Source organism: Lytechinus pictus, chromosome 7, assembly GCF_037042905.1.
Source record: "Lytechinus pictus isolate F3 Inbred chromosome 7, Lp3.0, whole genome shotgun sequence".
Taxonomy (NCBI): domain Eukaryota; kingdom Metazoa; phylum Echinodermata; class Echinoidea; order Temnopleuroida; family Toxopneustidae; genus Lytechinus; species Lytechinus pictus.
The window spans coordinates 5,505,126-5,649,304 of NC_087251.1; the positions used below are offsets into that span (position 1 = coordinate 5,505,126).

The 144,179-nt window shown below is 35.0% G+C and overlaps 4 protein-coding genes across 4 annotated transcripts; all 4 read right to left on the reverse strand.

The window, feature by feature from the left end:
• Window positions 1-26,417: 26,417 nt before the first annotated feature.
• On the reverse strand, window positions 26,418-53,203 carry LOC129264041 (neuronal acetylcholine receptor subunit alpha-10-like). Its single transcript, XM_064101742.1, has 8 exons — window positions 53,060-53,203; window positions 43,826-43,977; window positions 42,663-42,707; window positions 41,872-41,975; window positions 34,669-34,849; window positions 34,059-34,416; window positions 32,216-32,441; window positions 26,418-28,306 (listed from the first exon to the last, which is right to left on the reverse strand). The coding sequence occupies exons 1-8, from the start codon at window positions 53,124-53,126 to the stop codon at window positions 28,018-28,020; spliced, it is 1,422 nt and encodes a 473-aa protein (XP_063957812.1). The 5' UTR covers window positions 53,127-53,203; the 3' UTR covers window positions 26,418-28,017.
• A 15,555-nt stretch (window positions 53,204-68,758) lies between these two features.
• On the reverse strand, window positions 68,759-77,030 carry LOC129264040 (neuronal acetylcholine receptor subunit alpha-9-like). The gene is made up of 7 exons (XM_054901915.2): window positions 76,893-77,030; window positions 74,488-74,532; window positions 73,129-73,238; window positions 71,558-71,738; window positions 70,651-71,008; window positions 69,870-70,029; window positions 68,759-69,300 (listed from the first exon to the last, which is right to left on the reverse strand). Exons 1-7 carry the CDS (start codon window positions 77,028-77,030, stop codon window positions 68,979-68,981), a joined length of 1,314 nt encoding a protein of 437 aa, XP_054757890.2. The 3' UTR covers window positions 68,759-68,978.
• Window positions 77,031-94,568: 17,538 nt separating this feature from the next.
• Window positions 94,569-118,399, reverse strand: LOC129265099 (neuronal acetylcholine receptor subunit alpha-10-like). Its single transcript, XM_054903089.2, has 8 exons — window positions 117,746-118,399; window positions 110,292-110,464; window positions 104,739-104,783; window positions 104,436-104,545; window positions 102,695-102,881; window positions 101,093-101,450; window positions 100,549-100,711; window positions 94,569-98,305 (listed from the first exon to the last, which is right to left on the reverse strand). The coding sequence occupies exons 1-8, from the start codon at window positions 117,876-117,878 to the stop codon at window positions 98,047-98,049; spliced, it is 1,428 nt and encodes a 475-aa protein (XP_054759064.2). The 5' UTR covers window positions 117,879-118,399; the 3' UTR covers window positions 94,569-98,046.
• An 8,257-nt stretch (window positions 118,400-126,656) lies between these two features.
• LOC129265581 (protein cornichon homolog 1-like) lies at window positions 126,657-138,973 on the reverse strand. Its single transcript, XM_064101743.1, has 5 exons — window positions 138,852-138,973; window positions 133,795-133,863; window positions 132,683-132,795; window positions 130,290-130,433; window positions 126,657-129,452 (listed from the first exon to the last, which is right to left on the reverse strand). The coding sequence occupies exons 1-5, from the start codon at window positions 138,930-138,932 to the stop codon at window positions 129,425-129,427; spliced, it is 435 nt and encodes a 144-aa protein (XP_063957813.1). The 5' UTR covers window positions 138,933-138,973; the 3' UTR covers window positions 126,657-129,424.
• Window positions 138,974-144,179: the final 5,206 nt, after the last annotated feature.

The window sequence follows — 144,179 nt, forward strand, 5'->3', positions numbered from 1 at the left end:
CCCGGGCTCAACCCCCAGGGCTACAATCTCAATCTTTTCCTCGGACACCCCCAGCTCCTGTATACTCGCAATCTGCCACATCAGAGCTCTATCAGTACGCCTTCCCTCCCTTACGCCCATCGATCACGAATTATCCATATCCACCACAACCTCATCAGTACGCCTACGCGCCATCGCATCCTCTTCCACCCCCGATTTTCCAGAACACCCAGCCACCCCGCCCTTCATTTCAACCAAGGAGAGAGTGATATCTCCTTGTTTCAACCATCAATGTACAACTTAACATCAATACAACGATTGACTCCTCCCGCGACGCGCTTCGGTCCCCATGGAAACAGAGCCTACGCATCAGTAGTCCGCGGCACGCCTACCATGTACGGAAGATGTTGCGAATACTGTGGCGAACCGAATCATAGGGCTCACACATGTCGACACGGAATTCAGCTCCAATGTCGCCGTTGTAATCAGCTGGGACATAAAGAAAAGTATTGCACTAATAAAAAAATCGGCCAAGAAGAGAGTGCCCCAAACAGTAAAATAGAAATTGTATATGAACTTGATAAATCTATGTCTTTAATAACACATAATGGTAAGAAAATATGCAATGTTATTTTAACAAGAGACTTTAATTTACCAAGTTTGAAGTGGGTTAACGGATATTATGTTACATCCGAAAACTCTGAGTTAATAAAATGTTTTATATCAATAATTGAAAATAATTTTCTTTATCAGCATGTGAACCAACCGACAAGGATTACGGATAAGACTTGTAACATACTTGATTTATTATTTACTTCTCATCCATCAGATGTGTCTAATGTTGATGTCATTCCTGGTATAAGTGACCATGAGGCTATAAGTTTTGATATTTGTTGTATGAGGAAAGGCGAATTAAAAAAGAAACATACATATTTTTATTCTAAAGCTAATTTTGATAATTTCAGAAAAGATTTGACAAGCATACTATTTTCTGAGAAAAACAGAGATGTAAAGGAATATTGGCAGTTTATCAAATCCACTGTAAAAAAGATATGTGATGCAAATGTACCTCATGGTAATTTAAAAAGAAGATCTAATGTTCCATGGGTAGATAAAGACTTAAGGAAATTAATGAAAAAAAGAAATATATCCTTCAAGAAAGCTAAAAGGACAAACCAAAAAACCCATTGGGAAAAATATAGACTTTTGAGAAAGGAAGTAAAGAAGAAAGTGAAAGTAAATTATGTAAATTATTTGCGAAATGATATATGTAGTAATCTAAAACATAGTCCTAAACGTTTTTGGAACTTTATTAAATCTAGAAAATGTGATCGTGGTACGATAGATTGTTTAAACGTAAACGGCACAATCATAACAGAAGACCAACAAAAAGCTGACGTTTTTAATGAACAATTTAATAAAATATTCAGTAATCGTTTAAGTCAACCCCAACCTAAATTAAAGAGTAATGTTCCTATTATGGATGATGTTCAGAGTACCGAAGAAGAAGTTTCAAAGCTGTTAAAGAATTTAGATGTATCAAAAGCGCATGGACCCGATGAATTAGCACTACGCTTGTTGAGAGAAGGTGCAGAACAATTGGCACCAGCTCTCTGCAAGCTCTTTAACATGTCTTTGTCATCAGGTGTATTGCCAGATGATTGGCAAAGGGCTAATATATGCCCACTGTATAAAAAGGGTAACAAACAGGACCCTGGTAATTATCGCCCGATATCCCTTACATCAGTTACATGCAAAGTCTTAAAACGTATCATTTGTAAACATCTTATTGAACACTTTAACGAAAATAACATATTATGTGACAATAATAATAATAATAATAATATAGAGTATTTATAAAGCGCCAAATCCACATTGATTATGTGCTCAAGGCGCTGAAATATACTTGGTATATTATTATTACCCCGGCTGTAGCTGAGCGGCCATATAGGCGCTAAAGCATTCAAGGAATAAATCCTACCGGGTACCCATTCACCTCACCTGGGTCGAGTGCAGCACAATGTGGATAAATTTCTTGCCGAAGGAAATTACGCCATGGCTGGGATTCGAACCCACGACCCTCTGTTTCAAAGTCCGAAGACTAATCCACTGGGCCACAACGCTCCACAATCAACATGGTTTTCGTCTAAAGAGAAGTTGTGAAACACAACTTATAGAAGCAATTAATGATTGGAGTTATAATATGGAGTCTGGTTTAAGCGTCCATATTGCATTTCTTGATTTTGCAAAAGCGTTTGACAGTGTGCCTCACGATCTTTTAAGAACAAAACTTGAAATGTACGGTGTTACTTCTCACAATTTAGAATGGATCATGATTTTTTTAGAGAATAGATATCAAAGAGTAGTTATAAATGGCGAATGTTCTTCATGGTACAAAATTAAATCAGGTGTTCCCCAAGGAACAATCTTAGGTCCGGTATTGTTTCTGTGCTTTATAAATGATATGCCTAATAATATTTCATCAACTATTCGATTATATGCGGACGATTGTATATTATACCGCCCAATTTTTAACATAAATGATTGTAAGATGTTACAACACGATTTAGAAGTTTTAAGCAAGTGGTCTGAAGCGTGGATGCTCGATTTTAATGTATCTAAATGTAAAATAATGAATATGTCACGAAAACATCACGATATAACATATATGTATTCTATTAATGGACATGAATTATCAAATGTAAAATGTGAAAAATATTTAGGTCTCGTAATAAACGATTCTTTAAACTGGAACGACCATTGCATGGATTTATATACAAAATGCAACAGGATTATGGGAATCATCTGAAGAAATTTCGTTAATTGCCCAAAGTCTATTTTGAAATGTCTTTTTGAAACACTAATTCGTTCACGTTTAGAGTATTGTTGTACGGCATGGGATCCTTATCGAGCCGCACACAAAGACATGATTGAACGTATTCAAAAACGCTACGTAAGGATGATGTGCAAAGATTGGTTTACGAGCTATAACGTATTGTTAAAAAAGGTTAAACTGAATTCATTTATAGAAAAAAGACGAAAATACCATAGACTTGTTTTATACTATAAAATTGTAAAAAAGATTGTTAATGTAGGAGAAATAGATAGGTGCACACAAGCGAACAGAATAGGAAGAAATTATAATACTTTTAAAATGAATGTTCCATATGCAAGAACAGACTATTATATGAAATCATTTTATCCTCAAACAATCAATGAGTCGAATCAACTCCCTGAAATTGTAGTTAATAGCCCATCTCTCAATACATTTAAATCGTCCCTGTTGAAACATCTCCAATTAGACATTTGAGTTATTGTTTCAAGCAATCTTAGTATTTTGAAGAATTATTTTGTGTATCCCTGATGTTGTACTTAAACTATAATCTTTTATCTGCCTTTATATTATGTATTTGTATTACTTGGTTAATGTCATCGATATGTTTTGTACTTCGTTTTATATATCTGGGATGCCAACTTGTATGGGTTTTCCTAAACCTTGTTTTGCAACCCGAGACATGTAAATATTTTATATTTTTATTTTTCTGTCTGAATAAATCAAATCAAATCAAATCAAATCACCAGGATGTAGCTAGGAATTCCGGTGGGTGATGCAAAACTGTTGTTTATTTAAATTATGTTCCCGTCCGGAGGGGGGGGGCAGTCAAATTAATTGCTGTACACATGCGTGACCCCCAAAACGCGTTTAAAGGGGTGTTTTTGCAGTTTTGGACGCAAGCGTGCACCCGCTAAGGGTATCAAAAACATCGCTTTTCAAGAAAAAGTGTTAATTTGACAGACTTTTCAATTGTCACTCGCGGGGTCAAACGTATTTAGGGTATGTTTTATTTTAAAGACTAGCCAAACGTGTTTAGGATATGTTTTTCCCCAAGCTTTTTCCCAGAGGTCATATTCTGGCGACAACTTGTTTAGGGGCCAAATTGTGTAAATAAAGCAAGCGAAAAACTTGTTTAGGGGTTATAATGCACACAGAGAAAAACTCGTTTAGGGAGTGTTTGGAAATAATTTGGTCAGGCATGTGTACAGCAATACATTTGACTGGCCCCCGGGTCTTCCCGCTTGTATTTGTTAAGATATTTCTTCACTTCGTTTGCATTTACATTTGTTGTTGTTTATATATCCAAAGGAACTATCGCTGGGCTAGCACCATGAGCGTCTCTGGACGGTGTGTGCGCTCATTAAGATATCGCAATTATTAGTATGCAACATTAATCACCACGCATCATGAAACAGGTATAAACTAATTGTTATTTTTGTTTGTTTGTTTTTGCTTTACTAAAAAGCATTATATCAGGCGCTGACCATTCTCTTGAATTATTAAACTCGGTTGTCAATTCTGATATATCACATCGCCCTTAATTACCACAGGAGTACACTTTTCATTCTCAAATCACTATCTTTTTTTCTTTGGTCAGCGCATCCCTCTCTGGAGTTTATTTTTTAAAAGCCCACGTATGATCACAGGAGTTCTGAGATCAATTCCAACACAATTTATCAAGCAATTACATCTTAAGGATTTAAGCGAAATTGATAATTACTGATGTATGAATTTGGACCTCTAATGAGGACTTCGCCTGACTGTTGTCTTCTCTTTTTTACTATTCCTCTCTCATTTATCGTAAAAAAAAGCTATTTAATTTGTGAAAGAATAGTATGAATTGCGCAGTAACACGATAGCATGAACAGTTTCCCAAGGTTGATAGAAACATGAGAATAAAAAAACCGTTTGAATAATTTCAAGCTTGGATTCAAATGCAAAGGATATGGAACGATTGCTGTTTGTTGTGGGTTATCCTGAAGATCTCAAATATTTGTGAACAGTATTGGAAATAGAATACTGATGAAAGAGCCGAATAAATCCCTATTCCCCGTTGAAAGATTCTATGTGATAGATCCTTGTGGTGTACTTTTTCGAAAAGGGTTGGATGACTAGATTAATAATAAAGATTGCTCATGTCATGAGGAAGGGGTGAAATATTTGCCAGAATGCATTGTTAAGGGCAAATTGGGAATGGGTAAGCAACAAATTTCTTTGTTTAATCATCAAGAAATGGATTGGTGGGTCCAGGGGCAACGATGTTGTGAAACCTTACACGCACACATATCCAAGATGTTCTCAAAGAAAGACGAAAAGGGGGATGAGAGATTATTTTGCATTACGTCAACAAAAGTTCTCTGACAAAATGCGCCTATTTGCTATATTTTTTATTTGGCATGGATTTAAAATGTATATTGATAAGTCTTTGAACATGGATGCACATATTTCGTCTACCTGCAAAAGTGTTTTCTATCACTTGCGAAACATAACGAAGATTCGCAGATTCCTCTCTGAACCAGATGCTGCAAAAGTCATCCATGCCCTTGTCACGTCGCGAGTGGACTGCTGTAATGCCCTGCTTGCTGGTTTACCATTCTTCGGCCTCAAGACTACAAAGAATACTCAACAACGCTGCCGAGTTCTTAAAGGAGTGGGCAAATACGAACATATTACCCCAACCCTAAAAGAACTCCACTGGCTTTCTGTGTCGAGAAGAATTGAATACAAGATCCTGACATTAGTGTTCAAAGCTCTTCATGACGCAGCATCTACTTACATCAAGGATCTTCTTGTTGTGAAGCAGGGCCACTATTCTCCAGACTATTCTTTACGATCTTCCACATCTACCATCCTTGTGATTCCGCGTACCCGGACCAGGCATTATGAAGATCGGGCTTTTAGCTATGTGGCCCCAGTCATGTGGAATAGACTGCCAAGTACTATCAGGAATATGAACACGCTTAAGACATTCCAATCAAGTGTCAAATATTACCTATTTTCACAATCATATTAGTGAAGTCCATGTCTTTTCCTCATATGAATGTTATACTTGATGTTTTTAATTGTGAATATTTCCAATGTTTTTGTTTATTTAATATGTAGCGCCTTGAGTAATGATACATTAGAAATACTCATTATTATTACTTACAGCAATACACCCGGTATGCGGTTGAATTACATATTGCATAACATAGAGCATTGAGGAGAGCAGAGTGTAATAGTTAAATACTAATAGTTGAAAATGTTTCAAATAAGACAATTTTTTGAAGGTTGAAATGTATTTTATGTTCTTTTTATCATTGCTAGATTATTTTGCATGCCTGACAAAGAGGAAATGAAAATTACAGATTGCATAACATAAAACATTGAGGAGAGCATCTTCCCCCGAATTGTATGATCGATTACAATCTTTGTACTTTCTCTTTTTTTCCTTTTTTCTTCATTAAAGGTCAAGTCCACCTCAGAAAAATGTTGATATTAATAAATAGAGAATAATCAAACTAGCATAATGGTTAAAATTTCATCAAAATCGGATGTAAAATAAGGAAGTTATGATATTTCAAATTTTTGTTTATTTTTCACAAGACAGTTATATACACAACTCAATGACATGCAAATGAGAGAGTCGATGATGTCACTCACTCACTATTTCTTTTGTTTTTTATTGTTTGAAATATAGAATATTTCAATTTTTACAGATTTGACAATAAGGACCAACTTGAATTAACCATAAAATGTTAAGGCGATGGTAATTCCATGTGTTCAGGGAGGAATGAAACTTTGTTTCAATAACACTGAGGAGAAAATGGGAATAAATCAATATTTCATATAATGAAATACAAATAAAATAGTGCATACTGACCAGGATGTGCATAAAACTGTTTTGTGAAATTAAGCGAAACTTTAAAATGTCATAACTTTCTTATTTTACATCCAATTTTGATGACATTTTCAGTGTTATGCTCGTTGAATTTTTCTCTTTTTATTCGAATCAACTTTTCGTTGGCATGGTTGGGGTGGACTTGTCCTTTAACAATTTGATCAATGATCACTCATCCATTTAGACAACGGGTTTGGTATTTGATTTTGATTACCTCCACCAAATTTTGCCATTATTTCCTGAAGTTTTTGTCGTAATTCAAAATAAATAAATTCAATGGATTTTAGTTTGTCGCATTTAGAGAGTTGTGATCAGGGTTCAGTTCAGAATACTCATCTATAGACGTTGGAAAGATGATAATGCTGCTAAAATTTGAAAGTATACCAAGTAATCATTGATTCTGTGTGACATTTTTTGCTGTCCTTGCTTCTTCTTTATCTGTGAAAACCAGGAGAATGCAGGCATATGTCGTTTTTGGACTACATGTTCAGATTTGCGGATACCATCTTTATTTTTAATTACTGTTGTGCATTTTGACGGCTCGTTTATTTCGTTATGACATTAAAGCCAAATGTGATAGAGAATCCAATTCAATATTTGCATCATCTGTATTAAAGGCCAGGTAAAAGAATTCATACCCTCATTAAAATCATAGCATTAGTGAATTAACAAAGACCTTACCATCTGCTAAGTTCATCAACGAGTCTCATCTCAATCATCTTTAGACAGCCAAGGCAACTATGTGAAATCTTATCAACTTACAATAGGTTTTGGAGACATATCATATTTCGGATGCTAATACATCTTAATCCACTTTGCTATTGTAGGCCTATTCTTTTACCAGGAGTCTACAACCACCTATGTTGAATGAGCACTTTGATCAGGAGAAAGACGATGCAGGTCTCGTATTGTTTTGCATAATGAAGGAAATCATTTCATTTTCCCTAAAAAATAATACACATACCCACCTTCAATATATTTACAGCTGTGTTGAATAAACCTAACCAATCGCTTTGATATTGGAGAAATGGTAAAACAAAGGTTTTCATCTTTTTTCTTATTCTGTCATGTCTTGTGGAGCGTTGTGGCCCAGTGGATTAGTCTTCGGATTTTGAAACAGAGGGTCATGGGTTCGAATTCCAGCCATGGTGTAATTTCCTTCGGCAATAAATTTATCCACATTGTGCTGCACTCGACCCAGGTGAGGTAAATGGGTACCTGGCAGGAATGTATTCCTTGAAATGCCACCGCGCTGTAAAAGGCTAAAGCCAGGGTAATAGTAAGCGCATAGGGACGCATTTGGCAGTGATATGCGCTATATAAGCATGTTTTTATTATTAATATGTCTCATGATAGATCACTACATAGCTACAATCAAATGCATGTTGCACTGAGTGTTCCGTTCACTTCATGAAAATTAAGGCTACACAGATATGATATGAACAAAAGGTTGATAAAACAAGAAGAGACGTTTGTATTTAGTCTTAGTTTGTATTTTCAAGTTTAGGCATTATTTATTTTTTTAGATCTGATGATGAGTACTTACAATCCTTCTAGAGGTTTCTTAATGGCCTTGACCTTGAAAATACATTTCAAGTTCTCCTTTCTAACCAGCGGCGATGAAGCTCTTGAATAACGATGTTCCAAAGTGGAAGACTAATGCGTCTTCCAACTAACTGACGTATAAACTACTCTGGCTAAATGCATCAATTCGAAATAAATTCGGTTTGCTACTTTAAACATTATGAATAGAAACCTACTGATGAATATAATTATGATAGGTAAATCATACATTTGCAAACAAAATTATCGTCCTTGAAATTCATTTTTCTTTCTTCGAAAGTTTGTCTTTGGATGACAGCAATGCTTTTGCATGTAAAATTCATGACAGCAGTTTATTCTTAATAATCACAATTTCCTCTGCTGATTCTGCTAAAGTTGTTTTTGGTTCATTTATTCATGTCATTCTGACAGTGATTTTTATTAATTCAGTTTTCAATGTATATGTGTAAATAATTATATGTTTCGGATTTTTTATACCCATTTGATGGAGTTGATGGATAATATGTAATTCTATATTTGAATTCATTCAGTCAGTAATCAAGGACGTATCAAAATGATGAGGTAAAAAAGGTTGATTCCCAGGTATATATATATTATTTTAATTTGCATGTATATTGGTATTCGGCTTGATTATCGTCATTTTTTTTCTCGAGCCAGCATGAATGAACATTTACAACTCACTTCCGAAGCTCTATTTGATTCTCCGAAGTCTAAACAGATCAGCAAACAAAATCTAATTTAATATTTGAAGTAATACAACTCAATGATATCAGATCATTTTTTTACCAAACCTCCTTCCGTACATAGCGTATCATTTTTTGAAATGTTCATATAAATATCCCAATATATTATAATATATCTGTAAAAAAATAAAAGACGAAGTTAAACTGATCGTATCATAATCGTTGTAATATATTATCATTTTCGTTATTAATATTTATATTACAAAAGTTATTTTTTATTGTTTTCAATCGTATTATTCTAATATCAACATCATCATAATCCTCATTAATATCATTTACACCTATTTTTAATGGTATATTCCGTATTGTAATCTGTATAAATAAATCATAACAAAACGATCGACGTACAATGCTCAGGAGATAGAGATTCGGAATTGTATGACATTAGAGTCAACAATATGCTTTAAAGTTGATATAAGACTTGATAAAGAGTTTGATTTATACACTTGATAACTTGTTTGAATTTCATATCTAACTTAGATTACACCATCACCATTATTTCATTCTAAAATAAACTTGGTTTTAAAATTGTTTTTTTTTAATGAATATTTATTCTTATATCATATGCAGCTGTTTGCAAACATCTAGATAACAGTCAATGGAAACATTCAATCAAAATTTAAAACACTTGCATTTAGATTCATTTAGGATTAAGATAAATTTGAACTATTTTCAATGGTTAATTTATAATGATTGAGGCAATTTTTTTCGGACTGAAAGATATATCAGATTAATGATTTATTTTCGATTTTGATAGTGTATGAAGTATTCATTTTCGTTTTGTGGGGTTTTTGTAAGTCATACAAATTAGTATCGTTGTTAACTTTGAACTCTACTCATAATGTTTCCCATCCTTTCCTGCCATTAATGAAACCGGAAGGTCGTATGGACATTTCCATCTCGTTTTTGTTTGAACCTTTGCGCATTCTACGTACTGCGTTGATAAATGGTTAAAACTCAATAAACTTTTAAAATATACACAACAAAAAAAGTAAGTCCCCCCTTAAACAAACATCAATAATTTCCGAACCAATGCGAGTTTTTAATATATTTTTACATGAGCGTGTAGGTAATTTTATAGGCTACCCTCTGAGTAAATGTTATGGACGTATTTTACGTCATGCTTCAGTGAGCACGGTCATAAGGCAAAAATGTCACTTTTCAAAAGTCACAAGCCAAATATCATGACTTTGATTCCATTTTTATTGGAACTAATTCCACATTCTCATCATGAAAAATAGTCAGAAGGCTTGTAAAAGGTACTTTCTAAAAGACAATACAACTTTTCTGGCTAAATTTCACGGTTGAATGAACACAAGTCCAAATTTGCTATAATTGAATTTTGTACACATTTCTATCAATAAAAATGATAGAATATGATGACAGTTATTTTTGGGAAGAGTATCTTTAACAATATTCATTGTTTCACGGTTCAATGAACATTTATTGAAAACAAAAGATACGATTTTTAAATATCATAGGCAAGTATTGTTTCATTTTGGTAACTGAAAATGATCTTTTCTCAACTTTTTCGTTATGTTCATGACCAATTAACATGCTTCAATGATTCAAAGGCGTTTAATTAAACATTCACGCTTGAATGAACATGTGAAATGTGATTAGCTCTTTTTTACGTTATTGGAAAAAAGCAATTTGTAACTATGGGTATCTGTCACAAACCTCCTTGCGTGGTTCATTTGATTAGATTTTTATGAAAATCCCGATGTTTAATGCATCAGTGAGCACACAATATTCGAAAAATTTTCAAATGAGAAGAAAGTTCAAGGCCCTGGCCCCACTCTGTGCCGTATCAAATGGTTATTTTGGTGTGCGCACATTTTGGATAGTGTTACACTGAAGCAATGTGCGAAGTTTCATGAAATAACTGTTGGCAGAAGTAACAAAAACCGTCCATGAAACAAACCCTCATTTCATATTTGTTAAAATGTTTACTTCCTCTCTCATAGACTTGTGTACATTATGGGTGCATATGTTTAAGAATAAGTAACCCCCTATTCAATGTGGTGGAACTTTTTTCAAGACTGTCTTTAGCAATGTCATTTGGCAGTAATGTTTATCAACATATGGGTAGAATTATGTGCAAAAATGAAATCGATTTGTTTATTTACGGATGAGTGAGCACACATCAAAGTGGGAAATTGGGTATTTTCAATGTCACAGACCCATTTTAAATGATAATAAAGTGAATATTGGGGGCAAATTCTGTTTCAAATGTGACTTTAATTGCTGTTGTTTTTATCATCTATCATTTCTATCACCACACACTTTCCGAAGTTTTAAAATGTTCATGGTTGAGCGAGCACATTCGAAAACTTAGGAATGAATACTCTTTATAGTGCATAAATGTATTTTTTCTTACAAATTCTCATGATCAGTTTAATTTATGGACAAATCAGTGGTGGATCCAGAATTTTAAAATGGGGGAGGGGCCTATAATCGGGGGAGCCACCAACATTTTCAAATTTTAACATGATCTAACAAGTTGTAGAGGATACTACCATAAACCCCTAAAGTTTGATGATACGTCACTATACAGGGGCCGCGGAACGGTTTTCAAAGTGGGGGGGGGGGGCTGACCATGCAAAAAATCACAATCGTATGGTCATTTTTACATTTTTGTACATGCTTTTGGAAAAAAAAGTGGGGGCTGAGCCCCCCCCCCCCCCCCCCCCCGCGGCCCCTGCATTATTGTGCTCACTCAACCATGAACATACGATATCAAAATTGTGTGTGGAGTGGCTAAATGATGGATAGTAAAACAGCATTAACACCATAAAATTCACCTAAAAGCAACTTTTGCCCAGCTTTGTATTTGCACAATCTGAAAAACGACTCTTGTGACTTTCAAAAATGGTCATTTTTAATTCAATCTTTAATTTCTCATGCATGACTCAACCGATCAATCTCATTTTTCCCCAGAGGTTGCTTAATGAGTGTAGAAAACCACCTACCAAATATCATATCTCAAAATAATTCCGTTCAAAAGTTACAGCAATTTGATTTAGGGGGGACTTACTTTTTTTGTTGTGTATAGTTAACCTTGACGTTATCTGAAATATGTTGTGACCAATACAGTAGCGAAGCACGAGCAACATTTTTTTAGAGGTACATTATGTAGAGCCTACTACCTCAGGTGATGGTTCGTGTACATGCATGGTGTAGGCTCCATGACACTTCGCTGCCGCTACACCGCCCCGAATAATTGTCGCTCTGATACTCCGAGTGACAAAGGTGCCACTTTGTGTGGGGAAAACATAAAACTCATGCAAAAAATTACCATACAATTCATTGATAACAACTCATTTGTTTCACTCCCTTTCTACGCGTCTATCACTATCAAAATTGGTATATTTCTTCGCACCCCCTTAGCACGTATTGACAGTGTTCACTACCGAACCAAGACATCGCAAACGCAAATTGCGCAAGCGCGGGGATCGCGGGTCAAGACTGAGGAATATATTATGAGGTTTCCAGAATCTCGCGATCGGGAAAATAGCGAAACGATCTCGATATAATGGAATACTCATAAATATTCATGAGTCTTGACCTGCGATCTCCGCGCATGTGCAATTTTCGTTTGCGATGTCGTGATTCGGCAGTGAACAATACGTGCAAAGAAATACTCTTAGCTACTGGATGTAAATCACCAATTTTGATACTGATAAAGTGTGGAAAAGGAGTGAAACAAAATGGAATGTAGGATGAATTGTTATGAATGAATTGTAAAGTTATTTTGTTTGCATGAGTTTTATGTTTCCCCCACATAAAGTGACACCTTTGTCACTCCGAGTATCAGAGCGAGTTATGTACCATGATTTTTTTTTTAAACAATTTTTTAAAAATATATTCATAATCATACAAATCATACATGTATCACAAAACAATACAAGACGAAATAGATATTGCAAACAATTATTAAAGGTAACACTTTTGCTCACACTTGCTGATGATTACAAAATAACATAAGAATGATATTATAAAACATTGTTTAATACATGTACATACTTTGGGGAAAAAAGTAATGATAAAAATGAACTATACGCATCCATTTGTTACTCTAAATCAATCTGTTCCCATTTCTGGATATGCATTGCCAAGGCAATCTTATATTCTTCTTCCTTACATTTTCTACAATGTTCTATCATTGTTTTTCCAACAGGTGACAAAAAACTGCTTCCTGCCTTGCAGAATTAATCTCTTTTTTAAATATTAAAATTACTGTACTTAAACATTTTATCCTATTTGAAGTTCCAGCAATCCCTAACAAATTGTCTCCCGTGGAGACTGGAGAGATTCTCCAATTCTTTTAACCTTGATTTATGTCCAATATTTTTTCCAAAGTGCTTGAACATTCGGGCAATCTTTAAGTGATCAAAAATTTCATGTTTTTGATAACAAAACAACATTTGTTAGATAAAATATAATCGATTTTATGAAGTTTATCATTTGTGTAAATAACCCCATGGAACTGTTAATATGTCGAATTTGTTTCACTGTTAAACAAGAGAAAATCCGATTGATTTTATGCACGTCATCCATCTTTTTCAAACCGTTAATGAAATATTTATATAACTGCTTTGAACAGACCTTGTCTAGTGTTACATTTTTCCCAATAGTTCTAAAGAGATATGGTATTCATGGGACTAATTACTTTGTAATGGATTAAGCCTAAATGAACGTTCCAACCAATTGGCAGAGCATCATAATTATATACCATATATTTTCAAAATATCATTAGAGTCCAAACCGCGGTTCGAAAAATAAAATACTGGCCAAGTGGCCGTTTCCATCAATCAAATCAATAAGTTTAAATTTGTTATATAGAGTTTTACATCAAATACCATTTTGCTATCAATGGTTCGGGTAGTTGTAGCGGTAGTGAAGTGCAGTGGAGCCTACACGAACCATCACCTAATGTAATTAATGTATGTACATGTACATGGTTTGTGTTTTTGATGTTGATTTGCCTACTAACATTGGAAATTTCATGTCCAGATTGCTTTCATTTTTAATATACATGGGATCTATATATATGAACCTGTTTATTAGATTTTTCTCATTTCCTCGTCGAAGTAGGAAAAGAAAATGATCGAAGTATCACTACACTTAACAATAACAAAGTATCTATTTTACATGATTTCCACGCTTACCTGCCTAATAATGAATAGTGTTTTCGCTTTTAGTATTGATTTATGATTTGGTAGACGGAAGGCAGGTGATATTGAAAAGTGTGAAGACTCCCTTCATAGTACCAACATATTATTGTTCTTACCAATTTGAATGAGATACCATCGCGTGTTACCAACGTAGGATATAGGCTTATTTTTTCTAAAAATTACAATTGATATGCAAATTAAAGTTGCAGCATTTTTTATGCTTCCTTTTGAGCAGATTCTGCTTGATGTTCAAATCTACATCAACCGTGATTAAAGGAATTTCGAACAAGCATACTTTGAAAAAATTATGTAAATCGGATGTAAACTATAAGAAAGCTATAACATTTTACTTTTTTGCTAATTTTCACAAGAAACTTTTTTTTAAAGGACATGTGTCATGTTTTGCATTAAATCATTAAATAAATAATCAGTGAAATACATAATCAGTTCAATCATTTTCTTAACCGTACATTTATGTGTATATAACTGATTTGTAATCAAGAAAAAATAGAAATTTTCGTCCAATTTTTATGAAAAATGTCTATTTACTGATTTTTTTTTCGTTGAGGTAGACTTTAAGAGGTAAATGCCATATCCATCTAGGTTTACATCAAGATATGACCGGTTCAAATTTGAATGTCCTTTGCATGGGCCATTAAATTGAGTACCAGATCAATCACGTGGTGATCTAAATTCAGTTTCATGAATAATAATGAAAAACCAATCCTAGAACATAGTTATATCTTGCTTTACCGTACTTAACCTTTCTGTAAAAGGTGTGAATTTTGCGTTGATTTCGTATCCGACCCTCTTCATGATATTGATTTTTACTGCAGTGCGCACTCTTTTGATATTAAGTACCATGATTGTTTCACTTTCGTTGTTAATTTCCATTCAGTACCAACCGCTGACACCTTTCATGAAATAACTTGGTCATCGACCCAGAGATAATTCCCAATACAACACTTTATATAACTGCCCACTCCTGGGACATAAGATTAAGATGACGTCAGAAGTACAAGTTTTTAATTGTCCTCTTACGTAAATCGTTGATCTATTGAAACGCAATATGACTTGTTCCATCCAACGACATCGCCCTTGTAATAATCACCGTCGAGAGACGCTCATGGCGCTAGCGCAGCAACAGTTCTATTGGATACTACAAATATAATTGTAAACGGAGTCAACAAAGAGAAATTACTACAAGTACAATTTTGCATCACCCACTGAGATTCCTAGCTAATACTGGTTGGGGCTGGTGCTCTCCTGCTTGCTGCTCCGTTCCCGACAATTTAAGGGGCAATCCCAGTCAGCTCAGTACTCACATCAGCTCTAGCAAACATAAGGGCACCAGTCCCCATAGGAAGCTAGTCAGACCAGTGAGCGATTACAAAACAAGATGTAGAGTGTACTTTACTTGTATACAAAGCAATTTTGTAATAAATGCACTCTTTAAAAGGTTTGGCAAAAAAGGCCCAATTTTCAACCATCACTGGGCAACATAGTGTCCACACAACTATTGGTTAAAATCTGTCCAAATTGGGTAATAAAACTAATAATTGGGTAATAAATAAGAAGTCTCGCACTGGAGTTTTGATGAGAGTGCAATCTGTTTTGGTGTCGTTTAGGAAGTCCAAAGAGAATAGAATAATCTAAACGCGATGTGATTAATGCATGGAGTAAATTGTTCACATGCTTTTTTTAATCAAGAACCTATGTATCAATCCCAGGTTACGCAGTTGATATCTCGCTTACTACGAAATACTTTATACCTGCTCAATCAAAAACATGTTTCTACCAAAGTTCCGTACACTTGAGGCACGATGAATGACTTTATCACCGTCCTACGTGCAGAACCAATTGATTGTGATTGGCCTTCATTAAGGAATTCTTGAATCCCCAAATCACGAATTCAGTTTTAGTCATGAGATGACATGTTTCAAAGGGCTTTTCTCTGAGTTTACGTTTATTACAATGTCTATGATATCTGTCTCTAATACTTATGAAAAATATTGCTTTTGGATTAGGTAATCTAGAAAAGACTTTTTCTGAGGGTTGAACATCTTAGGCAAGATTGGGGCCAATGTTGCCAGAGTACTATTCAAGCTATAAGCAATAGTGTTGATTTTGTTTATCTAATTAATTGTTACTGTTCTTTTTATCTCTACAGACCTGTAGAACGGACCTTGATTGTTTAGAACTTGATCGTCCCACGTGTTGCGTCCGTTCACGAATTGGTAACCATCGGGTGTGCAAGCCATTAGGTGGTCTTTTTGATCAGTGTAATACCCGAAGCCAATCTTTCCCTTGGTTTGGTGTTCGTGAGGGATACTACTGCCCATGTGCCATCGGTCTTCAGTGTGAAAACCAAGGAAGGTTAGGTGAACGAAGGCGAGGCCAGTGTGGATTCTGACGACAGACTTCCTCATGAGCTGAACCTCGTGTGTGTTCATTTGATTCACCTCTGGACCTATAATGGATATGACTATTGAGAGAAAAAAAACATGCGTCAAGGTGTGTTATTAGAAGTACGAAAGTTCAATACTGTGTTTTTAAAAATTGGATGGCTAACCAGAGGATATTGCCTTTGCCATCTTTTTACATAATTTGGCACTGTAAAACCGGAATTGCTTTACCAAATACCTGCATACAATGGCTCCTTACTTTGCATGGTAAAACGCACATTATGTAATTTATGAAGCCAATGAAAATGTGTACAAGTAAAAACATGCAATGGCTCTTTATATACTTTACATGATAAAAATACCCACATGCAATTTATAACACCCATGAAAATATGTACAAGTAAAATGATACGGATATTTTCTCAATCAATTTCCCCCTTACGTCGATGTACACCCACTGGAACGATAGATAATAATATTTGCAATATTTCCAACTTGATAATATGAAAAGAAAAGAACGACTTATCGGTAAATGAGTTTGAATTTGGACAAATAACTTCAATAGTATCGAATTGTTTGGAGGATGCATTGAATACACTTTTGAATAAGAATCTGTTTCCCACTTAGGGTGTTTTGGCGCATTAATCTGTTTATTCTTCAAATTATAGATTCTCATTTATAAAAACGTTTAAAAATCTACCTACTTGTTATTGTATTATCTAAAAAGAAGATTATGAAAATTATCTAACATTATGAAAACATGAATCCAAATCCGATAATTGCTTTCCTCGGGGAAAATAAACGATCATACCGTTCTAATATTATTCATCCTGAAATAATTGAAACAATATATTGCTTATTCAAATGGTAAAGACAGTATCACTACATATGATTCAAATTAATCATACAACGGAAATCAAATAAAGCAAAACAATTTAGTGAAAGGTTTTATAAAATTTATTTTCAAAATGATATATGATATAATTCCTAATTCTGGGACATGGGCATGAGATTGAAATTGCTGCACGTGGGACGTAATTTAGGTCGCCGATAAGTCTTTTTTTTCTTGTTATCAAGTTATAATTGTTTGCAAATTTTAAGTTTCATCGTTCCATTGGGTGTACATCGACGTGAGGTGCATTTTACTGAGCAAGTATTCGTCTCATTTACTTGTACTAATTTCAGTATGATCTAAGCTTACGAACATTTTTAATCTAATTGAATATATATGTATAAACAATCCCTTTTGGATTATTTTTTAATGGATGACTTGTAGCAATTTTTGTTATAAAGTTCTTCTCTCCAAGGGTAGATGAAAGGTTCTACATGTTGTTTTCTCGCCAAGCAGAAGCGAGACATAGGCGCCGATTTTTATGGCTGTGGCGGTGGCGTCAACATTGAAATCTTGACCAAGGTTATTTTTTTTTGTTTATGGATTGAACTTTTAAAGCATAAGAACCAATTTCATGGAATATGGGCGTAAGGGTAATCAGATACCACTGATCATTTGGCATGAATTTCATGTCATATGATCAAGGCGTAAAGAATGATCGAATATGATCTTAGTTTAAACATGAACAATGTATTCAATTCAATGGAATACGGATTACACCGATACATATTACATTATTACGTGCATTAGGGAATAGGTGTAAGTCAGGACTAACAAGGGCTTTTCCTTATACTCTAAAATCAGTTTACCCAATTTTGGGTAAAATGGGAACATGTATGCTTGATGGGTAAAATGATAACAAATACTTTGTAAAATTTCCGTTGCGTTGAAATGTATCCTTTTAACTTGCAGTTTGCCCAATATGGGGGGATTATTACACAGCAAACATGTTTGTTCCCTTTCTAACCAATATTGGGTAAATTTTTAATGTTTTTTTTTAGAGTATGAAAATTGCATTAGCAGTTTTAAGTGATGAAATGAAAACGGAAAGTAGGAAGATAGCCAATGAGTTGATATCGAGCCTATGAAGAGTGCGTAATATACAGAAAGGCGCCTTATAGGATTTTTGCCAAGAAATGTACCTATTGAGAAGTCGATTAAGACTGGGCAGCATATTTAATAATATCCTATAGATATTGTGATGGGATAAATGTATCATTGGTATGATATTGGTTATAACAAGATCAGAATAAAAATTATATACTTGTGATCATCATTGTACTTTCTATCTTGCTTATCTCATTTTTTTTTACAGTGATAATATGTTTTCACCATTACTATCGGTCATCATCATGGCTGATGTTATGGTTTTCTAGATTCGAAATCTTCTTGGCATTTAAAGACTGATCTACTAAACTACAAAGACCTAATTACCATGACGCTTTATTTGATATTTTCTGCCATGAAAGGCTTACCTCAAAACAACACCATAGTCCCAAGTTTCTTGAACAAGCAAAAGTCATATATATGTATAGAATGGGAATTAAATAAAAGGGTGCAATTTTTTAATCTAAAGCCGATTTGCTCACATGGTCATATTTTAATACATATAACTCATTACCCCTTCCAAAAGTCCAACAAACAAAATTCATGATTATGAGTATCAAATCCATTCAACGAACGATCGTTTTTAGCCTTTATTGTGTTGAGGACATCATTTTTTAACGTTCTCATACCCGAATTCTAATTTTAATCTTTCATCTTTAAATGTCATTTTGCCGCTTGATTTAAGTATAATCAATTGGCTCTCATAAGATTAAGAATTTGAGTTGTACGAAAAACAATCAGGCAAGCATTTGAAATCATTTATAAGTTGCTTTTGTACTCAGATACAATTTGAGAATAAAACATGCTAATAAGGTGGAAGCCACCATAATGGCATGCACAATTTGTTTTATTTTGGTATGCGTAATCAAATACGTGACTTATTTATTCTATAGTGTTTGGCTTAGATCTTGAACAGATCATTAACAGAGCTAAGACGGATTTATTTAGTCATGACCGAGGTGAAATCACGTGACTGCAAACACCGAAACACATATTAACGTGTTAAAGTGTTCCTTGATGTGTTCTTGTTTTTTTTAACGTGAATATATATAAATATAAGTGTGATCAAATAGGGCATTACCCCCCTCTTTAATGTAGACTTTTCTGCTCCTTTGAGTGAGAACCTCCAGTTGTTGTTTCTACATAATTTAGTCCAACTAGTTTTTTAAATATATTATTAACTTCTGGATTTAAGAGCTGAATGATTATTAATAAATAAGTAAAATTGTCCCTTTCTCGTTGGATTATGCATGTCTTCAAATCGAAAGCTGTTTGCAAAAATACCAATCGTCTCCCAAATTTCATTTAAAAGAGACAATTTAAACTTTCTTGACATGGTCATAGAGTCGGAATTATGGTTATTTACGAGCTTTATGTCTTTTTTTGTTGAATCCTTCCGGCATCGCCTTCGAAATCTTAAATGAGATTGTATGAGTCAACAGTCTTTTTTATGCTGTGTTATCATATGTTGTCATTTTCAACACGATCGCTTGATAAAAATAGCGAATTCGAAAATGGATTGGTGATATCAGAGATTGATAAATGGGTAATTGGCTTGATCTAATAGGTTAGGGAATAGGATTAGGGTACAAATAGACCTGATGATGATGAATGGTAGAGCCATGTATTGAATATCAAGCATGCTCTAGTTGGTTAACATGTTGTGGGTGTGTGTGAATTGAATCCTTATCACACAGATCCACATAGTGTATTACCATTCACGGATCAAGCGAATTTCTCCCGATTAACCTTTCTGTAAGCAGTCACGGCTCTCTTGGACTATAATAATAACCCGGTGATTTTTAATAGAATTCGTCCTCTATTGGCTAAAATATACTGCCTTGGGTGTAAAGATGAAATCAATAGTCACTCGGAGAGAAAACGCCAGAAAGGCGACAGACTCTCTTTCAAAAATCAGATTGAATGGATATGGAAATGTTTGTATTTCACCAAAAGAACGCGTTCATGTTGATGAAATGCATTTTAACGATTCCAGCGGTTTTAGATTGCGCATAAGTATGAGAATCATACCGCGTAAATTGATTAAATCAAGAGTATTTCTTATTAAATTTATGTTACATGGGTGATGTAATTCACAAAATGATATCATTGTCAAAATAACATGTCCGTGCACTGGCTTTATAGTTCAAAATATTTTAAGAGTCATTAAATATTGTACATAAAATGGTGCTTTATGGATGGCAATTGAATCTTCCTGTTGAGAGTAATCACCATGTTCTCTAATCATATCATTATTTTTTGAATGATTGATCATAATTCATGAAATAATTCCTTGTATTTGCTGTCACCATGTTGGGATTTTACCGACTTTGTACGACAGCCCCGTTCAAAGATTATATTTGATTGTCTCACAACAAGTGGCTTGATCTTTAATAGATCGTTAAAATGCTGACGATATGTGATTAAGCTCTATGAAACTAAAAATGTAGATCATTTTCATTAATGATGAAATTAAAACATTCCCAGTTAAATAACTTTTAAGAATGAACACATGATCTCAGGGAAATTGGATAGTCTTTCCTATATCCACTAAAAATGTAGAAGGACTTTAATGACGTATTAACAATTTGGATAAAGATTTCTCAATTGCTAATTAAAAATTGGAAATAATTGTCCTATGCTTATTTTCCTAACTTTCTTCATTGTTTTTGTAACCTTTTCTGGCTTTGCTGGGAGAGGCATTTCGACGTACATGTAATAAGCATTAAGTGTTTCAACTCATGGGTAATTAATGTAGTCATACAAACGACACCGACCCTAGACAGATTTAAAAAAAGACTATTACGCCATTTTCAATGGAATAATCTATTTGGTTCTGAGTTAAGTTTCATTAGTGTAACTGCATTATCAACCTAGTGAGCTTTGAATCAGTTTGATATGCTGTGGAATTCATACGATCGGTATACTTAATATTAACAAATTTTATCTAAATTCACACAATAAATTCAAAATTTCGAGAAAAAAATAAATTAACATAACTTTCTTGCCATAATGCACCATGCAGTGCAGTTGTATAAGACATCCGCAAAAGGGTTGCTTTTTAATCGGTTCGAAGAGTATAACAATATTGTAAGAACAGTATGATGAATAAAATTGAAACATAAATGGTGCTTTGTCGGTCTCGTAATACCGTGCATTGAATACGAAATACATCGTAGTGAGAGTATCTAGGTCAAATCTAATACAATGAGTTTCTAGACGGGATCGATGGGCCAACATGACCTTACCGATATATCACTGTAATTAAGAAAATGACGTAAACGCTCGCTATCTTAATTTCCTCTCATGGTAATGTCGGGAAGAAAAGAGGATATCCTTTGTAAAATACAAATCACCACCCCCCCCCTCCCCCGTTTGCTCCCTACAAGGGTACAATGGTTGATCTCTGTCGTTGAAATCATATTGTATATAGAATGGCGAAATTGGACATTAGCGAAGTGAAACAATTAAAAAACAAAATACCTTTCAAAAGCCTTATTTTTTATTTTAAAATGATATTTAACGTTTACCACTATTGCCACGACCGCTACTTTTACTGCTTCTGTAGCTAAAAATACGTAGCTACTACTACTACTACTACTACTACTACTACTACTACTACTACTACTCCTATTACTACTACTACTACTACTACTACTACTACTATTATTATTACTACTACTACTACTACTACTACTACTACTACTACTACTACTATTACTACTACTACTACTACTTCTACTACTACTACAAAAACTACTACTACTACTGATAATGCTACTGGTGTTGTTGTTTTTGCTGTTTCTGCAACCGCTAAGGCTACCTAATTCTAAAAACGCTCAACAGTCTAGAATTATGATGGAATCATTTGATGACGACTTATCTTTATTGAAAACAATGTATATGTGCTTACTTTGTTGATACTGTGGGATATAATTTGTATGTTAAACGATTACCATACCATCATGATAAACAAATATATGCCGCATTGAGAAATTCTAACTTCTTTTCTAAATGTTGAAAGACACTGCCCGCAGTACTTGAAATAGATAATTGGATGCATTTGTGAATAAAAAAATATAAGAAATGAACCTTTGTGCTGGATTTTTTTTTCCAAGAAACATAGACGATGTCTTTGTTAGTTCGAACATGAAGATAGTTATGGCAATATTCGTCACCCTAAAACCTGAGTACACTGCTTCTTATTCAAGACAGTAAAAAATGATTTGACGTCACAATGAGATTGCGAAAGTTGAAAGGTAGGCCTACATTCTCTAATCTCTACTTGTATGTATTTGTTGTCTCCCACGAAAGGGGAGGAATTCATATTTTGCGCTGATAAGCAACCAGACATTTCAATAATTTTATATTTATTGATGATTCCCCGAATTTACATCCAAACAGAATGAGGTTATACATTTTATGTACATCAAATATTAATCTTGATGGTTCTTATTTATGGAATATAAACTTTGTAAACATCTCTTCTTGTATTATCGAGTTGTACTCGTTTACGAAAATCTTAAACCTACTTTTGCATTGATGTGTAACAGTCAATCATTTTCATACTCTCCTTGGTCATGTTAGCAATCACGTTTGTAACGATTTTTCTTTACATCGAATTAAGACTAGGCATATTTTTTCAAAGCACATCGATTTATTTTCCCATTTCTTTTATACCAAATCATCATTATTCTTCTCTCTGATTGAAATTGAAGCAGTTATATAGGGATTTTCACTGCATAGTATTAATTACGTTTATATATATTGGAATGCTGCCTAACAATGTATCTTCAAAGCAGGCTTACGTCAAACGAAAATAAATGATATTTTGAATTCCAATGTGGTCAGTCAAGAATATTTCCTTTATTTTGTACGTCTTCGTAGATTATTTAAAAGTTTTGAAATATTGCGCCACTCCTGCTAGAAAGTGATTCATGGATGTATGATAAATAAAAATAAATGTTTGATAACCTATGTGTTTCTAAAACAATATTAATGCCCTCTCAATTTGAATTAGTGGAAATATTTACTCCCAATCTCTTCCGAATCAATTCTATTCATTTGTTGTGTTTGCTTACCCACTATGTGATTGAGTTTGCAGAGGTTTAATATCGAGTTTAATATGTATATATCAAATATGTATTATCTATGATAATATAATAATAAATAATGAATATAATAATATATAATAATATGATAATAATATAATAAATGCATCCGAGATTCACTGCAGCTCTTCACGATTATTGCTCATGCAAATCTTTTGAAAATGATAACTGACGAATTACAAATAATGGCTCAAGAAATCAATATTTATTTTTTCTTTTAATGTATATTTTGATAGTATTACAATAATACATGCTATTTCAAATTATAGAAACATCTTTAAACACATCTTATAAACATACTGTTATCGTCACTGTCAATATCTACTAGTAGAAAGAATATCTTAGTTGATCGACTGAAAAGGGGACAGGATTATTACCTGTTTTTCTCTATGATTACTCTTAGATTTACAAAAATTTTGTTTTTATAAAGATACTTGTTCCCGAATCTACACTCTTAAAATCAATGCATTAAAAACATTTTTCTTTTGCATCACTTATATGGGAAGACTGATAAGTACTCACAGCAGCCTTGCCTACCCTATATCTTGTTTTTCAGGGTTTTTTCTGAAAAAGTAAAGGCTGTATACGAGGTTGAATACTGGTGATTACCTTTTCAACAACAACAAGAAGCAAATTTTGCTATGATAACGCTTATTGTGTGTGACTGTGTGGGTGAGAGGGTGACCGCGTGCGTGTGAAAGATTATGTATGACTTGACAATCAATGAGAAATATATGCTGGGAAACAATCTTTCGCACTACACACCATCCTTGAGAGTGTATTGTGATTTTTTTTTTGTATAGTTGGAGAGTACCCTGGGTGGGTGGAGATATGCAAAGAGTTGAAAGAAAACTATTTTCATGTCTCGCAAATTCTCTATCTCTCCCTCCCCTTTTTTAATATCTTTTCTTCTCCCTCTCTATCTCTCCTTCTTACTCGCTGTCTCTTACTTTCTCCCTTTCTGTCTCAAATTTACCCACTTGCTGTCTCAAATTTACCCACAATATTCATGTCTTATCATAAGTAGAAATATTTGTGATTGTTTGACTTGTGTGTGAAATAGTAAGTGTGGGTGTACGGAGAATATTAAGGTAAATTTGTGTATGGTGTTAAAGTGTGTGAGGGAGGATTTTGCACACATGTGTGCGTGTGGGTGCGGTGAATGTGGGTATGACGAAAGGTTTATGCGGATACGTTTGTGCGGAAGTGTTAAAAGTGTGTGAGTTGATGGAGGGTGGGGTCGGTATTTTTATGTTATATGTGCATGTGGGTGTAGGGGACATATGCTAGTGAGGATAGTATGGGCTTAGCGGTGTGTGTAGGGTTGTGTATATAGTGCAGAGAACTATTTGTTTGTGATTTTGCTATATTTTCTGAACAGCCATTGATATCATTAAGATCACTTCCTTGCACATATTGATATGAAATTATTACTCCAGTGAGAAATGAATTCAGTGTAAATCATTCAATTTCAAGGTCAATTGTTATCACACCACCACCATTCTTAATTATGTAGTGAATTCTGGAATAGTTTATTGAAATAATCAATTCTAGCCAGGTGGAAGGACCACAATCAGAACCATCAGAAGGATGGACATAAAATTGTTTTGTTAAAATAAGCAAAAATTTAAATCTCATAACTTTTTTATTTTAAATCAGATATATTTTTATGAAATTTTCAGTTATGCCTGTGCGATTTTTCTCTTGTTATTCAAATCAACTTTTTGCGGGAATGGACTTGACATCAGAGGTAGGAAAAATAGGAATATAAACTGAAATTTCGTACAAGATCGAAATAATTATTTTTATCCTCCGGATACAGATTACTATTCTTAAAAAAATCACCCTGTGGTATGCACACACGACGCCTTTATCTGACAACGCAATTATGTTTTCAGTCATCTAGTAATGCTTTAAGCTTTCTTAAATACTTCCCGTTCATCTCACATTGCTATATATATTCAGATTTTTTGTTGAAACGGGAACTGCAATTTATACCACACCCGTCTCTGAGTGTCACAAGACGTGTGCGTTAATAGACTACATAATTAATGAAATTATATTCCTTTGGATATAGTTTTGGTCAGGGGCAGATCCAGGATTTTCCCGAGTAAAAAAATTGAAAAGCAAAAAAGGAAAAAAATTGGGTTTTAACCTAAAATTAAGGTGATTTCGTCCACGAAAAAAATTTGACAAGCAAAAAAAAAAGAAGGGGGCACACTGCTGTTTTAACGGCATGTTTACATTACAAATTTAATTGTGCCTCTCAAAGGGGAGGGGCTTGGGCCAGCTTTGCCCCCCCCCCCTGGATCCGCCACTGGTTTTGGTTAAACTAAGATGATGCTTGTTTATCATAGATATATCTTTAAATAATATCAATGTTCTGAACAGATGGCATCACAACCCTATCCGCCCTACAGGCGACCCCCATATCTCCGATCTGGTTTGATCATTTCACATTTCCTGGTGCTGGGTATATATAACTCTCTTGAGCCGAAGTCTTATCCAGGAATGACTTTATTCTCTCTTCTTATAATTACGTTTTTCTCTTCTCATAGAGTTTACTGATATGTTTTCTTCAATGTAAAACTAACACAAACATGTTAACATTACACTATGAATGTGGTCACTTTTTGCCAGGTTCACCCGTTCTATAGGTCTTTATCTTTCTTTCATTATGATACACTCTCTCATGAAATAAGCCTCAAACTAAATTCGATTACAATAAGATCAATGTCATGATATATTTTCATTTAATTTTACATATTTATAGGTAAATTTGAAAGGATATACCCGGTTCCCAAACGACATAACATCCCATGAACTTGAGCAATTAAGAGAATATTCATATTATATCAAAAAATGTGTGACCGAAATTAATCATAAATTATCAAGAGATACTCCCCCCCCCCCCCCCCCCCCTTCATCCATAAGCGACCCGAGATTCGTTTCCCTGATTATTTCACCCCGAGCTTCTTATGCTTAGAATATGAAAATTGTAAAAATCCTTTCTCCAAAATTATTTTATCAACAATTTATCCCATGATGAGTTAAGATAAACCATTTGCCAAACTTTGCAAAGTAGAAAATCTGTTATTTCAAGAATTTGCCTGTAGTTCAATTACATGTAGATTAATGAAATTAATATGAGATTAGATACAATGATGAGGAATCGAACGCTGAGGCAAACACTCATTGATTTTAACCAAACTCCAAAGTATGGACAAAGACTAATACCAAAATTTAAAATTACTCTCAGATTTTCCACGAATTGTATATCATTAATAATGAATTCTCTAAATTATCTAGACATTTTAAAAATATGTGTAAGTTTACCTAAGAGCAATATATAAGAAGAAAAACAATGTAAGTTGCCGATTGATTTGTCTCTCTTCTTTAAGTGAAACATTGTTTTTTACGTTCTACATTTTGAATATAATGGGAGTGTTTTAAAAGTTATACAAGAAAAATCAACATTAAAGCGTCGTGGCCTTGAAAAAACGGAAAGGAGGTCATATCATCTCAATGACTCGAAATTAAACGTATGACAAATCTTTTGAAAACTGAAAGAAATCTATTAGGATTATGGCGAGAATTCAATTTGATTTCCATATACTCTCATCGGTATCGAATTATACTCACAAAATGGATTAAAATGAAACTATTCAATTCAAGTATCAATTCTGTTGAGACGTATGGTTCTAAGATGTGGCATTTTACTCCGAAGGGTTGAGATCTTTTTATCTATAAATGTCAGGATAAAACGAGCAAAATACTCCGGATGCCTCCATGTTACTCCTCTCATCTATCATGTCTATCATTTAAAAAATCATACTCACTGCAAAGGACTTTCAGGAATCTTCAGTTAAATTATGAATTCATTAAGACCCTTTCTACGTTGATATAAAAATGATGAAAATATAATGAAGGTATACATTGTATTAAAAAGAATAAAATTTGTAATTAGTTTGGAAATGGCGATATTTTTTATAATTTAGCAATTTCTCAATGAGTTTTTACTTTCCAACCAAATAACCAAAGATACGATAACAACATAACAATGATAATATATACTGTATATATGCATTGAAAGAACTGAAAATGAATAATAGATGTGTAGTTTCACTCAAGAAATTGTGAAATTATGGTAAATATATATATATGTATATAAATGTGTGTGTGGGTGTGTGTGTGTATTGAATACGTGTTTTCACAGCTGTTTCAAAAACGGATATCGAATTCTCGTTTTTGTTGTCACATCATGGGCACTGACGAAGAGTGTGACTTTCTGATTTTGACTAACACTGACTAAGATCGGAATCAACTAGATTGTTGCAGATGGGTCAGCCGTCACATAGCCTATTAACATATAAAGACATGCACCAATGATTACTAAGAACTGGACCAATCCAAAGATCTTGTCGAAGACCAGGGCTGTCTCTCGCCACATCGTAGCATTCTTCTCGTAGGTGCTATCGATCGTTTCCTTTTCTAAAAATCCTCGTGGGAGTTGGCTATTTTCTACCGTCTGTTTCGTTGCTTTACCCTCTGGATGAGAAACGTCCGGGATTGGTTCCTGAGATGGTTTGCTATTGGGTGTGCTCCTTAGTGAACTGAAATTTAAAGAAAAATATGAGAAACCCCTAGATTAAAATTTTGCCTCGCTTACATGTTCCTGTGTCAATTGGCGCTTTACATTTACCCCAACTGTCATCATAAGGTAAGACAAAACATGCTCGTATACATGTACAAAAGCAGGTCAAATTGTTTGTTTATTCGAGGCCCTTTGATCATGATCATGATGATTCTGTCATGTAGCTGTATGTTTGAATTTGATAAAGATGTGAGTCATGATGTGAAAAAAAATTCACCTAGGGAGAAAAAGAGAGTATGGGAGTAAGAGTGAAATGCAGAAACCTCAATTAAATTCTTCTTGCTCTTTATGTACAATCTCCTCCGGCGACGGTTAAACATTCGAAAGACAAGAGGTGTTTAAGTATCCGTCAACTTTATCTCCTTAGTACAATTTTTAATTATTCATGTTCTTGGATTGAGACGAACTGCCTCAGGTCTTGCTTTTACATAAGCATACGATTTTGTCCTTCATCAGACATCGGCAAAGACAAAGGCATTTATTACGACATCGGAGAAAATATAATGAGTGAAACATGTCTGGATGGCGTCGTTATAAAATCAATCTTATACCGAACATAAGACAAGCAAATCTTTAAAATGTATATATATGTTTTTATTGTTGTGGGAGAAAAGGTTAGGCAGAATGAAAGTCTGTTTAAATAATAAGGAGGATGTTGGAGGACGTTGATAATGATTGTTTCAATATAATGGTTAATGTGCTTTAGTAAAACATCAATATCATCTACCAGTTCATGTCATTATTTCAATTTCATTGAAATTACATATAGTGAAGCAAATTATTGCTTCACTATATCTTAGAAAATTAGAATTCCTTTTCAGAAATTTCAGTGTGATCAAATTGTATTTGCCGGAGGAAAGATCGCAAGAAGGTAAATACATGTGCAGTCAGTGACGTAACTACGGGGAGGCCATCGGCTGGCCAAAAAAAAAACGGAGGAAAAGGAAAAAGAAGGAGAAACATAGTGGGGAAGAAGAAATTATATTATGTTTTTTTCGTAGCTTTATGAAACATAATTTGCTTAGGGCCTATGCGTTCATCATTCCTGGCTCTCGCATTGTCTGTTTAATGAGATATTACAATCCTGTTGTACTAAAACAGTTTTCAAGTCAATATACACCAAATATATTTCCTCGCACTTCGAGTTATCGTTATTTTTGGTAGTGACATATGCTTCTTTTACATGAATAATTAAAGTGATTGCCCCCTTTTCAGGTCTGAATATAAAACATGTCCAGTCTGGGCTTCCGTTTGCATTAGTGAATTGATGATGTCTGCTCTTCATGAATTCCAGCCCCAAAATAACCACTTTTGTGGTCTGAATATCCAAAATTTTCAGCTTGCGCTCGCATGATTTGGTTAGTGAAATACGTATGATCTCAGTGAATTCCTCTAGAAAACAAGCCTTAGAATGCCCCTCTTTAGGTGTGAATTTCAAAAATGTTCAGCTCGCGCTTCGCGCTCGCAATATTTGATTAGTGAGATACGTGTCATGTTCATGATTACAATGACTACAAAAAAGTGCTTTATGTGTGAAGGTGTAATTCTAACCAAACCAGCAAGCGATTGGGGCTCGCATTAGATGACTATGGTGATATATGTATGCTCTTCATGAATTCCTAAAAAATGTCCTTTAAATGTCCTGTTTGGGGTCAATATATACACAAATTTCAGCTCGCGCTTTGCGCTCGCATTGCTTGTTTAGTGAGACAGGTACGTATCATGATTACAAAAATATGCTTATATTGTCGTTTTATGTCTGAATATAAATTTTCAGTTCGCGCTTGCATTATTTGATCAGTGAGATTCATATCCATTTAATGGCATAGTCCTTAAATGTCTCTATTAGGTTAGTATACCTGGCAATTTCGCGCGCTTTGCGCGCCCACTAAGTGACTCATTTATGTTTACTGATGCCTCCCCCCAATGCCGTGACACACGGTACGCCACTGTGTACAGTTGTGTTAAAAAGTTAGTGAAACTCACCACAGAAAGCACTCCTTCATGCTGAGTGTTAAATGAAGACAATAACACTACAATATTTGGCAATCCAAGAGAAACAAACTGTATTGAATGTAACATTTTATCAAATGTCTTCACAATTAAACATTTACAAAAACATGGCAGAACTTGAACTTTTAAATAAATTATGTTCGTTTAATGGTAGGGTTCACTAGCTTTTGAGCACTACTATATGTGTACTGGGGAAACTGGTTACTTATTTTCCATTTTTCCAACAACAAAAAACCGTGGTTTGTGGCCTAAGGATGATTACTGAAAATGGCACTCTTTAATGATGGTAGAGGAAACTAACCTCAAAGAGATAGATATACCGTGATTGTCATAGGCTTGCGTGCTTTACAAGAAAGTAATAATTTTACATAAGTGATTTGAAATTTTATTTTTTCATAAAATGATTGAAAATACATCATGAATCTTAAAGACGAAAATAAGGAAAAGAACATATCATTTTAATATAAACGAAACATGTTTCGAGGTCCACACCTCATCATCCGCGTAAAATCAATGAAAAGAGTCACTGGTATTTGGGATATCAAGGTAATTTCAAGAATGTAGGAAGAATAGGAAGAATGGCGATTTAAAAAATGCGACCACCATATTCGATCTTTATGTCTCCGTCACAAATGCCATCATCTATACGATTTCGTAAAATCTTCTCAAGAAAGCCTTAAGGAAAAGGCTTTCGTTGGCCATTTGTAGACCTTCGCAGCCTGGTCACTGGTCTTTTCCAATATTTTTATTTTTAACTTCGTACAAAACCCTCTCTTCGTAAGGCACCGTAAGAACGCCGTAAGAACTACGCAAGATTTTGAAGGGTCGAGAAACAATTTTTGAAGCCTTAAATTCTTACGATGATCGTAAAAACACCTTGCTCTCTTGCGCCTTACGAACGGAGATTCTTACGGCGCTTTAAAAGTCGTTCACAAGGAACACCTAAGGCGTAGGTACACAATGTATGCAGTTGTTGGGTAAAAATCTTCTTACGACCATCTTGCGGAAACAGAAATCGTAAGATAGGAAGTAAAGCAAGGCCAATAGATGAGTATACGGCCTTTGCGTCATAAAACTATATAAATATATAAATTTATCACAGGGATTTTGCGAACAAAGAAAATGATGTGATAATGACATGCTTAAAAATCGAATCATTGTAACTTGAAAGTAAGAAAAATTTGCAAATTTTTTTCGAAAGAGATTTGAAAAAAGTAGCTGAGCTTTGCCGCACATGTCCATAGTCAATTTTACAGTCAAAATTGGATTTAGATTCATTTTGAATTCAGATTTCAATTCAAATATGATTCCCCACACACATTGATATGAATACAAAAAACATGTTTATAAGAAAAGCATGATATAGGATTGTCAAAAAAATTTAAGGGGAAGGCACAGAAATTTCCTAATAAGATCCCAGTTTTCCTCCTTTTTTTCTAAAATGCCAATCCTGTATTTTTGGTATGCTAAGCATTAAATTCCGTGTTCGTCGGTGACATGTACAAAAATATAATCAAGAAATTTTAATGAAATAAAATGGAAAACTGAGAAAATCGTAAGTTTCCATGGAGACTAGGCTTGTCAAATACAACAAACATGTTTGATGACAGATTTTCCACTTATGCGCAGATTTTCCACTTATCCTTAACTAGGATTTTGCTTTGATTTTTTTAATGGTTTCCACTTTATTTACGATTTTAGTTTATGGCACCTGAAAATTGTGTTTCAGTGAAATGACATGATTTCTGTGTTCTTCATGGATTCCATGCTTTGTTTTGTGGGTTTTTTTTTTCGTTTCTGGGTGGAGGAGAGTGATCAGCATACCTATATAGAGCTATACATCTACATTGCTCACATTTGATTAATGAAGGTGACTTGTGGTGCTTCTGACATCATAGCTTTTAGAGCTTCTTGCAACCTGACCCGACCAAAAATCAGAGTACAGCCACTGCAACGATAAATGATGTTTCTGATCCAACGAGGCAATGGTTTGTCACCACCATTATGATAGATTCGGAGGACGATCACAGAAAAGATAACCGATGCACATCCAAGAGCGATCATAATGAAGAAAAATGTAACTACATAGAAGGGGAAGAAAACAATAGTTTGAATTGTCATTTATTTTTTAAAGAATGCTGGTTAGCATGATTGATTATTTTTGGAAAATGACGTGTGGCACGACGCTGCCAGTCTTGCTTATGGCGTTTGATAGGTTACAGCAACGAGGGATGCACCCGTCTTTATACATGGAAGGGGCAAGGCCCATGGTTTGTTATGGGTTGACCTTTAGTGTTACCTCATTTTCATCTCTACTTATACACTACAACCACACCAGTGGTGCCACCAAGGGCACCGGGGGTATTTGCCATCACCCCCCCCCCCCCCGTTAGGAGCGTTGCCCCTCCCCCATATTTATGTTTAAACTGAACGAAAAAATGCATAGCAAATGCGCTCATGGCCATACATAAGAGGCAGGGGGCAGCCCCCCAAAAAAAAAATTTCGGAAAACTCTTCACAAAATTCACCAACAGTGTGCACAAAAATCGTTCAATTTCACTTCAGAAAATGCAATAGGGCCGTGATGACAAGCTCGGTCGCTTCGGTCCTTTGCTTTCGAATTTCTTCGAAAATGTTAACGCGTCTCCTGCCCCGCAGAATAAATGTGCGTGAGGCCATGAATGCGACTCTGCCCCCCCCCCCCCCATTTTGAAAATCCTGGTGCCACCACTGAACCACACCCACACCAACTCACATAATTTCCCATATCAATCCCATGCAGATAATGTAATGTCAAATGCAACGTTTGGACTATTGAATATCTTCCCAATTTCTATATATTTTTCTTTATATGAATAGGTGGTTAATTCAGATCTTTAATGATATATCTAATTTCACTGCTCGAGTCAAGCCATAAACAATTAAAAAACTCATTTCTATTCCAAATGCGTTCGCCTTGATCTCAAGCGTAAAATATCTGAGGTGACAGTGATTGAACGGGTGGGCATTCATAGCCATTCACACGAGGTTAGAAGAATACAAAGTCTTAATTCAACATTATGTGATAGGGCATTTCTATCTGTCGAAATATCCCTTCTTGCAAAAAAAAAATAAACTAAATTACGACTCTCTGGTTACAAATCACACTTTCCATTACGCACCAGAGTATTAAACGGCATATATCAAGATCAGATCCTCTCTTTACGGCAATAGCTATTAAATGGTTTGATATCCTGGCGAAATATTTGTTTTATACCTTGGTTCTATAGCCTATTTGGTCCACATATTTATCCTTCCTCCCGTCTTATATTTCATATATAAACGTATTGCTATATCCCATCCCATACTCTTATGATGCCATATAACACTCGCTCACAACACTGCATACTGTACTGCTGCAATGCTGTACCCAGGTTTAGCTTTGCCACATAGTACTGTAAAGTTGTTTGGCAGAAACACTTAAATGTCAAAAGAACTTTGGACTATAAACATGAAGAGAATGAAAACTATTTTGATTATTTTTCCTTTTATTTATATTTTTTATCTTTGCCTTTTTAAGAGCCTACTTGTAAAATTATATTGATAAAAAATTGACAAGTCACTTCCATGTTGGTTTTTTTTTACCACTAAAAATAACTTTTTCTTTACTCAACTCGATAGTCCTTTACTTTTTGATAATAAAGGTGAATTAGGATTACCGATGATGGACGTATTATCTCCAATGGGTGGCATACTATCTGCTACAAGCTGCTGAAAGAGGATGAGGGCTAGTAGATTACTGACTGCCAATGTCATCTTCTCGCCTGAAGCAGGATGAAGCCACGATACTGTTGCCATGAGCACGGTCAAGAGAACGGAAGGCAGGATGATGGTCTCTCGGAAGAATCTCGATTCTCTCCGGAGCCGAAGTGTGTAGATGACATGTGACCAAGGGTACTCACAGCAGATGTAAGATATACTGACGTTCTTAGCATTGAATGAAGAAGGATGCCAGATACCATTGCGTTGGTAGATGTCTTGCGTCGCGTCTTCACCTTCAGGGAACCGAAGCATCATCTGATGAAGAAGGAAAACATTATGGTAAATCTATGTAATAAATCTATGTTACACAGGCAGTTTGCTTAAAAAAAACAATTCATTTATCTACGCTGGTTCATCACAACACTGATATCACAGTTGTATAAACGACCACATCTACGAAATTTGTCTACACATCCTCACGAATAAGACAGCATGACTCGCGTCCTTCAAAACTGAAAAAGATGAAATATTTCAGAAAGTTTGTAGTTTGTTTGTTCCATTACTCACCATACTCTCGTCCATCGTCCACGGGAGAAAAGTAAGAGTGCATTCCTGGATATCGAAAGGAAAGAAACGAACATCGACCTTACAGGTTGTGGTGATAACGGCAGGGAAGTACCAGTTGACGGTTCCATCTGATGTGGCCGTTGCGTAGGTACTCGGAGAACTTATGAAATCTCGATCCACACTGCTTGGAAAGGGGGAAGCAAAGGAATGGTTTGGGGGTGATGACGGCAAAGGAAAAGGCAAAATATTTTGATGAGGTAAATATTATGTGAAAGCTCTGGTTATAAGAAGCAAAAATAAAGTGGAAGAGGGAATACTCTTTCTCTATTATTCATCTTTTAATTTATGTATGTGCTTGTTGTGTTTTGTCTCGGCTAACTCTTAATTTATCCAGAATTCTTTTCAGGAATTTGAACATTGGATAGATTATGACCTGTTTTTTTCCTGCGTTCTTCGAGATGTTCCTATCTTGAGCTTTGAAATTGGTAAATCTTCACATTCCCATGTACTCAAAACCTATTTTCTTCTTCTTACGACAAGGGATTTCCAATTTCCTTTTGTGGGTGGGATGCTAACGGAGCTTTACAGAATTGGTCTGGCAAAAGTTATGTGAGATCTTTTGGGGTCTGATCATATCAGTCTAAAGAGTGGGGGATGCAGACTAACACATATATTGTTCTCTGAGAAAGATTTTTTGTTTTGTTTTAGTTAGGGGGGGGGTCCGTGGCTTTTGGAGTCTAAATTTGTATTTCTTTTTAAAGGGGCCAGACATGGCGAAAAACAGTGACGAATTTATATATATATATAAATGTATACATTTATATATGTATATATATATATAAATCAAAGAGTTCTGCGTCGGCGGCATGATGTAGAAACAAAAGAAGACTTAATAGAAACGCCGTGAGGAGACATAATTTTACAAATTTTCGGTCATAGACCTTCTTCAGGGATGATTTTATTATTCAAAACAGGTTGCATCGATTGGTGATGATACCAACGCGCAATAAATACAATGCGCAACAACATAACGCGACAGGTGCATTGTTAGAAGATATTGTGACGTAATGAGTAAAGTCCAGGCAACTGTTATGATGTAGAGTCAAAACGGCAAAAGAGTCTATTGATTCATCGGTATAAGAAAGAAAACTTCACTTGGTTTCAGGCATTGGGAATGCGCGGAAAGACACATTCATTCCGTGGGGGGCGAGGGTCCCGAGACTGTAGATCAGGGGTGGTATTCTGAAAACGTTCTTATCTTTGTTCTTATCTTTTATCTTATCTCATTGAGATAAGAAGACGCTAAAATCATTGCAAATCGGTATTCTGAAAATCTTCTTAACGCGTTCTTATCTCTGTAAGGACTGCCTCCTTCTTATCTTCAACACGCCCATTTTTAGGATATTACCAATCAAAATGCGCTTTATATTGTCAGTTTAACCAATAGAAGCGTTCCTTATGTCAAGAGAATATCATGGGCACTGCGCGTACACTTTTTCTGGCGCATTGCGCGAAATAGGCATTTTACGCAATTACTGATTATTATTTCGAGACACGTGCACAATAAGGAAAGAAAGAAAGAAAGAAAGAAAGAAAGAAAGAAAGAAAGAAAGAAAGAAAGAAAGAAAGAAAGAAAGAAAGAAAGAAAGAAAGAAAAAAAGGGAGGGAGGGAGGGAGGGAGGGAGGGAGGGAGGGAGGGAGGGAGGGAGGAAGGAAGGAAGGAAGGAAGTAAAGAAAAAAAAGTAAATAAAGCAGGTACGAATAAAGAATAAAACAGGAAGAAAGAAAGTAAGTAGGTAAGAAGACAGAAAAGGGTCAGAATGAAGCAGAAAAAAACATGAAAGGAACAAAGCAGAAAATAAAAGAGTAAACGAAAGAAAGCAAGCAAAAAGAACTTAAATGACGAAAAGGAAAGAAAGAAATTTAAGTAAAAAAACGAAAAAGGACAAAAAAAATTAAAAGGATAAAATGAAGGAATAAAGAACTGAAAAAACAGAAAAATCGAGTGAAAGAAAAAAAGAAAGAGAAAAAGAAGGAATAAAAAATGTAAAAGGTGAAGGAAGAGAGAAAAAAGGAAAATGAAACAATGAAAGAGAAATTAAAGCAAAAATAAAGACTAAAGAAAGAAATCGAAAGAAAGGTTAATTCAAAGAAAGAAAGAAAAAAGAACGAAAAGGGAAAATAAGAAAGGAAGAAAGATGAAGAATAAATGAAACAAAGTAAAATAAGAATAAGGAACAGATTAAAAAATTCAAAAGAATAAAGCAATATATATAAATGAAGAATGATAGAAAGGAAGATAGACAGATAGAAAGGAAGAAAAAGTGAAAATAGATAAAGAAAGACAAAAGGATTTTAAAAAAGGTGAAAAACAAAATAAAGGGTGGATGAAATAAAGGATGGAAAGAATACATGTTATTACCAGTGGCCATCTTTTTTGAGCAAGAAAGAACGCGAACATCGTGAGATGTGATAACCCTCTAGCTATCTTAAATATTGTCATAAATATCGTGAAAGATAAGAAAGAGAAAAGATAAGAACGTTTTCAGAATACCACTTATCTTCATTTTGTTCTTATCTTTTTAGCGCACTTTTGTATTATGCGCGAGTAATACATTTACGCGCTCAGCATAGGATGTTTAGCAAGATAAGAAAAAGATAAGAACAAAAGATAAGAAAAAGATAAGAACGTTTTCAGAATACCAATTTGAGATCGTGACGTAGATAAGAACAAAATTAAGATAAGAACGTTTTCAGAATACCGCCCCAGCTTTTCTTCTTTGAGTTTGCGATCCGTCTCACGGTCGCAAGAGATGGCAACGCATACCTGTATATCGTTGATGGAATGTCCAGGTTGGTTGAAATGCGTTGCTACTGGCAGGCCAGGTGCGTTAAGTCGGATCGAACGCAGATGCTCTGTTACTCTGTCTGCCAGACGTCGTTTGGTCTCCCCGATGTAAAGCTTAGTGCAGCGAGAGCATCGTATAGCATAGACGACGTTTCTGGTGGTGCACTTGAAGGAGGCCTTGACGCGCCAAGTTCTTCTGGGTCATTGGATGACATCTCCCCTCATGACGTAGGGACGGGTATTGCATCTCGGCCTGCCTGACTAGTCGGCAATTTGGAACGAACGAGATGGTCACACAGAGAACGGTCTTTCCTATATGCCAAAAGTACGGGGTTATCTTCAAAGATCTCCTTGCAAGAAGGAGATGACAGGAGATGACAGGAACAGCTTGGCGTTGTTTTTGATAGATCTTGTAATGAGTGCAGACCTGGGATGATAAGTCATCACTAGTGGAACTCGACGACTCTTGTTGTTGTTTATCTTCCCAGTCAAAGCTTCGTCCTGCGAGATCAAACTAGACATTTGAATGGAGTGTTGAATGAGCTCCTCAGGGTAGCCTCTCTTCACGAAGAAATCACCCATCTCGGCAGCCCGTTGTTTAAAACGAGCATCATCGCTGCAGATTCTATGCAGCCTGGTCATCTGGGAGTAGGGGATCGCCTTCTTACAAGCCGCTGGATGGGATGAGTCATATTTCAAGTAGGAGTGAGAAGAAGTAGGTTTGTAGAAGACATCGGTAGAAAGACCTAAATCTTTGATAGAGATGGAGATGTCCAGGAAGTCCACACTGATGCTGGAGATACAATGCGTGAACTTAAGAGATGGATGGTAGTTGTTAGCATATGCGATGAAATCTTGAAGATCCTCCTCTGGGCCGGTGCTTATTCCAAGATAGTCATCTATGTATCGCTTAAACAAGACATGTTTAGGCCCATGATATGATTGCAGCATCTGTTCCTCCACGAACCCAACAAAAAGCATAAGGGCCCATTTTTGTTCCCATAGCCACACCTTTATGTTTTTTGTAGTAGCGTCCATCAAATTCGAAAGCTCACAAACGGAGAACTAGTTCAGCCAACCTTAGAAGGGTTTCCACACTCGGGGCATCATCGGGGGCATTGCGTTCCAAGAAGTAGCGGAGAGCCCTCAAACCGTCGTCTATGGGTATGTTAGTATAAAGAGATGAAATATCCATCGTGAAGAGGAGATGCTTTCCTTTTTCATCTAGAGTAACATCCCTTATGAGGCGAACAGCGTCAGAGGAGTCTTTCACGTACGTAGGAAGCTGAGTGACAAGAGGGGCTAGAATACTGTCCAAGTACTGACTGACGAGTTCAGTGGGGCAATTACACAATCGGTCTTCCAGGTGTGTTAGCTTTATGTATCTTAGGTAGTAAGTAAAAAGTAGAGCAACGTGGATTATCTTGAATGAGATTAGATGCATTCTTGGGCAGGTCGTCATTTTGTATCAACTCTTGTACTGTATCCTTGACCATGGCATGGTGCTCAGGAGTGGGAACAGTTTCGACTGGTTCATAGAATTCAGGATCAGACAATTGGCGTTCGCCCTAATGAATGTAGAGGTCACGTCTCCATACCACAATGGCTCCACCCTTGTCAGCTGGTTTGATGATATAATCCTTGTTATTACGTAAGGATTTGATGGTCTCACGATCAGATCGGGAAATGTTATGACTAACTTTTTTGTCAGCATTGAGAATGTCAGTCATGTCAGATCTGCACTTCGAGATGAAACTGTCAAGAGCTGGTAATTCTCCATCGGGTGGCGTCCAGGTAGACCGCCGTGGTTTTAGAGCAGCAAAAGGATCCGAATGACTATCATGGTCAGGTGTGCGAGTAGCTTCATTCTCAGGTCGATTGTAATGTGCTGATAGCTTCATACGTCTGGCAAACCTTTCGAAATCCTCTCGAGTCTGGAATTCATCAACACGTTCGGTAGTGGGGATAAAAGTTAGACCTTTCTTTAAGACAGATTTCTCATCATCAGATAATGGGAGATCAGGCGGAATAGTGACAACCAGTCTATCATCATCAGCAACCATACGTCTATCTACTTGAGGTGGCCGCAAGTCAAGGAGTTAACTGTTCTTGGCAGATTTAAGGGATAGGTAGTACTCACAGTTAGCTTCGGGTACGGGAGTGGTCAACGTCACTGCAAAGGTCCCCCAGTTCTGTTCCGAGACGCTCCATGCGGTTGTGATGAAAGTCAAAACTGCGGCGGTACGATTCCATGGTGATCCTCATCAAACGTCGTGAGCACAGGTTCAAGTTTTTCGTCAAGAATCTTTCCCCCAAGTTGTCCACATTCAGATGATTCTTAATGGAGAACCCTTTAGGCACCAGTTTTTCACGAAGGCAGGTGGATAAGAATTTAACGTGGCAGCAGAAGCGTGACTTTGAAAATAGAGAAGTGGCAAACAGGAAAGCTGTGGCGTGTATGTTGCGGGGATAGTCACACACAAAATGATTAAACTCTCTTCTCAGTTCAAGAAGCAAACGTTTTGGTCCAATCATGATGGTAATTTTGCAGAAAAGTAGTTTAATAATAGAAACGCCGTGAGGAGACATAATCTTCCAATTTTTTGGTCATAGACCTTCTTCAGAGATGATTTTATTATCCAAAACAGGTTGCATCAATTGGTGATGATACCAACGCGCAATAAATACAATGCGCAACAACATAACGCGACAGGTGCATTGTTAGAAGATATTGTGACGTAATGAGTAAAGTCATATATATATATATATATATATATATATATATATATATATATATATATATATATATATATATATATAATATATATATATATATAATATATATTAATGAGGCAAAGTGGTAATGCATTGTACTTAGTTCCAACAGTTTATTTTGAATTCCAAATTTTCGACGTTAAACATACCTCTTCCTCAGGGATACAATAAAGCTCACAGAGACAAGAACTGAAATAATAACATTCATGATTGTGGTAGTCATGGAACCGCGCACAAAACAGCATCACCATCATAATAATAATAAAAAAAGCATATTGGAGGCGCAGGCTGTAAAAATTATCGCGTGAGGATATCATTGTTTCGTAACAATCACTTATTATGACGCCACCACAATCATGAAAATGCAAGAATAGAAAGGATAAAGGCTTATTTATCAAGAAAATAAATTACGATAAAAGGAGGTGACAATGGCCTCCCAAATCACATCTTAATGCATTACCACTTTGCATTACCACAATGCATTACAACTTTGCCTCATTAATATATTCTATGTCCAACACGCGGAACGTAATATCGTTATATAATATATATATATATATTATTTATATAAATTGTGAGCGAAGCGTGAGAGCAAAAATTTGACCCTTTTTAAAACAACATATATTTTTGTGATAGATCTTGACAAGTTCTCTACAAATGTATTTTATATTTCCCCCGTTTTCCTTTCCTTTCCTTATTTTCCCCTTCTTTCTAGGTCATGAAAGTTTTTTTTGGGGGGGGGAGCCATGGCACCAAGCCCCATGACTATTATGCCAATTAGAGGCTAGTCCTTAAGAGTCAAATGTAAGCTTTACTTCTACAAAAAAATTAGATAATCATGAAAGAATTTATTATTTACATGTTCTTATTTCTTTTATTTAGGTACATTTCATTAATATGTCAAGAATAAATTTCGTCGTGAAATTTACGGCCAAGCACACTGAATGATTCAGTGATTGACGCAGCAACAACGACGGTTAGTTTCATAAATATCAGCGGTTCGTGTCAATGGGACAATAATTCATAGTCAAATAAATGTACATGTAAATTGACCAAAACTTGGAAGGGGACATATTTTGTTTGCCCTCTCAAACTCCAAAAAGCTTAGGTTTAAGAACGACAAAGACATCGTTCGAACTTTTCCTGATTGTCTGGGCAGGTTGCGAAAGGGACGCAGATTGCAAATTTTAAGTTATATGGCCCTGGTAAACATGATTGACGTGATTGTCATCCATTGCTTATACCAGCCATTACATTAAGGTTGATCCAACCTCCGACGCATTTAAAGTCTAAAATTATATTCTCTGTCATCATGATCATGAATGTCGGCACACAAACAGACCCAACGCATCAACCCTCACAATCACACACACCCACACCCACACTCACACATGCCCACGAACACATACAAATAATCCGTATAATTTGAATTTATCACCAAAGGTTATCACAATTATCAACTGACTTGATAGGGGATTCTACACTGTCACTTCTCGTACCGAAGTAACCATGGTAACGTGATATTGAAAAACCCGTTATGGTCTGTAAGAAACGGTTTCAGCATCACGTGATTTCCTTACTTTTCATCTAATGTTAGTTCAGGTAACCATATGTTCTTTGGAATCATTAGTAGAGTCCTGTTGTATCCGACAGGGTCCCACCGTAGGTACTCATCTACCCAAGTCTATGAAACGAAAAATAGAAGGATAACATAATATGATAAACATAGATTTAAAGGAAACCGTCGATTATTTGGGGGAAATTGCATTCGAAATTAAACAATCGAAATAACTGAAGAGCTTTGGCACTTTGAACTTGTTGATGCCCACTCATTCAGAAGCTCATGAAAGAATCAAAATCAACCCACATTATATATCCGCGTTTAGTTTTTTTTCTCCATCTTTTGCTTTAACTTTATAGTGGGTAGTGGATTGGTACTTGTTCTTTCTGTTTTAGTCTTTTGAAAAACGTCAGGATCACAACTCTATTTTAAGTTTGAATAAATAAATATAAATATATCAAATACAAAAAAAAATTATCATGGAAGCGAGAATCGGAAAAAAAAACTGTCACGCACATGTGATTATGGGGATTAGATGAGGGATGATACGAGCTAAGAAACAAGGAAATAGACTGATTATGCTCTTTTTATCCTTGATACCATGAGTAATTATGAGAATGCATTAGGGTAATCCATGCTATATTCGCATACATCCATACGTTAAAACAACATTTGGTGTATGGTGAAAAAAAAGACATTATTCAAATCGGCCATCGATAAAAATCTCATATTATGGTGTACTTTGCATGTTAATTACTGTTGTCAGTTACATATAATCTTCAAAGTAAATATAATAAGAATAGAACTTACCAATCTAACATAGATTAAGAGCGTGATAACTTGGTTGGTTTCGTCCTAGGATATAATGAGACGATTAAATTATTGAACTTAAGGAGTAATAAAAAATAGTTAAACAGAGAATAATTGAATTGATGAGGAATGAATAGGATATCGAGAGGAAGAAGGATGAATTAGAAGATTTAAAAACTATAAAGACAACACACAAAAAATCAGTTGAGGAAAATTGGAAGAAAGAGAGAAGAAAAAGGGAAAAGGGGATAAGATGGAGAAAGACAAATAGGGAAAGGAATTGCTTAACAGAATGATTTGGAGTTTCAGCACATTAAATTAATTTCACTTATTAAAGTAGCAAAGAGAATGCAGGATTTTTTATATTCTTTTATCATTCCCTCAATTAATATAGGGCATACCTTTGACGCGATAAGTTTTTAGAGTGAGGAAATATTTAAGATATTTTGCCAACTTAAATGAAAAAAAGAAGATATTTTGCCAGATATAGGATGAAGGAGATGTTTTGTAAATATATTAACAAAAGAGTATTTTATTAACAGAGATGGGACCATTGGACAGTATTTTGAAAATATCATTATTACAAAGCTACCACCACAATGGACATACAAACAGGACAAAGAGACAAACCCCTCGCTGCAAAGCCCTTTCTATATCAGCAACCGTACAAAGGACAAGAATTGTGTCAGTCTCGATAGAAATGACAGAGGGCGCTCATCCTCCCTGACTATTCAGAAACAATGAGTACATGCTCGCTCATTCTTTCTTCACAGTTTAATAAATTTTCATTACGGAAGATAAACTCGCAATGAACATTGTCCATACATTTTCACTAAAGTAGCACTCAATTACGATATATGTGAGGAGGTCACAGTTGCAAATCGAGGTGATATCCTTATAAATTTGTTTTGGGTCATCTGGATACAATTTAGAATTAATTCCTGGTTCGACGTAAAAACGATGATTTCATTGTGTTGGATTTGAATTCTAAACATTGAAATCAAATTCTAAACATTTTGCTGATATAGAAAATTGAAAATGAAGTCCTGCAATAATATAACATCACACTGTGAGTTCGTTGCCTATTGATAAGATACCTCATAAAACAGTATTCTTTTCTTCTTATTGGATTGTTTGAATTGACTAGAACTTTCTTAACTTACAAAAGATATGAGTTCTCTTAGCAATGCCCTGAAGAAGACTACAATTGGTTTTGAAGAGTTTCGTAAAGGACGGGCTGATATAGGACCGTAATCTGATAAAAGTTTCTCTGTCACATTCTTCTCTCCAGAATATCCTTCTCCCGCGTGACACACTGTATATTGACAAACAAATATTTGAACAATAATGGAATTAATGGTAACAACACAACAAGAAATAATCATAATTTAAGGTTTAGAAATGAAGGTGTCATGAGACATACTCATTATTGGTAGAAGGCCTTCATCTTTTCTTTCTTGGGTTACCACACAATCCTGCCCAATGATTCAATGAAGAACAGAAACACTGATCTTGATTTAGCATTGAAAACTTTCAAATTACTTGGAGTGTAACAATTTGCGAGGGTATTATATTAAGTGAACAGAGCTGTCGTGGTGCGTTGCAAGGTAAATGAGAATGAGAGGGTGATAGGGAGCTGATGCCTGACGAAGCCTAAAAATTGCATATTTATTTCAGAATGACATTTCCCACACGGCAAGTAACTTGTTAAGGCGGGAAAATGACATTAATACATGTGGCAGTGTAAGTACAGCCTCTCCCTCAAAAATATTAATAACACTTTAGATGGGTATAACATGAAAATTACAACCTTATATGGTTTATACCTTCACGTCCGTAAACTATGGTGGCCCTGAAGGGACATCGCAAATAGACCAAATTGCGAATATTCACGACGAAATTGGCGACGAAATTCACGACGTCGCCAATTTCGTCGTCAATTTGAATATTCACGACGTCGCCAATTTCGTCGCCAATTTGAATATTGACGACGAAATTCACGACATCGTGAATTTCGTTGCCAATTTCGTCGCGAATTATTCACGACGAAATTCACGACGTCGAGAATTTCGTCGCCAATTTCGTCGTGAATTTGTTTTGATTGCCTGGGCGGTATGTGGGTTGAAACCAATCCGTCTGCTGCTAATTCCTCCACTCACAACAGGGTCTACATTCATTTAGTCTTATGCAATTCTGTCCATTAACTTTTCGTCTAACAACCATATGGTCCAATAACCATTTGGTCCAGTCATCACTTCGTCTATGACAATTTCGTCTCATAACTAGTTGGTCTAATATCAATTTTATTTTATCCTTAATTTCGCCCAATTAACACTTAGTTCAATTAGACCAAATGGCATATGGAATAAATGGCTATTGGACCAACTTGGTTATTAGACGAAATGGCAGTTAGATCATGTGGATAGTGGACGAACTGATGGTAGACCAAAATGATAGCAGACGAGTTGGCATTAGACCAATTGAAAATAAACCATTGAAACGACAGAACGATGTCCACTGCTATCCATATGCATAGGCGGATCCTGGGGGGAGGGGGCCGAGGGGCCCGCCCCCTCCCCCTATTGGCGGAGCAAAAAAAAGGAAAAAAGGGAAGAAAGAAATTTTAAAAAGGAGGGAAAAGAGAGGAGAAAAAAAGAAGAGGTGGACGACGAGTGAAAAAAATAAGATGAGGGGAAGAAATGGAACTAAAAATAATCTTTCATGTCACTATATAAAATTTTCGCTCGCGCTTCGCGCTCACATTGCCTGTTAGGTGATTTTCATATCTTGTTCAATATGGAGTTTAAATATCAAGTTCGATCTTATTGCCATTTCGTCTAATAACCAAGTTGGTCCAATTGCCATTTATTCCATATGCCATTTGGTCTAATTGAACTAAGTGTTAATTGGGCGAAATTAAGGAAAATAAAATTGATATTAGACCAACTAGTTATGAGACGAAATGGTCATAGACGAACTGATGATTAGACGAAGTGATGACTGGACCAAATGGTTATTGGACCATATGGTTGTTAGGCGAAAAGTTAATTGCATTAGACTAAATGAATGTAGACCCTGTTATGAGTGGAGGAATTAGCAGCAGACGAATTGGTTTCAACCCGCATACCGCCCAGGCAAGCAAAACAAATTCACGACGAAATTGGCGACGAAATTCACGACGTCGTGAATTTCGTCGTGAATAATTGGCGACGAAATTGGCGACGAAATTCACGATGTCGTGAATTTCGTCGCCAATTTCGTCGTGAATTTTCAAATTGACGACGAAATTCACGACGAAATTGGCGACGTCGTGAATTTCGTCGCCAATTTCGTCGTGAATATTCGCAATTTGGTCTATTTGCAATGTCCCTTCAGGGCCACCATAGTAAACTGCAATTAATTTTCAACAATGGATGAAATTTTATGTGATATCGTCTAATAATCACATAAATATGAAAAAAAAATCATGACACATCAGGAAGCCTCTACATCCAAGTTTTGTATTAAGTGGTATGTGCAGTTTCGGCTAACAAGATTTGTTTTCTATTCGCTTTAAGCCACAGACTTAAATCAGCAAGGATTTTTTTTTCTTCATGACTTGAAGATGACCTATTCATTCATCTGATGAAATTCTGGCATATATGATAATACAGAGATGCATTTGATGAAACAGGGGTTCTGACCAGTGTTGGTTATCATCTTCACCAGGACACATAATATAACATAACATACCAACATTTTGATTGAATATTGGTTCAAAATAAAAACTGCAATTTTCAATAATTCATAATATAAAATTATTGTAGGGCGGCAATTCACCCCCGAGCATAGGGCTTTTGTGGTTCTAAGATAATTTGCTCAAACAAATCTAATTGCACATAAAGACCTAGAATTTCACCCCTACAAACTACAGATAAGGCTTGAAAAAAATACAGAGCTTTTCAAAGTGAGATCATGGATTAAAAAAAGAGAGTTTTATTCGTTTCCTTGTAGTAGTTAAGTATAAGTTTCTTAAATCTTAATTTTCTTTTAAATTAAAGAAAGGGCCCGCGAGATGTGGGTCCAAAATCTAAAAAATGAAAAAAAAGAGTGAATGAAGGCGTAATTTGACTACGCACTTCATTCAACGTAACTTGGATGGAGAGGTTTTCTGACTAGTGCTAAAAGAAGGTTCATAATATCTCTGTGTTCAATGAATCATATCACATAAAATTTAAGCCAGTTGTACAAAAACAAATGCCAGTTTAAGATTATAAAAATTATATGCAATATGATTTTGCATTTTTCACACTATACTCATTCAAAGTGCCATTAACATTTTTTGTGGGACACGCTGTAGCGTCCTAATCCAACTGATTCGGTATAGGTTCCCGATTAATATTGTAATTGCCAACTTATATACCTTTTTATCACTCATGAACTTTAATTAAGGTAAATTCGGCAATTAATATGGTAGAGAAAATGTTTGTTGTTAAATTATCAACTCACAAATTCTGATAAAAAAAATACAAAATAAGATTATACAGTCCATTTATCGACAAGAGGCCGGAAAAGAGGAATATTATAAGTCAATATAACAATATTTTTCATTTCTATGCTGCGGTTATTTACTTCAGCTATGTTTACCTCTGCCATTATTACCTCTGCCATTTTGGCTTATGCCATTTTAGCCTCTGCCAATTTTAACTCTACCATTTTTACATCAGCCATGTTTACATCCACTTTCTTTTCCTCATTTTTACTTCCGCCATTTTTACTCCTGTCATTTTTACCTGTGTAATTTTGCCTCTGACATGTTCATCTTTAATTACTTAAAAGACAAGTCCACCCCAACATAAAATGATTTGAATACAAAGTGAAAAACCACACTGAAAATCTCATCAAAATCGGATGTAAAATAAGATAATGATGACATTTCTAATTTTCGTTTAGTTTCCCAAAACAATTTTATGCACATCCTGGTCGGTATGCAAATGAGGGGACTGATGACGTTACTCACTATTTTTTTTATCATATGAAATATAAAATATTCTTATTTTCTCAAACCGACCAAGGCAAAAACGCGCACACAGCCGCACATTGATGCAAGATATTATCTTTCTATTCCATTTCATTCACTATTGCTTCAAAACTACTCCAGTTAGCCGACACGACCAATATCTACGCAATTAATTCAATTTTGTTGGCAGCGTCCATATAAAGTCCCTTCCATTATTCATTTTTTACTTCCTCTCACAAAACATTTGGATCATTGTAATTCATCATCACTGTCCTTGGAAATGCCTGCGCTCAATAATCCATTTTTTCTATCCTCTGTAATCAGTATCTGCATCGAATTCCATTATACAACAACCTCAAAAGCTCTAAATGCAACCGAATAATTTGGTTTATCATTGAGTGAACAATCCATGTCAAATAGAATTGCTAGGAGTATATGTTTTTCTTGTATTAATTTTTTACATAATTTTATTAATATTTGAATGAATGTATTATTCTTGATCATGGAATCATTTTTATTTATTTTTCATGTCATATTTTATACAAGGATCGAATATAATAATGAACCCAAACAGAAATCGATGTTATGAATTCATTATACTTTTATAAAACTACAAATGATGATTTAAGAAAAAAAATCGTTTGCCCTAAAAACATGTATGAAAGAGAATTTGTCCAGTATAAAAAGTGCAAGAAATCAACTGGCATGCGCTTGTAAAAGATAATGAAATATGAAGTGCACCCAAGCAAAAATCCTATATGTGAATAAATGGAGGAACATCTAGTAAGATGTAGCCATGATATGACTTTAAATCAGATATATTTTTATAAAGTGATACTTTTTGAAAGTTTTTGCTAAACTTCAGGAAACAGTTAAAATGCACAGCACAGGTGATATGCAAATAACGAAGCTGACCGACAATTTTGTATATATGATTGAAGTATTATGAAGCTGTTTATAAGTTACAGCAATCAGAACAGTCACGCTTTCATAGTCATAAAAAATATCGTTTCATAATATGGGGTACATTCAAATCAAAATTTATATAGTGATATAGATGTACAAAGAAAGAGTGAATGTGTGAAGCATTAGTTCCCTCATGTGCACTCTGCATAGGGTCAAGTCGAAGAAAAAAAATTAATGATATGAAGGTATTATGGGCGGTATGTTGATGATTAAGTCACATTGTGATGACATCAGGGAACAATTATTGTATGGCATTGCATGAGGTGCAAATGTTTTCTCGCTGAATAGAAATTAATCACAATTATTTTGTTTATATTAGTGTTAATTGGCATCAGTGGGAGGATGGAAATGTTAAATATCTTGGCCCATATTCTGAATTCAGGTTTAACTTAGACCACGGTCTAACTCTGTGCTAAAATTGTGGGTAATTCTATTTATAATTTATATTTTTTATATTTATCATTTTGTCTTCTTTTGCTTTCATAATGAATACAAATGCTTCAGTTATCATTCCCAGACAATTATGAACAATTTGGGTGTCATATCAGTTAAGAAAATAAGTGTGTACTGTTATTAGGGATCTGTGCATCAATTGGCTCTCCATAGTTAAACCACAACTTTAAACCATGCAGGGTTTAATTTAAACCTTAGTTTAGAATACGGGCCCTTATCTTACATGGGGAAGTGTGTATACAGAGTTTTGTAATCGAAAGGAAAAGGCGCTATATCAAATGACTATTAGATTGGATTATTACAATGAAAATTCACATTTCATTGTTCGAAATAAGAATTTCATTTTTATCCAAGTGATCGTGGACCCGGCTGCCAATATGTAGAGCCAAATCGTTGAACACCAAACAGGGTTGCAGCAGCTCCCATTTTGGGACCGTTACATAAAACTTTTGCAATAAAAAACTCCGGCAAATTTTTTGTCAGAGTTTTTTAGTGTGTATTTTTCAATGGCATAATTTTGTTTGCCAGAGTTTTTTATGGCAAAAGTTTTATGCAACGGGTCCCTTTTGTCTTTTGGTCTGACGCGGGTTTGAACTCCGCGGCGACCTCCCGGTTGTGAGACGGACGCTCTACCATCAGATCAAGCACATCGGTCTTCTCCCAATTAACATTCGATTGGTATTTGTATTGGTATTGATTTTCCATATCACATTTTTTTTAAGGTAAATTCTTGAGTGAGCATTGTAAAATAAAAAAATATAGTGAAATTGCTGGATAAGCCCACTCATAAGAACGCTGTTCTTTCATTGGCTTCATTTTTTAGTAGCTATCAAAACCGATTGTCTGATTAATGTAGGAATCAGGTCTGTTAGCAAATCTAGCATGACGACGGGAAAAAATCCTGAAAAGATCAGTGGCTATCATTATATTGTGTGGTTTTTTAAGCCATATATTACAATTACCTGAATTTGACGGTCCATTTCAGAAAATGCATGTAAGTTGTTAGTGCACTTTACACCTAGTAATGTAAGTCTGCTTGAGATCTACCATAACTTATAATGGAAAAATAGATCAAATTTGGGAAAAGTTAGGATATGATCAAGGAATCACTATGGCAGTGACATTGATATATGTAATTATGATTCCTGTTTATTGCTATTCAACAAATCCATTCAAATATATCCCGCAATAATTCATCAGTATTTTACGAAAGTCATGCTTTTTAACTTGCTCCAGACCCTTTTGTTCAAATTAAATAAGCCCCAAAACAATGCAGCACGTCATAAAATCACACTCTCACTAATAATAACATTTGCAATTAATAACTTTGAATAATTGATTTGGTCATTTATTTTGTAATTTGATTTTCCTCCGCGTGAGTAAAGGAAATATCCGAGGAACATCGCACCTCGCCCCCACCCCCCCCCCCCCCCCACACACAGACAAAACCCACCAGTACGGATAAAAAGAAATATCTCAAAAATAACCACTTTGTGTTATATCGATAGGGAATTCGAACTAACATGATATTGCCTGCCATCTTTTTTAATTCCATTTTTGTACATCCAATTCGGTGTAGGATTGATCGCATCAATAATGTTTATGCCATCCAAGAAGAGTGGATATCAGTAGATATTGTACAAATAATGTTCATCTCGCGACTCAATGGCATCACTGACTTAACCTGCAATCGATGATCGTTAAGTAAGTTCATTAGTCGTGAGATAATGCCAGACGGCGAAACAGCTGACCAAAAATTCTCCCCTAGATGTTTTCTAATGTATTAGCCATTAACGTCCTATATTTAGGTTGTTTGTCTAGATACTAAGAGCTTGAGACGGTCAATAATATGAAAACTCAAATATTGCGACTGAAATAAGATGAAACAGGATTAGTTCGTTCATGCCGTATGAGGGAACAAATATTATTTTTTCTTCTATTCAAATGGGACGAAATTTATTATTAAAGACATTATGTTCTATAACTAAAAAACGCTATTCATTTTGTCTAACAATACAAATAAACACGAAAACACGTGCAAGTATTGCATTTAAATCAAAGTGGGATCCTCATATTTGTCAAAAATTGAATTTTGTAATCAATATTTTACTAAAACCATCATGTTTAACCTTGGTATTAATTACCAACGATACACACTCTAATCTTTATCCTGAAATGGAACAAATAAAACAATCTTCTAAAAGTGAACACTTCTCGATGCTATAGCGCAAGCTTGAAGTTTTGGAAAATTGGCAATTATAATCAATTGATATTAAAATCTTACAAACCTTTTCTTGTGAAAATGTGAATATTGATTACACATCTTACACTCTACCCGTATGACGATTTTTTTTTTTTAAAGGGCAATTTGAGTATTGATCTTACAAATTTAGTGATTGAATATCAGAGAGCTACTGACAAAGATTTCATCCTGGAGTTTTGAACCCACTTCATACTGGTGAAGGGTTTTATATATAATTAAAGAAAAAGATATTACCAGATATTTTATTATGGGTACTGATATGAAGCATTTCAATTCATTTTAATGTAGGATGAAGTAGGGCTGCAGAATAAATTCCTTTCCCAAGGGCAAAAGTGTCATGGCCGTGGAAGGAACCCCGGAAGCGTCTTGTCAGACGCCGTAGACCACTCGACCGCGGCATCTCCACATACACACACCCTCCATAACACCCATCGGTATTATACACACTTACACACCCTCTCACCTACTCAAGCCCACACTCTCACACAACTACTCTATCCACTCCCCCACTTTTCTCCCTCTCACGAACATACATGACTGTACACACCCGCAGTCGCACACATACCTACATTTACCATACCAGTCCCAAACCGTTTACACCCTCAAACATATAAGCACATACATGTAAATACACCCGTTCTATCTGTGTCTCCCCCCACCCCCCAACTCTGTGTCTCTCTCATTTCCCATTGAAAATTTATCATATAGAATACACAGTCTAAGGAGCTTTGTAATTTTTTTACCCTTTTCACGATTATTTGTTTGACTAAAAAGGGACAATTTAATCATTTCTATGTGCGGGTATGTTGAAATCACCCCTCTCCCTCACAACACTTAATTCTTTTTTTCATCAATAGTTGAAGAAATGAATTGATTTCAACAGATGTGAAAGAAAATTTTATTCTTAATGACCCTTTTTAGATAGTGAAACTATTTATTATTTTATATTATTGGTAAATCAATTTATACCTTTAACAATGTTAGCTGTATTGTTGTCCATTTTCAAGACAAAAAAAATATCTCTTATCATTAAACACTTTGTATTAGGTCATTAAACAATATAATAAATAAAATTCGTGTAGCCATTCAACAAATTTTGAATAGCTTTGTCCCATTAATCAAAAAAGCAAAAGCAAAAATTATGAAAGTTTAGTGTAGCAGCTCTATTGATTTGAAATTTCCAAGCAACAATGAAGGTTTTGGTTATGGATTAACAAAATCAAAGTCGAGTAAAGGTTACAATGACAGAATTTAAACTCCGAGTATAATAGAGTCATGTTGTAAGAGTTCACATTTTCGATCTTTCATTTTGATCATCTTCAGGAACTGATCTAAATGAAGATGATCCGAATTAAAGATCGAAAATTACAACTATTACAATATGACTCTACTCTGAGTCTTTTTTGTTGTTGTCATTTTACTTAATGGAATGTGGTAATAACGTGTAAAGGTTAAGTAAACTAATACTAAAGAATGGTAATGTAGAAAGATGTTTTGTGGTACGCTTTTGTGTGTTTTAAACTGTCAAAATTATGTAATCAGCACTGGCCATTTCAGTTATCAAAGTCTCCATATTTTGACACATTATACTGATCAAAGTGAGGCAAGATTGTAGTTTTCTATTCAACAGAATCAAATGAGAAAGAAAATGACAGGTTTTCCAAATTGAAAATGAATATATAATTTAATTTGAATAAAAAAATATAAATGTCCTACCTGAGATGATTTGAAAGCTGATGACAATAGTGACAATTGAAATCCATGTCCATCGCAGATAATCCATAACGATTGTGGTTTGATACAAATTGTTTAGTGTTGATCAAATGCAGATAATCTTGTTTAAATGATCCGGAACACTGGTGTTGTATTTGAGACCGATGAGACTGACATCCAATAGACGGGTTGGGAGAAAAGCGGACTCGTCTCATTATATTGATGCGGGCAAGAGTAAAACGGCAGCAATTATTAATGAAAGTGCTCGATTTTTGTATTGCTTCATTAGTTGTGTCTATAGGTTAGACCACTTCTCCCAGTTTTCATAGATACCCATTATCTAATGAAACTTCACTGTTCTAGCATTCTTATAACATGACATACAGTCAATTTCATATCTGTATATTAAGTTTAATTCGTTTTTAAAGAAGTATTTCCATAAGTGATTGCCCCCACTAAAAAAAATGTGTAAAGACATGCACCTCACTAGATTACTTTTTTTCGCAATTTCATATTTTGTCACTAGAAAACTTTTTTAACATAATTTTAACCAGTTTAATACAAGTGACTTTTGAAACAAACCCGAAAATATTATAAGAGATTTTCATTCTAATCGTGATATTAACGTATTATCAACCCTGCAGAAAATGCTATCTGCTCCTACAAAATGGAATTTAATCTCGTCTGTCCTCTAATAACAGTGCATGTTCAACCAGCCTGGCAATGTGTGACAGTTTAATTATGTGAATAGTTTCAATGTGCAGCCAACACAATTTTCATATTTTTCATGTTATTTGTAGAGATAATCACAAATTATTGTGACCTTTTTGTATCAACCTTCTCATGCAAGTACAATTAAAATTCAATTAATCATTCTGATACGGCGTCCTTCGCCTGTTATTACTTCTGATATGAATGATTATATCATCCGTTACCATTATTAGTCTTCATACAGAAGAGAGAAAGAGGAATGACGACACTCTGTTAAACATTCGATAAAAAGCATTAATATGTAATTGATAATTCATAATTAATGAACTTTCGATGGACTGCCTTTCAATCACTTGCTTCATATTCCATGAACCATTATCTTTTACGTTCTTCAAAATGAGCAGATTTATAAAATCATTCGGTTAACAACCAGAAAATGTGAAAAGTTAAAATAAAATCAAATGAAATTCAGATGGACAAAAATGGAAAATAGAGTTTAAAAAAATAAGCAACCTATGGGCTCAAACACACAAACCGCCCTTTCACACGGCAAAAAATCGTAATTTGAATGATGATTCCTATGAGGCGCCGAATGTACCATTATTATATAGAACAATTATTTGTTATATAATCATTATTTATTAAATAATAACTATTATTTATATATAATTTACATTTTATTTGTAAATAACTACTATTATATAAAATATAATTTCTAATTATTTATATATAATTCCAAGTAATACTTCATTATTTGTAAATAATAATAGTTCGACATTCCATTATTTATAAATAATGATTATTTGTTTTTCATTATTTATAAATAATGATTATTTGTTTTTCATTATTTATAAATAATGATTATTTGTTTTTCATTATTTATAAATAATGATTATTTGTTTTTCATTATTTATAAATAATGATTATTTGTTTTTCATTATTTATAAATAATGATTATTTGTTTTTCATTATTTACAAATAATGATTATTTGTTTTTCATTATTTATAAATAATGATTATTTGTTTTTCATTATTTATAAATAATTTGTTGAGTTTTCCATTATTTATAAATAATGATTATTTGTTAAATAATGAAAACGTCTACTTCATTATTTATAAATAATTTTTTCGAGTGCACCATTATTCTCATTATTTATAAATAATCATTATTTAATGTTCGATTTTTCCATTATTTATAAATAAAGATTATTTGTTAAATAATGAAATATCTACTTCATTATTTATAAATAATAATTTTGTTTCAATATCCCATTATTTATAAATAATCATTATTTATAAACAATTTTTACAGTTTGCCATTATATACAAATAATCATTATTTATATACAAATAACCATTATTTATTAAATAATGCCATTATTTATTAAATAATGCCATTATTTATTAAATAATGCCATTATTTATTAAATAATGGAAAACTCGCTATAACATGCAAATGTGGGACCGCCCATGATATGTATGAATATTCATGATGCGATTTCCTTTTTCGTGATTTTTCTTCACAAATTTTTGTCCATTTCCTCTTCATAATGACATTTCTTGAAGCAATTTTCTAGGGATATGGTCTGATTGTAATATTCTTCATTTTCTATATAACTTCGTCTTCGTAGAAATATCAAAAAGTGTAATTTTATACGATTTTTCCTACAGTTCACAATCCCCATAGGCGCGCGTGTACGGTAGGGACAACCGGTGAATCGACGGAGTGCTCTTCATCGAAATACTACGTTGGTTGGTCCCCGGAAGTGGCGGGCGGAATTTAGCCCGAATCCTCGATGGAAGTCGATCAAGTGCATATGAGCTGAGAGAGTGAAATATCAGTGTACTTGTACAGGCCCTTCTACTTTTTATAAATATTTCTTGTTGCTTTTTTTGTTAAGTTAATTTTTCCTGGTGTAGAGATAAGTTTCAGTTCTAATAATGCACTTCAAATACATTTTGGAGTGTCTGTTTGAGGCGTTTGGGGCGATTTCACCCTGGCCCCAAAATGCTCGCAACGACAATACGGGGGCATGATGACCCCTAAATTTTTAAAAACTTATTTTTCTATTGAAAATTATCACAAAATTCACCAAAAGTGTGCACGAAAGCCTTCGTATTTCACTTTTAAAACTCCGAAAAGTGCCCAAATGACAAGCTTGGTCGCTTCGCTGTGTCGCTTTCAACTTGAGAACGTTTACGCGTCTGCTCCCCCCCCCCTCCTCCGAAAGAAATTCTGTATACGGCCATGCTCTAAAGAGCCTGGCACATTGATTTATGTATACTTTCATTTTCATTATTTTTATCTCATTATCAACATGGCCTTACGCATAATTTTTTCCAGGGGGGCCTGGGCCGGCGGAGCATGACGCGCGTAAACTTTCTCAAAAAAATCTTGAAAGCGAGACAGCCACGGGACCAAGCCCAAATGACAAGCTTTGTCGCTTCGCTGTCTCGCTTTCAACTTGAGAACGTTTACACGCGTCTGCCCCCACCCCCCGAAAGAAATTCTGTGAACAGCCATGCTCAAAAGAGCATATGGCACATTGATTTATATGTACTTTTCATTTTCATTATTTTTATCACATTATCATCATGGCCTTACACAGAATTTTTACCGGGGGGGGGGGGGGGGGGCAGCTAGGACGCGCGTAAAGTTTCTCAAAAAAATCTTGAAAGCGAGACAGCGACGCGACCAAGCTCAAATGACAAGCTTTGTCGCTTCGCTGTCTCGCTTTCAACTTGAGAACGTTTACACGCGTCTGCCCCCACCCCCCGAAAGAAATTCTGTGAACAGCCATGCTCAAAAGAGCATATGGCACATTGATTTATATGTACTTTTCATTTTCATTATTTTTATCACATTATCATCATGATGGCCTTACACAGAATTTTTACCGGGGGGGGGGGGGGGGGGCAGCTAGGACGCGCGTAAAGTTTCTCAAAAAAATCTTGAAAGCGAGACAGCGACGCGACCAAGCTCAAATGACAAGCTTGGTCGCTTCGCTTTCTCAAGATTTTTATGAGAAAGTTTACGCGCGTCCTGCTCCCCCCACCCCCCCCCCCCCCCCGGAAAAAATTCTGCGTAAGGCCATGATGATAATGAGATTAAAATAATGAAAATGAAGTATACATAAATCAATGTGCCAGGCTCTTTATACAGAATTTCTTTCGGAGGAGGGGGGGGGGGGGAAGCAGACGCGTAAACGTTCTCAAGTTGAAAGCGACACAGCGAAGCGACCAAGCTTGTCATTTGGGCACTTTTTGGAGTTTTAAAAGTGAAATACGAAGGCTTTCGTGCACACTTTTGGTGAATTTTGTGATAATTTTCAATAGAAAAATAAGTTTTTAAAAAATTAGGGGTCATCATGCCCCCGTATTGTCGTTGCGAGCATTTTGGGGCCAGGGTGAAATCGCCCCAAACGCCTCAAACAGACACTCCAAAATGTATTTGAAGTGCATTATTAGAACTGAAACTTATCTCTACACCAGGAAAAATTAACTTAACAAAAAAAGCAACAAGAAATATTTATAAAAAGTAGAAGGGCCTGTACAAGTACACTGATATTTCACTCTCTCAGCTCATATGCACTTGATCGACTTCCATCGAGGATTCGGGCTAAATTCCGCCCGCCACTTCTGGGGACCAACCAACGTAGTATTTCGATGAAGAGCACTCCGTCGATTCACCGGTTGTCCCTACCGTACACGCGCGCCTATGGGGATTGTGAACTGTAGGAAAAATCGTATAAAATTACACTTTTTGATATTTCTACGAAGACGAAGTTATATAGAAAATGAAGAATATTACAATCAGACCATATCCCTAGAAAATTGCTTCAAGAAATGTCATTATGAAGAGGAAATGGACAAAAATTTGTGAAGAAAAATCACGAAAAAGGAAATCGCATCATGAATATTCATACATATCATGGGCGGTCCCACATTTGCATGTTATAGCGAGTTTTCCATTATTTAATAAATAATGGCATTATTTAATAAATAATGGCATTATTTAATAAATAATGGCATTATTTAATAAATAATGGTTATTTGTATATAAATAATGATTATTTGTATATAATGGCAAACTGTAAAAATTGTTTATAAATAATGATTATTTATAAATAATGGGATATTGAAACAAAATTATTATTTATAAATAATGAAGTAGATATTTCATTATTTAACAAATAATCTTTATTTATAAATAATGGAAAACTCGAACATTAAATAATGATTATTTATAAATAATGAGAATAATGGTGCACTCGAAAAAATTATTTATAAATAATGAAGTAGACGTTTTCATTATTTAACAAATAATCATTATTTATAAATAATGGAAAACTCAACAAATTATTTATAAATAATGAAAAACAAATAATCATTATTTATAAATAATGAAAAACAAATAATCATTATTTGTAAATAATGAAAAACAAATAATCATTATTTATAAATAATGAAAAACAAATAATCATTATTTATAAATAATGAAAAACAAATAATCATTATTTATAAATAATGAAAAACAAATAATCATTATTTATAAATAATGAAAAACAAATAATCATTATTTATAAATAATGGAATGTCGAACTATTATTATTTACAAATAATGAAGTATTACTTGGAATTATATATAAATAATTAGAAATGATATTTTATATAATAGTAGTTATTTACAAATAAAATGTAAATTATATATAAGTAATAGTTATTATTTAATAAATAATGATTATATAACAAATAATTGTTCTATATAATATTGGTACATTCGGCGCCTCATAGATTCCATGTAAAAATAAAGCGAATTTTTAGCACGTGTGAAACCAAACTAGAATCACGAACGCTAATCACAATCACGAATTCCAATTCTACTCCGGAGGTGAATTCCAGTTAAGTTTCATTCAAATTACGGTACGAATCTTACGTGTGAATGGCTTGACCTCCAAAACATCTTTTAGGGGGCGGAGCTTACCTGTCCTTTCAAGTACTTCCGTAGATAATACAATTGTCACGCACTCATCGTATCGATGCAGTGCTCTGATTGACAAGTCACCAAGAACACAAACCGCCTTCGCTCGGGAATTCAAATTCAAATTACAGTTTTGGAGTGAGCGTGTGAAAGGTCCGATGAATCTAAAGACGAATTGCAATCATCAATACAATGATGATTCAAGATTCACGTGTAAAAAGGCCCAAAGTTGCATTAAAAAAATTACATTTACACTTGGCTCTGACAATAAAAGCACTTTTCTTTATCATGAGGTATTATTAAAAGGCTTCAAAACGATTACAAACACATAAACACGTCTGATCGTCTGATCTTTTTTGGTGATGCAGTTTATAGTTTTTGTTTTTTTTGGGGGGGGGGTGTTTTTGTTCTTTGGCTTGGCTGTGGTAACTGGCTATTGGCTACACTTGAATATCTCATTCTGCTCATTGGTCAATTCCTCTTGGGGAAATCGTCTTTCAACTGCAAATCATTTCGCGAATTGCGTATATGAGTTAGACACTAAAAAACAATTTCAATAATTCAAGCCTTGCCATGTTAACGTGAAAAATTCATTATTATGCAAATATCATGCATAAAACCCGGCAGGAAGAGAAAAAGTAAAGTTCTTATGACTGCTCATTTTGTTTGGTCATTTATTTTACGAATATAATTTTTGGTCATCATAAAGTATAATACCCAGTATTTATAACGCGCATTTCCCAAATGGCCTATAAGGCGTTCACAATTTCAATTTACCTAATTCACACGAAAATAAATACACATTTACTTCAGTCATTGATTTTCAGAATTATTGAGGGCCATTAGTCATTTCTGTCTAAACGAAGAAGTGCAAACAAAAATCATTTTCAGTAATCGTAATAAGTAGCAGATTTTACTCATATAGAAGTACAGTTATTTTCTGGATTTATACATTCTTCAAAAGGAATAATATAATATGTGTATATCTCATAAAATGCCCTTATTCATAAAAGTTTTATATTATTCACATCAAAACTAGTCATATTTTAAGACCTCATCTATTTGAATTTTGTTATAGGTGTTTTAATCTGAACAAGCTATATATTGATAGAATTGCACAACTGTTTTTCCACTTTCCTGCTTTCATTGAATTACACATAATTACTCGATTGCCTTTCAGAGAGTGCCAATATTAGTAATATTCTATCGAATCATATTCAGGTCGTTGATTATCTGATACGATATTGCTAAATAAACAGGTAATGAAATTTATTTAATTTATATGCATGAAAAAGGGATTATCCCTGACACTGTGAACCCTCGAGTAGAAGAAATAAACTATAGGCCTATAGTATAAATTACTGAAAGGTTAATTGCATTTCCTTCACAACGACCCCATCAAGCTTTGTAAATCATTTGATACCCATTAGCTTAGACTTTCTGCTTAATTGAAGTCATATTAAGCATACCGGTGTTGGTGGTAATACGACCAAATTGAATTCCAGTGCTATCTTTCCGAAGCGAAACTGAAAAAACGCAGTTTTCTCATATGAAAACCTTTTTTATTGAATGGTACATAGTTCACAATCATAATACAATGACAGTTTTTATTTTTGCCATAAATCTCAAATATTATTAATTTATTTTAATGGTTTACAGGGTCGAAATGCGGACATGTAATTAGGAAATTGAATCTCATTTTTGGATGTGATGCACTGTTTAAAAATATGAAAGCGAGCGAAGCGAGTGAACTCGTCCAAATATCGACAAATTTCTAAATTAACGATGGATTATTTATAAACTGGCATGTAACAGAGTCAAACCAGCCAGACTTGATGGAAATTCGACTTTTTTTAAATTGAGGTTCTAAAACACTGAATAGAATGATTAAACAATCTTTAACGACTCGTTTAAATTACGGGGGCATGTGGAATCATTATTATCTTATTATGACAACTGATCAAAATGCAATATTTAATGCAAGCGACTTAACGGCATAAAATGATTACTAATGATGAAGGTATGATTGTTATTGTATTATAAATCTATCATGAGCAAAGGCATTTAATAAACTTAACTGATAATCAGTGCATAAATATGATACTCGATTATACATGTATATTACAAAATTTTGACATCGCGAAAAAAAGTAAATAACTATAACTAACGATGGGAGAATATATTTTATTTTCATATGATTAGACCCTTCCAATCATTCTCTTTCAATTTATGTGTTGAATATTGAGGGGATGATAATAGCAATTCTTTGCTTGATATTTCATTTCAACCTTGTTTTCCTCTGCGCTTTTTGACACTGATATTTAAACTCTATGGCCCGTATTTTGAAGTCGAGTTTAACATTGAAACTCAGGTTCAAAGTTGTGGTTTAAGTATGGATTGCCAATTGTTACATAAATCACTACCGGAAGAGATATAATATTTTACCTCATTTGGCTCTCAGATCATTCACGATTGTGTAAGAAGTATAAATAGATAATTGTCTACACCATCGGAGAATCAGGAAAGAGCACAGTAAACATAAGAAACATACAGTGTAATACAGATTTTGACACTTTTGGCTTTTTACAATTTAGTTAGATCATGGTCTAAGTTAAATCTGACTTCAGAATTATCACGACCATAAGGTCGCTCGACCAAGTTTGCAGGTACCAGTTTGCAGCACAGAGATACGATTTTACATAAACGTATAAGCTCCCGAAATGAGCTAGAGAGGGAACTCTTTTCGAGCGTTTTTTATTTTCCATAGGTTTTGTATATAACAAACATGGCTGCCATTTGGCCAATTTGAAGGTTGATTTTGGAAGGTCAATGTTTAATTCATGAGTAATGACGTCAAAATACACATAATGCCCCTGTATGATTGGCTAAAGCGTTAATTATCCTCATGCATTTAATATTTTTCCCATCCCACAATTCCCTACGATATCTGTGCAAAATGTCGTTCTTTTTGACTCAGCGAAATTCAACTTTCTGAAATAAAATAGCAAGACTTATTATCTGTTTATAGAATTGGTGCTCGGAATCAGGATTTCTGAGTGAACTTCAGTTGAGCAGAAAGTCTTTGAGGGAACATTGGCATCAAACTAATGGCATTACATACTAATAAAAGTAAGTTAAGTTCAATTTCGTGCTTTGATCTCATTTGCAATTGTTATGTGTTTGCTGTGGTTCGGTGTCGCAGTCAGGCCTTATACTTACTACGTAAATCTCAATTTCCATATTTTCATTTCTTTTTCCTGATCCAAATAAATCTGAGAGCTGACTGACACATTTTCTCAAAGAATTTTGTAGAACTATATTGGTTAATTGGAATGCTTATCATGTACGTCCTAGTTAAAACTGTATTTCAGTTTTACTGTCAAATATCAGGGGTAGATGTGGACTTGTTTAGTAACGACAAAGCTGCATCAAAGCGTTGTGGCCCAGTGGATTAGTCTTCGGACTTTGAAACAGAGGGTCGTGGGTTCGAATCCCAGCCATGGCGTAGTTTCCTTCGGCAAGAAATTTATCCACATTGTGCTGCACTCGACCCAGGTGAGGTAAATGGGTACCCGGCAGGATTAATTCCTTGAATGCTTGAGCGCCTAGGCAGCCCAGCTAAAGCCGGGGTAATAATAGCAGGGCCCGCTGGGAGAACAGTTTTCGGAACTGAAGCGGCTACCCTGGGTAAATATACCGCTATTATTATTATTATTATTATTATTATTAAATCCAGGTCAAATATGGTCAGACTCAGATCGGTATCGGTATACGTCCTTTGATACCGCCGGTGTCATAGGCGATTTAGACCTGGCAGTCGATCGGGGCCGGAGGTACTAATTGGCGGCTCTTTTACCCGCCGATTAGTTCCGAAGTTTGTTGTGTGATGCGATCGTCACAGTCGATTTGCTCCGACCAGGCGATTTGTTCCAATATACGCTGTTCATGCACCATTATCACCCCTACAGCAGGAATGTGATATTACAGTCGTCCTTTTTAACCAATTGGCTCCTCCAAGTTAACCACACCCACAGAACAGATACAGTTGCCGATTTGAGAATCTCAAGTTATTTAGGGAGTTGTATGCATTTTTTAGCACTCTTCCAATTAATTAAATATCCGGGGACGGCTGCTGTGTGGAGCCATGAAACCATATTCACACTGCGTGCTCCCATGTGCGTCTGTGCTATTCGGGGTGTGAACTTCGATATATCAACCAATATGGCTGCTTTGTCTTGGTCTTCATAACCAAGCAAGAAATAGGATGGGATTGGCGACTAGGGTGATGGGGGGTAAACACTGCTGCATGCTCTTCGAACCCCCAAAGTAATCAAGTAGAAATCAAAATGAATGTATCAATACAAGAAAACTAAGTCCAACAATAAGGCTGCCAAAAACACAGGGAACTCTCAGTGACACCTCATTGAGACACACACTATGCGCATATTTTTTTTTGGGGGGGGGATGGGGCACGGGACCCGGGTAGTTGAAAAAGGAGGAAATATATGAAAATAAAAGGGAGAGAAAAAAACGTAGGAAGAAGAGATCGCAAAAAATGGGGAAAAGTATATGGAAAAGGAAAAAAGGAAGAGGAAATAAAGGGGGAGAAGGAAAATGAAGGGGAAAAAGAGGGGAAGATGAAATAATAGTAATAATAAAAGAGCGTGCATGGGCGCGCCCGCAATTTGAAGTTTGACCTAGCGAGGAGCAGAAATGATGCTCGACCTTTGGGGTGCCAATTTGATGTTTAACTTGGAGCGCATTCATGTGTCACATGGGGGGAGGGGGTGGGCAAATTGAACTTAGACTTAGGGGCATCAACTTGACCCGTTATGAGGGGGCACCAAACTGACCTTAAGCTCAAGGGAGGGGTGCTTTGGCGCGGATCCGCGGGGGGGGGGGGGCACACCCGGCTCATGCCTCCCCCCCCCCCCTTTTTTTTTGAGAGCCACAAAAAACGTGGTCGAAAGTACCGTATATGTGCAAGTGCTAACCTTTTTTTTAATTTTTGCTTGTCAAATTTTTCTGGACAAAAGTGCCCCCCTAGAAATTCCTGGATCTGCACCTGGCTGGCATTTAATAACACACATGTAGGCCCTATATATATATTTTATTTAGAAGTGAATGAATGACTGAAATGAATGAAATTCGTCGTATAGCTTCTCATTGGCGGCGGAAGTAAAAAAAAATTAGGGGGGTCTACCTGGAATTTATGGTTGGACACAGGAAACAAATTTGACAAGCAAAAAAAAAAGGTTAACAAAATTTTAGGGGGGACCATAACGATTTTAAACAATTTTAGGGCGGTCCACCTGAATTTAGGGGGGACGCAGGAAACAAAATTGACAAGCAAAAAAAAAAAAAAAAAACACCTCAAATTTAGGGGGGACAGGACCCTCGCCCCCCCCCCCCGCTTCCGTCGCCTATGTATCTTCTTAATATCACTTTAATTGCACCAAGCTTTCGATCAAAGCTTGGCACAAGAAAGAAGCTACAAGATTTGTATTGTCATTTCACTGATCACTGACCCCCGTGCCTTAGGTAATGCGAGATGTCCTCGCATTGGATAACAAAATCACGGTCCATGTTTACAATCAAAAGTTAAAAAACAAATGTTTAAAAACTAACGTTAGAGTAGACCCTACTCCAAAAAAAGAGACGTGGTACAGTACGGTACCGTGTCAACTGTCCAGGCAGTCCAGCGCTGCACGTGCGCAAAAAAGGTACTGGTACACCGCATCGTGTACCGAGGGTACCGTCCGTAACGTACGAGGCTGAAATACCTCTTATCTAGATCTACCTAGACCAACATTTTTAATATTAGACCGAATTATAGAAATAATTGTGATGAAATTACATTTAAAATCACACCAATATATATATTGAAACATTTCACCAAAGCAGATATTTATAGAATATATTTACTACATTCGAACCTTCTGACGAATACGGAACAAACGGCGGCTTTCCGTTCGTATCGGCAAAAATTTCAACCAGTCATTTGGATCTGGCGGGCCCGATCGACTAGCCGTTTTGTACTGGCGGTACTAATCAGCTAGCCGTTTTGGACCGCCGGTACCCGGGTCAGTTCGCCTATGACACCGGCGCCAGCCGGTTGCAAAAATGCCAATGTAGGCCTAACGTCAGTCATTGAGTCTGGGAATTCGTGTCAAACAAGCAATTGGGTGACCTGATATTTTTGACACCGCTACTTCATCTTCTTATGAATCAATATAATTCTCTGCATTTTTACAAAATGATATGAGAAGATCTAGAATCTATATTGCCATGGAATGATTTGAGCCATTTTTTTTTACTTTAGGCCCTAGCTGGAATAGGTCTAACGTTACATCTAGATTTCTAAAAATAAAATTCTAGATCTGTCTAGTTTGACTTTTTTTCTAAGTAGACTAAAGTTAACTTTAGTCTGGTCCTTATCATTGAATGATTCTTATTTTCTAATCTTTGGCCAACATTATTGGATTCAAACTGCTGAATTATCGTACCATGAGTGTGCAATTTTTATCATGGGAAGGGTTGAGAAAGTTTTATAGTGCCCCATTTTGAATGAAAGCAGAGGGGCTGATCCAATTGATTTATGTTTTATTGTCCTCTTAGCTTGACCGTATTTGTGGTGAAATGCAAAAGGCCTTTTAAACTTGCAAGCAAGCTAACATTTTTGTTAAACCGAAGTCAAACTAGACGTAGAGATTTGCAAAAAAAATGCAATAATTGTCTTGCACTGGTAAATGAGCGAGCATATGGAGAGCCAAATTACCATACAAATGATAATTATCCTACATTTGTCAAAGCTGGCTTGGTGTATATATATTGAAGATTGACAAAAGGCCTATATAATTATAGTAGGCCCCAGCAAAGACCAAATCCTGATAGAGCTGCCGCCACATGTGCTTGAATCATTTGCTAACCCTTATTGACCATGAATTCTCAGTGAAAGCAGAGCAAGGTATGCCTATTTCAGTAGAACATGATACAGAGATGAGGAAGCCTTGGGTCCAGACCAGCTTTTTTTTCTAGTTTGGAATATTCATAGGCTTAGGATAATTATGAAAAGCTGGAGATTTTGAAAATATTGTTTAAAAAGATGAATTTTGTTTACCTCCTTTGAAATTCGATACTCTAGAATTTTGTGTGTATTTTTTTATTGCAGGTCCAAAGGGATTAAGTTCTTAGCAGTCCCAGCCCAGTCAGAAGTACAAAATCGACTACCATTTGCACATCACCAAGACTTGCAATCTAATGAGGAACAGGATATCAGAATTGAAAACTTGCAATGTATGCTTGTTGTCAGTGGCGTACCGTGGGTCACGGCATTGGGGGGGCACCAGCAAAAATTTCGAGTCACTTAGTGAGCGCGCGAAGCGCGCTCAGTTGCCAGGTATACTGACCTAATAGAGACATTTTAAGGACATACAGTGCCATTAGACGGATATGTATCTCACTAATTAAATAATGCGAGCGCGAAGCGCGAGCTAAAAATTTTTAGATCTAAAAGGGGACATTATAAGCAATCTTTTTGTAATCATGATACGTACCGGATCCCTAAACAAACAATGCGAGCGCGAAGCGCGAGCTGAAATTTTTGTATAATTATATTGACACCTAACTGGGACATTTTAAGGACTATTTTTTTGGAATCAATTTAAAGCATAAATATCTCACCATAGTCATCTAATGCTAGTGCCATGCTTTGCTGATTTTATTAGAATAACATCTCAACACATGAAGTCATTGTAATCATGATTAACATACGCATCTCACTAATCAATTATTGCGAGCGCGAAATGCTAGATGAAAATTTAGGAAATTAAGACCTGAAAAGGAGCATTTTAAGGCTTGTTTGTAGGAATTCATGAACGTATTTCACTAACCAAATGATGCGAGCGCGAAGCTCGAGCTGAAATTTTTGTATATGGAGCGTTGTGGCCCAGTGGATTAGTCTTCGGACTTTGAAACAGAGGGTCGTGGGTTCGAATCCCAGCCATGGCGTAATTTCATTCAGCAAGAAACTGATCCACAGTGTGCTGCACTCAACCCAGGTGAGGTAAATGGGTACCGGTAGGAAGTAATTCCTTAAAAAGCTGTGTGCGCTATGAACGCCTAGCTTAGCCGGGTAATATAGGAGCGCCTTGAGCACCTAACAAGGTGGATATGTGCGCAATATAAATACCCTATATTATTATTATATATTGAACCCAAACATGGACATTTTAAGGACTATTTTTTAGGAATCCATTAAGAGTATACATATTTTACCATAGACATCTACTGCGAGTGTCAAGCGCTGCTTCGCTGATTTTGTTAGAATTACATCTAAACACATGAAGCACTTTTTGTAATCATTGTAATCATGATTATTATACGCATCTCACTAATCGAATACTGCGAGCGCTAAACGCGAGCTGAAAATTTAGGAAATTCAGACCTGAAGAGGGGCAATCTAAGGCTTGTTTGTAGGAATTCACTAAGACCGTAAGTATTTCACTGACCAAGTTATGCGAGCGCGAAGTGCGAGCTGAACATTTTTATTATTCAGATCAGAAAAATTGACATTTTAAGGACTGATTTTAGGAATTCATGAAGAGCAGACACCTCACCATTCAACTAATGCGAACGTAAGCACGAACAGGAAATGTTTTATACTGTAGAAGACCTTTTAGTAGTCATGAAAAAGAAGCATAATATTATCACTATTACCTAAAACAATAATAAATCGAATTGCGAGGAAATATATTTGGTGTATATTGACTTGAAAACGGGAGGTTTAGTACAACAGGATTATATATCTCGTTAAACTGTCTATGCGAGCACCAGGAACAAAGAAGACACATGCCCTGAGCAAATAATGTTTCATAAAGTTATGAAAAAATCTTCTTATGTAATATAACAGAACATAATATAATATAACATTATAATGAACAATAATTTCTTCTTTCCCACTACGTTTCTCTTCCATTCTCCCTCTTTTTCTCCCTTTTCCCTTTTCCCGTTTTTTTTTTTTTTTTTTTTGCCAGACGATCGGGGGGGGGGGGCACGTGCCCCCCATGCCCCCCCCCCCCCCCCCGTAGTTACGCCACTGCTTGTTGTAATGGAAAAAAATCCCCCTCCCCAATTCTGAATCATGTAATCCCATTCAGTTACCTTTTTATTTATTTGAATTCAGATTCAGCAGTATTCCCATTCTCACCAATGCATACTAATTGTCCATATCTCATATCTATCGTGTCTATATTAGTCATGCATGTTCATCAGATATGTAAATCTAATCACTTTAAAACTCAGAATACTCTGTAGACAGATATAAAAAGGACAAAATATTGAAATTAATCTTCTGATATAGATATTTGAATGAATTTGCACAACTTAATCATCAAAACATTCTATAATGATCTATATACAGTGATCTACTATTTTTTTTATCTGGCTGTAGGATAAAAGTGGCTGTACAACAAAAGTAACTGTATATTATAATACGAGGAATAATGCACGGAGAGTAGTAAAAGATCAACATTTCTTAATAAACTGGACTAGATTACATCAGCAGCTCACTTTGTTCTATTCTCTTTTTGTTTACTATGCAGGTTTTGCAGGCTGTTTGATTATTACAAGGGCCGATTAAGAAGAAATATGGAGGCCAAGTTCATATCAAGTAGTTACGTCATCACAGTAACACATTTAAAAAAATGAATTAATTTGAATAAATGTGTCAATAAATCTGTAGGAAAAAATATGACATTTGAGTATAAATATTTAGGTCCTTAGGTTTCACACAATTTTAAAATATTTTACCAGCATGTACTTAATTTAATTAGGAGTTGTGCCTCATGGATTACTTGTCGGATAAAAATCCAAAACGTCCAAAAAGATTTGTTTATATCCGACAATCAAATAGAAACTTTTCTTCTCAGCAAATCAAAATCAAGGAAAATTGTCAGATCCCTTCATTGTGCGTAATGTAAACATGTTTTTATTTAATGTTTTTTTTTATTGATATTTGATCATGTTTCTGCAATGTACACTAATAGCTTATAATCAGGAAAGGTTTAAAAGGAAAATGTATTTGTCAGATCCGACATCATGTCCGACAACTTTTTTTAAGAAACGCTCTCCAATTCTGTTTTGTCATATCTGTGCTCTCTTAACCGCATCGCATTCCATTAAGCAAGATAATATTGCAATCTGAAATAACAATTCTTTTCGTTGCGGCATCTAGGGAGCTTGACTAAAGGAAACAACGGCATAAATTGCACAACCCATCATGCATGCACTCAATATAGTACCAAAGGCTCTATCGATGCCATGAGCAAGCTGCTTCCACATGAAACTATTGGATAATTCCATGGAGCATTTCACTTTGAATGCCTTGGAGTCAATTGACCCCTCTTGGAGTGAAGATGACTCCCCAACCACCTCGGATGATGGTGGAGATGCGTTGTCAAGAACAGCGGGTGGTGGTACCGTATCACAAATGTATCGGATAGTGGAATCTTTCCTTTCGCATTCCTTTGCCTCGAGATATTTGTAGTAATCCCTAAACAATAAAACACAAATATAATCATTATTCAAGAATGAAATAATTCAACATTACGTAATTAATCAAATATCGTCTCTTCTTTATCCTCTAGATACAGTAGAAACAATGTATTCTAATATTAGGGAAAGGTAGAGTAGGAATGGAATTATATTTTCTCTGATTTTGAAGAAACACACTGAATAAAAATAACAGATGGCTAATCTTGTTTCTATGAAGGCAATTACCCAGGATCAGTCGATATTCATCTTTTAAAGTCTGTTAAATAAATAATAGAAAATCCAAATATTACTTAGGTGCATATTAGCATTTTATCCACAACCCAAAATTATCAAAGATCACATAATAACATGTAATGGCCTTTCTCAGCTCACTCAGTTAAATCCTTTTTCAATGTATTTTTTTAGACCAACGCCAAGTTGAACTTTCTTGTCTGATGCTTATATAGACCAACTTGCTTTCTAGGGTTGTGTGCCTCAATCCCGACCTAAATTGTCCTGTATTTTATGATTTTTAAAGGAGTTGTGCCTCATAACTCTCTGTTGTATGCTTGCATTTAGGCGCCATACCTCATTTTCTTTTCTGCGTTTCTGTTGATGAAGATTCTAAGAAGCCAGAAAGCCCAGGATGGAGGCCGAGATACAACGTCCTTGTGATAGACATGGAGGACAATCACGGTGAGCATTACGGAACATACACTCAGGGTTATCAAGATGAAGAAACATGTCACTACAAAAAAATAATCGATGATAAGATCAAAATCGTCATTATTATTCACACCTCCTTCACCATATTACATCAAAGCATTTACAGTCATCATAAATGCTACAGTCATACCACCAGCTAACTGACCGATGTGGTGTCGTTCTAGTCTGTATTAAGGGAACCAGCTAACTGACCGATGTCGTGTCGTTCTAGTCTGTATTAAGGGAACCAGCTAACTGACCGATGTGGTGTCGTTCTAGTCTGTATTAAGGGAACCAGCTAACTGACCGATGTGGTGTCGTTCTAGTCTGTATTAAGGGATTACAAAGATTCTGCCCATCTGGTAATAACTATCTGTAGACATGAAATAATAAAGTTCCAATGGAAAAACCGTGTGGTATACAATTTCTTATTACTCTCCATTAGTATTTCAGTTGTCATCAAGACTCTTACTACTTTAAAGACACGAAACACATCATCTTCGTTCGTTTTAAGAGATACAACACTCTTTTCTAACTTGATATTAATGACAAGTATCACTGGACAAATTTGTATATTCTATCAGATTGAAAAGAGGAAATGTATCAAGCCAAAAACGACGAATTTATTAAGAATATTGGATTTATTCTGCTTGAAATTGCTAACCGATAATGGACCTTGGTTCGCCTATGGGTGGCATGAATTCTGCAACCAGCTGCTGGAAGAGAATGAGAGCCAAGAGGTTGGTGACTGTGAAGGTGATCTTCTCCCCAGAATCGGGATGCAACCAAAAACCGATTAACATCAAAACGGTCAGGTATAGGGCCGGAATGACTATATTCGTGTTGAAGAATGATGTTTCCCTGGTAAACGTCAGCATATAAACGACTTGGTCAAATGAATCTTGACAGCACTTGAATGTGATGCTTTCGTTGACAGGGAGAAAATTAGTCAGGTTCCATATTCCATTGCGGACAAACCTCTCCTGCAGGGCGTCTTCATCATTCAGTCCAAATAATCTCATCTATATATTGAGGAAGGATAAAAATAATATTGGTAAGAGCATCTGGTAATAACCAACTCAAAAGTACATTCAATGATTCCTCAAAAAATCTACCAAATTTAACTTATCAACTTATGATGAAGTCCCATTAATGATCTTCACTGAGTGGCCACTTTCATTTTCGGGTTTTCTTGCTACGCAATAACACAAAATAATTACGAATAATAGTAAAACAATAAATAATAATAATGTCACGAGGTTAAAGAATCAATAGATCAAATCATTTTTATTCAAATCCTAACTAGCGGGAACGATCGTGCTAAAAATAACGGAAAAAATTAAGAATAACAATTTGATAATCAATATCCGATTTTTCAACATGAAAACTAACGAAACAGAATTTGAATTAAATGGTTGAGTTACAAAATAGATGAGTTGCAGGGTAAGTCAAACATTGTGAATGTCCTAACTGAACATTAATGGTAATCATCTCTCACATTGGTTGTCTCCACGGCAGTCTTTGTTTAGGTGAGTGTAATATTTCATAACAGACGTGTTGAGCCTACCTACCTGAGTACGAGTTAATGTCCATGGATAAAAAGTCATATTGCATTGCTGGATATCATAAGGAAAGTACATAATGTTGATCTTGCAGGCGCTTGTGGTAGTGGCAGGGAATAACCAATCTACTAAACCAGTATGTTGAATGATGACATACGTGTCAGTAATACTAATACCGTCTTTGTGCACACTGTAAAAATAAGCCAGAAAGTGTGCCGATAGTTATATCCGAATAGTGATTGTTGGCCTCTATTATTAGCAATTATCTTTAAAATTATATGATCAATAATATTATTTTTCATAATTGTATTATTGATGAAAATGAAAAATTGGTTTGTTTCCTTCTAAATCTGCAAAATTATGCAGAGTGTTCAATCATAGACAGATTAAATACCTGATACATGCGTGTCATCGTGTCCATAGATATTTTTAAAATAATAGAAATTTTCCTCTTGATAAGAGCCATTCTTTCCATGAATAAAATCTCGGCGTTAGTGAACATGATCGTGTTAATCAGATCATGTGGTCAACAGTGATTTTAATATAGAATTTGGTTTAAAAGATTCGAACAAGCTATTAACAAACTAAAAAATGAACCCTCAGATTTAATCAAGGATCTAAAATTTAAGGATGAACAAAACATAGGTACAAATTTTCCTAAGAACTTTTATTTCCTCACTTCCCTTTACTTTTCTAACTGATATAAATTTAACAAAGAAATTATTCTGTTTTGGAAAAAAAGGAAAGCAAATTAACAAGGCAACAATAGTAAAAACTGACTAGTTTGCCTATTCAAAATAACAACAATAACAACGAAGTACATGGTTTTGATATTTGGTTGACTGCAAGACACTTCGTAGTTTTTATGTGACATAATCGTAGAACCAAGAGACCCAATGTTGAATACTTTATTTTTTTCCGACACGAGATATTTTAGCGCTTGAACATACATGAACATAACGGCCATTAATCGAAGTAATAAGGGAAAAGATAGTAAAATATTGATATTTTGATATAAGTTTCGTATACAAATTACAAAGAGCAGTAACCAACTACCCCCCCCCCCCCACACACACACACACACTCACACACACACATCAATACATAATTATTGCGTTTCACCATGTTTTAACGATAATGAAAAAAGCAACCTTTGGAAATAAAGTCAAGTTTTAAAATCTTTCACCTATAATTGTTTCCGACCGTTTATACTTAAAGATACGATGTCTAATTGAGAATAAGAAATGATTCCCTCCAGATGGCAAGAAGGTCTATTTCCAACAGGCTTTACCCAATAGAAAGAGTGGGCAAGGTATTAATATTTCTAAAGGCCTACCAATTTCTTTTTCGTCATCACGCGAACGCTGTAAGGCCACAGTGAATATCTTATGTATTTTAGCAATACATTATTGCATACTCTACAGAGTGGATTTGATGCAGGATGTATTGTTATTATTATTTTTTGTCTTATCGACTTGTTAAAATAGTGTAAATCTAAATATTTAATTCAATTCTGCGAACAAGCAACAGTGTCCTCTTTGGCAGATGATGTCAAAGATTATAATAATCTGTATACTCACTTTTGCTCAAGAGCTATATCAGGTTTCCATATATCTTTGATATGAAGGGTAATGTTGTAGATATCATCCCATTCACTCGGTTCCCACTGTAGATACTCGTCTATCCATTTCTGCAAAGATTTGTAGTCATGTATATTGCAACAGAATCCTAACCACATAATCTTTCTAACATTGTTAAAGTAGACAATTCATTCCGTGAAATTAAAGGTCAAATCCACCTCAGAAAAATGTTGATTTAAATAAATTTTAAAAAAATCAGACGAGCTTAATGCCGAAAATTTCATCAAAAATCTGATGTAAAATAAGAAAGTTATGACATTTTAAAGCTTCACTTATTTTTCACAAAATAGTTATATGCACAATTTAGTCCCATGCCATTTCTCTTGTTTTTTTGTTTGAATGATACAATATTTCAACTTTTACAGATTGAACAATAAGGAACAACTTGACTGAACCATAAACATATAAACATTGGTAATTCCACATGTTCAGGGAGAAATGAAACTTTTTCAGTGGACAATGAGGAGAAAGTTAGAATATTTTGAATTTCATTAAATAAAATACAAAAGAAATAGCGAGTGATTTGATGTCATCAATTCCCTCATTTGCAAACCGACCGGGATGTGCATTTAACTGTTTTGTGAAAATTCAAAATATTATAACTTTCTTATTTTACATCCGATTTTGATGAAATTTTTAATGTTATGCTGGTTGGATTTTCTATTTTTATTAAAATTAACTTTTTATTGGAGTGGACTTGTCCTTTATAAGTATCTAAGTGCACTCACTCAGTGTAGGACCATTGGTCATAAATATGTGATATCATGCCATATGGCTATACCCATTACTATTTGATGAAATTTAATGGATGGCATGACATGACATTGTATAATGATTGTAAAGAAATGATTGTAAATAGTGATTACGTAGGCCTATACGTAGGCCTATACTTTAAATTGCCACCATATCTCAGAAATATTATAAGAGGGTTTCCTCTGTATTTGCTTTACGATTATTTCAATGTAAATTAAAGTAAAAACAATTTGAGCAGTGCAATGCCGTAATACCAAGTTCGCAATTACATAAGAAAGTGTAAATTATATGGTGAACCACATCATTGCATTGTGTTTACTGTATTTCACTTTATACTAGCCTAACTTACAAGCAGATGAAAATAAATATAAATGTATTACAGATTCCCCTAAAGAAAACAAAAGTATATAGATAAATACTGCGTTTATTTATCATTATTTTACAGAGTAGTCTGTAAATATGGAAACCACTGGAAACCTCGATTTATTTTGATAGCGTAAAAAATATTTCCTTCCACAATCTTACAGAGAAACAATATGAACTTACCAATCTCATATTAGAGCGAACTGTGATTTTCTGCTGATTCTCGTTCTGGAGATGTTAAATATAACGATGAAAAAAGAATGCGTTATATTACTACAGGTTTAGTTGGTTTATTTAGACCGTAATTTGATGGCAGATATTATATATGCACCCGGCATAAACCTGGATCTCAATGAGTCAAACTATACGAAAGACTAATCCAATTCATGATCATAATTACTTTCATTTTTTATACTTTCATCGTATTTTTCTATCGATATGACAGCATTAAATGACCTCCTTTCGATTTAAGTCATACTTGTACTTATTATTACCATGTTTATTCTTTAACCCTAAATAGACTGGGCTATTTCGACGCCTAAGGCCCTTATAATCTCGGTAGTCGATCGCGACGAAAATTGGCACGCGCGTTACCCATCAGCGGCGTAACAGGGGTCAGTGGCCAGGGGGGGCAAGAGCCAAAAATTTCCCGGTCATATCATGGTATGAACAGGTGTAATGGTATAATGAGGCGACTATTTTGAGAAGGCCAGATATTGCGTATCAGGCAGAATTTATCTATAAAAAAAAAAGTTGCGAGCGAGCGAAGCGAGCGAGCAAAAATTTTGACCTTTTTAATAAAAAACTCAAATTTTGTGATAGATTTTGACATGATATCCAGAGAATAATATATTTCACTTTTCTCTGTTTAGATTCCTTTTTTGTGGTCTGTACGCCACTGTGAACAGGATTCTGTGCGGCAGTAGCGTGAAGAGTAAAAAAAAACAACCGAAGGGCTGCTTTATATAAGTCCCGAGCGAGCGAAGCGAGCGAGAAAAAATCACCTTTTCCTGAGAATCTAACTTTGAGCTATTTTTTATTCAGTAAATAAAATCATATCCTACACTTTCATAGTTTCCTTTGCTTTTCTTTCCCCCTTTTTGTTGTTCTTGTTTGTAGGACTTTTTGAAGCCATGGCCCAACCCTTCCATACGCTGTGCTGTGCGGCTGGGGTCCGGGGTGGAGCCCCCGGAACTTCTTGATATCAAAGCCATTTAAACCTCGCAGATTGCCGCTATTTTAATCAAATCGCGGGCATATACAGAATATAGCTTAATTTTACACAACACATTTATTCAACCCAGTTACGTAATGAACCATATATTTTGAGGGAGCAAAACATTGCAATGTGGGAAAAATTTGTAAAAAGTCGCCAGCGTGCAAAGCGAGCTGGGAAAAAAATGCCTATTGAAATTAAATACTAATTATGTGATATATTTTTCCATTATATTCAGCAAATAACACCTTTTATTGTTTCCATTCATTTCATTATACGTTGTCTCATATAATTTATTTTATTTCCTCTTGGGTGTGGAACCAAGACCTCCCCCCCCCCGCCTGTCTGCCAGTGATTGAATGGGGGGCGTTATAGAGCCATTTGAAGGATATAAATGAAGAGCCCCTACTGCGTGGGGTCTGGGGCAAAGCCCCGGTAGCTTATTTGCATAAAATTTAGCCCCGCATTTAGCAAGCTTGAAGCACAATGTTGTATGCAGTCCATTAGCTTTTGACTAATTACATTCTACCTTTGTTTCCCGCAATTGTTTGCCATTTTGTCATCTTTTGATTTATTTCCCACTGTGCTATTGCATTACATAGGCCTATTTCGGAATGATTTGCTCTTTCTCAGATGTTCTTCTTTTGTACATTTTCCCGCTTTTCTTCCTTTTCCATTAAAAAAAAGTTTTTTCTTCGTTTTCTTTTTACTTTTCCCTTTCCTTTTCCTCCTTTCCTTTTCCCCTTTCCTTCCCCTTTCCCTTGCTTTCTCCCTTTTTTTTTTTCTTTTTCCCGTTTTTCTTTTATTTACGCCACTGTTACCCATGGCATAGTTTACAAAACTATGAGATCAAATTCTGCGAAAAATCTCAGACACACTAATTTCAGGTATATCAAGGACTAAAACCTTATATCAATTTTAAGCTCATTTTGATACTGTTATAAGATCGTTTTAACATTGCTGCATGTATTTCTGAAAAAAAAAATGTTTATCTGCTTATTTACATCTTAACTGTCATAACATTGATTCAGTGCCTTCAGTCATACCCCATTACCCACAATAAACACAATCCTGAAAGTATGTAGGATGCCATTCCCTTGTCCATGAAGTTAATCGTGGACTTACTGTAGATTCATCATTTTCTTCGAAGATCCATGTTAGAAATATGTAATTATCATTTGAGAAACGTGTGACAAACTACGCTTTATAAGTATACTTTATAAGATGCCATCATCCTGTGCATAGATTCGATTATTTCGTAAGAAATATGTATTAAAGCACCTACTAGTTATCTCAAATGAACCATACTTATTTTGTATAAGATTTGTTTTCCAAATTGAGTAGGAGTGTGATTTATTAGGTGATTACTCACAAACTCGATGAGTTCATATAGCAGCATTCGAATGAAGACTTCTACGGGCTTCCTGTGGTCACGGATAGGTCTCACAGAAACATCGCAATATTGATCTTTCAGTTTCCATACGAGTGCCTTGGTAGAATTGTCTCTCATATGATCTGGGTTGTAACCAAAGGTTGTAACATGATTATGGACATGGCATTGACGTTTAAATTCGATTGTAATCTTTTGCACAGTTACTTGATAAAATAACAAATCAAACTAAATCAAATTGAAACTATTTTACCATGGTGTGGGGGTGTGGGTGCGTGTGTATGTTAGGGTTTGTGGGAGAGAGTGTATGTGTTTATGTACTTATTTAAATATTTAATTGGTCAATTGGTCTACAAGACGAAGGGGGATATATTAGGGACGATGGAAAAGGTGTCCTTGCATGGAGGGGGAAAATCATGCCAACTTTGAGGGGTTTTATGTTTTGTTTGTTTGTACAAAGGTACAGTGGTATACAATTTGATATGTTATATCCATTGATGATTTTATGATTTATTGTATATTCAAATTCAAATTTATTTATTTCACTTCCATCAAACAAAAACAAATTGTATACCATATATAAACATAAATATTTGTATCCGTTGCAAAAAAAAATATATATATAATTTGCTGTCTTCAAGAAAAAGAAAAAAATATTTTAAAAATATTTATTTTTTGAGGATATTGGCTCGCAGACCAATGGAGATATGAATATTTGCTTAATAATTCTCCTAATGCATGTGTTTATGTATTGAAAGAAAGAAAAAAAAATTGGAATCTCATCATTTCATCGTGAAATCAGGAGAGGTATGTATCGCCTAGCTTATCCATCAGGTCAGAATATTTTTATGTAACTCACTTAATAGCTTTTTGGCAAAAAGAAGCTGCTGAAAACTGCTTATCTAATAAAAGAGAGCCAATGGAGTAAATTAGAAAGTCAAAAGCGGCCTAAGCTTTCGATCCTAGCAGAATCTTCGTCGGAGGCAAAATGAAAAAAAATGGTTAATAGCTTTTTATCAACATATTTTAAAGGCCTTTTCCAGTAGTTGGAAATAGTTCGCAGTCAATAACAGGTTTGCTAAAATGGGCGATAACCAAAACGCGACTTATGCCAGAAGAGAAAAATGACGACAAAAAGGCCAATATAAAGCTGGAAACATTAGTATTCATCGAGGAGAGAGGTATAATTGATATCCAATTCTCAACGCAGCTCAACGTGTCAAAGAGTTTGTCACCATGGATAATGATAATGTATTCTCGATTGAATTGACTTATCAAAGAAATCACGACACCGAAATATTTTTAATGAATTTCAAGGATAAGTGAAATTTATGAATAAGTAAAAATAAAATATAAAAAGAGATAACCAACTAAATTTGGCATTTTATGTTTTTATTTCTTTTGATTTGTTGTATTGGAAATAATACGTAAGCCTATATTGTATATATATATATATATATATATATATGAAACCGTTTTTGCAGTAGATGAATATGACTAAAGCTAGGTGACATCAATGGCAATATCGAAAATTTCACAATGTCTAGACTTTAACGTTGATTTAAGTTAACAGAAAAAATCAATTTAACATTTTAAGATATGATTTGTGAGCACATTTTATTAATTATGATTTTATATAATCATGAGGCTCATAACACCATAAAGGGGCTAATATATACTCGAATAAAAAAAATGTTTTATAAAAGTTGGGTTTGCCATTAATCATGTTAATGAGGTAAACACATAATACAAAATTATGTATTGGTGTCACAGTCGCTTTCAGAGTCATATCTATTGTAAGAAAGGTTTTAGTTACATACACCAAGTTAGAAGCATGTTGTGTTTTTAACCTTGCAAGGGTGTTGGCTGGGCGTGCACCCTCCCACGGAGCAGATGAGTTCCGTCACTTGCAATACTTTAGTTCCACCTCTCCGGGATGTGCACCCCTCATGCTCAAACCAGCCTACGCCCTTGCCTTGCACGGTTTTTTTTTTTTTTTTTTTATTTGATCATTAAGTTGGGATGGGTGACAAAACAGTCCACCTTGGAAGTATAAAATAGTCCCCTCCCTTTTTGTCATGAAAATAAATCATCGCCACTGTTTGAATCTGACATTATTATGTAATTCAGAATAGGCCTACTCACTGTCTTGCGTATTTTTTTTTCAGAATAGTGTCACTTTTCTCTGCATGGTCTTTGTTCACCATTCATAATTCATAGTTAGTCGTTAAAACATATCTGCAGTGAGTTATTAGCTTGAATTTTCAATTGTACATTATTTGTGAACTTGTCTATTGAAGACCAAATTGATACATTATATATTCTAAAGCCCCAGTCACATATAGATCCCGGACCACCCCGGACCATCCCGGATCTGATCCGGGGAGAGATCCGTGTTGGCGCCTTGGGCATCCTTGGAGGTCCGGGGTGGTCCGTGTTGGTCCTTGAACGTCCGGAAGGCCAACACGGCAGTTTTTGACTGTCAAAAACATCCGGCGTCATCCGTGGACTGCCGGGTTGGCAAAGCCATCCGGGATGGTCCGTGTAGGTCCGTGTGGCTGCCGTGTTGGTCCGTGTAGCTGCCGTGTAGGTCCGTGTGGCTGCCGTGTAGGTCCGTGTGGCTGCCTGGAGTATCCTTGGCAGTCCGTGTTCTTTTTTCCCATAAAATCTTTACAACGCTATTTACGTTATGAACTTTTCAGGAGTTGTTAAACAGTTGACACAAACATGCTTAATTTATTTATGATTAAATGGATGATTTAACGATTCAGGATATTTTCTTACGCTTTGGAGATTGGCCCCAACCTAATATTTGTAAACTTAGTGCATGTATCAATATTTTTTTTTCTTTCATATTTACCCCAACTTTGTCTGTTATTACCATTTCACATTTCCTTTTCTTAAAATAAATGTTATGTACCTGTTACATCAAAATTGTACATTAAGTTTTATACCACTGCCCTGCATCGACAGTTATGCGTCATGACCTGGGCCTATCTTAATTTGTATTATGTTTTCTATTGACTTTGTAAATTTCTTTCCTTTACTGTGATTTCAATAAAGTGATATCAAATCAAATCGAAATAAAATTTGTCGTTCAATATTTAAAGTACTTAACAACTACTGTTAAAACAGTAAACTGCGTTGTATAAAAAACAGCGTTTTTACTGGTTGAGGAAGTTTTAAGTTTTGATATCTTTTTTAAAAACAACATAATATAATGTTGCGACAAGGATGAGAAAAAATAAATAAATATCAGCTCATTATTATGAGCAGATTTTCATTTGCCATGCTGGTCAATATAGCTGCCGTGTTGGTCCTTGAGCTGACGTGTTGGTCCTTGTAGCTGACGTGTTGGTCCGTGTTGGTGACGTGTAGGTCCGTGTTGACGACGTGCTCTGCCGGCATGATCCGTGTAGATCCGTGTGAAGATGCCGTGTAGATGCCGTGTTTACAGTCATCAACGCTTAATCCGGGGCAAAACGATCCCGGACCTCCCCGGATCATGCCGGCGTTGCCGTGTTGATCCGTGAGGATCCGTGTCTTTATGTGACTGGGGCTTAAGAAGACGGTGTGTGGAGCCGTGTTATGTGCAAACTCTGGGATATGTACAAACAACGGTGTACAGTATGTGCAAAATTTCGGCGGGATTTGTGCAAACAACGGAATTTGTGCAAACGCCACGCCGGGAAATGTGCAAATCTGTCAAAATTTATCAACAGCATCTGTGCAAACGTGACGACGGGATATGTGCAAATGAACAATTTTTCACGGGAAATGGGCAAACCTCCGGGATATGTGCAAATCACTGTTTGTACCAATATTAAGGCTATTTCTCATGAAATGTTTCATAACATTACTGTTAAAATGAGAAACATGCCTTCAAGGGAGAAGCAACAGTGCCATCGGCAATGAAACGCTTTTCAGAGAGGCGGGGGGGGGGGGGGCACCGTGAGACTAAAATTTAAGGGACACTCAATTTTGAACACTGCCTGAGGCACTTTCAAGGCAAATGGGGCACAAGAGTATTTTTTTTGTCATTCGGGCGAGAGATGTTATACCCACAATGTTATAACACGTATAACACATTACACACAAAAGATCGCCGGCAAATGTAATAACTCTCTTACCCACAAATGTACTCCAGACACACCATTGTGTGGACTGGATACATTTATATATATATATATATATATATAAATGTATAAATATATATATATATAACTATATATATATATATAGACATATACAAATTAAATTGAAATGTATCAAGTTCAGGGAAAGTGCTCGATGTTTCAACTGAAGCAGAGCGTGGGCAATAATGAAAAAATCCAACTTGGCTATGCGGGGAAGTGGATTCTGCAACCTATGCTTAGACGAAAAACTCATTATCGCAACTCACAAGAAAAACTCACTCAACCGAAGGTCCGAACTAATCAGTACATGCCGTCACAAAAGAAGAAACAAAGAACCGCCGGACCATGATATCCATTGCCCCAACCGAGGGCCACCACAAAATCCAACTAGCTTCAGTGTCCTGATGGCTGATGAGCCGAGGCGCGAAACCATTGGTAGATCAGAGGTGAGGACAATTAATATATAGACATATATATATATACAGCGCGTCCCCCAAAAAATATCCCTCTGATACGAGGCTGAATTACTTCCAAACTTGAAAATTATTCTCAATTAAATGTGTGGATATAGGAAGCTCATCTCATGTTGTAACTTCTATAAAAATTTATTTGGTCTCGCTTCAGTGGTTTTGAATACACAGTCTATTATGTAACAATGGCGCTTTTCAGCCTATTCCAAGTTTACGTGCATGCAGCACTGCTGTATGTTCTGCACTTTCGAGCATTATCAACTCCCACTGATCATTCTGACCAGGGAATTCCCTGATCTGACCAGGGAAATCTCCATGATCTAACCAGGCTCATCAAATCACAACATTGAGCATGTTCAAAAGGGGAAAAAAAAACATTTGACAGTTCATTTCATGTTTGATAATGAGAGATGCACAATGATGGAGACAACAGGTCATGTCTGTTTCATGCTTACTTCAAAGAATATTGCATTTCTGTTTTCATTACATTTTTTTTACTTAATAAGCTACTGAGGTCAAGTTAATTCAATGTACCCTTTTAAATGAACAAAAAATCAATTTGTTTCACGGGTAAAGTTCCCTTACGCAAAATGTAACTTGTAGATTCCCCTTCATTGTTCACCTTATTTTACTCATCCATCATTCACAATTTCTTTCAAGTTGGTGCACTGATTCCCCTTAATCATGTTAATCATCAAACAAACTTCATTTTTTAAGTTTCTTGTCCTAAACATGCCCAAGATAATGATTTGAAGAGTCTCGATAGGATTAGGGAAGTGTCCATGCTCAGATCCTGGATGTAAAACTGGGTGTTCACATGCCATAGACAATGAAGAAATACATCAATGCTGCAAACTTGGAATGGGCTAAAATGCATCACTGTTACGTAACAAAGTGTGTATTCAAAACCACTGAAGCGAGACCGAAAGCTTGTGAATAAACTTGAACTGAACCCCGGCTACGTTTCATTGCTTTATTCTCGCTGTATCTACATATAGCATCCTCTCAAATATATATATATATATATATATATATATATATATTTTGTATCACTTTATTTCAATATTCATAAAGGATCAGATGACATATAAAATCAAATAATTACATAGTAGTTTACAAACACAATGAACAAAGGAAATAAAAGTAGCCCATGCGGGTCCTGGCTTATTACTGCCGAGGCAGGACATACAGTATAGAACATAATACAAGATAGAAAAGAGAACAGAACAATATATTATATATAGCAAAGATCTTGGTTGCGATTAATCTCGTTATAAATTATTACATTCTGTAGTCAAAATAAATAAATCATGTAAACATATGAACAAGCGAGTTACTCTATATAGTTATTAATTTTATCATCGTCGTCATTAATATTGTTTATTTGTATAACTGCTTTTATTGATATTTTACTATATTATTATTATTGTTAATATTATTGTTTTATTTTCATTTTGTTATTATCATATTGTTGTCATTATTATTATATCTATTATGAATATTATCATCATTGTCAGAAGTATAATTATTAATAACAATACTTTAATACTATTATTATTGTCATCAACATTCAACGTGATACTCATTATTTATTTTTTAACGTAATCAGTATTACCACTAATGTAGAGAAGTTGCCAGCTTTCATCATGGTCCAAATTTCTATTAACTTAATTGCTGTTATATGAAAACAATATATATATATATATATATATATATATATATATATGTAATGAGATGAGGCCAACTCAAAAGATGACGCAGGACACCATTCTTAGCTTTAGCTTTCGTCTTTATTAAGACTTCGTCAGAAGCGTCTGAAAAATATAAGGAGATACAACATCCAAGTTTGTCTTGCACATAAATGATTGATGATAATTCATTGATGTGCAAGACAAACTTGGATGTTGTATCTCCTTATATTTTTCAGACGCTTCTGACGAAGTCTTAATAAAGACGAAAGCTAAAGCTAAGAATGGTGTCCTGCGTCATCTTTTGAGTTGGCCTCATCTCATGTTTCATACTCACATTTCAAGAGCGTTTGGTACAAGTAAACTTGTCATCACATTATATATATATATATAGAGAGAGAGAGAGAGAGAGAGAGTGGTCTTTACCCAAGACCCGGTTATTTCAAAACTTTAAAAAAATCTTAAAAACTAAGACCCACTATCGTTTGGAATAACATGGATATAGAGTGTAGTCTTGTAATACTCCAGACCCGGTCATTTAACAATTTGAAGATCCTTCTAAACTAAGATCCTGTACTAAAGCATATGTAAAGAGCATATTAAAAAAAAAGTAAAAACTGCAACACCTCACCGTCTACCAAATTAAGACCCCGTAAAAATGAATATAGAATGTAGTCTTTACCCCAGACCCTGTTATATCAACAATAGCAAAAAATCAAATTTAAGACCCCACCGTCTCATTCCTGTGGAATAAGATGAGTATAAAGTGTAGTCTTTTACTCCAGACCGGGTGATTAAACAAATTCAAAATTATTAAAGGGGAATCCAGCCTTTGCCATAAAATGTTGTGTTGGGAAGGAGAAAAATAAATTAAAAAGAATGGCGAAAGTTTGAAAGAAATCGGACAAGGAATAGGAAAGTTATAGCTGCTTTTAAATTGAGATCACTAATAGTATGTAGATTTCAAATTGGCAACTGGGTAAGTAAATTATGACAAGGGGCAAGGACAACTTTCCCATAGGCCATGTACTTTATTATCAGGGATTTGTGGTTTTCTCCTAAGTACCCATTCCCCTGGGGCAGTAATCTAAATATAATCCAGGTAGTATATTGTTTTAAGTCCTTATAAAAGAAAAATATAATTTGAAATAAAACTTTTTGGGAAAATGACATTTTAGCCACAATATGTATTGGAGTACATGGAAGAGTAGTCCTTGCCTTACATCACTATGACATCCCATATGCGGCCAATTTGAAGTCTCCATGGGTATAGTGATTACCAATATTTACAACTTTTAAAAAATCATAACTTTCTTGTTGTTTGTCCAATATTGTTCAAACTTTCACCTATCAACTTGTCTGATTTTTCTTTTTCTTATAAAAACAAGTTTTTATTTGGGTTGGATTCCCCTTTAAAGCCCCGCCATCTTCCACTACTAAGACTCTGTAATAAAGAACGTGTATATAACGTATTCTCAATTCTCCAGACCCGTTTATTTGAACAAATCTTCAAGACCCCACAGTCTCATTTCTGTGAAAAAAAATGGATATACAGTGCAGTCTTTACTCCAGACCGGTGAGTAAAAAACCTTCAAAATTAAGACCCCAAACTAAGACTCTGTTATAAAGCGGGGGGTGGTTCTTATTTTTATTTGGCAACCAGTCAATTTGACTATTTTCGCCATCATAAGGGTGCATAACGTAGTCTTTACTCCAGACCCGTTTAAAAAAAGTACGTTATAATCTTTAAAAATAAGACCCTGTAATAAAGCATGGATATAAGAGCATAGTCTTTACCCCATACGCTGTTATATAAAAAAATTAGGAGATCTTCAATTTGAAGACCCCACCGTCTCATCCCTGTGAAAAAAATATAGAGTGTAGTCTTTACTCCAAACCTGGTGATTAAAAAAAACTTCCATACTAAGACCCCATCATCTTCCGAACTAAAAGTTTATAATAAAGCACGGGTGTATAGCATAGCCTTTACTCCATACCCATTTATTAAAAAAATACACTGTACACTGTATACCCACTGTATAATTACACTGTATACCCATGTGCTACATTGCAGGGTCTTAGAATTGAAGATGACGGGATTGAAGTTTCGAATATTCTTGATTTTTTTTTCAAATGACTGGGTCTGGTGAAAAGAATACACTCTATATCCATATGCTTGATTACATGGCAATGGTTTAGAAGATGGTGAGGTCTAAGTTTTAAAGTTTATTTCCCTTTCTTAACCACCGGGTCTTGTGTAAAGACTACGCTTTAATCTAGCTCAGGTATAGCGTTAATCCTGTTGCTTGGAAGAGTATATGGCCAAGAGTATAAAAAAAGTAGACTAATAACATTAATATTGTATGGTACGGTCGCATTGGGTCTGGAAAAGGAGACTGCCAGCATTCGTTTCGTATGGATTTGTCACAAATTAAAGGGTCTAAAAAGTAGACTAGCACCCTTTGTCTCATACGGAATGATCCACTAGGTCTGAGAAAATAGATAAACATTCATTCATACCTAATAGACACATTTTAAGGACAATGCCATATATTAAACAGATATGTATCTCACTGATGAAATAGTGCGAGCGCGAAGTGCGAGCTTAAATTTTGTTATATTCCGACCTAAAAATGGACATTATAATCAACTTTTTGTAACCATGATACGTATCTGTCTCGCTAAACAATGCGAGCGCAAAGCGCGAGCTGAAATTTTTGTATATATTGACCCCAAACAGGGAGATTTTAAGGACTATATTTAAGGAATTCATTACATTTCTCACCACAGTCGGTTACACTTCGTAATTCCGAAGGTTCGTAATTCCGAAGGTTCTTTATTCCGAAGGTTCGTAATTCCGAAACACGTAAATTGCCTATACCTCGATGTTCGTTAATCCGAAAACGTAAAAGGGTTCGTTAATCCGAACATTTGTGGCGTTATTCCGAAGGTTCGTTATTCCGAAGGTTCGATAATCCGAAAACGAAATAAGGTTCGATGTTCCGAAGGTTCGTTAATCCGAAAACGAAATAAGGTTCGTTGTTCCGAAGGTTCGTTAATCCGAAAACGAAATAAGGTTCGTTGTTCCGAAGGTTCGTTAGTCCGAAAACGAAATAAGGTTCGTTAATCATTTCGTTTTCGGACTAACGAACCTTAGGAATTACGAACCTCATTTCGTTTTCGGATTAACGAACCTTCGGAATTACGAACCTCACTTCGTTTTCGGACTAACGAACCTTCGAAATTACGAACCTTCGGAAATACGAACCTTCGGAATAACGAACCTTCGGAATATCCGAACCTTCGGAATAACGAAGCTTCGGAATTACGAATGTATGCGAGAATTGCACATGAATCACTCGTAATCATTGTAATCATGATATTAACATACGCATTTTAATAATCAAATATTGCGAGCGCGAAGCGCAAGCTGAAACTTTAGGAAATTCAGACCTGAAAAGGGGCATTCTTAAGCTTGTTTGTAGTAATTCACTAAGACCGAGCGCGTAGCGCGAGCTAAAAATTTTTGATATTGAGATCAGAAAAAGGGACATTTTAAGGACTGATTCTAGGAACTCATGGAGAGCAGACATATCTCACCAATCCACTAATGCGAACATAAGCACGGACAAGAAATGTTTTGTATTAAGACCTAACATGTGGCAATCACTTTAAGTAGTCATGAAAAAGAAGCATAGATTCTATTATTGTACATAAAATAATAATAACTCGAAGTGCGAGGAAGTATATTGAAAACGGGAGGTTTTAGTACAACAGGATTATATATCTCGTTAAAGTTTAACAGACAATGCGAGCACCAGGAACAATGAAGACATAGGCCCTAATCAAATTATGTTTCATAAAGTTATGAAAAAAATCTTTCTTATGTAATAGAACATAATTGTAATATAACTTTATAATGAACAATAATTTATTTTTCCCATTACGTTTCTCTTCCTCTCTCCCTCTTTTTCTCCTTTTCCACGTTTTTTTTTTGGTCAGCCGATGGGGGGACGTGCCCCATGCCCCCCCCCCCCCCCCCGTAGTTACAACTTCTGATGAAATCTGGAAATGATATCAACAGATCAAGTTCAATGTGTGGATCAGTGGAAATCATGCTTGCCTCCCCCACCCCCTTAATTAATTGCCCCATGCAGTGTTCAAAACAGTACTGAATGTCCATGGTGCCACCCTGGCCTCTTTGAAAGACGTTTCATTGCCGGTGGTCAGAGGTAAAAATGGCAGAGGTAATAATGGCAGAGATAAAAATGGCAGAGGTAAAAATGGTAGAGGTAAAAATGGCAGAGGTAAAAATGGCAGAAGTAAAAATGGCAGAGGTAAAAATGGCAGGGGTAAAAATGGCAGAGGTAAAAATGGCAGAGGTAAAAATGGCAGATGTAAAAATGGCAGAGGTAATAATGGCAGAGGTAAAAATGGCAGAGGTAAAAATGGCAGAGGTAAAAATGGCAGAAGTAAAAATGGCAGAGGTAAAAATGGCAGGGGTAAAAATGGCAAAGGTAAAAATGGCAGAGGTAAAAATGGCAGATGTAAAAATGGCAGAGGTAATAATGGCAGAGGTAAAATGGCAGGGGTTATAATGGGAGAGGTAAAAATTACAGCTCTTGGTAAAATATGGCCAGTCTTAAACCCCCATGCAATGAATTGTCAAAAAGCCCCCGCATGTACTACATACATTAAAGGTCAAGTCCACCCCAGAAAAATGTTGATTTGAATAAATAGAGAAAAATCAAACTAGCATAATGCTGAAAATTTCATCAAAATCGGATGTAAAATAAGAAAGTTATGACATTTGAAAGTTTCGCTTATTTTTCACAAAACAGTGATATGCACAACTCAGTGACATGCAAATGAGACATACGATGATGTCCCTCACTCACTTTTTCTTTTGTTTTTTATTGTTTGAATTATACAATATTTCATTTTTTACAGATTTGACAAAAAGAACCAACTTGACTGAAGCATATAATATTAATCAATGGTAATTCCACATGTTCAGGGAGGAATTAATCGCTGTTTCACTTGACAATGAGGAAAAAATTAGAATATCTAATATTTCATGTAATAAAATACAAAAGAAATAGTGAGTGGATGATATCGTCAGTCTCCTCATTTGCATATCAACCAGGATGTGAATATAACTGTTTTGTGAAATTAAGCGAAACTTTAAAATGTCATAACTTTCTTGCTTTACATCCGATTTTGATGAAATTTTCAATGTTATGCTTGTTGGAATTTTCTTTTTTTATTCAAATCAACTTTTTGTTGGGTTGGACTTGTCCTTTAAATAAGAAATGCATGTCACGGTTAGGCATTTCATCATCATTATGTCTTCATCGGCCTAACTATTTACGAATTCGTTGGAGGTGTACCGTGAACGCTTTTTAAAAAGAAATCAAACGACAGACATTTTTTCATTCAATTTATCAGGAGCAAAATGAAACTGCACTATTCTCATTCATCATTTTATAACATTCCTTTTTGCCTGGCTGGTTTTTTATCTCTAAATTTTTGCCAGGTTTACCGATGCAAAAAGGAGGAAGAGTAGACATAAGAGAGATGGAGAGACAGAGAGGGTTCAGGGGCGGGGAAAAACATAGAGAACATAGCGGGGCAAGCTTAGACGTTGAAATTGTCACGAATGATTGTGGTTAAATATTATGTTCTTATTTGTAATGTCGTCTGTACTATTCTTTTTAAATATTTGAATGACAATAAGCATGCGTTCCCAGGCTTGGCACTGAATATGTTACTGAATATGAAAATCAATAATAATCTTGTTTTGACTGGTAAACCAATTTGGGGTCGATCGAGGGGGACCGTCTTGTTCAGATTCTTTGCATAAAAGAAGACCCTGAACCTTTACCACTGCATCCAATATGATATAAACGTCTTGATTGTCATTCCCCCTTGGAAGCGGAAGTGCTGTTGGGTATTTTGTACACTAAGCAGCACCCTCTTGGTAATTAGCTTGGTATGCTTAAATGTAGAGATTTGATACAAATCTCTGCTATTTTTCAAACAGAAGAAAAAACATTGTTTATTATCTAATTGTTATTATTTTTATGGTAATTATTTTTCTGACCTAAAAGAACTTCATTTAGTTAAAATAATTTTTTTGTGTCATTTTCCCCCTTAACCAAATCCCCTTTCATTTTGGAGTGCAAACTTTTTTTTCTCGGCTTTTTAACAAACCAGCACCCCATATCTCTTTCATTTTTGCCTCTGCCATCTTTACCTTTGCCATTTTCAACTCCGCCATTTTTTACACTGTTCGAAAATTTCCACCTAAAAATCAAAAATTCCTGCAACAGAGTCTGGAGAACACCTGTAATCTTACTGCACTGTGTAATCTTACATGCATTTGTGTTAAAAAATTTACTTTGTGCGTGTACCCTTACAAATTTATTGTAATAAAACTGTTTTCCCCTTTTTTTAAACATCTGTTCTGTAAAATTGTAGAAAAATTGTGGAAAATCCTCCTGTTATTATGATATACAAAATTATTTGTTTTTTTTTCTGTAAGACCTGTTTTTTATTTTTTCTTCTGTAGAATCTACTGTTTTTTCTAATAATGTACCTCGGCCACTTTTATCCCTGCCATTATCATATCTTCCATTTTTACCTCTTGTCAATTATGCCTCTGCTCTTTTTACCTCTGCCGTTTTTACCTCTGCCATTATTACCTCTGCCATTATTACCTCTGCCATTTTTACCTCTGCCATTTTTATCTCTGCCATTTTTACCTCTGCCATAATTACCTCTGCCATTTTTACTTCTGCCATTTTTACCTCTGCCATTTTACCTCTGCCATTATTACCTCTGCCATTTTTACCTCTGCCACTTTTACCTCTGCCATTTTTACCTCTGCCATTATTACCTCTGCCATTTTTACCTCTGCTATTTTTACCTCTGCCATTTTACCTCTGCCATTATTACCTCTGCCATTTTCACCTCTGCCACTTTTACCTCTGCCATTTTTACCTCTGCCATTTTTACCTCTTCCATTTTTACCTCTGCCATTATTACCTCTGCCATTTTTACTTCTGCCATTTTTACCTCTGCCATTTTCACCTCTGCCATTTTTACCTCTGCCATTATTACCTCTGCCATTTTTACCTGGCACCGTTTGCACATATCCCGGCGTTTGCACAAAACACGGCTCCACACGGTGTTTAAAATTGAAAGTTTGACGGAGGAAAAGCTACACATTTTCTAAATATTGAAACAAATTTGACAGGTTGCGTGTGAAATATGATGAAGATTGATCTCATACAAATTCAAAATATCCTTAAGAAATATCGATTGTAAAAACAATATATTGAAAGAAAAAAATCAATGATAATTGAATTCAATTTTTGCCTTGTTCCAGGTCTTATTTGAACAACGACGTAGAAAGAGCATCCTTACCCTTGTGAGAATAAACATGTGTAGACAAGCAGAGAACATGATAAATCACGTACAGTATCAGTGACGATTCCATCCCTTTGCCTTGCATGTATTCATGAATCTACTTCAAGTTCAAAATATGCTTGAGATACCACTGTCTGATACATGTCTGTATAAGAAAATAAAATAATTAATACCACAATCTCACTCAGTTTCATATCTTCTTATTATTTCCGTATGATGTATAATCGTAAAAGAGAAATCCACATGACCCAATTTTTTCATGATAAGCACTTCCACATTCATGATGGTACGAATTTCGGCCTTGTTAGCAATTTGTATGAAATATTCAGCATATATTAATGATATTGTGATCATTGTACAACCACTAAAGATATCTCCATATTTCTAAATATTCAGGGAAAGTCCATTAACTTTGTCCTCGAGAACACTTACTAAGTGTAGTTACAGTTAAATTCCTTACCTTTGCCTGATGATTATTAGTAGCAGTGATGGTTTTCCAGCGATACAACATTCATGTCGGACATAATTATCAATTGCAAACAGAAATCTATCGAGGCCCGAAAAGGGATTTCAAAATTATTTTTGGTTTGACTTATATATACGATCTGCCGTGATTGCGAACAATGTTCAATTTCACCTGGGAAATTATTATAAGGCTGAACTTCTGTGACTTGCAGGAAGCGTCGTGTCGAGCGTGCTTTTCGAGAGTGAAAATGACAAATACAAATTTGCACCAAAGAGACATTAAGACGCGTGCCACCAAGTGCTGACACTTCAGTAATCTTCGTCGCCCCTCCCCCTTCTTCAACATCACCACCACCCAGGCCTACCACCACCACTCCAATGGGGGCTATGAGCCAAGAAATTCGACTGACACAGCATGGTGTATCGGTGGCGGATCTAGCTTTTTGCTAAGCGGGGGGTTTGACACGTTGGTTTGACTCAATAAAGATGAGCTACGACGTAATGCGTCCTACCCCCCCCCCCCCCTCGTAAATCCGCCACCGTTCTGCTTGTGCGACTCTTGTAAATAGGGAAGGGGTGCTAGTGTTTGATCCCACACTCCCTTTTTTTATATTAGGGAGGCCAATTAAGATGCGGGTTTAAACTCCTACCCCCCTCCCTCTCCCCTTAGATCCGCAACTGCGTATTAAGCAAATTTCTAAAAAGTCACAAGCGAGGCAAAAAAGGAGATATTTTGACCTAGTTATAATCGAATTCTTATTTCGAGATAGATGTACATTTTGACCAAGCATTATTAGTCTATATTTTAACTTCACAGCGAAGAGAATATCCGGTTGAAAGTTTGAACTATGATGTGAAGATCAAATAAAAAATAGAAGTGTTCCAAAGGCGATATGACGTGGCTGGAATTCAATTTAGACGATTTATTGATTAGATATTGGAGAGTAAATTTGGGTAAAAATATAGCAATATATGCTATAGTCTATTAGCGCCAGGCATTTCATTATTTTGCCCTCATTATTTTTACAGCAGAAGCGTTGTGAGGTAGGTGTGAAGACATCTGAGCCTGTCACTGGGTTTGACCGTTATATTCAGTCAAAGAGGCTGATCGGGGTTTTGTTTTTATCAAAGTGGAGACAGAGTGAGGATTCGAACTCACAACCTTGTGATTATGAGTCCAATGCTCTCACCACTGGACCATGTGCCCGTCAGGTCCTGTCACTCATATAAGCTTAACGTAGTTACCCATCGCATACAAGTAAAAAGGAATGAATATGAAAAAAAAATTGAACTACCTTACTGCATCTACTACTACTACTACTACCACTACCACTACCACTACTACTACTACTACTACTACTACTACTACTACTACTACTACTACTACTACTACTACTACTACTACTACTACTACTACTTCTACTACTACTACTTCTACTACTGCTACTTCTTCTACTACTACTACTACTACTACTACTACTACTACTATATACTACTTCTACTCGAGTATCATTTTAAAGCTGCATTTCATTCTACATTGCCTTGTATCAAGGAGATCGTAAAGTTACTATTGCAATAATCCAGTTTGGAACTCGAGTATTTGGGACAAAGTTCGATTAGTTGTGCACTGCAAAAACTCCGGTGTTGATTTAACACCAGCCCAGAATATATATATGTCCACACCAGAGAAGTGTTAAACAACACCAGTTTTGTTTCGGTCTAACATCGGTTTGATTCCAAACTGGTGTTGTTTCAATACTTCTCTGGTGTGGACAAATATAGATTCCGGGCTGGTGTTAAATCAACACCGGATTTTTTGCAGTGTGTATAAACTAGGCGTTGATCGGGTGAACGTGTGTTTACAAGCGAGCAACTCCAACACGAATTTAAAAAAAATACAAAGGCAAGCAACGCGTATTATTCTCAAGCAGAAAAGACAGGAAATGGAATATCCCATACGTCTTCAAAATTTGAGGTGGTACACCCTCAGTTCGAGACGGAATTATCTATTGATTAGTTTTATTCTCTAAGTACTCTTTTGCCTTGTAAAATGTTCAATCTAAATCCAAGATATTCTGAAGCCATACAATAAATCATACATCTAAAAGCGCGCACCAAAAGACTGCATTGTTCTGCCATTCACACATTTCCTCGTGTGTGGGATTCACTAACTACTACTTTTTAAAGGTAGATATTGTACTGCTGTCCTTTCATACCCGGCTTAATAAATTAATGCAACAAGTACTATCAACCGGTCAATTGTAAACTCATTATACTTTCTAACTCTCAAGTATTATGGGGTTGCTATTCTTTAGCCAATCAGATTTAAGGGTCTGACAGCTTCCCATTCCAGATTTGTTTTAGTTTTATGCTGTATTTATTTATTTAACTTTATTTTTTCACAAAGACGCGTACAAAATATAGAGTATTGCGTATTAACGAATTAGCCTTGAATGAAATTTACCCACATTGTGCTGCACTCAACCCAGGTGGGTGTTACATAAAGCTGTTCATAAGTTAAGAGTGACTTTAAGAACGACTGGTGATCATTTCTTGTGGAAAATTGTATATACATTGGCGATGGTTAAGCGCGTGAGAAAGGTTCACCAGTCGTTCTTAAAGTCGTTCTTAACTTACGAACAGCCTTATGAAACGGCCCCCAGGTGAGGTAAATGGATGCCGGCAGGAAGTAATTCTTCGGTAGACTAGCTTACCCGGGGTAATATAGGAGCGCCTTGAGCACCTAACAAGGTGGAAACGTGCGCTATACAAATCCTATATCATTCGTTATTTATTAACATCTGTATAGTTGTATTTTACTATTTTGTATTTCATGTATGTTATTTTGTAAAGTCACTTGGATTAGAAAGGAAGACCTTCCGGTTATAATTATTTAGTCAACCTATTTCTTTTTCCCGGCATCCATGTAACTTTCCTTTATCCTATTGTTTGTACATGTTGATTATACCAAATATAATAATAATGATAATAGTAATAATAACAACAACAATAATAATAATAATAATAATGATACTGCTGCCGCTGCTACTACAACAACAACTACTACTACTACTACCACCACCACCGCCGCCACCACCACCACCGCCGCCGCCACCACTACTACTACTACTACTACTACTACTACTACTGCTACCATCACCATCACTAGTACAACAACTACTGCTACTTTTACTACTACTACTACTACTACTACTTCTACTTCTACTACTACTACTTCTACTTCTACTACTACTATTACTACTACTACTACTACTAAATGCTACTACTACAACTATTACTAATACCACCACCAGCAGTACTACTACTACTACTTCTGCTACTATACTCCAAATAGGTAGCATAATGATAGTGAAAACCATAATGACAATATTCATCATCATTAAAAGGAGACACAGAGGGAAGAGTAGAATGGTAGAAATATAATTTCATAAAAACTGAATGATTGTTACTGGATTTCAATGCATTTATTCAACTTTATTGTAATTTTTTCACATAAAAAGCAAGGATTAGATTATTGCATATGAACGAAGTAGACTTGAATGATGCTGTCAACATTCCGTTTAGCTCATTCGTGATTGCTCATGATTTACATTGAAAGTCACTAATTTGTGTACTATACTATACAAGAGAAGGCAATAATTATATTATATACTCGTGCTATGTGCTATACAAAAGAAGGCAATATCCCCAACACTGGAAACGTTTTTTTTCCCCCTTTTTTTTTAGCAGGAAATGTTTACCCATTTTAGAGTTTTTAATCTTCTTTTCTCTCTTCTTTTTTATTTTCTCTCTAGTCAGATTTTCTGGGAGGAAAATGATTTTCTTTCTTCGCCCCTCATGAGCCATTCCCTTTATAAAATCTTGGGTCTGCTGCTGGTCTCATGTAGTCATTGATTTCATATTTCACTTTATGTAGTCCCATTTTGTGTTAAGTTATGTTGGTATTTTATGTTCCATACTTTAATCAGTAACAAAGCTATATTTATGATAATTGTAATAAAATTGAACAAATTTTAAAAGAATTACAATCATTTAGACATACACAGGTATTAACGTGACATACACATCATTATATCAAAATCAAGTCGCCAACGATGTATATATAAGTATACTGATTAAAGATTTGGGTGAATGAATAATGATGATGATAATGGTTCCAAAAGCATTTCAAATGCATTATGCACTGAAAACTAAAATTGGTCTCCTGACTAGCTTAAAGTTAGTCCAAATGGTGCCCACCTATACTGGCAGTCATGCAGTCATTTATGTGATATTTCACTTTATGTAGACCCATGTTGTGTTAGATTATGTTAGCATTTTATGTTCCATAAATTAATCAGTTACAAAGCTATTATGATAATTGTAATAGAATTAATTAAATCTTAAAAGAATTGCAATCATTTAGACACACACAGGTATTGGCGTGACATACATATCATTATATCAAAATCAAGTCGCCAACAATGTAGTACTGATTAAAGATTTGGGTGAATGAATAATGATGATGATAATAGTTCCAAAAGCATTTCAAATGCATTATGGGTAAACTATAATAAATAATTATTTTCATAAATGGATAGAATATTGATTTACTTAGACTCGAGGCTTCAACTGCATTGTAATAACTACACTCTAAATATCGGGTAAAATGGGAACAAGTGTGTCTTTAGGTAAAAAATATTTCAAATATTTTGTAAATTTTACGCAATGTTGCGTTGAAATTTACCCTTCAAACATGCATTTTGCCCAATATTGGGGGGGAAAAACTACCCGGTAAACATGCATGTTCCCTTTCTACCCAATATTGGGTAAATTTTTACTCTCTGCTTTTAGATTGTATGTCCCGGGTAAGTGCGAGATATGTGTATAGAATGACATGAATATTATTCGTTAAATTAAAAAAAACCTTTATTTTCATTATATTTCATCGACCATTTTTTTAAATCGTGACATCGCAAGCTCCATGCGTGTGCCTTGCTTATCTAAACAGAATCTTGCATTCGCCAAAATTGATTTTTATTGATTTAAATCACGCTGACTCCTCTTCGCCCCCATGTTACTCAAAGATATAACCTTAAATTGAACTTAATCTTATTCCCATTCTAAAATGCAATACCAAAATATATTATTTATTCTAATAGAAAGAATTATAATCCATATTCCTGGTCATTAAAGGTACTGTTTTTCACTAAAATAATACTTATTTAATCTAAATGAAACTGTAATAATATTTTAAGATATACAACGTAACAATTTCATGTTCTTATGCGTGATAGACATACACACTGCAAAGCCACCACCAGCTTTTTTTTCAAGGGGGTGCGATTTGGGAAAAAATTGACAAAACTTACCACCAAATCTAATATCAGGCAGTGGTGAGGGTGGCACAGATATATACTACATAATCTAGAGTAGATATGAATATAACAACACTGATATTAAGAACATGTCGCCCTTCTAAAAAGCCAAACCCCCACCCTCCGAATCCCCCCCCCCCCCCCGTGATGCCCTGTAAACACAAGCGATTGCTCACCCCCTTTTATAAAATAACAAAAAAGTGCAAGGAATCTGTTTGGTCGTATATATCACATGTCCTCAGCCATGATATCAAATTTTACTTGACAAAATCATATTTCGAAGGATATATTATGTTCATATAAGAAAAATTAATCCATTATATACTAGCATAAGATAAGATATAATCATAACAGGCTATAAACACTTGGTTTTGATCAAAATTACTTCTTCTCATAATTATAATTTTGAAAGATACCTTAATTAAGTACATGTACCAAAAATGCGTGTATTTTAGTAGACTCATCAAACAATGCGTAAAAATTGTGAGACGAAATTACTGGAGGTAAGTTTAGTACCACGTTTGTATCGTGTCTGTATAGTATCTCTCCTTTTCAAGGGAGATGTCACAACTAAAGATTTTAGCCGGCGAACTGTATGGCAAACAGTTTTCATATTAAATTCCATTAGTTGATGTCAAGATTTTTTTTAACATAACAAAATAATTTCTTGGTAAAAAGAACTTGATATCTTGATATTTTGTGCTGTTAAAAGGTTGATATCAAGCAATATTATCTAATGAGCAAAGTGCTTAACATACGTACGTCGGTATACGGTCGCTATATCGTAGAGGTGTGACACAATTCATGTATATCAACATGCACCAGCTCCCCGAGAGCTCCATTGGATTCAGTTGCACTACTTATCTTGGATTCAATTCCAAATAATGCATTTTTTTACATAGAAATTAATTATTTTTGTTTTAATCAATTTAAATCAGCAAAAATAATTTACTTTTGAAGGAATTGTGAAAAGTTATTCATCTCTGTTTGTAAATGTACATGCAGTAAATATATCTGGGACAAGTTTGGACAATGTATATTCCTTAAAACTGGAAATATGATTTATTTTTCTTAAACATATAAATTAAGCCCATTTGGTTTAAGAGGTTCAAAAAATTAAGCATCATTGTTTATTGATAGGGGTAAGACAGATGATTGACACTCCAATGTAAAACGTCAATTACCTGATTTTGAAAATATCAAATTTGCACTTCAGAAAAGATTGCAAAACATATTGCTAAGTAACAATACGTAGTGAAATGTCGAAAAGTACTTTGCCAGTGGTGACATACAATCAAAAATATATAATTAAATATATATATAATATATATATATAAGTAAATAAAATAGAACGGAGGGGCTTCACGGAAAAAACATGCTTGTATGACAAGCCCCTGTGACTTAGTTTCAATACGTACAGGAAAAACAAATGATCCAGTGTGACGGAAGCAAAAGAAGAGACGCAATGTAAACATTTTATATTTCAAGTTCACTTTCAATTATTGTTCATTCAGTTCTCACAACAGAACGATTTTTATCTTGACTTCGTAAACAAAGCTTTATTAAAATCACTTTAGAAAACTGATAAGAGCAAACATGACATTTCCTATCATAGCTAAACAAAGAATGGTTCCGCAAAAAGAATCGAAGGCTAAAGCAAGCTGTCTCCAAATAAACTGGTTTACATCTTTACTTTCCAAGTCGACTGCAGGTCGCCGAAATTCTTCTGTCCTCAATTCTGTGTCTAGAATAGTGGAAGCTGTGTTCCCATTGGTGATGACCTCTTCGTTCCTGGTAACTTTATTTTCTTGTAAGATGTACAGCTTCCTGTACACACAGGAGGAAATATAAACTGTTTATTTGATCTTTCAGACGTAAAGATAAAACCTGTACCATGACAAAGTCTCCATGATAATAAATGATAATGCAATTCAGATATTTGCTAGTTGTATTTACTGAATGTTTACTTCAGTAAGTTTTAGTTATATCAATCAGAATTAGTTTTAAAGTCTATATCAGGGATACTCCTTAATAAAATTTCACAGAGTCTTCATATTCATAATCATATCTAAGCATTCAGCTATAATACTTATAAGTAGTTTTTTTATTCAGTTATGTTTTCGTGTTGATATAGTATTTAAATTTCAAACGATGTTTGGCAATCCATACCACTGTTGGTTCTAGTGGAGCAATGACAGCCTATATGATCATCATTAGACCTTAGTGCTGCGTTCGACACTATTGACCATAGTATACTTGCTAAAATATTAGAAACTGATTTTGGGATAACAGACTCTGCTTTGTCTTGGTTGCAGTCTTACCTTTCCGATAGGCAGCAACAAATATCAATTGGTGACATTACCTCAAAGAAATTTGACGTTAGATGGGGCATTCCCCAAGGGTCCGGGCTCGGACCTCTCCTTTTTCCCCTCTATTCTAGTAGACTTTTTTCGGTTATCAAAGCACACTCTGAAAAAATATATTGTCACTGCTATGCAGATGACACTCAATTATACATTTCCTTCAGCCCAGTCAGGGAACAAGAACAGTCCTGTGTTTTGGCTCTTGAACACTGTCTACAGGAACTTCGTAGATGGATGTTGAGCAGTAAGTTGAAACTTAATGAAAGCAAAACTGAGTTTCTTTTCATTGGAACACCTAGACAAGTGTCTAAACTAAATATAGATTGCATAACAGTTGGAAATACTGTAGTCAAGCAGACCATGGTTGCAAGGAACCTTGGTGTCTGGTTTGACTCGCAGCTAAACATGGAAACCCACATATCCAAAACATGCAAAACTGTCTTCTATCATCTCTACAACTTACGTCATATCCGAAAATACTTAAGCAGCACATGTATTAATACACTGGTCCATGCATTTGTAACAAGCAAATTGGATTATTGTAATGGATTACTTTTTGGCTTACCAGATTCTCAGATAAACAAATTACAGCGTGTTCAAAATGCATGTGCCAGACTCATTTGTAATTCCCCAAATTTTCCCATGTAAGGCCCCTACTCCACGATCTACATTGGCTTCCAGTACGTCAGCGAATCAAATTCAAAATACTGCTCCTAACATATAAGATACTACATGACATGGCCCCCACCTATCTCAGTGAACTCCTTAAATTAAAATCACCCACCCAGTCTTACGGGCTTCGTAGTTCCCATGACACAATGCTCCTCAGTCTCCCACCATGTAAAACAAAGATTACACCAGGTGACCGTGCCTTTATCAGTGCTGCACCCAAACTCTGGAATAGTCTCTCTTCCTCAATAAGAAATGCATCCTCTGTCAACTTATTTAAAACTAAACTGAAATCCCACCTCTTTCAAGAGAGTTTTTAATAAATAAGTCACTTTTTTGTTATGTATTTTGTAGAAATAATTAATCTTTACTTATTTTTCTTCGATTAATTTAGCGAACTTAAATTTACTTCTAAAATATTTACGTATCCTGTTAATAATTGTTTTTCTGCTTATCTGTTATGTATTGTAATGCGCAGTTGAGTATATCTAAATAGAAATTGCGCAATGTAAATTTACAATTATTATTATTATTATTCTAATGGTGGTTATTTTCTAGAAATACTTATTACGGATGGTGGGTTCATTATTTCTTGAACTATATGTCTTGGGACTTCTCGAGCCGATAAACTATTTTAACATGTTTAGACTGCCCTAATTTCTGGCTCATAAGACATCTGCTTAAGTAATGTATAAGGACATGCCTTTTGGTTAATAAAATGTACACCCGTACCCCACGTATGAACTGATTAACCATCTGGGGCCTTGTTGCAGGCTTCATCCATCACTAAAATAAAATGCAAATCTCAAATGCGAGCTTCTATTCTTTATCAGCTTTTTCGGGAAATACCAGTGTATAAGCCCACCTATTAACACCTAATAATCTTAATCTTAGGTATGCCATGAGAAGATACCAACGGGTCACAGTGATTCAGTTCGCTTTTCGTCTCCAACGCACAGGTGACGCCACACATTATTATTAAAAAAAAAGAAAATACCGTAGCACTTTGATGCAGTTCACCAAATGATATAAACCTACCTAATGTAGCTTCTAGTTCCAGATCTGGAGAACCAAGGCAAAAAAAGTTTAATGACCCATCGTGGAGGCTTGGTGTTGGTATCATGGTGGTAGAGACGTAAAACAATGACTGATAAAAACACAGCACATCCACTGAGGATGATCAGCATGAAGAAACAGGTGACTGTATGAGAGAGAGAGAGGATGGGCGAAAGAGGGATTGGCTTGACAGAATATAAGGGGTGAAGATGGAGACGAAATAGAAGAAAGAGATACACAGGTGGAAAAGAATGTACGGGAAATGAGTAAAATTCGTTTTCTGTTTGCCTATACAATATTTTAATTGCACCATAGAATTTGGAGATTCAGATAATCTAGGATGTCATGTAGATACGTCACAAAGATTTGTTTTACTTATATTTATTTCCATTCGGTCAAAAATTCGATATACCGACACAGTGGATAGGCACATATTAGACAAATTGTCTTTACACAATTATAATGAATATAGATAATGGGAAAAGACCTCTCACTACATGCACGGTGTATTATAATATTTAGGTACCTAGGATAGATCTTGGTTCTCCAATGGGCGGCATCTTGTCCGCCACTAACTGCTGAAAGAGTGTAAGCGCCAGGAGGTTGGTGACGGTGAAGGTCACCTTCTCTCCTGAATCAGGATGCAACCAGAATCCAACCAGCATAAGAGCTGTCAGAAAGACGGCAGGTACCACTACATTGGTAAGAAAGAAACCGGACTCCCTTTGGAAAGTTAGTTGGTACTCAATATGGTCATTGGGGTAGGGACAACAAAGGTACTTGATACTTCGATTGGTTGCCGTGAAGTCGACCAAAGACCAGATACCATTCTTGACATAGCGAGCTTGGGAGGCATCTACGTCATCCTTGGCGAAGAAGCGCATCTGTTGTTAAAGGGGTGACAAAGAACAATAAATTATATAATCGGAGAATACGTGTGTTTAACGTTCACTTATAACTGTCCATATATTAAGTTACATAAAGTAACACTTAACAAAAATATGTTGATAAGACCAGTAGGTCATTTTGCCTTAACATCATGCAAATCCAAGGAGTGGAACTGTATCCTTTTTTCTATTCTCGAATGGGCGAGCCAACCATATCCTAGATACTTTATATATTCAGCTATTGTTGTTATTTTTATTATTATTATTATCATCATCATCATTATTATTTTTATTATCATCATTGTTATTATCATTATTATTATTATAATCATTATCATTATTATTTATTATTATCATTATTATTATTATTACTATCATCATCATTATTTTTATTATCATCATTGTTATTATCATCATTATTATAATTATTATCATTATTATTAATCATTATCATTATTATTATTATTATTACTTATTTTCACCAAAATGTATCATTTTTACTGTTCTACTCACTACAATTTTTTTTTTACATTTTCTGATGTTTCCCTTTAAAGCGGCAATGGCTGTGGTGTTTATCGTTTTAGTTGAACTTCGATGATTTGAATATTGTCAGACATATTGATAGTGAATATCTTTACTACTAAAAGACAAAGTTTATCGATAAAAAAGCCACAAAATATATTCATAAAAGTCGATAGGCGCCTTGTCAAGGATTGCCCGTTCCACGCTTCACCCGAGAATGCGATAGTCTCTCCAACTATTTGTTTTATTCGTTCATTCTTATACATATTAGATGATCTAGACCTTCCGTTGAAATCAATCATCAGCCTTTTGTCAGAGATATCTTCAATTATTCAGGCTGCAACTGTGATAAACATCTCCATAGACCTTGATCTTCCTCCTATTATAACCAAGAAAGATATGAACTAATCTATAATCGTTTGATATTTATGGCCTACCAGTTATCAAAATTGAAAAATCAATAATTAATAGCCATTTATTTTGTGTTCCAGTGAACCGATTTCATTGGATGGTTTTCTAACGAAAACAATTTTGCTTACTAAAATGTAGTACGATTTTTGTTAGAGTGTTATTTAATTTTCAAACGATCTTTTCGAAATAAGAAGAACGGGTATTATTCGTTTTTTTTTTTTTTTCAAATCACCAGTGATTTTTATCACAAGAAGACAAAAAAGTCAAACGTAACGGTTGAATGCTGATTTTTTTTTCAGGACTCGTACCTTACTTTCATCGAGCGTCCAGGGATAAAATGTTAAGACACACTTCTGGACATCAAATGGATAATATTGTATGTTCATCTTACAAGCACTGGTAGTAATTGCTGGAAATAGCCAATCCATTGCCCCCGTGTATTGGACTATAACATAGGTCTCAGCTTCTGGTAGGCTGATGAAATTACGATCAATGCTGTATAAAAAAAAAAGTGAAATTGATTCCTGTGATTTATAGTCACACCGCATTACAGCCGTGAAACCCATGGCCCTGGGAAGCGGGAATGCAGAGTGTATGCAGCACCCCCTGGAAATCTGGTAGGTGTGCTAAAATGAACGACATTTTGTAGGAAAACCCATTTTGTTATATTTATATCAGCGTATACTCCACCCTAACTTAATTATTAATACTACTGACGAAAGAAGTTTTTGATACGGAATGGTGTGACAGAATGTTAGACCTTCATGTCGAATATTGCGTGTAAATTGACTGGAAAATGAGAATGATACCATTGAGAACAAAAGATGCCAGGGATTCGGTTATTTCGTCCATCTTAAACCCTTTTTCATCTCAAATCATCTACTTTTTTCCGCGTTGCATCCCCCCTTTCCTATCCTGTATGCACGCGGATCATAGTTCTATACAAAATTAATATAATATTTAAAAGCGTTGTTGAGAAATGAGAAGAAATCATTATAACCTGCACAAACGAAAACTAGTTAAATCGATTTTTAAAAAATAACGAATGTGGTATACCTTACTAATTTGCCTATAAATTGTAAACAATCAATGGAAAGGCATGTATAAATCAAAGGGCTGCATTGATAATTCTACAGTCCATATATATATATATATATATATATATATATATATATATATATTGTGACTTGCCATACATGTATTTTATTTATTGTTTTGCATAATATATTTGACATTGTCGTATGTATAAATTTCATGTCATTCGATTTACATTATTAATGTAATTATTTCAAACAAATAATAATTAGGCCGATGATCTTTCAAACGATAACGACATAGAATGATATATTGTTGATGATCATACATAATGTTGATAAGAATTGTGTTTATCATGATAGTGATAATAATAATAATAATGATAATAACGATAATAATGAAACATAATAATTATATCAACAACAAAAATGACAATAATAATAAGGGTAATTATGATAACAATATTTAAAATCATGACAATGGCAATCATATGGATTATAAGATGATATGATGACAGTATAAAGTGATGACGACGAAAATGATTATTCTGATAATAACTACATGTATAATGATAATAATTATAATGATTAGGATAACGATTATGATAACTTAAGGGGGAATTTTATTGTTAATTACCATTATTAACAAGACTTGATGGTGGTGGTGGTGATCAGATAATGATCACAATGATGATGATGAGGAGGAGGATGAGGATGGTGATGATGAGGATGATTTATGATGGTGATGATGATGATGATGAACATGATGGTGATGATGATGGTGATAATGGTGATGATGGTGATGATGATGGTGATGATAGTGATAATGGTGATGATGATGATAGTGATAATGGTGATGATGATGATGAGGTGGATGATGAGGATGATGGCGATGATGATGATGCTGATGATTGTGATGATGATGGTGATGATTATGATGATGAGGATGATGGTGATGATGATGATGATAATGATGGACAGTGTTTGTGTGTGTAAAAAGAAACGAAATACATACTCTTCATCTAAGACGACATCAGGTCTCCATACTTGATGCATTTTAAGTGTCAGATTGTAAATACCACCATTCTCCTCTGGATCCCATTGGAGATACTCATCAACCCATTGCTGTTACCATAGAAACGACAAAATTGAATTGAATTATCTACCCGTTGTGTACGCAGCAATACATCACTAGAAGAAGAAGATCCACAATATATTTCCTTTCCATGCAAGTATGAAAATTATTTTCCGTTTTAATGATGTTCAACAGTTGAATAAGCTAAAATCAAAATCAACTCTAAGAAACAAACAAACTTACCAGCCTCATATTGGTACGAATGGTAATAAGTTGCATAGTTTCGTCCTACAGGGATAGAGGGAAAGAAGTTTGAAACATGATGTGTATGTGAAACAAACAGTATGGCAACGGGTATTTGGTGTAATAGAGGAAACAAATAAAAGATTGAGAGCTGGGGACGAAAAAAGGCGTTAACAGTTTCTGAAATGAGGCTTGACTGAGCCAGAGATAATGTGGGAATTTAAGCCTTTTGCCATTTAAGTACAACACATGTGTTTACATGTTAAAGAGATAATGGATATAATCTTGCTGCCCAATTTTGTAGCTGTTGAATACGAATTCCTGGATTAGTGATGGAATATTGTAGAAAGAAGCCCATTGCGTTAATCAAATCGGGATAGAACTTATGAACATGATGAATGAAGAACATTGTAACAGGCAGACTGGTCAATGAACCTTCTGATTCTATATAGAATGTTCCTTAGCTGTGATACAGATATAAGAGATATGATGCGACATTGACATGTGGGGGTAAAACTGCATATTCATGACGGTGTGCATGTAACTATTTCAGAAAATATTGTTTTAAACTTTAAAATTCTACAAGTTCTTTACTTGTTGTCGGACTTTGAGGAATATTTTCAGCATGTTGATTAGTGAATTTTAATCTATTTATTTAAATATGATTATGTGCCCCTTTAATTACGTTTTGGGTATTTTTCAAACTCAAAGAACTCATAGCACCAACAATGTCACCATAATGAATACAGTATTTGAGAAATGACAGTGCGACTTCAGACAAAAGAGAAATGTCATTGCAGAATTGTATTTTAGTTTGCTGTCCAGACAATATATTCATATTCCACAAGCAAAGATTCAAAATGAAAGTTTGTCCTTGTCTGAAACCCAGTGTCTAAATACTGTGTAAGATGCGCCATGTTGTATGATCTTTACCGATATAAATGGGAGGGTTTAGTTTACCCAACAATTATGTTCATTTTAAACACAATATTACGATACAATTCATACACTGCATTTACTACACCATACTTATGATATACATGTATATATGTGGTTATCACCAACAATTTTTTTCCACTTTTTATTCTCAATGCTATCCATCCTCTAATTAATCGTCATTGCGTTGAATAATCAAAGGCCTTGGCAGATATGCCATTAGCATCATTTTAATCCTTCTTCCACTTTTAATTGACTACGAACAATAATTCATTCTCGCTTGATGGAAGTCCATGGAATTCGTTTATGATACTCATCAATGGTGATGATGTGAGGCAAGAAAGTTCATCCGGATGCTTGGTAATTTTGGTAGAAATAATTCTTACCGTATTATATTAATTGTCAGGATTGACATGTGTGTCATAAATAATTTATGCATATTGCAGATTAAAATTAACTTTGAAAAGATTTCACTTCGAGATCTCTTTTTTTTTCAGGCCAAAACTGTATGTATCTCATGGACACAACATTCAACATTTTTTACCTAAGATATTTGGATTGAAAAATATATAGTTTAGATTCTACATTCGACTGCAAAAAAATATTTTATTATTGTGCTTCTTCACTTCATTTATTCCAATAAACTTGATTATTCAGATGCATCGACCTTTCAATACATACATACATACATACATCTCGCCAACGAAACCGTCACTACACCAAACGATCATGTACGTCATTCCATATAGTTCATTTTTAATTTATTGAATATACACCTTCATATCTGTGGCACACACAGTACAACATGTGGTGCGTTCACATCAATATAAAAGTAATAAAACAAAATGAAAATGAAAAGCGATAAAGCAAAATATAAAGTCAGGTAAAACAAAATATAGAGTCAAGTAAAACAAAACGAATATAAGAAGTCAAGTAAGAAAACATCTCTCAAGGCAAACATAAAGATACTAAACATATGCAATGGCGGCCCGAAACTTTGCAAGACTATAACGAAAATACCAAGCTGACATTATTAAATAACATAATAGGGTCAGTTCTATGATGTGATTGTAAATTCTGAAATATATACTATTTATTTTTTGTTTCACTAGATTACATGAATTACAGAAAACGGAAAATGCCTTAGGGGAAGGTGGGGTAAGTTGTGACACTTTTTGCATTTGCATGTTAGAATTGATATGACTAATAATCTTGTAGAAATAAGTACATTGCCTTTAAATTTAATTATTGGGAAATATTTTTCACCTATATATAACTTTCAACACCCACACTGAATGTCATTATCACCTTTGAAAAAAACAAAACGATGTCAAATGGCTCAACTTGCCCCATCTGTGGGGTAAGTTGTGCCACCTTGGGGGAAGTTGAGCCACAAAAACTATGTACAAAATGTATGCGGGAAGAACCAGCATGTCAATTTCTTTATTTAAAGTCTTTTCTCTTGCTAATTCGCTATAAATACTAACATCCTTTTAAAGTAAAAGAGCTGATATGTGAATTTGCTCCTTTTTGCCTGCATATCAATGGCTTTTTAAGGTTTTCTTTTTTTATTATACATTACCATAAGAATTACTATGGCTCAACTTGCCCCATGTTGGCTGGCTCAAATTACCCCAGTCCAAACTTAATACGATATTTTCACATCCACACATTTCTTATGCATCCATCATGTAAAAGACTATGACAAGAATGAGAATCCATACCTGGACTAACAATATTGTTCTTATATCTTTATTATATTTAAAGACGTGTGTGGTTAAAACGCCCTAATCTATTTCACACTTTTTTTTTTACTTTTTGGCCGAAATTTGTATTTTTTCTCTAAAATAGTACTTTTTGCTTCAAAGTTGAAAACGATGTGGTGGGTTAAAGGGTTATGTAATGGGTCATCAATTCATGACACCACCACAATGTCCGACTCATTTATTATTGGCCTGGGGTGGTGGCTCAACTTACCCCTATGCTAAACTTACCCCGCCTTCCCCTACTATATTGAATAGATGTCATAATCTGACCATTGACTTGGGTCCTACATGGGTGATATCTGGAACTGTCTGGAAACCTGGATTTTTTTTTCATTACAAAGATCATGTTGTATTTAATTCACTAATATTCATTACATTCTTTTTGTATTTTCCAATCCTTCACACTTCAGGATTGCAATACTTTTTACTCAGTGAATGGGTTGACAACTGTCACTTCATACCCTTTATACCCCGTTTAGATCTGCCAAAAGTCTTGAGAGTCTTCGGAGATTACCGCAGGTTGTTCTAGACGTGTCGATAGATCTAATACCCCGTATATAGATATGTCTCTCTCTCTCTGGTGTCACACAAGACAATCGTCTGGAACGAACACTGCATGAAATTCCTTTCGTACAAACGTCTGTGGTAATCGCGAGATGCGATGTGCTCGTACCTATTCCAGTGAGGGGAAAACGCGTGCTCAATTCTGAAACATTTCTATTTTTTCTCCTTGTTTAATATTTCCATCTACTATTAGTTCTTATGTATATTTTGTTCTCTCCTTCTGCTTTCTTCTTTATGATTTCTTATGTATTTCTACAATAGTTTTAATTCTTCCTCTCTTTTCTATCAAACCTTATGTATTTATTTTTTTCAATTCTTCTCTTTTCGTCAATCAATTATGTATTTAATTGTTTTGGGTTTTCTATCATATTTCCTTCTATCATTTCTTTTGTATATCTTCTTTCAATTCTTGTGTATTTCTATGTTTTAATTTCTTGCATATTTTTCTATCAATTATTAGATAAAACTATGTTTTAACTCTTCCTTTATCTTTTCTTCATCAATTATTATGTATTTCTTTGTTTTAATTTTCTTTCATCTTTTCTTCTATCAATTCTCATGTATTTCTTTATTTCAATTTTTCTTTCATCTTTTCTTCTATTGATTTTTTTATGTATTCCTTTGTTTTATTTTTCTTTCATCATATTTTCTTCTATCAATTCTTATGTATTTTCTTGTTTTAATTCTTTCATCATTTATTCTAATGTATCATATACGAGTCGTTAGATCTAAACGGTCTCGGCACAAAGCACGAATATGCGGTAATCGAGAGGGAAAATACACTCTAGACAGTCTAGCACAATCGCGAGATTACACGGCGAGATCCACTGTTGGACTGTAGATCTAAACGGTCGCGGCGTAAACTCGGCATAGAAAACGGAAGTCCTTTACACTTTAAGAAATACTGAGTAAAATTTTAAGTATAGCGCGAGGGTAGTTATGTGTCAAACCAATTTGGGGGAGTATTTTATCCAATGCGGGAAGCATATTGTCCAGTAAGATTAAAAAAATAAGCAGCAATTACTTTAGAATGGGCAAAATTTTCATCACACTGGATAAATAAAAATGCCCAAAAGAAATGCCCAATGTTGGTTGGACACAGTATTACCCTCATGGAGCATTTTTACTCGATATTTTTTAGAGTGTACCCCTTTACCTGAGAGCATGACCTCTGTGCAGCGCGCGCTTTCTCCCTTGATTGACATTTTGCCATGACAACGCAATTCGCAAGTCCAAAAGGAGACGATATCCCTCGCGATTACTGCAGATGATCTGCCGTGTTCGCTCCAGTCGAATGTCTAGTGTGGCATGAGAGAGAGATAAGGTAATATTTACCTCTCGATTACCTCAGATTCGTGGTTTTTGCCGAGACCGTTAAGATCTATAGTGGGCATAGGACGACCTGTTGTAGCCGAATAGGTTACCTCTCGTTTGGTGGTACATGTAGATCTAAACAGGGTATGAACCATGCAGAATACCACCCGATAACGGGTTACTGTTAATAACATACCATGGCATCTAAGTGGGCATTAAATTTATTCATCTATACTTTGGATTATTTTTTAAAATTCAGGAATTGTGTAGGGGGGGTAATCACAGGATATATATACTGTATCTCATTACATATAATGTAACATCAACGCCATTGTGTTGAATATGTCTAATTGGCGCCTTGCTATACGCTTACTGCCAAATAAAAAAAATGAATTACATCCAAATCCCCTGCGACATTATGCCTCATCACATTAAATTACCTCAATGCTAGTTTATGAGTGGATTTGTGAAAATTATTAGGACACTAACCCGACCATCTAATATGCTTGAAGTTGTATCTTTTCTTAATCAAGAACACGACTTTATGAAGTGCTCTTCGTGTGAGCGGGTCCATCATTGGATCTTTCAGAGTCTCTCACGATATCAAATTCAATGAAATATCAGTTAATAACACTGTACTTTAACTTAACCACGTCAAATGTTTCATGTTTGAGGTTACACGACATTTCTCTGGCGACAATTGCTCCGGTCTTAACTTTTTCTAAGATATATAAGTTTAGGGTTAGGGTTGCAATAGGGTTTTATATTAGGCTTGGGGTATAGTGTTAAAACCAGGGTTGAAGTTGGTAATTCCGTTAGTGCGTGGAATTAAGAGCGGAGCAAAATGTCATGGAACTGCGTCTGAGAGTGTCGTTCACACGATGGCCCTTAACTTCGAATTCAAGGTTCCTCGTGTGAACAAGTCTTAAGTTACAACATAAATTTTTGTGCAACAAGCCCAATATGAACTTACCAGTTTGACGAGTTCATAAAGAAGCATTCTGAAGAATACCTCGACAGGTTTGGTGTGATTTTTGACAGGTCTAACCGACGTATCCCCATAGTTGGACAAGAGCCTGGAAACAAGTTCTTTCTCTGTCGTTGTCGTGTTTGGTGATGAGCAGTCGGTCCTATCGGATGCCTGGACTACAAAAATCAATAAAATAATAATCTAAAGAATCTACGACATTGATATCATTGCAGTCACAGCAGAGTCAGTTCAATTCAATTATTTTTTCAAGCATTGTTATCATTAATAGTACTAGTAGAAGTAGTAACAGTAGTAGTAGAAAGGAAGAAGAAGTAGCAGTAGCAGCAGTAGTAGTAGTAGTAGTAGTGGTAGTAGTAGCAGTAGTAGTAGTATAGTAGCAGTAGTAGTAGTAGTAATAATAGTCGTAGTAATAGTAGTAGTAGTAATAATAGTAGTAGTAGCAGTAGTAGTAGTAGTAGTAGTAGTAGTAGTAGTAGTAGTAGTAGTAGTAGTAGTAGTAGTAGTAGTAGTAGTAGTAGTAATAGTAGTAGTAGTAGTAGTAGTAATATTTCTTAAAACTGTCAGATAGTTCATGTTCAAGAGTTGTCAATTCAATTTCTGTCCAAAAATGTCCTTTCCGAAAAATTGAATAATTGGAGTACTATGTAATTAAAAGATTGAACCCTTGTTAGAAATTTGGAAAAAAAAATGATAATTTGGTAATTTCATGCATCACTTGTTGTTACTTGTTTACAGCACACAGAGAGAAATCGAGGAAAACCAAGCAGTGAGAAAGATGCGTATACTTTATTGTTAAACAACTATTTACGATAATTATCTTTTTACAGAAAGCTCGTAAGCTTATTACTTTCATGGCCTTTCTTATGTTTCAAATCATTTACATTATCTTTGAATTCACGAATTTGTTCTTTTTAATGCTTGTCGGTTGCTGGAATATTTCCCGCCAGAGTCAATAAAATGATCATTAAACACCGTTGTGGAGTTACCCTGAGCTACCGTGTATCTATGTTTTTAAAACATCAACATCTATAAGGTACAAAACCAGGTACTAAACGGTGTGTTTTCATATTTACAAAATTTCATGACATTCAAGGAGTTACAGACAACAAATCTTTTAACAAAATAATGCTATCTAGAGCTTTCGCTCTACTTCACGACTCTGATAGTATTGGTCACCAAAGCACAGTAAATTTTTATTCAAGACATGATTATCCATTACCTTTCACACATAAGTAAGATAATTCAAAGCTGACTACTGACAGGTTAAAGCCCGGGGGGGGGGCCACTTACATTGACGAGTGGATACCATGCGCGACCAAAAAAACACGTAAAAAGGGATGTCTTTTTCAAGATAGGGCACGTTACGTACGTAACGTGATAAGGGTGTCAAAAACACATAAATATTGAAAAAAGGGTATCTATTTCGCTCGGAAAATATACGTGTTTAGAGTCAAATATGCGGGGATGATAAAACAAAATCAAAATGTTGTATAAAGGATGTCCTTTTTGCCCCAACACTACGTGTTTAGAGTCCGATTTTCGCGAGGTGTGATAGGTGCATGGGGCCCTACTAAACCAAAATAATGGTGTGTAAAGGTAAAACCGACGACCGACGGACCCGTAACCTAACAATAAAATATCGCTGTACTTGTTTAGGGGCTCAATTCTGGGAATACTTGCCAATAGTATTTGTTTCCAATACTTGTTAAGGGTAGGGTTTCACACGCCAATACTTGTTAAAGATCCAGACCGGACCCGAAAATGAAATTGATAAATTATATACCAATCGAAAGCTTATAAGCTACTAAATACACCAAGGTATGCTTTATGCATTTTCACCGCTTCCCAGCTGAGTATTTTCCTTAAGAATATTCCAATTATCGGGTTTCGAACCCCGCTTAGAAAATAGGCTTTATTGTGCTTTTCACCTGCCTCGAGACCATGACATCACGTTGTGTAAGAAGCGTCGTGATTCCATAGGTTTGTACACAAAAAAACTGGGTGATTTTTTTGCTTTCCAGATAACGCATTTCATTCTCTTCACTTCTATCACAGAGGGATATCACATATATTTTTACCCACACGCTTGAATTTATGAAATCTGCAGTTTTGAACTAGTTTTTGCCATATTTTATTTTCTGCTTATTTGGCGCAGATTTCAATTCTATCTGCATTTAGATTATGTATAACAACTTTTCCTGACATAGCAATTTAGGCCCAATAAGAGCCAAACAAAGAAATCACAAAAAAGGTAGTGAATAGTTGTAGGTTTACAACAATTTGAACAGTGAATAATTTTGAGTGCCATTTTCATCTGAAAACGAAAAAAAAAATGGATTCATAACATGGAAATGGAAGAAAATACCCAATGCTTTTGTACACAAACCTATGGAATCACAACCCTCCTGACACAACGTGACGTCATCATTTCCAGGCGACGTGGGGGTGCTCAATCGAAGCGTACTTTGGAGGAGCAGTTTCTTTGATTTTATTTAATATTTTTAACTATTGGAAGGAGATATATGTAATATTTTTGGTATATTCGTATTGTATGAATCATTACCTTTATTTTGATATATGATTGTTTTTACACCGGTCAGGGTCTTTAAGGGGGGCATTTTCAGAATATAGAAAATACGTGTTTAGGGTGCTTTTCAAGACCCCGTGGTCGCGCATGGTATCCACTCGTCAATGGAAGTGCCCCCCCCCCCCCGGGGGATAAAGATCTAAACTAATCAGATTTCTTCGTACCTGCAGATCGCATGTTCGAATCTGCAACCCCTTTTACACCTTCAAGGATGCAACGTGGATCATCACGGATCTCAGTCATTGTTAATCCGGGGTGTCAAATTTGTATTTTTATATTGTCGGAGTAAATACGGATTTAACTGGGCAATTACACGGAAATTTAAGGAAAAGTACGGCTTCAAGGATAGACAAGGTAGCACTAGGGATCTGCTTGATAAGCTACCGGGAGTCAACACGGAATACACGGATGTTACTGGGTCCTTACACGGACCTTCACGGCGGCTTACGGTCTATTACTGGGATATCTCTACAGCATTGGGCAAGATTTAAGTTTCTTTTCTACGTCTGAAGCGTACACATACATGGCCATGAACACGGACTATTGTTCAAATATGCAAACAATTGAAACAAATTAGACCCCGGATAAAGGCGGTATATCAACAAGGATCTCCCGGTTCTTATAGGGAGCTTCCCGGATTCATTCGGTATATAGCTACACAGATGAACAAGGTGGCTACACAGATTGACACGGAGGATTATTATCCGTCCGTGTACTCCGGAAGGAAAAATTAAACGTGTTCGATTTTTTTATCGATGCCGTATAGGCCCTAGTATTCTTCACGGTCTCCCTCTAACCTCTCTGTAATTTTAATTTGTCTAAAAATTATAGCTGATGGAAATTTAATTCATAGAAATGATATATATTCCTTTGTTTTAATAAAACAAAATACTATTTAAATATTTGCATCTTCAATTAATTTCATCGCATATTACTTCTCTCACAGATCACCTTCCTCATTTCATTTCTTTTTTTCCCTTATTTTTATTTCATTACACTTTCATCTATTCTCACATTTTTGTTCTATTTAATGCATTATTTTGTCTTTGATGTATTATAAAATCTTGGGACCAGGCCACTAATAAAACTTCAGAATGTCCGGCCATGATCCTGAATTACATGCAATAATATTATGTATCTGTGGAGAGAAAAAGAAAACACAGCTCGGTTAATATCTGAATAAAATCATGATTGAGATAATTATTTATGAAACATGTATTCTTGACAATCGATTGATATATTACTAAAATATATAACTAGAATAAAGTAATCAAATCTACTGCAGAGTTTGTTTTATTATTCATCATTTTCCTTGGAATGCCGTGACCAGTTTCATCCACTGACTCGCGGACGTACACCCGCAGTCCGTGCACACAAGCGCACTTTGCACAGTCACATCCGCACAGCTCAGAATACGCTCAGATATTGCGCGTGTTTACACTTGATCGGCTTTTGGTTCAAAACCAAAAGCCGATGCAGAATCGGCTTTTGGTTTGCGTTTACACGTTGTTACAGCTCGCGGTTCAGAACCGCGAGCCGATGCAAAAACCTGAAATGATACGCACACCAACAATGTACGTCATAATAAAGACAACGCTGGATCAGTGCTCTTACAATTACGTCACAATGGTAAAGTAAATGAAATGCGCACAAATTGCCGATGCAGATTCGGCTTTCTGTTTACACGTAATAAAAAAGCCGATTCTGCATCGGCTCGCGGTTCTGAACCTACTACTTTGGTGGTGCAAATTGCCGGTTCTGAACCGCGAGCCGATGCAAGTTACTCGCGTTTACACGTACGCTATGAAAAAGCCGATGCTGCATCGGCTCGCGGTTCAGAACCGCTAGCCGATTAAGTGTAAACACGGTATTGCACTTGTCTTCATAAAATCTGTGATAATTCTTGCAGCTATAGACAGCTCATCTATCTCCGCAACCCATAATTAAGAAGAAAAGTGATGTTAGTTTCTGAAACAAATATGGCGAGCCGTTTACTTGAAGAAAGCAAACAGTTGGCTGCGGGCGTCGATCGTATTTTGATACACTATGGAAATCGTACACTTTATTGTCGGCTGCTTGCGTTCGCATGGTCGCATCCGGACAATAGCGGCGCTATTGCTCCCTTTTCAATCCCATGATCCTTGGCGTGAATCTATTTGCGATAAGGTCTATAACGCCGGATGAGTAGCCGGAATGTGCACAGTAATCTCAGACTGTACATGGATGACCCCCGGATTGACAATCCGGGATGATCCGTGCAGAGACTCCACTGAACACCAAGCACCTTCTGATCTGGAGATTCTCCCGCCTGGATCCCCAAGCGAACTTGAGACTTCAACTGCGCGAAGCGCACATCACGAGCGCGAAGTCCCTTGCGGCCGGGGTGTAGGGCCCACTGAAGGGTCCTATAGAAGATCTAGGGTCCTAGATGCTCTACCGTGCTATCTCAGGCTAATTTTCAATATATGATGGCTCTAAGTAAATAACAATTCAGTGAATCAAATCATACATTTTGGTTTTATAAATCTTTTCATATATCATTATTCATGCATGCATATGAAATTGATAAGCATCTACAAAACCATACATATTTGCGATATCTTTATTCGTATCAACCAGTAAAAACATGATAAATACTACCTCACCTTAAACTGACATTTCCATATTCTTGTCTCATCTGGGGGCCTGTTTTTTTTTAGGACTTGCACGTACTTTTGCCACAATGGCAACTACCATGGTATAAGGGCTCATCAGCCAATCATAATCAAGGTTTCCATGGTAGTTGCCATAATCATGATAATGGCGAAGTTACAACAGTTGCAAGTCCTTTATAAACCGGGCCCCTGATGATGATCTCCGGAGTATGATTGCTTAAAGTTGGTTATCAGCAATTTTACTGCTTCTCTAAATATTTCACATGGTATTCCATGGAACCAAAATGAAGGAATTTCCTCACTTTTTACATTCTAATATTATAGTCATCAATTCGTGTCATGTCATGTCATATCAATTCTTTGGTACATGATGCTATCTAGATAGCTTCACCCGCTAAATTAACGAGATTGCGCACAGCTTTGACGCTCTACCGTGTTTACACTTAATCGGCTTTTGGTTCATCTTGCACTGCGTTTACACGTTACATCGGCTCGCGGTTCAGAACCGGCTTTTGGGGCAAAAACCTGAAATGATCCGCGCACCAACAATATACGTCATAATAAAGACAACGCTGGATCCGTGCGCTTACAATTACGTCACAATGGTAAAGTAAATGAAATACGCGCCAATTGCCGATGCAGATTCGGCTTTCTGTTAACACGTAGTAAAAAAGGCCGATTCTTCTGCATCGGCTCGCGGTTCTTAAGCTGCTACTTTGGTGGTGCAAATTGCCGGTTCTGAACCGCGAGCCGATGCAAGTTAATCGCATTTACACGCTATGAAAAAGCCGATGCTGCATCGGCTCGCGGTTAAGATTTTACTGTCTTTTCGTAACAATACTATCAAAGTCGTGTATTCCAGCGAAAACTCGAATTTTAAAAAGTATTTCATGAGAGGAAGATTTTCATTTGAACCGAAAATAGGGTATAGAGAACATCTTATGGAGAAAACCAAATTTCTTCTGCGAAAAATGAAACAACATTTTGCCATTCTTGAATGCACCAAGCTGCAATAAAGAATTGTGTCTAAATGAGTTAGAACACATATACCCCCCATAAAAGAACCTTTTTTGCTCGATCAACAAATGCTATTTTAAATCAAATTTGTTTTCTCTTAATAAACTGTTATATGCCTAAGGCACAAATAAATGTGTATCCAACCATGTACATAATTTTATATAGAAGAAACTTTTGTGAAATTCATGCAGAATAAAATTTCCTTGATAAAATACCCCTCCACTCTCATTTTGGTATCACACTGCATTTGATTAACACATGTTATTTCAAAGAGGTATATCTACTACACTAGGATATACTTTCTTCGGGATTTTGCAAACTTATATACAGTCTGGAAAATAACAGAATGAAGAGAAATTTCAAAAAATATATATAATACGTTAAGAATGGGTAATTTTAATTTCATTGTACTCTGCTCTTCCTACTTAAAGAAATCAAAGAAACTGATAATAAATTACCTATCATAAATTGTGGTGTTCCTTTAAGTATGCCATCCATAATCATTTTCAAATTAATAAACTAGATGGTTGATTTTCCTTTTAAACATTATTGAAGCATTCATCATTCGCACTCTAATACTCAATCATATTTTAGAGACTTACCCAAAAGAATATTACCAGCAGAAATTCGCATCATACCATCATGATTTGATTTTTTTATTCGCCATTGCTTTCGTGACTTCTTAATTTCTGTAATGTTTAGTCATTTAATGCATGTTTTATTTTGAATGTGAAAGATTTTTCCATCCAACTGTCAAGCTGCGATCATTATGCTTTTGGTAAATCTTAAAATTTTCAGTTAAGCATGAGAAAACTTTAGCTCACACCAATGTATTGTTATGTTTTACATCCCCCTTTAACTCCATCCCCATCACCGGTATTGCAATAATTTCATTTACATCATTAATATTTCATACAGTTATAACTGTGATAACAATTATATGCTCCATATTAATTACTATATGTTAAGTAATGATACATTACAATACAGATTTACAGTAGCAGTCGTAATTTTCCTCTCTGAAATTCATTAAGCAACCTTTCTTCTTTTCTTCTATTTATTTTGTTGATGTATTCGGTACGTTTTGTAAGATGTTATAGTACAAAATTATTGAAACAGATGAGTCTAGAAAAAAATAAAGAAGTAAAAACGAGTATATTATAATTATGGTAACTTACCTGCAATTAGATACCATGATACAAAACAAATTAAGAAAACATATTTCAATACGATGCTGCAAGCGGGAGACATCTTTACAGCTTTCCAGTAGCATCCATTCGCATGTTGACTTTCATGGTATCCATGCAGCATCACTCGTGATTATCAGTTTCCTTGATGATCTGCCTTAAAAAGGACACTTATGCAAGCACGTCGTATATAAAACCAAAGTGGATTTAAATTATCATTTTTAATATAATGTTGCTGCAGTTTCATTATACGTGGAATATCTGTAAAAGCAAATTGAAGATTTACTTTTGAACATCAATTAGCCCTAAGGGCCTTGAGTAAATGTTACACAAGATTTTTTTCGTCGCTGGAAATGCACGTTCTCTGTCCGATTTCATCTCACAAAAACAGAAAAAGCCTGGACGATTAAACTTGGTTCTAAATTATGACTTCGATATTAACAGCACGAGCGTGATATACCGCCAACAAAGCTCATTACATCTAGCCAAGAAAACGCGTCCAAAAAAGCAATAACAAGCCAGCTTTTATGCATGCATCACAACTGTTGATAATGGTTTTAATCGCATTATCATGGTGATGAAAATAAGAAATCGGTCGATCTCGTGGAAAGTAGGTCTATCAGTTGTCGCTTTCTACTTTTTCTCAACGGTTGAACAGACACATTCAACTAATCAAATAATATAAGTGGCCAAGTTATCTGCGCTCGATGAATAATAGATAATTGTGTTGGCTTATCCATAGCAAACCCCGAGTGTATCTTGGAATATTCATAAAGTATTTATGTTGCCTTATAATCTACCAATCAAAATAAGTACACTCCAAAAACTCCGGTGTTGATTTACCACCAGCCCGGAATATATTATGTCAACACCAGAGAAATTTGAAACAACACCAGTTTGAAATCAAACTGATGCGGCTTTAATACTAATTGGTGTTGTACACTGTAAAAAATGAAGTGCTAATTAAGCACTTACAGTGCTTGTATATAGTGACTGCACTACGATTGCTAACTTTCTAGTTTAAATTTGAACTAGAAAATCAGCACTCGCAGTGCAGTCACTATACAAGCACTGTAAGTGCTAAATTAGCACTTCATTTTTTACAGTGTATAAACACCTATCTGGTGTTAGACCAAATACCAATCTGGTGTTGTTTAACACTTCTCTGGTGTGGACATAATATATTCCGGGCTGGTGGTAAATCAACACCGGAGTTTTTGGAGTGTACAGGCCTACCGGCTGCAGATACGTGAATTTAACACCTTTTAGCAGAGTCAAGAGTGTCCCCCACACCCATCACAAGAAAAAGGTCCTGATTCTTCCTGCCTGATAAAGCTGCAAGTCTCGCAATAAGAGAAAGCTTAACAAACTAATACAAACGATTAAATTATGCTTTCTTGAGCTGATCGTTGATTCATAATTATTGGTCTTAAAATTAAAATGCATACGATAAAATATGATAAAAGACCGACTTTATTTTCTTCTATAGACGTTTCGCAAGCTTGATGCTCGTGCATAAATTTATTCTACAACCTTGCTTGCATCGGAAAATCCCATTTCCCTACACCTGCGATGTGTATGACGAGTCTATTGTCATGTAGATTCTCTAGGTTGGCTATTATAGTATTGCAATATCGTTTATTAGCTTATCTCAACTTATATGTATACTCAGGTCAAAACCATTCATCGGCCTTCATTATCATGGCCAACTTAATTTTATAATAATATACAGTGCGTTCCAGAAAAAAAAACGTAGTTCAGTGTAAATAACTTGCCATCATTATCATACAGTGAAAAGATATGCTTCCCCTCTTTCAATAATATTTTGCAACCCATCTCGATGTTCATAATGCACGCATGACTGAGTTAGTACAATAGAAAGTGGCGCTATACCAAATTTCCATTTGCACGAGCAAATTACTTTTTCTGGTTTTTGCTGCTAGCTTATCAGAAAACAAAGTTTATAACTTAGATATAAAACCTATAATAACGTGTATAATAATAATTGAATGGTAAAAAAAAGGTTGCATGAAAACATGCTTGATTTCTACCTATTCGATAGATCATTGAAAAAAAAAATCGTTTTCCCAACAAAGCAGCAGACAATGGCTAACGACGAATACGCGGTATTTATTTATTTTATTTCGTTTTATTTTAACAGGGTAGCCCTTCCAGTTATTAAAAAAAAAATTGCTCGACCAAGGGGCCCTGTATCAACATAAATTTAAAAACATAATATTAAAACAATAGTACATAAAATAGTCAACAAAATGAACATAATAATCAATGAGAAAAAAGAAATACATAAAAAATCAATCAAAATCGCTAATAGACTTATAACAACATAAAGTATTCATGAAAACCTTAAAAACATATCTGTGTGAAGGAGATCAATTTGCAGTGTTTTATTTTATTGAATTAAGTGAGGTTACTAATCGGAGAGAAGGGGATAATGCATTCCAAATTTATTTATTTAGAACCTATTTATTCAGGTACAAAAGATCAGCATAAAACTGTTTCATCAATGTCCTGATGAAAACATAACGAACGACATAAATCATTATATCATACATGAAAATAAAGTCAAAACCTAAGTAAAAGATAGCAATGCTTGGTAACATACATAAACCAATATTTGTACTGAAATGATAATATGAAACAAACTGAAATATTTAAGTTATCAAAAGGGAACAGCTACTAATTATAAAATGACAGAGCATTGATAGCAAAATGATCTTTTAAAGTATTCGGTTCGAGGTATGTGTGATTAAAAGAAAAATTGCTTGACATGCATGTTTAGACAAGGCAGAGGTAGCGGTATGTGGGGGGGGGTTGAGATGAAAATTAAAAATATTATTCCCATTGTAACATTGAATTCTCATAGCCATCGACTCCAGCTCACGATATTAGCGTCGGACCAGTCTCATAACAAAAATGACTTTCCTTCCTCGGCCTAACAGCATTTACATTTAACCTATTGTCTGCTGCTTTATTGGGAAAACAAAATGATTGTACTTCTACGATCCGTCGAAATGGTAGAATTCAAGCATATTTTCATCCAACCTTTTCTGTACCATGCGTCATTCATATTTTACGCATAAGGTCTCATAATAGGGCACCGCACATCTTACGACTGTTCGCGATCCGATTTTGGAACAAATCGCATTTTGCTCATGTTCTGAAAATGTGAATGGAACATATCATTTTATTTGAGGTTAAAATCAATTGAAAGAATACTAATATAACCATTTTGAAAGATTGCAAGCTTTTATTTTGGAGTAAAGGCCAAATTAGTTTCAAATCGTAGCCAATCGTACGACTGCTATGACGTCATTACGACTAGATATTAAATTTGCTTTTATTCTAAGAAGGATGAAAGCATAGTCACAGATTTGAACATAGGTATTCGTACGATGATTTAGAACATTACACAGTAAGATATTCCATGTCTCAATATTAGCATCAAATTCTACTACATTTTATTCTGAAATCGGGTCGCAGACCAATCGTAAGGTGTGCGGTCGCCTTAAGGAAGATGAAAAGATGGATATTAAAGTTATAAACTTTGTTTTCAATATAGAAAGCAGTAAAATCCATAAAAAATCACTCAAAATTTTAATTTGCTCGTGCAAATGAAAATGTTGTGTGTGTGTACGGGTGCGTGTATAAAACTGTATAAAACTGCAATTACTGAAAAGTAGTACAATAATACTATAGGGTGGAGCGAGTTGCTTAGATGTTTAGTTGTACAGACTGTTACATCCGAAGGCTCATCAGTCATCAACTGAAAGTTGAATTTAAGTACAGCGTTAAGAGAACAATAACTCTAGTGCAGTCAAGCAAACAAACAAAAGACACAAAGTAAGGGGGATGACAAAAGTGAACATAATTATAATAGTTATCGGCTACTTCTCAGCTTAAAGCCAATAGCTATTATCTGTTCACTGTTATCATTATCCCCCTTACTTGTTTCTTGTTTGTTTGCTTGACTGCGCTATTATTTTGTAAGCGGTCAAAAACCAAAAAGTGGCTTATTTCTTGACTTTAATCCCCAGGCTGGATCCAAACAAAATGGTACATCAAATTGAATGGAAGTTTTCTGACTTTTCGGAATTGGGCATTTAAAAAAAATACCGTAATGTGAACCATCACCATGGAAACCAGCCTTAGATAAGCCACGCCCATTTTAAATAAATCGTCGCGAGGCGACAATTTGTGGTGCAGGGATGACAATTTGTGGTGGCCCCTCCATCCCCTCTCTCTATCAATCTCTCTTGCCCGCATGGGCGGAAATCCCAGGGGGGACAGGGGGGACATGTCCCCCCTACTCAAAATAGTAGGGGGGACACAATATCAAATGTCCCCCCTACTATTTTTTGTCTTTTATGATGGTAAGAAATACATCATTCTAAATCGAAATATAACATGCATTTTGGGACGAGATGACCGTATACTTTTGGGATGATAACCTTTTTTTGCTTGTCAAATTTTCCCGCCCCTTGTCCCCATAGGCGGATCCAGGGGGGCCGAGGCCCCCCCCCCCCCCCATTGGCGGAGCAAAAAAAGAAGAAAAAAAGGGAAAGAAAGAAGGAAAAGGAAAAGAGAGGAGAAAAGAAGAGAAGGACGACGAGTGCATAAAATAAGTTGAGGGGAAGACTTGGAAAATAAAAAGAATCTTTCGTGCCACTATATAAAATTTTCGCTCCCTCTTCGCGCTCGCATTACCTGTTAGGTAATTTACATATCTTGTTCAATATGGAGCTCAAATATCAAGTTTGGAAGTCAATATACAAAACATATTTCACCTCGGAAATCGATCATTATTTTGTGTGATTTACAAATTGATTTTTTTAAAGTGCTCTGTAAAAATGTCAGTTTTATGGTCTGAATAATTTTATCAACATTTGCTGCTTGCGCTGCGTGCTCGCAAATTTTGATTTATCAGGTATCTGTTATTTAAATTTCGTGTATTCCATAAAGTTGTCAAAATATCATTTTCAGGTCTTATTGTCAAGACGTATCAGCTAGCGCTGCACGCTGGCATTTTGATTGGCGAGTTATGTATGTTTCAATATTGATTATACAACAAACTACTTAAAATCCCCTTTTCATGACAGTTTATCAAAAATTTTAGCTCGCGATTTGCGCTCGCATTAATGGTTAAAAATATATCACCTGATGCATCCTATTCATAATTACAAAAGTGAAATGTCCAGTTTTTATGCCATAATATCATCAGATTTTGCGCCCTCATTAGGCATTAATAAATATGATATTAATTTAATAATTAAATTGTCCCTTTTGTTTCATCTCGCGCTTAGCAAGAGGAATAGGAAGATAGTCATCATTTTCATGATATGTTGTAAGGATGTCCCGGTCCTATGTCAAAACTCAAAGTAATAATAATGACAATTTTAGCTCTTTTTTTTTAAGTGCGATCCATATCCACCAGACAATTTTCCCACAAAGTGCTTGAAATATAAAGCTGTAATTGACTCTTTTTTCAGATCAGAATATCAAAGTTTCATGATTTTCATGATTAAAGATGTATTTAGAATGCCTAGATTCTAGGTCTAAATGTGAAACACGCGCGCGCAGTTTATTCAAATACTCAACTTGTTCTCTATTTAAATCATTATCCAGTTTCAGATCACAACATCAATATTTTTTCTGCTCGCGCTTTGTGCTCGCGTTATTAATGTAGGAAGACCCTCTATTAATCATCCTTTTCATGTTTTACAAAACATTGATTTTGATTAATTTATTTTATTTAAACACGGTAAAAAGCCCTCGATCAGCCTATGGCTGTTTACAAAACATGCAGAGTGGCCCATTATAGGTCTAAATCTCGATTTTTTGTTCTGCTCGCGCTTCGCGCTCGCATCAATTGTTGAATTATATAGCTATCATGTTCACGATTACAAAAATTGATTAAAATTTTCCATTCTTTCTTTAGAAATTTTCATAATTTTTCAGCTCGCGCTTCGCGCTCGCATTTTTTGATTGTTGAAGTATGTAACGCCTTCATGGCTAAGTGCAAGTAGTCCTTAACACTGAGGTACCTTTTCAACAGGTACCAGTTCAAAACGTAGGCCTATATAAAAGTTTTCTGCTCGCATTATTAATACTCATCCTTTCATGATTTACAAAACATGAATAGAGTGTCTCGTTCAGTAAATATTATAGGACTAAATCTCAAAAATTTCCGCTCGCGCTTCGCGCTTGCATTAATTGTCTACTTATATACCTATTCTGCTTGAGTTACAAAAAGTGCTTATCATTTCCATTGTTTAGGTGAAAATGTCCAAAAAAAAATCAGCTCGCGCTCGCATTATTTGATTGTTAAATGCCAACTGCACGCAGTCTTTAACATGTATCTTTTCCATCAGTTCATTTCTGCTCGCGCTTTGCGTTCGTAGTAATTATTAAGTTGCATACACATTTTTTTCAGGATAAAAAACATTGCCCAGAATGTTCAAATTTTAGGGAAAATACATAAAATTTCCAAAATATTAGCTCGCGCTTCGCATCATATAAATAAGGATTATGATATTATATATGAATTTATAAGAATAAAGGTAAGAAGTGACTAATGAGGACTACCCCTTCAAAGAAACAAACAAACACAAATCATCTTCGAGCTGCTGATCGGGGAAAATATGGCTGAAACAAATTTTCCCCCCCCCTATTGGCGAAGGCTGGATCCGCCCCTGTGTCCCCCCTACCTTTTGGGAGATATTTCCGCCCCTGCTTGCCCGTCATCCATTCTTCCCATCTATTCCGTCTCCCTCCCTCTCTCTCTCTCTAAACATTCCATTCACTCATGAATATCACATTGATGGCACAATTATAAGTCATTTACATTCCCTGGATCCCAAGCCATAAAGACTTAATGCAAAATTTCTAGGTCGAATTTACTTTCAGCCAATAATGTTATCACAAAGTAGTTTATCAAACAGGACCCCTAATCTGTCTCACCATAAAAAAATGACCAGTACATGTACATGACAATTACTGCATAGATTTGCGAAGATGATTGATATTACTTAACAAGTTTATTATGCTTCCACTAAAACAGAAAATAGCAAATAACAATATTAAATTCAATTGGCAATATCAAATTTTTCTACAATGATTATTCCTTCTATATAAATCACCTAATATCAAAAGAGGCAGAGCATATTTAGTCAAATAAAGCATGGTTTTACCATAATGTATGCTTGTCAAATGTACCATCAGGTCTCACACTGTTGAATATTCAAAATGAGTTACCTCTTTAATACTTAAAACTTGTCTTTACTGCATTATTTGAAATGACATTTTACGATACAATACAGCAAAGTATTATGTGAATGACAAAAGCAATTGCCGCCTTAACCTGTTATCATTGTACAAGAATACAAAGTTATCATCTCTCTTACTCTCTCGTTTCAGTTCCTCCCGTTCGGAGATCAGCAGGTAACACTGCAGACGTTTAGTCTAGTAGATGTCAAGTCCGGATTAAGCCATCAATAACAGGACTCTAACATCTTCTAGAAATATCCACAAATTACAGCACCCAGTTCGAAAATACAGTGTATCTCCATTATTAGCAATATCTGTAACCTAGTAAAGTTTGATTTGCTCCAAAGCAATTAATAAGCTAGTTTATCACTGATAAATTTACACCCTTTTATGAATTTGAAATCTTTACACACAAAAAATGTATCACTTCAAAATAAAGATGACCAGGTAACACTGCAAAAAGATTTGCATTCAAATTAAGTTAAAAAAAAGTCTCAAATATACAATATTGATCTGTGTTAATTTTTGTTTAATTGCAAGACTTAATTAAGTCCCAGGTGTTGCTTATTACCACAGCATAATGATATATTTAAAGGGATACTCAAGGCTGAAGATATTTATATCTAAATAAATAGAGTAAAATTAACAGAGCAAAATGCTGAAAATTTCATCAAAATCGGATAACAAATAACGAAGTTATTGAAATTCAAAATTTAGCAATATTTTGAGAAAATAGTTATATGCACGTCATCATGAATATTCATTAGGTGGGCTGATGATGTCACATCCCCATTTTCCCTTTTCTTATGTTATCACATGAAATCATAATTGCTTAATTTTTTCATACATGTGTAAATAATGTGTCTGCATTATAATGAAATAAGTTGCAGCAATGAATAACTAATGCACTTAATCAGTTGTCAATCAAATTGTTTAAGTTCTTGGTAGAAAATTTTTTAATAAACCTAATTTCATATAAAATACAAAAGAACAAGTGGGGATATGACATCAGTTTGCACATTTAATATTCATGAAGACATGCCAAGAACTGTTTTACCGGAATAAAGCAAATCTTTTAGAATTCAATAACCTTGTTATTTGTCATCCGATTTTGATCAAATTTTCAGCATTTTGCTCTGTAAATTTTACTCTATTTATTGAGATATGAATATCTTCAGCCTGGAGCATCCCTTTAATTGAACCCAATTATCCAATCAATAAATGGGAGTTTTATTGTAAGAATATCAAATTGAATCCTGCGGTCGGTTTGATACTAAGTTACTAATTTTTCCACTCTTTATAAATTATAATGGTAAAAACCACAATTCCTTTAATTAGGTCAATATCAATATATTTCATGTATCTGGGGTAATTAAATGCATGACATGGCACCCAGCCCATATAATGTCAGCAGTATTCATGACTCAAATTATCTCCTGTATGGGCTTATTTGAAAGGGGATGATTCAATCTTGCGATTCTCTATACTATGTGGTTTAACATAAAACAATTTACAAATGCACTTTGGCAAAATAGTTTTGCATATTTTCATAAATTTACACCAATGATCAATCACTGTTAAGCACATGCTCCAATAAAAAAAAAGGAAATACACTGAATTACAAATTAACCTGTCAAGTTTATTCCAATTTCATAGCTCAAGAGACTAAGCAAGCATACAAGCTAAGCAGAAATATTAAAATATTTTTTATTTTTCATTTGCCAAGCAACTACCCTCTTGCAGTGGGTTTGTGTGCAATAGTTTATGTCAGAACTGTGTAACAATTAGCATCAGAATTAATAGGTACATGTACTTTTACCAAACAGAATCACAGGTGTAGACAGCATGAAATAAAAAGACAAAATCATACTAGAAATGATTCCTCTGTTGGATAATCTTAAAATTCAATAATTGGAAAAGTCATATGCTGCTACCACTTCAAGAGGTTTACCAGTGCAGAGCAACAAATTTCAGAGACGATTATTTATAGACTGTGCATAACTTCAATGGGCCAAGCCGTGCCATGGCACGACTAGTTCACGATTAATACACAACTAGTTCACAACTAGTTCAAGACTAGTAGCTCACGAATAGGCTGCACATATTTATCACGAGTCTCCAAATTATTGGCCTAAAAGGCAACGCATGCGCAGTTTGGCTATAACAAACGGCAATTCAAAAATCATCACGGAGTCTGATTTTATGCACCAATGAATGATGATGAAGGGAATGACGAGATATTACCGTCATGAATATGGCATGAACTACTCTGGAACATGGCAGGAAACACTGACACACTTCATACCCCACATTGTCACAAATGAATCATGCCAGTGCGGGAAACGAAAATTGTGCAAGTGTCATACAGTAGCAGCATTAAACTGAATTGAAATCAGATTTGACCAATTTAACGTCATTCTATACTGTCACATTGAATTAACCCACTGGGCCCTATGCCCTAGACAACTTTGGCTATTATGGAAAATATATACTATGGGCATGCCATGGTTTGGTGGTTCTAACTCATATTCAAAACAGAGGGTTTGCCCAGACATGTTTTTCTTCGCCAAGGGTTTTATCCACAAACTGCTGCAATCAAGCAAAGCGAGGTGAATGGGGACCAGCAGAATTGATTCCTTCAAACATTGAGCAATGGAAACTAGAGCTCTAGGTAAAACAGGACAGTGCACATTGGAATGGATCATTTCTAGATAGGTGGCACTATATAAATGAATATCATTACTATCATGTAAAATTACAATAACAAGACTGAAATAAAACTAAGATCTACAGACTGGGCAAGCCAAGGAGTATAAAAGTGAGTGTGGAAAACAAACCTACAGCAATATAAAAAAGTTTGGTATGTGACCTTTGACTCATTTCATCAATTTCAAGGACTTTTAAAGAACATATTTAGTTGCATGCTCCTGGTGACAGCAATTAAAGGCACATCCAGTATTTCTATTCCAAAATCAAATCATCTACAATAAACACAAATCACTACAACAAAACTAGTTACAATTGGAATTCAACATATCAATACTGGAACACTGTATACAATTCATTTTTGTGCAAATATCTACAAATTCAAATTTGATATTGATCTAACACCGAATCTTCCATCTTTGCTTCTAATCAATACAATTCACCTATTTTTATAAAATAATTGGAATAAAAAAGAACTAGAAATTAAATATCAGTCTTGTTACATACAAGATACAATGAACGTATGATGTAGTGTAATCTCATGTCTATGGCAAACAATGTACTAAAGAACTACATGTACAATCAATTAAAAGGTTGTTTGTATCTCTAAATGTTACAGGGCACTACACTGAATTGATAACATACTGTTGAATATCAATAAAAAATAAAGCTTTCACTAGACCTCTTAATAAGAAAGAACAAACTTAAGTAATATCATTAAAAAAAAACAATATAAAGATATCATTGTTACAACTGTAGAGTTTCTCCTCAGTTTACATTACAATATTTTCCACAATTTTTAATAATTGTGTTACTTACTTGACCTCATGAATTTCTTAAAGATCCTATCTATAGCCAGTACTGCCTGCACAATGATTTCCAATAATCAACTCCATTCAACAAATGATATTAAGATAATTATTCCTGGGAAGTTACAGCAGATTAAAATATATTCCTTTATTTTTATATATTAGACCAAAATGTTTTCCGATTCAACATCACTTCATGACTAACTTACTTGACCCACAATAATTGGAGAGCATTTCAGAGAGTCTCTGTATATCAGACATACATGTTGTATGAAACTGCCATGTACTTTCTTGTATATATTTCATTGTTTCTACATACATGTATGTCTAGTGTAATTTCTCACAACTTTCATTAAAAATATTTGAATGAATAGCTGATAAAAAATAACCATAATAATGATATGCAGAATACATCCCTCCTCTACCAAGGGGCAATTCACCAACAGCTGAAATCATGCTTTAGTGTCAGAAAATGAATTTTATCAGAATTGATGGTACGTACATATTCTTAAAGCCTTTCTAAGTTCATCTACAATGTATACATCGTTGGTCAATCGTCCTAGTACAACGGCTGGACTTGAAACAAACAAAGAAGTAACATTGATAAAATCAATTTAATACTACATGTATATCATGCATGTTTGTGCTTGCATTTTATACAATCTAGATTAACCGCAATTTGATACAGGCTGAGAAATATAATTTAAGATGTTATTGACACCAATTCCCCCCCCCCCCCATGTACCTGTATAACCATTGTGAAAACAGCACTCTTAACATACAATGTTTCTCTTAATCTTAACCCCATTACCGATGTCCTTGCAATCTCCTGGTTAACATCTGGATATAGGTTAGGCAACCTCATTTGACTTCATGATGAAACTAGGACATAGATCATACTGTGAGATATTATAAAGAAAACAGATAAATATTGTTTAATGTCATTTGTTACAGTGTCATTTATACTGTACATGAGCTTGGAATCATTAAGACCAAAGAAAAGGAAGATGCATCATTAAAGGCATTCAGAAAAACACATCAAACTAAATTTTAACTTATACCTGTATATTGAACAATTCTTATAACAAATTTATGTAATGTTATGTAATTGAATAAAAGCTTTCCATTTTTACTCTCCCACTAGACTCTTTTGCAAAAATTCGAAGGCTGTACTATCTTAGCAACTGAACAATAGGTGACTTAAGGAATGAACAGAGCCAGGAAAAATAGCCCCGTTCACATTTTTCCATGAAGGTCTGAATTTCTCTCTTTTAGATGGTTATCGTGTCATATATTTTTATTAAACCAATAAAGCCAACTTTAAAACTGTCGGATGGTATGCCATTGCAAACAGCTTTGACCAACTTGGAGTAAGATTTTCCTATGTGATCATGGCATTAGGGACAAAAATCATTATCATGGGTACAAAATACTGAGCTTTTTAAACATAAATCCTCCCTCTTGACAAAAAACAAAAATAGTTGGGGAAAATACGGGAAAGTATTTCAATTGATCTCAAGTTGATTAATGATAGTCTACATCACTTTGTATGAGTTACATGTAAGTACATGTATTACTAATAAATTTGAGAACATGGAAGAATTTGTCCAACAATGAAAACCACTGGTATATAATCCAGAAACCTTCAATAGTGAATAAAACATAATGAAAAATACTCCAGACGGCTGATATTATTAATATTGGGATTATCAATATGGGTCAATGACTCAATGTACCTGTATAAATAGTAGAAGAATGATAAAAGATAGAAGGCAAGCTTTATCCATCCTTCCCTCATACACCTGGATAGGATGTCTGCATTCATGATAGTAGTAGCATCATACAGACCAGGACCACTCATCACAGGCCGGTTCGCATATCTGGTAAAAGGAATGAATGAAACATACTTGAAAATAAAAATTTTGTTACATTTTTTTGTAATTTATTTAATATTTTCTATCAACATTCTATCAATAGAGTGGCTCGATCATTAAAGGGATGGTCCGGGCTGAAAGTATTTATAGCTTAATAAATAGAGTAGAATTCAATGAGCAAAATACCAAAATTTCATCAAAATCGGATAACAAATAAAAAAAAGTTAATGAATTTTAAAGATTAGCAATATTTTGTGAAAACAGTCGTCATGAATATTCATTAGGTGGGCTGATGTCACATCTCCACTTATATGAAATTAGGTTTATTAATTTTTTTCCTCCAAGAACTAGAAAAATTGGATTGACAACTGATTTAGTGCATTAGATATTTATTGCTGCAACTTACCGGTATTTCATTATAAGGGAGAAATATTATTCACACAAGTATGAAATAATGAAAAAAATATGATTTTATGTAATAACATAAGAAAACGGAAAGTGGGGATGTGACATCATCAGCCCACTTAATGAATATTCATGACTGTTTTCACAAAATATTGCTAAACTTTAAACTTCAATAACTTCATTATTTGTTATCTGATTTCGATGAAATTTTCGGCATTTTGCTCAGTGAATTCTACTCTATATAAATTATTAAGATATAAATATTTTCAGCCCGGACCATCCCTTTAATATACACATTTTTATCCTTGGAAGTTGGGAGGGAGGGGGTGTGAGGGGGGGGCACTTTAGAAAGTGAAATGCTTATTCAATACTGCCTTACTCCAGTTCAGATATTCATTAAAAACACTTTTATCTTTGTGTATTCGACTTGTATTCCATGCACGTATGATTATAAAGTCTTTTGTACATTAGTTCATTGGACTCAAGATGGCAGTCTTGCACAATATGGTTAGAGCTTTATAAAGTCCAGCATGAAAAGCAACTGTGGCCTTGTATGTTGCAACTTTTAAGCTTCAACTGGAATTATAATTTTTTTTTTATTGACATGAACCTTCTTTCATATTTGTTTTTTTTTTTAAAGTAGTGTTGACAAAACTTTTCTAATCATAAACAGCATGAAATCAATTGATTTAAATAAGTAAAAGTAAAAATAAACAGTAATGAATTTGGGCTAACAGTGACTTTCATTTTCATTTCATTCATATTCGAACAGAATTTGAATTCAATGGGTACATGATATTCACTTTCATGTTGTGTAATTTGGAAACACATACCTGGGTGTCACAAATAAGGTCTCAAAAGTTGTGCAAGATTTACAAGAAAAAGTCATGAAACAATGTGGCACAAATTTTTCATGTTACAGATTCATTACAAAAATTGCCCGGTCCTTTTAGGCTAAAAGGGTGTCAACTAAGGTAGACTTACACTATCATGTATTAAAATAAAAACAATATAAAAGCTATTCCTTCTGATAGGTTTGAACCAATGCGTAGCCAACATAGCAACAACAGTGCTAAACACTCTAAAGCTATTTTTTATGTAGGCCAAGTCCCAATCATGGAATTGTAAAAATATATGCCTATTCAAGGATTTGTGTAACTAAAGGTTATCATATCAGATACAGAAAACAAAGCTTTCTAATGAAAAATAAAGCCAAAGGAGAGATTGTTTGCAGAATGCCGAACTTCCATTTACATGTATTTATCAAATGCAAGTAGTTTGGGTAAATCAAAATATCATTCATGCTCAAACTTTGAATTAATTGTCAGACAAATCAAGAGATGATATCATGAGAGATACTTTGTTGAAATATGTGATATAAAATCTGATAAAATCTACATCTAGCATACACATATGTCTAAATAAATTATTCAGGTAGCAAAACTTTCTTTTTATTTTTGGTATAATACAACAAAATCATTTTTGAAAGCATGTAATTGGACAACAATTTCATAATGATATGTAATACTATATAGCTTTCTGAGTGATAACTGGATGAATGCAATCAATGTTCCATGAGTCTAATGTAAAAAAAAGCATTACTAAAGTATCCAATTCTGTTTTTATTTTTATAAAGACTCAATTAAGGGAAATGATGCAAAAGTGTTGCAATGATACAACTTGAATTTGTATTTTTAAATTATTAATAATACAGTCTATCATAACAGTCTTTAACCTTGAATTATTTTGTTGTGTTTTTTTTTCAAGACATCTCAATAGTTGAACCTCACTTGAAGGACTGAAGATAAAGAGTTTATGTAAATGATAACACCCCTCTTAAAACCACATACCTGAAAATATGATATCCCATAAGAGGGAGGTTCAATGCTACTGTGAAGAGCTGACCAGCAATCAAGAACAGTACATTGTAGAAGATGTGGATGATGTACTCTGGAAGTACAAGCTGTGAGGGGAAAAAATGTCATATAATGTAGTAGATATTTCTACATGTATTACATATCAAATAGGAGTGTCGCTGGGGCGAGCACATAATACGCCTGCCTATTACACGGAAAATGGAGTTATTGTTCAAGCAAGAAAAGTGGAAGTACTTTCCACTTTCAATCGTCACTATGAAAACGAATGTACAGGTATAAACAACAAAAAGCAACAAAAGCTGTATCAAGGGTAAGATTAAAACATGTCACTGTGACCTTGACCTTTGACCTTCCTGGGATCCATGCTAGTATCATACACACCAAATTATATGAGCCTTGGTTAAGTTAAACTGAAGTTATCGCATTAACAACGACTGCAAAAGGGTAAGATGAAAACATGGCATTGTGACCTTGACCTTTGACCTTTTGAACTCAAGATCAATAGGCTTTCTGGGATCTATGCTAGTATCATACACACTAAATTACATGACCTAAGGTTAATTCAAACTGAAGTTATTGCGTTTACAAGGAAAAGTTTACTGACGGACACCGAACGTGATACCATAATACGTCCCGTAGGACGGGCATATAAAAATTCAAATCATTTTGTTTCTTTCAAAAGATGTGAAGTAAATATATTACCTGATTACTTCTAGAAACTTATTGTGATGCAATGAAAAGTTCCTTTCACACAGATACTCTATATTTCATCATGATAGCTATTATAAAATTCATAAGACTGAATTAAACCCTAACTTATATGATATAAGACAAATTTGTTCTTCTTCTCCTCTTCCTCCCACCTCTAGTCTGCTTTGCAAATCCGTCACGTTTTAATTGCTAGACTTTTGTGAAGACACATTTGTAGATCAACGCTTAATTCAGGGTCTGTGCCTGCAGACTATCCCTCATCCTCCTCTCCCCACATGAGTTTTACTCCTTTATGTCACATGATGAATTTTGACTCCTAACATGAAGGATGGATCATAATGCAATGACCGCAACCTTTCTGTATTCCTACTTACCGGGTTCAGGCTATTACACTGATCTATAGGGTTCTTGTAGTCAGTTTTCAGCTCATCAAAGGCAATAATCTGAAGGAGAGAACAAAACACAATCAGCACATAAGTATTTCTATCTATATAAGTTATGTCAGTAATGATGTCAAACTACTCTTTTACCATCCAAACAGAATCACTAAATAATGTTGCACATACAATGGACACATTTTACACCAATAACTTTGCAGAACTGTGAACGGGATTGGTTCTTGATTTTGCACATTGGAAGTGTACCGTATGCAGCTGATATTGTCGGATGTGAAATACACACCTGATTTCTCAATTTCTTTAAAATGTCATAAATTCATCAGGTTACCATTGCTATATGCATTTATGAACACAGTTTAAAAGTGATTTCTATTATCTGTTAGATCTTTAAAGACATAGGTTAGAAACAAAAAAATCTCATTAAAAGAATTATCTTGTTCTTTTTTGTTTGTAAAATGAAATATTCTTCATATGGAAAAGAAAAACACTCTGGAAAGAAAATAAAATTCTTTCAGACACTTTCAAGATATCTGTGATTGAAAAATCATCATTTAATTTATCTCCTGCATAGTCTAATTTCAACACATGTAGTACATGTATATGGAATAAATTTGGGATGGTATCTCCAGCCACTTTCACCACTTTGTAAGGCACTAAAGAGTGATGTACAACTATTTCAGGGTTTAATTCTTACAACATATTACATGTACAGACAAAGCTCACAAAAGTGACAAATGGCACCATGCAGCTAAGATATATCAAAACAAGTGGAGCGCCTCTGGCAGTCTTGCCTGCATTACGCAATTCAATATAGCAGCAGTGCTGACTTTGAAAATGACTACCAGTATAGAATAATCATTCACAAAAAACACAATTCATAAGATGATAAAATAGTATGTTCATTGACCCTAAATAACATTTGACCTTGATCGTGTGACCGTAGACTTGTGCAAGGCGATCAGTGATACTTGATTACCCTTATGTCCACATTTGATTTCATGAACTAGATCCATAAAGTTTCAAAGTATGAAGGCAATTCAACAAATACCCCTGACACAGCCAAAGTTAATTGACCTTGGTAATGTGACCTGAAACTCAAGCAGGATGTTCATTGATGTTTGATTACTCTTAATATGTCCAAGTTTCATTAACTAGATCTACATATTTTCAGAGCTATGAGATTTAAAGAACGTTGGTTGAGATTTCGGATATACATAACATAATCTAAGTTCATTGACTCTAAATGACCTTTGTCATGTGACCTGAAACTCACAAAAAATGTTCAGTGATACTTGATTACTCTTATGTCCAAGTTATGTTGAAAATCAACAAACACCCCAACATGGCCAAAGTTCATTGACCCTAAATGCCTTTGACCTTGGTCATGTGACTTGAAACTCAGGCAGGATATTTAGTAATACTTGATTACCCTTATGTCTAAGTTTAATGAACTAGGTCCATATACTTTCTAAGTTATGACATTTCAAAAACTTAACCTTCGGTTAAGATTTTGATGTTGATTCCCTCAACATAGTTTATTGACCGTAAATGACCTTTGACTAAGGTTGTAACCGATTTTTAAATCGGCTCCGGATTTTATCCGATTTTACCACAATCGGCGTTCTTAATCGATAGCACCTAAAAATAAAGATGTCCCGCCAAACGTTCATTAACCTGTGATCTATGACAATTATTTTCATTTTATTTTCCTTTGCGACTTTGCTCGGAAGATGAGTCGTTCGTTTATCTTTCTAATAAAAATCATTTGGTTTATTTTAAAGCAGTAACACCTTAAAACTCTTTTAAAACATGTTCCAAACCATCGCGCATGTTGGCGACTTCCATTCCAATGCATTCGTCTTTGTGACTTTGTCAGGAAAACGCGACTGCTAAAATTTTTTTGATGTATTCCTTGTTTTTAAACATTGCCAATTCAATTTTCAAGAAGCTTAACTGCCAATCCGATTTTCGATCTGATTTTTTATCCGATTTACAACATTACCTTTGACCTTGGTCATGTGACCTCAAACTCTAGCACGATGTTCAGTAATACTTGATAACCACCAAGTTTCAAATACTTGGCCCATATACTTTCTAAGTTATGATGACATTTCAAAAACTTAAACTTTGGTAAAGATTTGATGTTGACGCTGACCCGTCGCCGTTGGAAAAACGGTGAATAAAGTCTCGCTCTGTTATGCAAGAACATGATAAAAGAAGAATTTTAAAAACCTCAGATTCAAGCACATTTTTTTTGTTTTGATGACCCCATTTCTTAAATCTCAGTCTTCTCTAGACCAAAAGCTTCGGTCTCTGTTATATTGGTTGTTCCGCTGAACTCCGTTGGCTCCACTCACCAAATACAGAGACCGAAGTTCTAGCTCGATCTGTACAGGGGACTCAATGGCCATGTTTATTTATTAAGTTCGGATAAAACAGGGAAGTGAAGTTGCGCGACAGCCGAAGTAAGTCACTGTTTTTTCCCCTTTTAAGTTTATTTTTCCCGTTTTGGTGCATTTCAGGCCAAAACGGAATAATAATCTTTATTTTGGTACAGTTCTTTTTATATATTTTTATGAAATAAAGACAAAAATCGATGAGCCCCGTCGGGGGGATTTTGCATTGTTAATCCCCTAATGGTGGCTGCACGATAGCGAGCCGTTTCTGTACGAGGAGAAATAAAAGAAATTAAAAAATGTTAAATAACTCCTCGAAACAGACGGCTGCCAGCTGTCTAACTCTAACTAAGTCTTCTCGTGCTAGATTATAATAATACAGATATCCCGATCAAATTTAGTGAGCGATATACCTGTGTTGTAATGGGGTGAAGAATGTACAGCATTTTCCTGGTTTAAGTCATCAGTGCATTCACTGCCGTTTATTTCGTCAGCGCTGATGACTTCTTTCCTCTCCCAGTGTAGTCACAGTAGTGCACACAATGACACACACCAACAGTCACACACGAGAAGAGAGGTGACTAATTTCACGAAGTCGAAGGCCAAATCATAATATGTACTGGCTCGTGAAAATAACTAAGACAAGTCTAGGTCTAGCTATTGAATATACCTACATGTAAATCTAACGTAAGATCTAAGTCAGATCTGAATGCATTTCCGCATACACGTTAGCCGGTTAGGGCCGAATTGTTTAAGAAACTTAGTAACATGCACCCATGGGTTCATATCGTCTCGCGTGCGAAGGAATATCAGTCATATGCACGCGACACACACGACACATTCAAAATATACTGGGCTTTTGCCCACATAAAATATCACGCATAATCTGACAAGGGAAAGACTAGGCACCTACACTATTTTACACGCAAATGTACGCAAGGCATTGATTACGCGAAGTCCGTGAAGTGTCCAATCTTTTCATTGTATAGACTTTGGTATACCGTATAGTGCCGTATTATTTGACGTTCGTTAAATAAAGCTTGTACTGCTGGTTTCATTCCAGGCATGTGTATTTTTTTCATTTTTTTTTATTAGTCATCGTTTTAAATTAATCGCAAAAAAGTGTTATCATCGCCAATAGTAATCTTGAATTATGTTTTTGAAGGTATTTCATTTATTGGTGCCCATAATTAGTAAATTAATCATAAGAATTGCGCATTCAAAGAATTTAGACACAGTTACAAAATTACCGAGGAGCTGAATCAAGGTTGTGAAATTTATTAGCGCCACCAACGGGCTTCCTTGTATTTCCGTAGAAGAGACAAACGAAGTCACTTGCTAGGCCGAGGTAAGCGAAATTTGCTCTTTTTTTAATGAAATTACTTCATAATCATAGGGCCTATGGCTATGTATAATTTTTTTATGTATTGCTACTTACCGGAAAGAGCCCCGGTGCGTAGCGAGAAGGAGTTTCGGCAAATATTACTTCAGCAATGAAGCGATGTTTGCCGACTACTTCGAAATCCAGGGTCAAACCACTCCTAGTACCAATGAGGTCCAAACATTACATGTATGGACCTCATACTAGGTGACATCAGTAGTATTTTTGGTTAGAAATCTCTGAGAACAGGATATTTCTATATTATATCACAAGTACAAGCTATATTCCTTTCTCTTATTTAAATTATAATTTTATAGTGTAAATGCATCGTTAGCAACAACAAAAAAATGAAAGAAATGAAGGGGAACTTACATTTTCACTGCTTTTTCCTGATTTTCTGGGCAGTTGCTCTTCACTTCTGACTCGCGATCGAAGCTGATATGAAGATCACGTGATTCGCGTTCTCGTCGGCTGATCGGTTGATTATTCTTTTCGTCAGACGTTAATAATATATATTTTATAATGCTAGCATTCATCGCTAATTTAGGTGAAAGAGATTGAAGTTAAACAGCGCCAGGTCGGAATCATAATTATTTTGGAAGAGTGTATTTATACACTCGATCTCATACCTGACGTAGACGGCGCTATTCAACAAATGCACAATCTTCAATATAAAAAATAAAACAGAAAGAACGCCTTGAACACAGGCCAAAATGCCTAACGATTTCTCCGCGGCATTAACAACTATCATAAAGGGCACTCCATTTATTATTAAAGATGGACGTATAGCTGTCTATGGCGACAAAATTTGCCGCAAATATTTACGAAGAATTGTGAGAAATGGTCTGAAAATGCAACAAAAGAACCGGTGAGTACCGATTAAACATTATCAATTTATTTAATAGAACATATTTTATGACTTCAGTTTAACAATTTCTAGATAATATTGCTTAGTTCTAAGCTAGGGCTGCCCAAATGCGCGTGAGTGGAGTCCCAGTTTATTAACACGGGTAAGTATTGGGGTGTCGCCTAGAGTGGGTCAAACACGGTCCCTGGCCTTGTACGACTACGAGGTTGGTATATAATTAATATACTAACCTCGTATATTAGTGCGAGTGAGTAACATGAAACTAAGTAAGCGGGACCGAACAATATTCGATACCGCCCTATTTTGGACGACCAACATCATAACCTAATTTTAACTGACATTAATTTTATTTTGAAACATTCAACCATTTCAATTCGAGCAAACTTACGTGGAATATTGCAAAGAAGATCAAAACAGCAGCCAATATCATGGCCAGCAAGTAGCAAAAAGCGACAAATGTAAACGCCATGTTGGAACCCGACAGCCTACTCTCGCAGTGTGTCGCCCTCTGGGGTTGAAAAAGGAGGAGGAAGGGGAGGAGGAGCAGGAGCCAGAAGCAGGAGGGGGAGAAGAAAAAAAAAGAAGTTATGTGCCAATAAGAAATTACTGAAAATATGTGAATGAAATACGAAAGATAGACATCTTTAATCAACAAGGATGAAGTTATTACATGTAGATCGAGGTTTTCCGGTTGCCAGTGGCGTACCTAGGATTTTCCAGAAGGGGGGCAAATTTTTTGGAGGATTTTGACAAGCAAAAAAAAAAAGAAAAAGGTCTTCAACCACAAATAAAGGGTTTCTTACCACAAAAAAATTTGACAAGCAAAAAAAAAAAAAAAAGTATTCCGGTTCAAAAGAGGGGGGACGTCCCCTGTATCAGTTGTGACTCGTCAGGGGGGGCAGGGATACGTCCCCTGCATGAGTTGTGACTCGTCAGGGGGGGCAGTCTGCCCCCCCCCCCTTAGGTACGCTAGTGCCGGTTGCCCTAGGCCCGACATGATTATTTTCCTCGGTGAATGTTCTCTATTACTGAATTCTTCTCGAGAGACCAACCGCCAGGCCTAACAATGCCAGTATTTCACGGGTGTAAATCACAAGGGAGCGGGGTCGGGGGAATGGGATGATAAATATATTCCCCCACACTTTTCGGAGAGGGGGGTGACATGTATTATCATCCTTCCACACACACACACACTTTTCAAGACAGAAACATTTTTTTTAGTCATCAAAATAATTAATACTACTGGTAATGCGTGGATTAATTAAAAGGCAGGGTTACTTCATGTAGATGACAGATCACAACAATTAGTGTTACACCACGTGCATAAAATGTTCTATTCGGATAAATTAGATCATTATATAGCAAATAATTTCACCCGTGTATCAAATATCCATAGGTACACAACTCGAAATAGTAACTTTAATTTTGTATTACCAAAACGTGAATGACATATAGGGAACACTTTTTATTTTAATGGCATCCAATCTTGAAAGTTGGAATGCACTTCAGTTTTTTTTCAGTTCAATTTCATTTATTTCCAATTAAAAATCACAATATAAAAATTCATAAAAATACATAATTGAGCAAATGTAAACCATATTCATGTACATGTATTACAAAAGTCATCCACATAAAATATATATGTATACAATAAGTTAACATTTTAAACAACAGAGGAAATAGGGAAATTATAAAAACCCCAAAATAGAGTTTGTCTAGATAACCTCCCTTAAAGGAATTAGACAAAATATAATTAACAAAGTAAGATATAAGAAACTTATTTGCCCACAATAAAACACAAGATCAAACAATAAAGGGGAACAAACAAACAAAAAAAAAAAAAACCAAACAAACCCTACACAAAGGTAAAAGGTGGAAAATAAATCTACACAAGTTGAAGATTGATTAAATGCTGCTTTATACTTATTTTAAATGCATTATGATTATTTATTGATGTTATATTACTTGGCAGGTCGTTCCAAACTGTTGGTGCTTTATGACTGAATGAAAATAAAAGATAGGATTTTTCGGCTGCCCATAAATGATATTTATTTTTATTCCTTGTATTATAGTTATGTACTGACATATTTAATGAAAGCATATTATTAAGTAAACGAGGTAAAACCCCAATTTTATGTTTGAAACATAAAATCAAGATGCAATATCTATTCAACTGATAAATGTCAAGAATTTTGAGTGATCTGAACAGAGGCCTACTATGGGCATAACATGAATTCAAAGAACATATTCTAACAGCTTTCTTTTTTAATAAGAAAAGGGACTTCAACTTAGATTTGTAAGTGTTTGCCCAAACAGCATTACAGTAAGTAAAAAATGGTAAAATAAATGTATTGTAAAGCAATCTCAGTATATTTTTAGGTAATACTGTTCGCAGCTTACCGACGATACCAACACCCTTTGACACTTTGTTTGCAATATACATAATGTGATCAGTCCATGACATGTTTTCATTTATAAAAATACCTAAAAATTTAACAGAGTGGACTCTCTGAATAATCTTGCCGTTCATTGATATCTTTAGTTGTTTAGAAATATTTGTATGAAATTGAAATTGTTTATTATGAAAGTAGATTAAATTAGACTTTTCAGCATTCAATGATAATCTGTTACAATTAAACCAGTATGAAACATTGATTAATTTGTCATTTAAATTGTTGTTTATAGATAAGTAATTTTTTGTTGAGTAAAGAATGTTGGTATCATCGGCAAACAAAATAAATTTCAACTCATTAAAGTAAAAGCTGTTAATTTTTTTTCTAAATTTAAGAGTGCATTAAAGAAGCACCTAAAACTGGAAGCAACTCAAAAACAGTATTACCAGTAAAATCACATATTTTGTTCAGTTGGTTTCTAGTATTGTAGATAATGTAAGGTATGTTAAAATATATTCTTGTTTCATATATTAGAGAGATTATTGTTTGCTTCAGATGTTTGCAAATTATTTGACTGATGGATTTGTATTTTTTATACCATATTCCAGTACTTGTTGTAGTTTATACTTTATGTTACAATATCTTAATGTTTTATACTAACTATAGGACCCCATTGGAAATAAGCCTTTCGGCTTTCATGGGCTATCCTGTCAAGGTATTCTTCAATTTCATTGTAATCTCATGTGATATTCTTGACGAATACAATCAATCAATCAATCAATCAATCAATATCTTTAAACGCATGCACAGTGCATAAATTGGCACAATTTTGCATTCTAAAAATGAAAAATTTTGATAATTTCTCGCGCGATCGCTCAGCTCAATTTAATCTTACAACATTTTGGCGAGACAAATTTAGCTTATTGCATCACGTTATATTCGCTGCATCATGAGAGTATATATGATTACAATAAGTCAATTTATGAATTATTGTATGATACTAACGAATTTTAAATATATTTATAACCTTGATCACAAACCAATCAAAACATCCTTTGAATACACTGGCTTGAATGAGAGGGGGGGGGGTTATATCCTAGAATCATTTTGTGGAAGCGGGGGGATGCTAATTCGTACATTGACAGAAAAATATAGTTAGGCCTACTTCAAGTTAAATGTACGATAAATTACTGATGATATTGACCAAATTAATGCCCTTAAGGAAACACGGAAACAAATTAGGACATAAATATTTCCCACACATTTTACAATTTCATCCGTTTTTAGGAGACTTTAAATCACATTAATTCCATAAGTGTAATGAATATTTTAAATATGAATTTTGCTCAAAATTTTGAATGTTGCATCATCTCCACATAATCTCAAAGATTATTCAAAATATTTCCTTTAAATGTGCATCATTGTGATATTTTCAAGTTTGTTTTTTTAAGTTATACTGTGGCCTGTGATGGCCTATCATAAAGCACCCTTTGTCCCGATAATGATGATCCCAATGTTTTTAAATTCTCATCTCATTTTTAACCAGTGAGAAATTAGTTTTCAATGAACAAAACTGATCTGGACAGTTTAATCCTTATTTTCCTCTTTATATTTCTTTTATCATAAAAAGTATTCAAGTTACCCTTATGATCCTCTGTAATATAAAAAAATTATATGCACAGTTGCGTACCGTGGGTCTCGTCACGGGGGGTGGGCACCAGAAAAAAATTTGAGTCACTTCTGAGCGTGCTTCGCGCGCTCAGTTGCCAGGTATACTGATCTAATAAAGACATTTTAAGGTGCCATTAAACGGATATATCTCACTGATCAAATAATTTGAGCGCGAAGCGCGAGCTGAAATATTTTATATTCAGACCTAAAAGGGACATTATAAGCAAATTTTTGTTATCATGATACGTACCTGTCTCGCTAAACAAACAATACGAGCGCGATGAGCGAGCTGAAATTTTTGTATGTATTGACCCCAAACAGGGACATTTTAAGGACTATATTTTATGAATCAATTAAAGGGGAATCCAGCCTTGGTCATAATATGTTGTGTTTGAAAGGGGAAAAATAAATAAAACATAATTGTGAAACTTTGAAAGAAATCGGACAAGCAATAAGAAAGTTATGGCTGTTTTAACATTGAGATCCCTAAGACAATATAGATTTCAAATTGGCAACTGGGTGAGTAAATTATGATAAGGGGCAATGACATCTTTTACATAGGCCATGTACTTTATTAACAGTGATTTGTGGTTTTCTCCTAAGTATCCATTCCCCTGGGGCTGTAATCTTAATATAGCCTTGGTAGTATATTTTTTTACGTCCTCATGAAAGAAAAAAATAATTTGAAGTAAAACTTTTGAAAAAATGTCATATTAGCCATTTTATGTATTGGAGTACATGGAAGAGTAGTCCTTGCCTTACATCACTATGACATCACATTTGTGGCCAATTCGAAGTCTCCATGGGTATAGTAATTACCAATATTCACAACTTTTAAATATTCATAACTTTCTTATTGTTTGTCCAATATTTTTCAAACTTTCGCCTTTCAATTTGTCTGATTTTCCTTTTTCCTTTAAAAGCAAGATTTTATTTGGGTTCGGATTCCCCTTTTAGAGTATACACATCTCACCATAGTCATCTAATGCGAGTGCCAAGCGCTTGCTGATTTTGTTAGAATTACATCTAAACACAGGAAGCACTTGTAGTCATTGTAATCATGATTAACATACGCATCTCACTATTCAAATATTGCAAGCGCGAGCAGAAAATTTAGGAAATTCAGACCTGAAGAGGAGCATTCTAGGGCTTGTTTGCAGAAATTTACTAACACCGTACGTATTTCACTAACCAAATGATGCGAGCGCGAAGCGCGAGCTAAAATTTTTTGATATTCATATCAGAAAAAGGGACATTTTAAGGACTGATTTAAGGAATTCATGAAGAGCAGACATATCTCACCAATCCACTAATGCGAATGTAAGCACGGATAGGAAATGTTTTATATCAAGACCATAAAATGGGGCAATCACTTTAAGTAGTCATGAAAAAGAATCATATGTCACTACATAAAACAATGATGACTCGGAGTGCGAGGAAATATATTTGGTGTATATACTGACTTCATTTGACAACGTCAGGTCTCTCAAATATACTTGAAAACTATTGTGTTCCGAAAAAAATTTGATCTATTATATCTAGTAAAACAGACAATGCGAGCACCGAGAACAATGCAGACATAGGCCCTGAGCAAATTATGTTTCATAAAGTTAATATGAAAGAAAATGTCTTATGTAATATAACATAACATA

Coding starts and splice junctions, on each gene's coding strand:
- LOC129264040 (XM_054901915.2), bottom strand. CDS start 77,030: ATGAGAGACAATTCTACCAAGGCACTCGTATGGAAACTGAAAGATCAA. Junction 71,009..71,557: donor GGACATTAACTCGTACTCAG/GTAGGTAGGCTC, acceptor CTCAATATATAG/ATGAGATTATTTGGACTGAA. Junction 70,030..70,650: donor CGAACCAAGGTCCATTATCG/GTTAGCAATTTC, acceptor ATTTTTTTGTAG/TGACATGTTTCTTCATCTTG.
- LOC129264041 (XM_064101742.1), bottom strand. CDS start 53,126: ATGGATTATCTGCGATGGACATGGATTTCAATTGTCACTATTGTCATC. Junction 42,708..43,825: donor TAAGAGAACTCATATCTTTT/GTAAGTTAAGAA, acceptor ATTATATCCTAG/GACGAAACCAACCAAGTTAT. Junction 32,442..34,058: donor AGATAATACGTCCATCATCG/GTAATCCTAATT, acceptor CCTTCTATGTAG/TTACATTTTTCTTCATTATG.
- LOC129265099 (XM_054903089.2), bottom strand. CDS start 117,878: ATGCTGCATGGATACCATGAAAGTCAACATGCGAATGGATGCTACTGG. Junction 110,465..117,745: donor ATCATGGTATCTAATTGCAG/GTAAGTTACCAT, acceptor TGATTTTTGTAG/TCCAGGCATCCGATAGGACC. Junction 102,882..104,435: donor GATGTCGTCTTAGATGAAGA/GTATGTATTTCG, acceptor TTTTTTATACAG/CATTGATCGTAATTTCATCA.
- LOC129265581 (XM_064101743.1), bottom strand. CDS start 138,932: ATGGCGTTTACATTTGTCGCTTTTTGCTACTTGCTGGCCATGATATTG. Junction 132,796..133,794: donor AGTGTAATAGCCTGAACCCG/GTAAGTAGGAAT, acceptor TTCCCCTCACAG/CTTGTACTTCCAGAGTACAT. Junction 129,453..130,289: donor TTCTTCTACTATTTATACAG/GTACATTGAGTC, acceptor AATATCTCACAG/TATGATCTATGTCCTAGTTT.